Raw genomic sequence first — 106,056 nt, 5'->3', positions numbered from 1 at the left:
AAAAAAAAAAAAAAAAAAAAAAAAAAAAAAATTTAATGGCTGCTTGTGCAGAAAGTAATCCAGAAAGAAAATCTGCTCCCCACCCTGCAGTGTCATATAATTTATCTCCAGGCAAATAAAAATTCTGGGTTTATTTGTATCTCTGCTTCCTTCCACCAGGATAGTGAATACAGATTTTCTGATAACCACACATGAAAATTGCTTTTGGAAAGCCTAGAATGTTCATCTTTCCCTCTGCACTGTTTGCTTCTTGGGGTAGCTGAGCTGAACCCCAACCCATCAAGTTCAGGGGCTACACAGTGAAACGGGTATTTGTTTCTATCCTCCTGGCTGAGAGATCTTTGGAGAGCTGGCATGACCCTGGAAAACAAACAAATGAAGTGAATGAAAGAACACCAGCTCCCTGACTGATTCTACACCAGAGGCTTTAGGTCAGTTACCACACAAAAGCACATGGTGATTTAGTGAACATAAAACTGTGCCAGGCAGCCCTATGAAGTAGGTGGTTGTCATCTTTTTTTTTTAATTTTTAAAGAGACAGGGTTTTGCTCTGTCACCCAAGCTGGAGTGCAGTGTCATGACCATAGCTCATTGCATCCTCAGCCTCCTGGGCTCAAGTGATCCTCCCACTTCAACCTCCCATGTAGCTGGGACTACAGGTGCATGCCACCACACCTGGCTAATTTTTTATTTTTAGTAAAGACAAGGTCTCACTATGTTGCCCAGGCTGGTCTCAAACTCGAGTTCAAGTGATCCTCCTGCCTCGGCCTCCCACAGTGCTGGCATTACAGGTGTGAGCCGCTGTGCCCCCCCTAGAATCAGTTTGTCGATGTCCGCAAAGTAACTTGCTGGGATTTTAAAAGGGATTGCACTGAATCTATAGACCAAGTTACCAGCCCAAGGAGGTGAGTCTGTGTCCAGATTTCTATGACAAAAAATGTTAGAAAGGTTGGGAAAAAAAATAGTACAACTGTCAGCCATAGCCACCATCTAGATTCAATTAACATTTAACATTTTTCTGTATTTGCTTTTGTGTGTGTGTGTGTGTGTGTGTGTGTGTGTGTGTGTGTGTGTGTAAATAGTTTTTGGCTAAACAATTCAAAAATAAGTTGTTGAAGTCATAATGCCTTAGTCCTAAATACTTTCGTATATATCTTCTAAAACATAAGGATGTTCTCTCACATAGCTATAATACCCTGTCTCAACCAAGAAAACTTAAAATAGCTCCTTAATATTAATTATCCAGTCCATGTTCAGATTTTCCCATTTATTCCTGAAATAGTTTTTTGAACCAAGATTCAATCAAGTTTCGCACATTGCATTTGGTTGTTAGGTGCCTTTTAAAAACTGTGTTAGTGTTAAAAAATTCAGGACAGTCCAATGCACTTTTTAAATGACATTGGCTATTTAAAGTGACCAGGCCAATTGTCTTGTAAATGTACAAGTTTTGGATTTGCCTATTTGTCATAGTAACACTTAACTATTTTCCCCATGTATTTTTTTCAGAAGTAAACCTTAATTAGTTTATGCCAAATTCAGTAATTCTATGCCCTTTTCCAGTGGCTAGATTAAGAGTGAGCACATGATATAATTCCAGAAAGATGACTGGGAGGCTTCTTGAAAAAAAAATACTCACAGCCTGGGCAATATGGCAAAACCCCATCTCTACAAAAATATGGAAAAAAAAAATTGGGGCATGGTGGTGCACACCTGTGGTCCCTGCTACTTGGGAGTCTGAGGAGGGAGGACCACTTGAGTCCAGGAGGTGAAGGCTACAGTGAGCAGAGATTGTAGCACTGCACTCCAGCCTGGGTGACAGAGCAAGACCCCATCTCAAAAAAAAAAAAAAAAAAAAAAAAAGACAATCACTCAGGGAAGTTCAATTCATTATCTATTACTGTGTAACCATATTGCCACAAACTTAACACCTTAAAATAACACCAGTTTTTGAATCTTACAGTTTCTTGGGGTCAGGAGTCCAGGGACAGTTTAGCTGGGTCCTCTGCTTCAGGGTCCCACAAAGATGGAATCCCAAGGTCAACCAGTACTGCAGTCTCATCGGAGACTTGACTGGGGAAGGGTTCGCTTCCAGTCTCGAATGGCTGTGGGCTGCATTCAGTTCCTTGCAGGCTGCCAGACTGAGGGCCTCCGTGTCATGATGCCTGCTGAGCAGAAGCCACACCCAGCTGCCTGACATGTGGCTCTCTCCATGTGGCAGCTGACAACATGGAAGCCACTTCACCAAAGCCAGCAAGGGAGAGAGGGTCTCCTGGTGACATGAATGTTAAACAGTTGTATGTAACATGAGCACATGTGTGTCATCACAGCAAGTCTATCACTTTTGCCATACACCGTTGGTGAGAAGCAAGTATCAGGTTCCACATCACACAAGGGATGACACCAAGAGCTGGGAGCTCATGAGAGCCACCCTAAAGGCTGTCCTCTGTCGAAGTAATGGCTTCTCTCTAGAGTTGTGGCTGCAGGTAGCTTGTACTCAGAAGAAGACAAGGCAGAGGGCAAAAGCCTTCCTAGTGAAGATGGCAGAGTGGAAAGACGGGGAGAAGCCAAGCCTTTGATGATGTGACTGAACCACTCTATCTTTGGACTCCTCATTACATTAGGTAATCCTTATGGCTTAAGCCATTTGGAATGGAGTTTTCTGTATCTTCAACCTAAAGCATTCTCTCTCATAGATGTTTTTGGTGGAGATAATAAAACCATAAATAACTAATGAACTCAAGGGAGAATGTCCCCAGATGCAAAGAGGTAAATGGTGCCATCTGAGTCAGGACAAGGTGGAGTTTCCTTCCAGCTGGAGAGCCGGAAGAAACTTCATGAAGCGCATTTTGAAGAATAGGAGAGGCGGGACCAGGAGACATGAGAGAGGACATCCTAAGGGGAGAAGGCAGTGGAAGACGGAGGTGAGAAGGGGTTGCTGGAGTGTTTGATACGTGATGGGCAGTGAGAGAAAATTACACTGGGCCAGATTTCCAAGGCAAAATCCAGAGAATTGAAGCCATCTGCTAACCAATGGGAAGCCGCTTGAGATTTTTGATGGAGAGTTGGGATCAAAAGGGGGTTATCCCAATGTCTGAGAGGACTACTTTCCTCAACCCAACAGACAGGAGGCTTGTGGCTTTATCATTTTGAAGTAAAAAGTGTCTGAGGTCAGGAGTTCAAGACCAGCCTGGCCAACTTGGTGAAACCCCACCTCTACTAAAAATACAAAAAATTAGCCAGGCATAGTGATAGCTAGACTACAGTCCCAGATACTTGGGAGGCTGAGGCAGGAGAATCAAATATATATACATATTTGATAATGTATATTTGATAATCTGATGAAATAGATGCTTTCCTGGGGGAATAAATTCTAACTTTGGTTGGTACAATAAGAATTAGAAAATATAAACAGACCAATATCATAGAGGAAGTGTGTCAAAGCAAGCAAAACACATGAGGGCTCACTTGTCTTAACAGTAAGTTCTAGAAAACGTTTATGAAACAGGCAAGAGCACATGATAAAAGCAGGTCATGTAATTCACTGCATTATGTTGGTATTATCGCTTGAGTAAGAGAGTAGGGATACGGGTGGAGAAAAGAGCTTCCACTCTTATATATCATTTGGATGATGGATTACTCTGGGTGAAGGAATTACTGTTGCTTTTTTTCAAAATAATAGCTTTATTGAGATACAATTCAAATACCATATAATGTACCCACCTAAAGTATACAATTCAGTGATTTTTCATTTATTTGCAGAGCTATGTAATTTACCACAATCAATTTTAGAATATTATGGCTGGGCGTGATGACTCATGCCTGTAATCCCAGCACTTTGGGAGGCCAAGTGAGGTCAGGAGTTTGAGACCAGCCTCGCCAACATGGTGAAATGCCATCTCTACTAAAAATACAAAAATTAGCTGAGCGTGGTGGCATGCACCTGTAGTCCCCACTACTTGGGAGGCTGAGATATGAGAATCACTCGAACCCAGGAGGTGGAGATTGCAGTGAGCCAGGATCTCCAGCCTGGGTGATAGCGCGAGACTCTTTCTCAAAAACAAAACAAAGTAGAACATTTTTATCACCCCCAAAAGAAACCCTTACCCATGACAAGTCTCTCCCCATTTCCTCCCAAGCCGCCCAGCAGCAAGCAACCACTCATCTACTCTCCGTCTCTGTAAGTTTACCTATTCTGGACATTTCACATAAACAGGATTATGCCATAAATGTCCTTTTGTGCCTGACTTCTTTCACTTGGCATAATGCTCAAGATTCATCCATGTGGGAGCATGTATGCACACTGTATTCCTTTTTATTGCCAAATCCTATTTGCTTGTGTGGCTATTCCAGATTTTATTATTAATCGGTTGTTGGGCATTTGGATTGTTTCCATTTTGGCTCCTGTGAGTAATGCTGCTGTGAACCCCCATTCATAGGTTTCTGTGTGTTTGTAAGTTCTGCCTTCTCTGGGGTAAATACCTAGGAGTAGATACATTGGGTCATAGGGTGACTTGGTGTTTAACATTTTCAGGAACCCCCAGACTGTTTTCCAAAGTGGCTATGCTGGCACTTGTTATTTTCTTTATGCGCTTAAATATTTACATTTTTCTCAAATTAAATAGATACCATTTCTACATCCAAATTAAATAGATACCATTTCTACTGATTTTCATGGGTTGTTTTTTTTTGTTTTTGTTTTTTTTGTTTTTTGGGGTTTTTTGGTGGTATCAAAGCTCCAGAATGCTCAGGGAAGGTAAAGACCAAGAGGAATCGTGGATGAATTAAACAGTTAACAACTAAAAGCCAACAGTTCTCAGGTTGAAGCTGAGAAACAGGAAGCATCTGCTAATAGACCAACATCTCTTAGGCCAGTGTTTTCCAGCCTGGAGCTCCAATTCTGATGCACACACAACCTTAGGTGGCACAGAGGAGAAGCTTTTTAAAAAACATTTTCTGATTCTTCTAACACAATCAGAAAAATCAACTAGCACGTCAAACTCATGATTATACAGCTCTAACCTCCTGCAAATGAGGCTTCTATAAGTGGGTCAATTTAAGGGAAAAAAATATTTTAAATAAAAACATAAGCATTAAAATATATGACCAAAATATCATGAAGGTGACATGCAAAGACTTGAAGTTTGAGAAACACTGTCCCTGGGATAGTATTTTAATAAAGGATTCCTGAATCTCACAAAGTCTTTTTTTTTTTTTTTTTTTTTTGAGGCAGAGTTTGTCGCCCAGGCTGGAGTATAGTGGCTCACTGCATCCTCTGCCCCCAGGCTTAAGGGATTCTAGTGCCTCCGCCTCACAAGTAGCTGGGAATACAGGCATGCAGCACCTACACCCTGCTGATTTTTTTATTTTTAGTAGAGATGGGGTTTTGCCATGTTGGCCTCGAACCCCTGACCTCAAGTGATCCACCTGCCTCAGCCTCCCAAAGTGCTGAGATTCCAGGTGTTTCCAGGTGTGAGCCATTGCCCAGCCAGTCCTGGTACCAAGCTCAGGCCCCCTGACCAAAGGCTGGAGTGGCCTCTGTGGACACCCCCCGACAACTACCTGCATGAGCTACCCCATACCTGTCCTAGGATCCTGGAATTGCATTTAGCAGCGTTCAGGGAACAGGCAGAGCAGGTATGTTATCCAAAAACTCCCCTCCAGAGGCGCCTGGAGAAGGGATTTACGAGCCGCTGCATCTCCGGTTCCTTCTTTGGCATTTATTGGCTTTTTGATGAATGTTAGAGCAATTTTTCTGTCAACAGCTTCTCATTAGGGGCCTGGTGATGTTCTTTCTGACCATTATTTTACTCAATATCATGCCTGGTCACTGTGAGGAGAAGAGGTTCCACTTAGAAACCATCCATCTTCACAACAGCGAAGGCCCAGATAATCCGACTCCAATAGTCCTCTGTGCTGACAGCTGCCCCGGGGCACACGTGAGTGTTGAGACAAATGCAGGGCCCTAAAGAAAGGCTTGTCGGCAGACATCATGCCGTGCAGTTCCCTTAAAGACCCATGTCAAGTTTGATTCTGTTTCTTTTTAAAATAAGTTGCAGGGAACTTGATGAAGTAATCGCTAGGACTTACCTTTTAGAGATGACAGATGCTTATGACAATGACAAGCCCGCCTTGGAAGAGTCAGGAGCTAGCTGGTGCCAGAAGGAGGTGTCCAGTTGCCTTAATGGGCTGTTTATTTCAGCTCTCAGAGGCACTGTCTTAAAACAGTGGCGCAGGAAAGCGTGTAGAGGGGATTCCTGAAGTCTCTACCACTCTTTGGCATCAATGTCAACTCTTCTCAATATCAGTATCATCAATTCTTTCTTTTTGTTTGGAGACAGGGTCTTGCTTTGTCACCCAGGTTGGACTGCAGTGGCATCATCACTGCAGCCTCGACCTCCCGGGCTCAAGTGATCCTCCCACCTCAGCCTCCTGAGTAGCTGAGACTGCAGAGGCACACTACCGTGGCCTCCTAATTTTCTTATTTTTTGTAGAGGTGGGGTTTCACTGTGTTGCCCAGGCTGGTCTCAAACTTCTGGGCTCAGACAATCTGCCCACCTCAGCCTCCCAAAGTGGTGGCATTACAGGTATCATCAATTCTCTCTCTCTCTCTCTCTCTCTCTCTCTCGTTTTTGACACAGATTTTCACTCTTGTTGCCCAGGCTGGAGTGCAATTGTGCAGTCTTGGCTCACCATGACCTCCACCTCCTGGGTTCAAGCGATTCTGTTGCCTCAGCCTCCTGAGTAGCTGGGATTACAGGCATGCACCATCACACCCAGCTAATTTTGTATTTTTAGTAGAGATGGGGTTTCTCCATGTTGATCAGGCTGGTCTCGAACTCCCAACCTCAGATAATCCACCTACCTTGGCCTCCCAAAGTGCTGGGATTACAGGCATGAGGTACCACTCCTGGCCAATGCTTTAGCATCATGTCAATTAATATGCCCTGCTCCACCTTGCCTATCAGCAGACAAAGGAATATAACCTAGAATGGCACTTTTTTTTTTTGAGACGGAGTGTCACTCTGTCACCCGGCAGTGCAGTGACGCAGCGCAGTGGTGCAGTCTCGGCTGACTGCAATCTCTGCCTCCTGGGTTTAAGCGATTCTCGTGCCTTGGCTTCCCAAGTAGCTGGGATTACAGGCGTGTGCCAGCATGCCCAGCTAATTATTGCATTTTTAGTAGAGATGGGTTTCGCCAGGTTGGCCAGGCTGGTTTCGAACTCAAGTGATCCACCGGCCTTGGCCTCCCAAAGTGCAGGGATTACAGGATGAGCCACCGCCCCCAGCCTGGAATGGCACATTTTCAAAGACATTTTTATTATAAACAACTTTAAACATATGAAAAATTCAAAAGTTTAATGAATCACTACTTATACCTTACCCAGCTTGAATAATTCTCAATTTATGGCCAACCTTGGCTCATCTGCCCTAACCATCCACGCTTCCTCACTCTCCAGACCAGGCGTCCCCAAACTTTTTACACAGGGGGCCAGTTCACTGTCCCTCAGACCGTTGGAGGGCCGCCACATACTGTGCTCCTCTCACTGACTACCAATGAAAGAGGTGCCCCTTCCTGAAGTGCAGCGGGGGGCCGGATAAATGGCCTCAGGGGGCCGCATGCAGCCCGTGGGCCGTAGTTTGGGGGTCACCTGCTCCAGACTATTTTGAAGTGAATCCCAGGCCACATTTTAATGTTATTTTTACAAGAGTATACTAGCATTTTTGGTTGTTGTTTTTGTTTTGTTTTTTTTTTTGAGACAGTCTCGCTCTGTCGCCCAGGCTGGAGTGCAGTGGTGGGATCTCGGCTCACTGCAGCCTGTGCCTCCCTGATTCAAGCAATTTTCCTGCCTCAGCCTCCCAAGTAGCTGGAACTACAGGCACGTGCTGCCACACTGGGCTAACGTCAGTATTTTTAGTAGAGATGAGCTTTCACCATGTTGGTCAGAATGGTCTTGATCTCCTGACCTCATGATCAGTCCACCTCAGCCTCCCAAATTGCTGAGATTACAGGATGAGCCACGGCACCCAGCCGAGGATACTAACTCTTGACCACTCCTCAAGTCTAGCTTAATGATAAGTCTCTCCCAGAACACAGTTCCCCAAAAGGCCGCTTGTTGAGACCTTGAGATGTTCAAATTATGTCATTGTTTTGAGAGTAATTTTGGCTAAGGATCTGGGAGACTCCTTCTTCCAGGAACCCAGGTAAGTTCTGTTTTATAGGTCAGCAAGTGAAAGATTCAGGACCTTTAATAAGTCAAAGAGTTTTCAGCAAAGATAGTTTATTTTTCTATCAAGCAGCATCAAGTAATAATCCTATTATCTGGTTTCTCAGCCCTATGAGGATGAGCTCTATCCATGGACACCATCTGATCATGGCTTCTCTTCCAAGTGACGCTGTCTCTTTCTTTAATACCTAAGAAGATTCACATCAATAACATCCAGTTAGAACTTTTCCTGTGCCCAGGTAGCCAGATCACCTGCAGTCAGTAGCTCAAGACCAGCCTGGCTAACGTGGTGAAACCCCGTCTCTCCTAAAAATACAAAAAATTAGCCGGGTGTGGTGGCACATGCCTGTAATCCCAGCTACTCCGGAGGCTGAGGCAGGAGAATCACTTGAACTTCGGAGGCAGAGGTTTCAGTGAGCCGAGCTCGCAACATTGCACTCCAGCCTGGGCAACAAAAGGGAAACTCCGTCTCAAAAAAAAAAAAAAAAGAAAGAAAGAAAGAAAAAGAAAAGAAAAGAAGTGATGTCTAACCAGCAACATGCTGGGCATCCCGTGGCCCAGTCAAGTTGTCACATAAAATTAACTGTCACAGTATCTATCCTGGTAGAGGAACAGCCCAGCCCTGGAAAGAAACACACAAGATAAATAGCGGCACTCACCTCTGAGTAGCACACCCCTGAGTTCTAGAGCTGAAATGACCCATTGGAGCACCTCCATATTGGGCCGGATGGCCAGGCCTCCATCCACAGCATCTGCCAGTCATGAATGAAGGCTGTGCTGGGAGGGGCACACACCTGGCCCAGCTGGCTCCCTGGCATGGAGACAATCCTTGAAGGGTGGCAGCTGAGGCAGCATCTGGGCTCACAAGTCCTCCCCTGGAAAAGGCATCGGTATACACCTCAAAGTAACAAAAAATGTGCCCATGATAACATGGAGAGATGTTTAGAGAGAAGAAAAGCAGAACACATATTTTTTTTTGGAGGGGAGGGACAGAGTCTTAACTCTGTCGCCCAGGCTGGAGTGCAAAGGCATAGTCTCCACTCACTAAAACCTCCGCCTCCTAAGTTAAAGCGATTCTCCTGCCTCAGCCTTCCAAGTAGCTGGGATTACAGCCACCCACCACCATACCTGGCTAATTTTTGTATTTTTAGTAGAGATGGGGTTTTACCATGTTGCCCAAGCTGGTCTCAAACTCCTGACTTCAGGTGATCCACCTATCCCGTCCTCCCAAAGTGCTGGGATTACAGCCATGAGCCACCTCACCTGGCCAGTAGAACACATTTTTATCTATAGTATAATAATGATTATGTGAAACAAATTTTTTAAAAATTTTTAAATGTTTTTATTTTCATAGAAAAAAAATTCCATAATTTTATTTATGTATTTATTTTTTATTTTAGAGATAAGGTCTCACTCTGTCACCAGTCTAGTACAGTGGTGCAATCACAGCTCACTGCAGCCTCACACTCCTGGGCTCAAGTGATCCTCCTGACTCAGCCTCCAGAGTAGCTAGGACTACAGGAGTGAGCCACCATTCCCAGTTAATTTTTAAAAAATTTTTGTAGAGACAGGGGTGTCACTCTGTTTCCTGGGGTGGCCTCAAATGATTTGATAATGAGTCTCCCAAGGGTGCTGGATTACAGGCATGAACCACTACCCACTGTGCCTGGCCTATAATTTTTTTTAAAGACAAAATCTCACTCTGTTGCGCAGGCTGGAGTGCAATAGCATGATCTCGGCTCACTGCAACCTCCGCCTCCCAATTTCAAGGGATTCTCCTGCCTTAGCCTCCCAAGTAGCTGGGATTACAGCCACCCACCACCATACCTGGCTAATTTTTGTATTTTTAGTAGAGACAGGGTTTCACCATGTTGGCCAGGCTGGTCTGGAACTCCCAACCTCAGTGATCAGCCCTCCTTGGCCTCCCAAAGTGCGAGGGTTACAGGTGTAAGCCATCATGCCCAGCCATGGCCTATAATTCTTAAGCAATCAAACATCTGAAAAGCACCCCCTAGGATCTGCTTCCATTGTTTCTCTCATTAAGCTTTGCTCTTGTTTCGTGCCTTCTGTGCTTATAGAGAAGGAATAGGAATAACTAATCATTATCAAAGAACATCTGAATGTACAGGGTATCACAGCAGAAGGAAATTGGTCATATAAGCCATATACTCCCCACCCTTGTAATCAATCACATGTTCAAAGGAAAAAGTCAGTGGTCGGAGACATTCTGTTAAGTTAGAATGACCTGCAACTGACTTCTTTTCTCAACACTCAATGCAGCAGTTATAAAATTCTCCAGCAGAGGGCAGTGGGTGTTTATCTCTAGATGGAAAAATTAGCTTCGTGACTCGCTGTTGGTTCTTTAGTCGGGAAAAGCATTTTGGCTTTTCAGTCCTGAAACTAAGAGTAAATCGTCTAGCAGTTTATATAGCAGTTAGCTAGATGTCAGTTCAGCTGAGGCAGTGGAGAGTAAGAAGTTCACAAATGTAATTGTTTGCTTTTTATTTTTTGAAATAGAGCCGGCGGACCTCAAAGCACCCTGCGAAGATCGCTGATGGTTCACGCCAGGGTTTCTCCACCTTGGCCCCGTGGACCTTTGAGGCCGGATGGTTCCTTGTTGTGGGGGTTGTCCCGGGCCTGGCAGGATGTTGAACAGCACCCCTGGCCTCTCCCCCGCCAGCCATGATACCCACAAATGTCTCCAGACACTGAGAAACGTCCCCTAGGAGAGAGAAGCAAAATCCCCACAGGTGAGACCATTGTCCTAGATGATGATCTGGGCCGGTGAGTTTATTGTTAAACACTGCATACCCTGCAAGTGATGCCAGAGTCCCGCTTTATTCCTGCCTGGAGCTGTTTTGGGGAATTCTCAAACCCTGCTCACATAACTCAGATGCAGTCAATCACATGTGTTCTAAACCCAAGGCCACCTCAGGGCAGAATCAGCACCTGGAAGCTTCCCTGACAACACCCCACTCTCAGGAAGCTCGAGGGAGCAATCAGTGTGTGGCTCCAGATGTCCTGGCACAGGAGACAGCCTCTTAATAAGATTCTCCCTAGGACATTTCTGTACTCAACCCCCCCGGTTCGAGGGGCAGATGAACTCTTGTCACCTTCCTTCAGTCCAGCCCTCCCTGCCCCGCCCACAGGGCACCTTCAAGTTCCTCCAGCACATTCCATTGTAAGGAGCTCAGCAGAGTCTCCCCCACTTCCATTCAAAGAAGTTTCTGACTCACAAGGAAGCTTTCTCTGGATTTGGTTTCTCTATATTTCTCTAATTTGTATAGCTAAGGATACTAAGTGATTGTCCCCACATCTCACAGGCAACACCTGATGCCTGAGTCTGAGGAAGGAGACCCAGGCCTCTGGGATCACCTCCCCCTTGACCTCCACACTGCGTTTCAACAGAAGAAAAGGCTGCATCCTAAATCATCTTCCTATAGATAGCAGGTGTGGTATGGGGAATCTCTCCAGAAGACACTGTTTTTACTTAAACAAGATCAAACCCCCACCCCACTCCTCCATGCGGAGACCAGAACCCTTTCATATGTGATTTCTAAAGCTGTAAACCCAGGACCCTTTCACTTGTCATTTCTAAGGCTGTAAACCTAAGATCCCTTCACGTGTAATATCTAGAGTGGAAGCCTATATAAAGGCAAAGCTTCTCTTTGTTAGGGGAGCTTGGCCATTTGGACAAAACATAAAGCCTTGGTCCCGGGCTGTAATAATAAAACCCCTTCCTTCTTTTTCTAGTTCGGGGTCAGAGAGGTCTGTTTCTCGAGGCCACTCCTGCTTCAAGTCCTGCTAGTATTTCAAGCAGGATTCAGGCACCAGAAGCAGGGAGCTGGCCTCTGCCCGGGCAGACTTCCTGGCAGGCACTGAGGCACCGCACCCAGGGCTCCTGATACTTTCATGGGCTCATGAAGATGTTTTCATGTTTCTTTCTTTTCCTATCAGAAGAATGCAGTTGTCAAAAGATTATTTTTATTTTTTTTTTATTTTTTATTTTTTACTTTTTTTGAGACGAAGTCTCACCCTGGTGCCCATTCTGGAGTACAGTGATGTGATCTCGGCTCACTGCAGCCTCCACCTCCCAGGTGCAGGCAATTCTCCTGCCTCAGCCTCCCAAGTAGCTGGGATTACAGGCACCTGCAACCACACCTGGGTAATTGTTTGTATCTTTAGTAGAGACGGGCTTTCACTATGTTGGCCAGGCTGATCTCGAACTCCTGACCTTGTGATCCACCTGCCTTGGACTCCCAAATTGCTGGGATTACAGGTGTGAGCCACTGCACCCAGCCATTTTTAATTTTTTTAATGGAAGAAGGAGACCTTGAAGGCAAAGATTCTCAGATCCCACTAATGTCACCCTTCAGCCCTGATGATTGTTCTGCACTGCCTTTTGGGTGAGGGTCTAGACGATACAAACATACTTCATACAAGCCAGGTCTTGGTTGGTTAAATATAGAGCTAACCTCAACACTAGGGGAAAACCAGGTGAAAGGTGGCAAAATACAGGTCTTCTCTATGATCGGGTCTGTGGCATTATTTCCATACATTCATTTATTCATTCATTAAACATTCAAATAGCCAGGTATAAATTTTTAAAAAAGATTTAAAATATCAATATGTTGCTAAACTTTGGGTCTAAATCAGGCGTCCCCAAACTTTTTACACAGGGGGCCAGTTCACTGTCCCTCAGGCCGTTGGAGGGCCACCACATACTGTGCTCCTCTCACCACCAACGAAAGAGATGCCCCTTCCTGAAGTGCAGCGGGGGGCCGGATAAATGGCCTCAGGGGGCCCCATGTGGCCCGCGGGCCGTAGTTTGGGGACGCCTGGTCTAAATAATACATTAATTCCAAATCATGAAAAAGGGAGAATTGGTTTTGATTCTATGCTAAATTCTTAAGCCCCCACAGCTACTTTTCCAGCACTGGATTGGCAGCGGAAGGGAAGAAGTCAAGCGCCTTTCTTTCCTCGTTTCACTGCACCCTCTCCGTGACAACTAGAGGTGAGGGATGTCTTAGTCAGCTTGGGCTGTCAAAACAAAATAACATAGACTGGGTGACTAGAAAATAAACAGATGTTTATTTTCTCACAGTTCTAGAGGCCGAAAGTCCAAGATCAAGGTGCCAGCGTGGTTGGCGTCTGGTGAGGGCTGTCATGCAGGCTTGCGGATGGCTGCCTTCTCCTGTGTCCTCCTGTGGTAGAGGGTTCACTGATGTCTCCTCCTCTTCTTGTAAGGATGCTAGTTTTACGGGGTCAAGGGTCCACTCTTTTGACCTCATTTAACGATAACCATCTCCTGAAAGGCCCCATTTCCGACACAGCCACATGGGGGCTCAGGGCTTCAACTTACAAATTTGGGGCAGGACCCAATTCAGTCCATAGGAGGTGAATTGGCCAAACAATGGCATATTTTTAGCCTTTAATTGCAAGGTTAGTCCAAACAAACAAGGAGGAAGGGTGGAGTCTTTTGAGTATTCTTTGCTAAACCTCACCTCCTAGCTGATCTTTTGCTCCAATGACTGGAGAATATGATGGCGCGATAGCCTGATGGCCATCAGTCCTCCGATAGCTGGAACTGGTGAGCAACAGTGGTCATTTGTTTGAGGTGAGGTGGATATTTGGAGTTTGGTTCAGTTTCTTGGTTTGGATTTGCATTTGGTTTTCTCTTCTTTCCTACCTGGAGAATAGGAAGAGGAACAATTCCTGCCTAGAAAAGACGACAGGTTTGTTTTGTTTTGTTTTGTTTTTTGTTTTGTTTTTTGAGATAGAGTCTTGCTCTGTTGCCCAGGCTGGAGTGCAGTGACATGATCTTAGCTTGTTGTACTGGAACCGAGCATAGAAAGTCAACACCAAGACAAAAGTATGTCAAATTGCAGGGTCATTTATTGCCGGCGACCACAGAGGACTCACATCTCTCCAACCCGTGGCCCCGAGTTCAGGGGGATAGGGGTTTTTAAGCTGAAAAATGACATCCTAGTTTTAGGTTGAGGGGATGCAGGACAAGCAACTTTTCAGCACTTATTGATAAGCAGAAGCAAGCACTTTTCATAGAAGCTAAGGTCAGCAGTTATTGCAAGGAAAATGGGGAAGCCGTTACAACTTATTTTAAGAACAGCTTTGTCTTTTACAAAATGGCATTTCTCAGGTTCTGACTTTTAGGCTAGCCATGTTACAAGCTCATTGCATCCTCCGCCTCCTGTGTTCAAATGATTCTCCTGCCTTAGCCTCCCGAGTAGCTGGGATTACAGGTGCACACCACCATGCATAGCTGACTTTGTATTTTTAGTAGAGATGGGGTTTCACCATGTTGGCCAGGCTGGTCTCGAACTCCTGACCTCAGGTGATCCACCCACCTGGGCCTCCCAAAGTGCTGGGATGTGTGAGCCACTGCACCCAGCCTCAGTGGCAAATTAATTCCATAGGAAAGAAATGTCATCTGCACTGACTCTTCCATTCAGCAGCTCAGTTATGTCTGCCACTGCTTAACTGTATCTCTCCACAGTTGACTCTGACTTTGAATAGTCCATTGAGTGAAGATATGAATAATAAGGCTTCTTAAAAATGTATTTGGTAGGGCACAAAATTACACTGCTAATTGCATTATGTTTGGGCTGATCTTGAACTTCTATTCCCTGAACACACCTTCCCTCTTGCCTGAAAGCCTTCTCACTTCTGATGTTCGAGTTCCTAATTTCTTGACATTCAGAGCTGAGATATTTAATCTGGGATAGCCCTTGCCTAGTGGCCTAGTGTGAAATCACTGGGTCACCCCATCACATTTATCACGCATTAGGCTTGGGACAACCAGGATCATAGAACCATGGTGGCAGCATAGGGCTGTGGTGGTTTGAATTTCTCAGGTTGGGTAGAAGGTTTAGGAGACGGTGGGACTGGGATGTGGTGTGGACATGAAGGTCGCTGGGGGTAGGGAGTTCAGGGTTATGAACTGGATTGTCTTTACCGATGGTATCCTAGGACTAAGGCAGGAATGGAAGTGGAAAGAATGAATCGGGCCCCCATGAAAGAGATAGTCAAGCAGGTGGAAGAATCTTGGGGGGAAGCAGGAAGCATCCTTCAGGGAGGAGGTGGAGGAGGAAGAGAAAAGCCTCCTGTATCTCATCATGTGCAGAAGCTAGATGTTACAAAGAAAAATGTTCTTTTTTTTTTTTTTTTTAATAAAAGGAATGACAAAGCAAGACTCCAGGACTACGCCACTGCTCTCCAGCCTGGACGACAGAGTGAAACTCCATCTCAAAAATATAAAAAATAATAAAAAATAAAAGGAATGCTTTGGAAGTCACCCTTACAAAGAAGATGCGAGAACCCCCGTTGCCTTTTCCTAGACCCCAAGGTGTGGAAGAAAATACCTTCTCCTTCTTCTGGAAGGGCTGCACAGGGAGCTCATCCTCAGGGAAGGAGAGAGTTTCTTTCCTACCAAGAAGGTGGAGCGAGCCCAGAACTAGCATGGGAACAGCCAGAAGGTAAACTGAGGCCCATGGAAATATTAAAGAGATTATTTGAGCAAACAGTGATTGTGAATCAGGTGGCTCCAGGTGGTTTGAGGTCTGAGAGAGAAGCTCCCTGGGGTGAATGCAGAAGCAGAGAGTGCACTGATCCATCACAGTGGAGCAGAGCCTGAGATGCTTGTCTCAGCACGAGGTCCCTAGTTATGGGCAGCAGGCAGTTTCTGATGGGCCTAGAATGTGGCTCTGAACACTGATATGGGTTTGGGTTTGCTGACGTAGAAACCAGGGCCCTGGTGCGGTCAGTCTCAGCCCCCCAATTAGTTATTCCAACAGAATGTAAGAAAGACTTCGGAGAAAGGGGCTGAGCGCGTGGACAGGGTTGGGGGGCAGTAAGGCTGGGGGAGCAAAGCTGGGGCGGCAGCAAGGCTGGGGGCACCAAGGCTGGGGTGGCAGCAAGGCTGGGGGGCAGCAAGGCTTGGGGGCAGCAAGGCTGGGGGGAGCAAGGCTGGGGGCAGCAAGGCTGGGGGGAGCAAGGCTGGGGCGGCAGCAAGGCTGGGGCGGCAGCAAGGCTGGGGGGTGCAAGGCTGGGGGCAGCAAGGCTGGGGGGAGCAAGCCTGGGGCGGCAGCAAGGCTTGGGGGCAGCAAGGCTGGGGGGTGCAAGGCTGGGGGCAGCAAGGCTGGGGGGAGCAAGGCTGGGGGCACCAAAGCTGGGGGGCAGCAAGGCTTGGGGGCAGCAAGGCTGGTGGCAGCAAGGCTGGGGGGAGCAAGGCTGGGGGCAGCAAGGCTGGGGGGAGCAAGGCTGGGGGCAGCAAGGCTGGGGGCAGCAAGGCTGGGGGGAGCAAGGCTGGGGCGGCAGCAAGGCTGGGGCGGCAGCAAGGCTGGGGCGGCAGCAAGGCTGGGGGGAGCAAGGCTTGGGGGGCAGCAAGGCTGGGGGCAGCAAGGCTGGGGGGCAGCAAGGCTGGGGGGGAGCAAGGCTGGGGAGCAGCAAGGCTGGGGGATAGCAAGGCTGGGGGGAGCAAGGCTTAGGGGGCAGCAAGGCTGGGGGCAGCAAGGCTGGGGGGCAGCAAGGCTGAGGGGAGCAAGGCTGGGGAGCAGCAAGGCTGGGGGACAGCAAGGCTGGGGGGAGCAAGGCTTGGGGGGCAGCAAGGCTGGGGGGCAGCAAGGCTGGTGAGCAAGGCTGGGGGCAGCAAGGCTGGGGGGAGCAAGGCTTGGGGGGCAGCAAGGCTGGGGGCAGCAAGGCTGGGGGACAGCAAGGCTGGGGGGCAGCAAGGCTGGGGGCAGTGTGGTGTGTGCCCTGCCGAGGTGTACCTGGTTCTGAGAGACAGCGATAGAGGAACACAGAGACACAGAGACAGGTCCCACCTGCTGCTCCAGCCGAGCTCACACCCTGGTACAGAGCTGCACCTGCTCAGAGGAGGGAATGTCGTGAGCCTGGGGCCTTTGCCCAGAGGGTCAGCTCTGGAACACCAGCTGGTCCCCTCCATGTAGCCAGCAACATGGAGTTTCCCCACCCTCCCACTCTCTGCCCAGATGCAGGGGACTGACATCGAGAGGAAACGGAGAAGGCGCAGAGCAAAGAGAGCTCCCAGCTGGAGGGGATGAGCAGTGTGGCGCAGGGGCATAAGCTGGAGAATCCAAGGCTTATGACCAGGACGTGAGCGACTTGCTGCAAACTCGTAATGTGTCCCTGGCAGCCTGGTGCCCCGTGGCTGAGTTCTGGCCACCGTGAGCAGGGTGGGCTTCAGGAGGAGTCAAAGGACCCTGGAATAGTCTAATGATAAGCGAAGAAATTCCACCTTTTCTCAACTTCACCTATTCTGACAGCAGAGAAATATGTGAACCTGTGACTCCTCAAGAAGTTTTGATTTGTATTCATGTATTTATTCTGGAGATGGTCTGGCTCTGTCACCCAGGCTGGAGTACAGTGGCATGATCGCAGCTCCCTGCAGCCTCCACCTCCGAGACTCATGATCCCCAAACCTCAGGCTCCTGAGTAGCTAGGACTGCAGGCATCTGCCACCATACCCAACCAATTTTTTTTTTCCCACTTTTTAGAGACAGGATTTTACTATGTTGCCCACAGTGGTCTCAAACTTTTGAATGAAAGCAACCCTCCCTGCTCAGCCTCCCAAAGTGTTGAGATTACAGGTGTGAGCCACCGCACCCAGCCGTCCTCAAACAATTTGAAACAGGCAGAGGAAACAGAGGGCTTATTAATTTCAGAAATAAATGATTTAATTGGATTACAGTATGAGAGCTAACACCACATAACTCTACACAACACTAACAATAATTATTTTTATTGTGATTAGAGAAGGATTCCGTATTCACCTCATAAAACCTTGTGGAGGGAAGGCATTGCAGAAAACAAAAAGTATTAAGTCCCTGGAATACTCCCGTCTTCACTTTGGCAGCTCAAATACAAGCCTCAGTGCTTGTCAAAATTTCTCTCTGGAACAATTCATATTAGAACCACCTGGAATGTCCCAGGCCCCCTCTGCTGCAGTAGAATCTCTGGGTTGGAGGAATACAGGAATTTCCATTTTTATTTTATTTATTTATTTGAGACTGAGTCTTGGTCTGTCGCCAGGCTGGAGTGCAGTGGCGCAATCTCGGCTCACTGCAACCTTCACCTCCTGGGTTCAAACAGTTCTCCTGCCTCAGCCTCCCGAATTGCTGGGACTACAGGCACATGCCACCACACCCAGCTAATTCTCATATTTTTAGTAGAGATGGGGTTTCACCATGTTAGCCAGGGTAGTCTTGATCTCTTGGCCTTGTGATCCACCCACCTTGGCCTCCCAAAGTGCTGGATACAGGCGTGAGCCACTACGCCCCCTGTAATTTGCATTTTTAACAAGCTCCTCCTTGATGCTTAGTATAGCAGCACTAAGGAGAGAAAAAATACACACACACACACACACACACACACACACACACTTTCGTTTTGCTCTATGTAGTCCTTCATGAAGTGAGCAAGGAAAAAAACTTTGCTGTACAGCACAAATTCATGTTTAATAATCCTCCTCCAGTTTGAGTTTGTTTTGTCTAGTCCTGAATTTGCTTTTAATAAGGGAGTAGTGATCCTAGCCCATTGAGCTTATTTGTTTCTTAAACGATGCTTTGATTTCTCAGGCAGGCTGGGTTGATGTTGCACTTGGCATCCTCCCAGAGACCTCAGCCCCACCTCTGCCAGTGCCGCTCCTGCCTGCTCTGCTGGGCAGCGGGTCCCCGGCTTCACCAATGAATCACCTTTCCTCCATTTCACGTTGGGCTTCCACAGGTGATTTCAACTGATTAAAGCATCCTGCTGCTTTAAATTGTCTTTTAAATCTTTGAAAGCCAACCGGTTCCAGTGGCTCACTCCTGTCCAGCCTGGGCAACAGAGCGAGACCTGATCTCAAAAAAGAGAAATCCAAAATGGGTCCACAAATAGGCTAAAATCAAGGTGTTGGAGGGGCTGCAATCCTTCTGGAAGCTCCAGGGAAGAACCCATTTCCTAGCCTCTTCCAGCCCCCTGCAGCTGCCCAGATGGTTTTGGGCTGTGTTCCCAGCCAGCGCTCTCATCATTCACAGCCTCTTGTTCTCTGGCTCTCCGCCTCCCTCTTGCAAAGATGCTGGTGATTCCATTGAACTCAGCTGGCTAATCCAGGCAGTCCCCCAGCTCACCAGCCTTCACTTAATCCCGTATGCAAAGATCCTTCGGCCACGTGAGTCAACCTACTCACAGGTTTCAGGAATTAGGACACGGGCATCTTCAGGGGACCATACGCTGACTGCCAGGTAGGACCAGAACCCAGGTCTGTTGACCCCAACCCAGGTGTCCCTATGGCTCTCAGGTTCTCATTGTCCCATGTGTCGTCTTGGGCTCCTCAGGGTTGAAGGTCACCTCTGGAGCTCAGAGACAGCTGCAGAGAATTGCCCCTTGAAGTGGTGGTTTGGTATGTACTGCGTATACCCCCAGATACTTCACAGCACCTATCCCGCCCCACATTCCCTAACTCCTCAGAAGGAAGGGGGTTGCCCCTTGGGGTCAGGGTGCGTCTTGGTGATCCACTGAGAAGGGTCGGGGGGACTGTTCATCCAGGAATGAGGCGAGTGCCGCTCAGCGGCTGGTGACCTCTTGGGAACCTGAGGAAGGGGAACCGACACCCTCCAGTGTACATGAGGCCCTGGGTGCAGCCTGTAAATGAAAGTGTCTGAGACAGGTCTCAATCAGTTGACATGTTTATTTTACCAAGGTCAAAGACACACGCTCATAAAGCAGGTCTGTGCCTTTCTCCAAAGATGATTTTGAGGACTTCAATATTTAAAGGAGGCCGGGCATGGTGGCTCACGCCTGTAATCCCAGCACTTTGGGAGGTTGAGGCAGGTGGATCACTTGAGGTCAGGAGTTTGAGACCAGCCTGGCCAACACGGTGAAACCCCATCTACTAAAAATACAAAAATTCACCAAGCATGATGGCAGGTGCCTGTAATCCTAACTACTGGGGAGGCTAAGGCAGGAGAATCACTTGAACCCAGGAGGCAGTGAACCAAGATCATACCACTGCACTCCAGCCTGGGTGACAGAGCAAGACTATCTCAAGAAAAAAAAATACACCACACACACACACACACACACACAGAGTATCTTTGTATCTACCTCATTTACGAATAAAATGACAGTACTGGTTCAGGGTAAAGTTCTCAGAGCCCACAAGGAATTTCCTAGTCGGCAAATTATGAGAGGCATGTAGCTCTTAAAAAAAAAAGAAAAAAATTTGGCTGGGCGTGGTGGCTCACGCCTATAATCCCAGCACTTTGGGAGGCCAAGGCAGGCAGATCACGAGGTCAAGAGATCGAGACCATCCTGGTCAACATGGTGAAAACCCGTCTCTATTAAAAATACAAAAATTAGCTGGGCATGGTGACACGTGCCTGTAGTCCCAGCTACTCAGGAGGCTGAGGCAGGAGAATTGCTTGAACCCAGGAGGCAGAGGTTGCGGTGAGCCGAGATCATGCCATTGCACTCCAGCCTGGGTAACAAGTGAAACTCCATCTCAAAAAAAAAAAAAATTGTAGCTACCTTATTTAGGAATAAAATGAGAGGCAGGTTTGCCTGACTGCAGTTCCCAGCCTAACTGTTCTCTTTAGTGATTATAGATCCGAGATTTATTTTCCTCTCACAACCTTAGGGCTTGGTACAAATGCTCACCACCCATGTTGATCAGAAACCAGCAAACACGGGAACCAGGATGGGAAGAGGAAGGCAGGCTGGGCCGATGGTGTCCGTGGGTCTGTCTGATACCAGGACCAGGGAGGCCGCAGGGACAGGCCAGGGCTCCCAAGAGCAGTGAAGGGCTGGCACCTGCACCACCCAGCTGGGTCACCCCCGTCCACACTCCAGAGCCCCCTAAGCCAACAAGCATGAACTCGAGAAAACGCAAGGGGCTTCTGACTAAAGATACTCGCGCCAGGAATTCCTGCATGCCCAGAGTCATCCTCCCACTTCCGGAATGAGAACATTCCAGTGTCACTTCCCACTGTCCTACAACCAGCAGGAGCCAGGAAGGCTGTGAGCCTCCCAGAGGAGCCAGGTGGGAGAAGTGATGCCAGAGCACGTGAACTGTGACCCCCGAGGCATGCCTCCCCTGGTCCTCCCCAGCGCTGGGCAAACTAACAAGAATAATGGCAACAGCCCTTTGGCAGGCTGAGGCGGGAGGATCACCTGAGGTCAGGAGTTCGAGACTCCTGGCCTGGCCAACATGGTGAAACCCTGTGTCTACTAAAATTAAAAAAAAAAATAGCCAGGCATGGTGGTGGGCGCCTGTTGTCCCAGCTACTCTGGAGGCTGAAGCAGGAGAATCTGCTTAAACCTAGGAGGCAGAGGTTGCAGTGAGCCGAGATCGTGCCATTGCACTCCAGCCTGGGCGACAAGAGCAAGACTCCATCTAAAATAATAATAAATAATAATAATAAATGGCAGAGCCTGAGGTCAGAGCTTCCTGAGGGATGGAAGTCTCCAGCAAAGCCAGTTGAGAAAAGGCTTAACGATAACTAGAGGTTAATGAAGACTTGTTAGTCATCTAGGAGGGAGGGTGATAATTACCTGAGAGAGTTCTTCAGTTTTAGCCCTGCAGGGGCACTACAGGTTCTAAGGGTGGGTTTCAGGGGCTTGTGACCCATGCAGTCACAGGGCCTGAAGCTTGGTTTAATGGTCTGCTGTTGTCATCTTCAAGTAATCAATTATTTTGTTTGTTTGTTTTTTAAAGACAGGGTCTTGCTCAAAACCCAGGCTAGAGTGCAGTGGCACAATCACAACTCACTACAACCCCGACTTCCGAGGCTCAAGCTATTCTCCTGCCTCAGCCTCCCAAGTAGCTGAGACTACAGGCACACACCACCCCACCTGGCTAGTTTTTTCAGTTTTTGCAGAGATGGGGTCTTACCACATTGCCCAGGCTGGGCTTGAACTCCTGGACTCAAGTGATCCTCCTGCCTTGGCCTCCCAAAGTGCTCAGACTACAGGCATGAGCCACTGCACCCGGCCAGTAATCAATTTTGAACAACTGACTCAGCATTTTCATTTTGCACTGGGCCCCATAAATTATGTAGCCGATTCTACAGGTCTGTCATCGTTGTGTTTGTGTAGCAGTGAGGGTTAGCAAGGCCGTAAAATGCTCAGTCTGTCAACTTCCAAGGTAGATCCCTAATCTAGTCATGAAATCAGATTAAACTTGGCAGAGAACTCCCTCCCACCCCTTACCCCTTGTGTGCATACACATACGTATCCTATACAGCAGATCACACCAAACTGAAGTTCAGTGGTGGATGCAGGTGAAATTAGGCCATGACTGAGAGTTGCTGAAGGGAAATTCATCACATTTCAGGGAAATCATTTGGTGCCCAGGTGATGGGCTCCTATCCATTTCTACCATGGCTCAGTGAATTCAAGAAAAGAGCTGAGGTCTGGCTCACACCTGTAATCCCAGCCCTTTGGGAGGCCAAGTGGGGAGGATCACTTGAGCCTAGGAGTTTGAAACCAACCTGGGCAGCATAGGGAGAGCCCATCTCTGCAAAAAAATTAGCTGGGTATGGTGGCACGCCTCTGGTTCCACCTACTGGGGAGGCTGAAGCAAGAGGATCGCTTGAGCTCAGGAGTTGGAGGCTGCAGTAAGCCACTGCACTCCAGCCTTGGCGACAGAATGAGACCCTGTCTCAAAAAAAAAAAAAAAAAAAAAAACAGAGCTGAACTTCAAAACTAGTTTGAATATTTGGAATTAACTTATTAACTTTTTTTTTTTTTCTGAGATGGAGTTGTGCTCGTCACCCAGGCTGGAGTGCAATGGCGCGATCTCAGCTCACCACAATCTCTGCCTCCTGGGTTCAAGTGATTCTCCTGCCTCAACCTCCCAAGTAGCTAGGATTACAGGCATGTGCCACCACACCGAGCTAACTTTGTATTTTTAGTAGAGACAGAGTTTCTCCCTGTCAGGCTGGCCTTGAACTCCTGACCTCAGGTGATCTACCTGCCTCAGCCTCCCAAAGTACTAGGATTACAGGGGTGAGCCACCATGCCCAGCCAACATTTTCATGCCTTCATAGCTGGATATTTGGCTGCTGAAGAGCTTTTTTAAAAATTTAAGGTTGACGTATGACTCTGTCACCCAGGCTGGAGTGCAGTGGTGTGATCATAGCTCACTGCAGCCTCAACCTCCAGGACTCAAGTGATCCTTCCACCTTAGCCCCCAGAGTAGCTGGGACTACAGATGTGCACCACCATGCCCAGCTAATTTAAAAACAAATTTTGTCTTGTTGCCCAAGCTCGTCTTGAACTCCAGGGCTTAAGCAGTCCTCCTGCCTTGGCCTCCCAAAGCACTGGGGTCACAAGCCTGAGCCACTGCACCTGGTGGACTTTCTAAATGTTATAAGGTGATGGGGCATGAACTTCCCAGTTTTCCACCGTTTCCACCAACCCTCTGGCCCTACTCCTGTCTTGCATCTGTCATGTGTATTTACCTTCCTGGCCCTGGAAGCATTTTGAGCTTATGAACCGTGGCCCACAGGAGTAGTACCAGGACGTTGTCTTAAAACTGTACTGGAATTTGTATTCAGCAGTAATCCTTTCACAGACATCTGCCATTCTCCACAGCCTTTGTGCCAGATCCTTCAGAAAGAAAAGCATGGTCGGCACAAACATGCTCTCTGTGGGTGGGGAGGGGTGAGGAGATTCCTCCAGTGAATATACACAGACCCTGCAAACGGCTTGCGAGGTTTCTTTTCAATGACTGTACATGAGTTAGGCACTTACCACCTGGAATGAAATTGCTTCCATTAGAGAAAATAAATTGGTGCAGCTGGAGGAAGTACAGTGCCATTATCACAGCTCACTGCAACCTCCAGCCCCCAGGATAAAGTGATCTGGGACCACATGCATGAACCCCTACACCCCTAGTTTTTTTGATGAAACAGGATCTCACCATGTTGTCCAGGCTAGTTGGTCTCAGGCTCCTGAGCTCAAGAGATCCACCTGTCTTGACCTCCCAAAGTGCTGGGATTACCGGCATGAGCCACCACGCCCAGCCCCAGACTGCCTTTGAAAAGCACCTAACCCAGGAGCCTTCAATGAGTTGATTTGATTAATACCTCCATCTCCCGGCCCCACATCAATTAAACTCTACCTCTATTTCAATGCCACGGTCTTTATTTGTGCAGCAGGCAGGAAGAATCATTGGATGGTTACACCAGACTGGGCAACATTTCGAAACCTTCCCCCCCACACCCCACCCTCTCTAATGAAAATTATCTGGGTGTGGTGGTATGTGCCTGTAGTCCTAGCTACTTGGGAAGTTGAGGTGGGAGGATTGCTTGAGCCCAGGAGTTCAAGGTTACAATGAGCTGTGATGGCAGCACTGCATTCCAGCCTGGACAACGACCGAGTCAGATGCTGTCTCTAAAATAACTACATAAATAAATAAATTAAATTAAATTTTAAATAAGGAAGAGGTGGGGAAAGAGGAAATCCGCGTGGTTCTTAGGGAGCAGAAGGTATACTTTTCCTACATGTAGTCCCTAGAAAATACAATTTTATTTTTATTTATTTTTTTTTTTTTTGAGACACAGTTTGGCTCTGTCACCCAGGCTGGAGTGCAGTGGTGCAATCTCGGCTCACTGCAGCCTCTGCCTCCTGGATTCAAGCGATTCTCCTGCCTCAGCCTCCCGAGTAGCTGGGACTACAGGCATGTGCGACCACGCCCAGCTAATTTTTGTATTTTTAGTAGAGATGGGGTTTCACCATGTTGGACAAGCTGGTCTCAAGTGATCGATCTGTCTTGGCCTTCTAAAGTGCTGGGATTACAGGTGTGAGCCACTGCACCCAGCCATATAATGACCTTTGATGTTACCATGTGTGAGAACACTCAGACACCCAGAGTGTCTCAAAGCAGCTAACCCCAGAATGGTGAAACTGAATGTTTTAACAATTATTTTAGTATACTCTTTGGAAAACCTGATGAAAGTTATGACATTTTATCCGGGAAATATGGCGTAGAAACTCAGGGGCCTGGCACCCCTCAGAAGCCCACGTTAAGGACTCTCAAGAGCAAACACAGAAAAAGAAACCACACAGAGCTTTGGATTCTAGGATTGGGCTCTGCTGGCAGGCTTCTCATTCTCTTTACAGCAGTCAGAGGAAGAAAAGTGAAGGTTTGCATTAAAAACTAGACCTAGGGCTGAGCATGGTGGTTCACACCTGTCATCCCAGCACTTTGGGAGGCCGAGGCATGAGGATCACTTGAGCCTAGGAGTTCGAGACCAGACTAAGCAATGTATCAAGAAACTGCCTCTACAGAAAATACAAAATTAAAAAATTAGCCAGGCGGTGCTGGTGCACACCTGTAGTCCCAGCTACTTGGGAGGCTGATGTGGGAGGATTGCTTGAGCCCAGGAGTTCAAGGCTGCAGTGAGCCAAGATTGCGCCACTGCACTTCAGCCTGGGCAACAAAGCAAGACCCTGTTTCCAAAAAAAGAAAAAAAAGAAAAAACTAGACCTACAAATGTGTTATGCAAACTTAAATGCAAACTTAGCCCACTTTAGGTAGCTGCCTTTTGTAGGGGTTATTGCCGATTTTAAAAAACAAAAATGAGCGGAGCGCAGCGGCTCACACCTGTAATATCAGCACCTTGGGAGGCGGAGGCAGACAGATCACTTGAGGTCAGGAGTTTGAAACTAGCCTGGCCAACATGGTGAAACCCATCTCTACTAAAAATACAAAAAAATAGATGGGCCTGGTGGTGGGCACCTGTAATCCCAGCTACTTGGGAGACTGAGGCAGGAGACTCACTTGAACCCAGGAAGCCGAGGTTGCAGTGAGCTGAGATCATGACCTCGCACTCCAGCCTGGGCGACAGAGCAAGATTCTGTCTCAAAAACAAAGAGAAAAAAAGAAAAACGCTTCTACACTAAGAAAGGCAGAGTAGAAAACAAGAAAATGTCACTCTTAACAGAATCCCAGGCCCGAAGAAGGAATGGCAGATTAAAGGCATTCATATTTATCACAGCCAAAGAAGGAACAACTGCCGGAAATGATTAGCAAGGCTGCAAGACCAATTATAACCAGAGACAGGAAGCTGAAGCGGGAGCTTATCTCATTAGCTCATGTGAATGCAAAATGACAGGGGGATATTTCCTGTGTGCCTCCCGGGAGCTCTTAATCCCTCCATAGGAAGGGCCCCTGGAGATGACGGAGAAGTTCTGAAGCTCCCTGCAGGCCCCTTCCTGAAAGTGGAGAAGGAATTCTCCCAGGATGAGTAAGCGTTTTTATTTGAACTCCTAAAACATTTGTGTTTGGTTTTCATTTTGAAATTAAAGCATTTTACAGAGAAGCAGCCCCAGGTGGCTAAGGTAGCAACCTGACAGGCACCCGTGAAGGACAGAAGAGGCAGGACCCCAAGGACAATGGGGTCTTTCAGCTTCAACCTCCTGGGCTCCACTGATCCTCCCACCTCAGCCTCCCTGTAGCTGGGACTGCAGGCGTGTGCCATCATGCCCAGCTAATTTTTGTGTTTTTTGTGGAGACGGGGTTTCTCTGTGCTGCCCAGGCTGGTCTCCAACTCCTGGGCTCCAGCAATCTGCCCACCCGCAGCTTGGCCTCCCAAAGAAGTGCTGGGTTTACAGGCAGGAGCCACCGTGCCTGGCTGGCCTCGTACCTAAGGTGTTGATGCTACCTGGAGCAAGAGGATGGAAAGACCTAGGTTACCAGGGTTACCAAGCCCCGAGGCTGCCCACAGTCACCCGCGAGACCAGCATCACCTCTCCCCATGCTACTGCTGTGTTGATGAGCTCCCAAGTCACTCAGCAGGGACAATGGCATCAGATGCAGAGGGTGGGATCTCCAGTGCTAAAGGACTTTGGAGAAGAAAGTCAAACTCCAGGGCAGCCACCCCGTGTGTCCAGGGCTGTGCTTTTGGCTGTGGACAAGCTGGCTGAAGCCAGCAGCATGCAAGCTCGGCTCGAGTCGTGCCACATCAGGAGTGCTTCTCAGGTTCCATCACATCCATTTTCTTTTCCCTAGTGGCATGGTTTGCTGAGCAAATGCAAACTTAGCCCACTTTAGGCAGCTGCCTTTTGTAGGGGTTATTGCCGAGTTTAGAATGAGGAAACTGAGATCAGCATAAGAAAATTAAATGTCAGCCGGGCGCGGTGGCTCAAGCCTGTAATCCCAGCACTTTGGGAGGCCGAGGCGGGTGGATCACGAGGTCAAGAGATCGAGACCATCCTGGTCAACATGGTGAAACCCCGTCTCTACTAAAAATACAAAAGAAATTAGCTGGGCATGGTGGCGCGTGCCTGTAGTCCCAGCTACTCAGGAGGAGAATTGCTTGAACCCAGGAGGCGGAGGTTGCAGTGAGCCGAGATCGCGCCATTGCACTCCAGCCTGGGTAACAAGAGTGAAACTCCGTCTCAAAAAAAAAAAAGAAAAGAAAATTAAATGCCAATGTGTTTAGCTGCCAGGCGAGGTTCCATGATCCAGGGGGAAGGGGCCAGGGAAGTCGCGCTTGACTCTTCTGACTGTGGGGTTTTGTAGGGAGCGAACGCGTTTTGATTGGTTGTGAGGAAACCGAACGTGGTTGGGGCAAGCTGTTATTGGTAGGTAGGCGGGATTTCCGGTGAGCCACTGCCCAGTGGGAGTGGGACCTGGACAGAGCAAAATGCTATTGGGCAGGTTTTGGCGGGGCTTCTTTTAAACTTTGGCGGGGTCTTCCAATGGCGGGCTAGGTGCGGGGTGCAGGGCTTGATGTCGGGCGTGGAGTGGTGACGTAGTGGTGACATAGTTTTTAGGCGCAGCGAGGGATGGGCGTGTCCGAGATCCCAGCGAGGCAACCGGCCTTACAGCTTTGAAGTATTAGAGGTACTGCATTTTGGGCATTGTAGAAAAAACACCCGGGAATTAAGTTTTCATCTGCTTTTCTTATTACTTTTTTTCCTTTTCACCACTGATGGGATAATCAATGGTAAAGCTGACCAAAGCTACTCCAAACACTGCCAGGTGGTCCCTGAATTCCACATTGTACATCCAACTGCCTACGGGAGCTTAGTCTTGCTTTTTTTTTTTTTTTTTTTTTTTTTTTTTTTTTAGTAAGAGGTAGTCTCGCTTCATTGCCCAAGCTGGAGTGCGGTGGCGTGATCTCTGCACACTGCAACCTCTACCTCCCAGGTTCAAGCAGCTGTCCTGTCTCAGCCCCCTGAGTGCCTGGGACTACAGGTGTGTACCAGCACACCTAGCTAATTTTTTTATTTTTTTATTTTTTTATTTTTAGTAGAGACAGGGTTTTCACCATGTTAGCCAGAATGGTCTCAATCTCCTGACCTTGTGATCCGCCCACCTCAGTCTCCCAAAGTGCTAGGATTACAGGCATGAGCCACCACGCCCTGCCTTTTTAAAATTTTATTTAATTTGTTTGAGACAGAGTCTCTTACTGTTGCCCAGGCTGCAATGCAGTGGTCTGATTTCAGCTCACTGCAGCCTCCACTTCCCACATTGAAGTGATTCTCCTGTCTCAGCCTCCAAATAGCTGGGATTATAGGCGCACACCACCAAATCTGGCTAATTTTTTGTATTTTTAGTAGAGACAGGGTTTCACTGTGTTCGTCAGTCTAGTCTCGAACTCCTGACTCCATGATCTGCCTGCCTCAGCCTCCTAAAGTACTGGGTTTACAGATGTGAACCACCGAACCTGGCCTTTATTTATTTTTTTTTTTTAGAGACAAGGTCTCACTCTGCCCAGGCTAACCTTGAACTCCTGGTCTTGAGCGATCCTCCCGCCTCAGCCTCCTGAGTATCGTTGTGCACACCATGCCCAGCTCTTACTCTTGCCTATTTCTGAACTTTCCATAAGTGGAATGAATGATACTGTGTTCATTTTTCTCTAACTTCTATGTACAATCACTTCTTATGTTTTTGAGGATTATGTTTCACCCATGTTGAAGCATACAGCTGTAGTTCATTTCCACTCCTGTGGTATCCTATTTACGAATGTAAGTTCAGTGTATTTATCTGTTTCAGTTTCTAGCTTTTCCCCCTTATTATTACAAATAATTGTGCCGTAAACATTGTTTGAATGTGGTCTCGTCGACAAGGCAAGACTTCTGTGGGAATGGAATTGCTAGGGCTCAGTTTTATAGCTAATGCCCAACAGTCCAAAGGGATAGTACAAATGTGCCCTCCGCTTGTGGGCAGAATGGGTCTCCCCAAAAGTCATATGCTGAAACCCTCACCCCCAGGACCTCAGTATGTGACCATATTTGGAGGTAAGTCTTTAAAGAGGTGATGAATGCAGAGATACAGAACCAACCGAGCACCCATCGACCAATGAGTGAATGAAGAAAATGTGAGACATATACACCATGGAATACTACCTAGCCATGAAAAGGAATGAAATCATGTCTTTTGCAGCAACTTGGATGTAGCTTGAGGCCATTATCCTAAGTGAAGTAACTCAGGAATGAAAAGCAAACACCACATGTTCTCACTTAGAAATGGGAGCTGAGCCATGGGTGTGCAAAGGCCTGCAGAGTGGTACTGTGGATGTGGGCGACTCAGAAGGAGGGAAGGTGCAAAGTGCATGAACAAACTCTATCTTGGGTACAATGTACGCCCCTCAGGTGATGGGGCCACTAAGATCCCGACTTCAGCACCACACAATTCATTCATGTAACCAGAATACAAGTGGTTACTTGCTTTCCACAAGCTATTGATATTTTTAAAAATACATATATTAAATAAATAAATAGAATAACCTTTAAAAATAAATAAATACTAAAATATTGGGTTTTGCCATGGAAAACTGCAATTACTTTTGCACCAACCTAATAAAGGAATAGGTCATTCAGTTAAAATGAGGTCTTAGGTTGACTCTAAGCCATTAGGATGGCTGACCTCCTAAAAAGACACAGACACACTGGCCAGGAGCAGTGGCTCACGCCTGCAATCCCAGCACTTTGGGAGGCCGAGGTGGGAGGATCACCTGAGGTCAGGAGTTCAAGACCATCCTGACCAACATGGAGAAACCCCATCTCTACTAAAAATACAAAATTAGCCGGGCATGGTGGCACATGCCTGTGATCCCAGCCACTCAGAAGGCTGTGGCAGGAGAATTGCTTGAACCCTGGAGACAGAGGTTGCAGTGAGCCAAGACTGTACCATTGCACTCTAGCCTGGGCCACAAGAGTGAAACTCTGTCTCAAAAAAAAAAAAAAAAAAAAAGACACAGACACAGAGGGAAGGTCCCGGGAAGTCACAGGGTGAAGGCAGCTGACTACAGAAGGAGAGAGGCCTCAGGAGAAGCCAACGCTGCCAACACCTTAACCTCAGCATCCTTAGCTTCCAGAACTGTGAGACGCACGTTTCTATTGAAGTCTTGTGGTCCGAGGTGCCTTGTTGTAGCAGCTAAGCCATCTCCCTCTGGCAGTCCGTGAGCGTTCCAGTGGCTCCGAATCTTCTCCAAGTGATTCTTCCATTTTTGCCAACTGAGTGAAGATGGAAGATGTCTCATGGTTGTTTCAGGCTGTGTTTCTCTGATTATTGGTGGCGCTGAGGGTATTTTCATTTGTTTGTGAGTCACTCGTATTCCTCCTGAGAAATGCCTGTGCATGTTGTCTGAGACTTTTGCATTACTTTTCAGGAGTTCATATATCCTAGATACTAACTCACTGATGGTTATATGTATTGCAAATATCTTCTCCGAGTTTGTGGCTAGGCTTTTTGCTCACTTTACAGCACTCTTTCATGAACAGAAGCTCTGTCACCCAGGCTGGAGTGCAGTGGCACAATCTCGGCTCACTGCAACCTCTGCCTCCGAGGTTCCAGTGATTCTCCTGTCTCACCCTCCCAAGTAGCTGGGATTACAGGCGTGTGCCACCACGCCCAGCTAATTTTTGTATTTTGAGCAGAGACGTGGTTTTGCCATATTGGCCAGGCTGGTCTCGAACTCCCAACCTCAAGTGATCTGCCCACCTTGGCCTTCCAAAGTGCTGGGATTACAGGCATGAGCCACCGTGCCTAGCTAATTCCACAGCCTTAATTGACTACGGCTCTGTCATAAGTCTTGTTCTCCAGAGTGTGGCCCCTGCCTGAGCATTTTCCTCTGGGGAAGAAGGTCTAGACCAGCAGCCCCCAACCATTTTGGCACCAGGGATCAGTTTCATGGAAGCCAATTTTTCCATGGAGGAGGGTGGGGGATGGTTTCGGGATGATTCCGGTGCCCTCCATTTATTGTGCACTTTATTTCTATTATTATTGCATTGTGATACGTGAGGAAGTAATTCTACAACTTGCCATAATGTAGAATCAGTGGAGCCCTGAGCTTGTTATCCTGCCACTAAATGGTCCCATCTGGGAGTGATGGGAGTCAATGCCAGATCATCAGGCATTAGATTCTCATAAGGAGCACCCAACCTAGATCCCTGGCATGCACAGTTCACAGTAGGGCTCTTGCTCCTCTGAGAATCTAATGCCGCCACCAATCTGACGGAAGGCAGAGCTCAGGTGGGAATGAGAGTGATGAGGAGCAGCTGTGAGTACAGATGACGCTTCACTCAGTCACCTGCTGCACACCTCCTGCTGTGAGGCCAGGTTCCCAACAGGCCACAGAGTGGTACCCGAGGTGGGGGACCCTTTGTCTGGATTATACTTGACACTTTTCCTTCTGTTTTAAATTTGAGATTCATCTTGTCCAATTTCAGAAAAAAATTCTTGTTGAAACTTCAAAAGAAATTACATTAAATCTACAAGTCAGTTAAGAACTGACGTCTTTATGACAAAGTATTTCCTTTTCTAAACATCATATCGATTTGAGTTTTCTTTAATGTCTTACAAAGAATTTTATAATTTTCTCCATAAAGGTCTTTTATAGATGTATTCTTAGTACCTTATTTTTTTGTCATTGTTGTTTTTTAATTTTATTTTTATGAGACTGAATTTTCTGTTTGTTGCTGGTGTAGAGAAACGCAGGTGACATTGTGTATTGATATGTAACAAGAAAACTTGCTAGCTATCTTGTATATTCTAATAATTCTTGTACTAGGGTTCTTCTCTAGAGGGACAGAACTAAGAGAACAGATATATACACAACGGGGAGTATGTTACGGAGTACTGACTCACAGGATCACGAGGTCAGGTCCCTATAGGCCATCTGCAGGCTGAGGAGCAAGGAAGCCAATCCGAGTCCCAAAACCTCAAAAGTAGGGAAGCCGGCCGGGTGCAGTGGCTCACACCTGTAATCCCAGCACTTTGGGAGGCCGAGGCGGGCAGATCGTGAGGTCAGGAGATTGAGACTATCCTGGCTAATACGGTAAAACCCCGTCTCTACTAAAAATACAAAAAATTAGCTGGGTGTGGTGGCATGCACCTATAGTCCCAATTACTCAGGAGGCTGAGGCAGGAGAATTGCTTAAACCCGGGAGACGGTGGTTGCAGTGAGCTGAGATCGTGCCACTGCACTCCAGCCTGGGCGACAGAGTGAGACTCCATCTAAAAAGAAAAAAAAGGAAGCGGACAGTGCGACAGTGCAGCCTTCAGTCTGTGGCTGAAGGCCCAAGAACCCCAGGCAGATCATGGTGTAAGTCCAAGAATCCAAAAGCTGAAGCACTTGGAGTCTGATGTTGGAGGGCAGGAATGGGTTCTGTTGCCCAGAGTGGAGCACCTTCCATAGCTCCCCCAATTACTTCCCCTGGATTTCCTGAGCAACTCCAGACCCAGGCGAAGAGCTGCCAACCCGTGCAGCCAACTCTGAATTAAAGCATCTCAGAATAGGCCAGGCACGGTGGCTCAAGCCTGTAATCCCAGTACTTTGGGAGGCCGAGGCGGGCGGATTACGAGGTCAGGAGTTCGAGACCAGCCTGGCCAACACGGAGAAAACCCATCTCTACTAAAAATACAAGAGTTAGCCAGGTGTAGTGGCGAGCGCCTGTAATCCCAGCTCCTCAGGAGGCTGAGGCAGGAAAATAATTTGAACCTAGAAGACGGAGGTTGCAGTGAGCTGAGATCATGCCACTGCACTCTAGCCTGGGCGACAGAGAGACCCGTCTCAAAAAAAAAAAAAACGCAGCTCAGAATTAAAGGGAAATACGACACCTCCACAGCGATCTAAACCGAAGTCCTTATTCCTCTCCTTGCTAGATCCCGGGGGTGGAGGAAGCCGCAGTGGCAGCCATGGCCGGATCTGTGATGCAGGCAGCCCTCCAGGCCCCTGTACAGGGGACTTCACCTCGGGTGGGCACCTGCCCGAAAGAGTGGCCTGTGGTCAGGGTCTGTGTGGGACCCTCCTGGCTCTCCCCACACATTGGAGGTATTCATGCAGCCACATCACTCTCAGGCCCCACTCCGTGCGGCAACACAGCGTGTTCCAGCCCCTCCTTCCCTGGCTATGTGACTTACAGCCTGATTCTGGGAGCTTCCCCAGCCACGTGACTTATACCCTGATTCTGGGAACCACAGAGTTCAGCCCTGGTTGCTGAAATGGGAGACCTCCCCACCAGCCCCTGGGAACACCCCACCCCGTTCCTCACCCACCACCCTCGACACTGGGCTTTTCTCAGAGACCAGAAAGGTTACTTTCAATCACCTGCCCTCGGTGGCCGCAGCAAGCTGCAGTGTCCTTTCCTCCTTTTCCTGCCCAATGCCTGCAGAACCAGGACGGAGCGGCCACCCTGGACGCCTTCTTCACATCAGGGCCCTCCCAAAAAAAAGAGTTTCCAGAGTTTCCCAGATGTACCCTTCACCAGCCAAGGCTGTCTCCCATTCCCCATGCAAGAATAGAGTGAGGACCTCCTTTTCCGGAAAATTCCGAAAAATAGTCAAGAAGTGCATTTTTAGAGCTGGAGAACTGGGGACTGTCGGGAGAAACATCCCCTCTAGCCAGTGCTATCCGCTGCCCCCACACCCAAGTCCCCAGCTGAGTGATCTGAGTGGCGCTGCTCATCTCAACAGGGATGACCAGCCACCAGCCATGCCCTTAGGTCTTGATGGCCCTGCACACTTCAGCGTTTTCCCCAGCACTTGTCCTCCCAGCTACTCAAGAGGCTGACGCTGGAGGTTCATTTGAGCCCAGGAGGTCAAGGCCCCAGTGAGCTATGATCACACCACTGCACTCCAGTCTGAGTGACAGAATGAGTCCCTGTCTTTTTTTTTTTTTTTTTTTTTTTGAGATGGAGTTTCGCTCGTTACCCAGGCTGGAGTGCAATGGCACGATCTCGCGCAACCTCCGCCTCCTGGGCTCAGGCAATTCTCCTGCCTCAGCCTCCTGAGTAGCTGGGATTACAGGCACGCGCCACCATGCCCAGCTAATTTTTTGTATTTTTAGTAGAGACGGGGTTTCACCATGTTGACCAGGATGGTCTCGATCTCTTGACCTCGTGATCCACCCGCCTCGGCCTCCCAAAGTGCTGGGATTACAGGCTTGAGCCACCGCGCCCGGCCGAGTCCCTGTCTTTAATTTTTTTTTTTTTTTTTTTTTTTTTAAAGAAAGAAGCATGGGAAATGGTTGGGGACTCTTGAAAACCTTCATGAAAAAAAGTGAAGTCAAAACTGAGCTTCAAGGACCAGCCAGATTTTTACCAGGGCAGGATGAGAACAGCCCAAGCAAAGACCTCGTGCTGGGAAGCACAGGGAGTGTTCCGGAAACAGCAGAAAGGCAAGAGAAAGAGCAAGGGACCAGAGGGCGGTGGTAATTTGGGGGCCAAGTAGGAGAATGTAGCACTGGAGAGGCTGAATTTGGGGAGCCATTGAGCATTTTTGAGTAGGACCTAACTGTGAGGGCTTTCTCAGGCAGCCCAACACCTAGAAACTGGGCCTCAATTCCTGCTTTCCCACTTACTAGCAACAAAGGAACGGAGTCATTATTACAGCTGCAGCCTGTCCCTGAAATTCACATATGCCAAGCCTCCTGGTCCTTTTCCACTAATGAAGACAAAAAGAACGCAACAGCCTCTCATCAGCAGTAATTGACTTCAGAGCCTTAATCTGAGCAGCATCAGAAATTTCCACGCTGAGCCTCCCGTGAATCAAGCATCACACACTGCCCTCTTTCCTTCTCAAATGTGCTAACCAACAAACCAAACCTTGGGGTGAAGGACAGGTCACTGCGCTGCCCCTCTCTGAAATTCAGAAGCCGCTCTAGCAGGATTTAAGGAACCTGGGCTTCCCCCTTCGCCCGATTATTGTCTGTTCTCTCCCGTGTGGCTTTTATTGTGAGAACTGGGTCATCACAAAACCATCTGGAAATGCTGCCAAGAAGGCTCCTTCTCCAGAGTAGCTGCTGCAAGCCCAGGTGAAATGGAAGGCCTTCGCGATAGCACGCAATGCTGTCCACGGATAGCGATCAGCCTCCAGAGAGGGTGGTCAGGCAGGTGCTGAAATGTCACACTACCCTGGCACATACCCATCCTCCTGTTTCAGTTACCAGATACTTTTTCGCTTATTTAAAGATATCTGACCAACGCCACCCTATGACATCTCTTCAGTGGGCAAGAAAAGGAAGCCTATATATTTGCAAAATAGATTTAAATATTCTTTTTTCCCCAGATCCACTATTGATGGCTTTTTTTCACATAATTTTTTGAAAACTATTTTGCTAACAAAAAATCATAGTGTGTTATTCCAGCCCTGTCTTGTTTTGTTTTGTGTTTCTTGAGACGGAGTCTCACTCTGTCACCCAGGCTGGAGTGCAATGGCACAATCTTGGCTCACAGCAACCTCTGCCTCCCGGGTTCAAGCGATTCTCTTGCCTCAGCCTCCTGAGTAGCTGCGATTACAGGCATTAGCCACTGTGCCCAGCCGATTTAACTTTCTGTAAAGACTTCATCTCAATATATTGCCGAGGTTGCTCTCAACCTCCTGGCTTCAAGTGATCCTCCTGCCTCAGCCTCCCAAAGTGCTGGAATTACAGGCATGAACCACCACACCTGGCCTGGAAAAGTCGTTCATTGAAGAAAGCTACAGACTGGGGTCAGGAACCATGACCTTTTCCTGGTTCTCCTGGGTCTTCAGTTTCTCCTTCTGAACGTGGGATATAAAATGTTATATTTTGAGACCCAAGCTTGAAAATACTCTAGATCCAGAGCTACAGACGATAGCTAATCTTTTTTTTTTTTTTCTTTTTGAGACAGAGTCTTGCTCTGTTGCCAGGCTGAAGTGCAGTGGTGCCATCTTGGCTCACTGCAACCTCCACCTCCCAGGATTATATAGGATCAGATTATATGTAGGATGAGATTATATATAATCAAATTATTTATGATGCGATTATGTATGATGGGGTCATATATGATGATAATATGTATGATGACATTATATATGATGAAATCATATATGATGGGATTATATGTGATGAGATTGTGTATGATTAGATTATTTGTGATTAGATTATATGTGATGAGATTGTGATGGGATTATATATGTTGAGATTATGTATATATGATGAGATTGTATGTATGATTAGATTATATATATCTTCATGCATAAATATTTGTGATTATTTCTCATTATTTCCATAGAAGCCTTAAATATGGAACTACAGGGTCAAAACATACAAAGGTTTATAGGTCTTTAAATATTTTAGAAAATTGCTTTTCAGTAAAGTTACATCAACTTATGTTCCCACTAAATGTATTTTAAATTGTCCATTGGCCAGGCACAGTGTCCCACACCTGGAATCCTAGCACTTAGGGAGGCCAAGATGGTGGACCACTTGAGGTCAGGAGTTCAAGACCACTTTGGCCAACACGATGAAAAAATAGAAACAATTAGCTGGGCATGATGGGGCGCATCTGTAGTCCCAATTACTTGGGAGGCTGAGGCAGGAGAATCGCCCTAACCTGGGAGGTGGAGGTTGCAGTGAACTGAGATGGTGCTACTGCACTCCAGCCTGGGCAATGCAGCGAGACTCCGTCGCTAAATAAATAAATAAATAAATAAAATTGCCCATTTCTTTACACTCCTGCCAGCATTAAATATTAGAATCTAAATTATATTTTCTAATTTTTAGGTAAAAATATTGTATATTATTTAACATTACAAGGTAGCCTAAACACTTTAAAATATAATAACACACACTTACACAGATATACACATAGCTAATTACTAAGCACTTTAATTTTCTCTTTGAGGAAATTTTCCCACAGAATTATTAGGGTTTTCTTATCAATTTGTGTGTACTCCTAAAGATACAATTAACTATTGGATTTGTTATGCAGAGGTTTGTAGTTTCCAATTTGTGTGTGTGTGTGTGTCATTTAGGCTTCTATTTGCAATATTTTTAGTTAAAATAATTTTTTAAATTTTATGCAATTTAGTCTAATGGTCATTTCCTTTTTGATCATTTCTTTTCTTTCCTCACCTTGAGATCACATAAATATTTACCTAAATTTTCAATTAATTTTAAAATTTATTTTTTGTTTTTTTGAGACAGGGTCTCTCTGCCCCCAACCCGGAGAGCAGTGGCACTATCACAGCTCACTGCAGCCTCGACCCCACCCCCAGGCTCAGGTGATCCTCCCACCTCAGCCTTCTGTGCTGCTGGGACTACGGGTGTGCACTACAATACCTGGTTAATTTTTGTATTTTTTTTGTAGAGACAGAGAGGTCTCACTATGTTGCTCAAGCTGGTCTCGAACTCCTGGGCTCAAGCAATTCTCCTGCTTCAGCCTCCCAAAGTGCTGGAATTACAGGCGTGAGACACCACGCTCAACCCTAAAATTATTTAATGTAGCTGGAACATCTTTCAGCATATAATGACATGTAAGGGTTTAACTTGATTATCTTTTCAAATTACTATGTTTCTTACCTCCACTTACTGACATCCCTTCTCTTTTTCATTTATTTTTGATGACCCTTTTATCATATATGAAAGTCTACACTACCTTTTCTGGGATTATATTGTTCCATTCTGATACATTTCATCAGTATAGCCCTAGACTAGGTTTCAAGAATAAACAGGTCAATTTCCCATATTTTTCTTTATTTTTCTAATTTTGTTAACTTTTCTCACCTATTATTTGTTCAATTTGTTTAGATATACTTTAAAATACTTTTAGCCTCATAGGGTAGGTTTTAACAGCCTTATTATATAGATGAGGAACTGAGACTCAAAAAAGATAAACAGCCTAAGGTAATAAATCATGCCTTTTACATCTCCCGTGTCAGATCCAAACTGCTGTCGCTTTTTTTAGTAAAGAAAAGTTATGAAATTTTCTTACTTTCTTTCTCCTTTCCTGTCTGCCTCCCTCTAGTGGTCATGACATATATTACAGTTTCGGAAGTCAATTTTATACGGTAATATACTTCCTTTATAACATAAAAATACATAGCTTATTTTTTAGCTTACTTTAAAATTTTTAACTTATATAAAGTTCATTAATATTTCTTTAATATTTGGGGGTCATGTATTATCAGGATTTTCTTAGCAAAGATCAGCCTCAGAAAACATTTATGAAGAAGTCAAGTGACTTTACAGTGAAATTTTTAAAATTTCATAGGTTTTAAAACTGTAACAATACAAAGACCATCTAGATATTTCTTTGTTCATTTATTTTCCTCTGGACATTATCTAAGTACTTTCATAAATAACTATCTTTACTCAATTTTTTTTGAGACAGATCCTGTTACCCAGGCTAGAGTGCAGTGGCACAATCTCGACTCACTGTAACCTCCACTTCCTGGGTTCAAGCAACTCTCCTAGCTCAGCCTCCCAAGTAGTTGAAATTACAGGCATGTGCCACCACGTTCAGCTAATGTTTGCATTTTTAGTAAAGATGGGGTTTGGCCATGTTGGCCAGGCTGGTCTCGAACTCCTGATCTCAGGTGATCTGCTTGCCTTGGCCTCCGAAAGTGATGGGATTACAGGAGTGAGCCACCGCGCCCGGCCAAATAACCATCTTTAAATTCCCCCTGTAACCATTTCTTCTCCTCTGACCTGGCTTCAGTGTCCTTTCTCACTGTTTGGTCCCTTTGTGTGTTCGGCCGTCACAAAGGTGCCTAGGCCACGGTGCATCAGGGCAGAAGCTTCGGGGCAGGAGGCCAGCCTGGGCTAGCTCCCTGGCCAGGCCTGCACTAGCCCACAGGAGGGCCACCTGATAGTAATTCCCACAAAGACTTAGGACATGCCAGCAGGGGCCAGCCTCCATCCCTAACTGCCTGTCGGGTGAGGCCTTCTCAGTCTCATTTTCTTCCTTATTTCCTGCTCCTGTTTTTCTGCCTTTTTCTTTTCCCTTTTCCTTTCTCATCCCCCCACCATTCTTCAATAGCTTCCTTCTCGTTTCTTTTTCACCTGTAAGAAAAGATGCCGTAAAAGTTTAACCAAGCAAGAAGGATAATAATAAAAAGAAAAATAATTCTGGGAAGCATTTATCAAAATGTTTTTTTTCCCCCTTGATCTGAATTCCTTAAAGGGCCGAGCACAGTGGTTCATGCCTTTGAACCCAGCACTTTGGGCAGCCCAGATGAGAGGATCGCTTGAGCCCAGAGGTTTGAGACTACCGTGAGAATGAGACCCTGTCTCTACAAAAAAAATAAAATAAAAAATTAGCCAGGCATGGTGGTTCGTGCCTGTAGTCTCAGCTTGGGAGGCTGAGGCAGGAGAATCACTTGAGCCCAGGAGTTGGAGGCTGCAGTGAGCTACAGTCTTGCCGCTGCACTCTAGCCTGGGCAACAGAACAAGAACCTGTCTCAAAAAATAAAATAAATTCCTTAAAGACAGTGTCTGCTATATTACCTCCCTCCTATAGATAGGTGTTGAATATTACCATTTATTCTGTCACTTCATGATACATGCATTCATATTTAACACAACATGGACAAAAATGTAAGAAGGTGGCGGGGGGCGGGGGGGTGGGGAGAACATAACCAGAAAGCTTAGGTTCATTATTCATCGAGGATTAAGGGCTGTCGGAGTTGACTGTCTCCTGGATTTTGTTCAGGAGAGGATAATAATACTGACCCAATTAAGTAGCATTTTGGGTAGATTAAAGTGCTTTGTAAACATTAATTAAAGATGCAGGGAATTAGGCGAGGCCACTGTGTTATTAGAGGAAAAGTTTTCTTCCCTTTCATCAGGTATCTCTTTCTGGGGAGGGCAGAGAAATGACCTCAGGACGAAGGCATTGGTCTCAACCCTGAGTGCTGCAGGTGATTCATCCTGTGCAACCACTTCGGTCCTTAGTTTTCTGTAAAATGGGAATCAGTGCAAACATTCTGGGAATCTAGGCTGTTAGAACGTTTGCCATTTGAGTATACAACAAACCCTACAATTAATACAACCCCATAACCCTTGCTTTCGTCCCTGCCTACTGAGTTAAACCTGGTACCATCAACTTCCACCAACTTAGAAAAACCTTCCACAACCAGCTATTAACCTTGGGAGATATTTCCATGGTGATAGCCTGAAGAAGAAAATGCAAGGAGCTGTGGGGTCAAAATTTCTCCCATGACTTTCTTCAGCTGTCTGAACCTCAGCTTTCCTCCTTTGCAAAATGGGGCTAAGAAACCAGAAAACCATTTTAAGGATTAAATGAAATAATGTATGTGGTGTATGCACGTTAAATGCTGTGTCTGAGGGTACAGAAATGCAATAAATTGCATCAGTAGTATTATTACGTATAAAATAGTCTCTCAAAGCTGATGATAATAAAAAAGAAAAAGAAAAGAAAAAAATTAAAGGCCACGTGCAGTGGCTTAGGCCTGTAATCCTAGCACTTTGGGAGGCTGAGGTGAGAGGATCACTTGACCCCAGGAGTTCGAGACCAGCCTGGGCAATATAATGAGACCTCCCCCCATCTCTACAAAAAAATTAAAAATTAGCTGTGTGTGGTGGCGTGCACCTGTGATATCAGATACTCGGGAGACTGAGATGGGAGGATCACTTGAGCTCGGGAGGTGGAGGTTGCAGTGAGCTGCGATCACACCACGTGCACTGCAGCCTGGGCGACAAAGCAAGACCCTGTCTCAGGAAAAATTAAATTAAATTAATGTTCCACTTCTTGCAAGCTTCAGTCGCACATCCCTATTGCTTTTCTCCGCGTGGGTCGCTCGGGGATGAGGTTGGAGATTTTCACGCTGATATTCCCCAACTCGAACTTCACAGCTTGACCGAGGGCCCTTGGAAGGCGGCCGCGGGGACCCCCAGCGCGGCGGGTCCTGGCCCTTTAAGCGCCGCGGGCGCGAGCCGTGCGTGCCTGAGGAGCACGAGTCCCGGCGGCGGGAGCGCGCGGCCGGACGGCCAGGCACAGTCTGCAGGGCGCGCGGGCAGACCGGAGGCGGCGTGAGGGCTCCGGGTCGCGGGCGGCGTGGACACCTGAGTCCCCGGGCAGCGGGCTCCCGCGAGGTGAGTGCGGCCCTAGGACCCCGGGCAGGGCGGGAGCGAGGGGAGGGCGTCCTGGCGGCGGTGGCGTCGCTGGAGTCTGCGGGGACGCCGGCGGGTCGGGCAGAGAGGGGCGCCGGACCCTGCCTTGCGCGCTCTCCACTCCGACAGGGGGAGCCCGGCGCCGCAGCGGAGGCCGCCCGGTGCCCGACCCCCGACCTCGGGGCGTCGCTGCCTCCTGGGGGACCTCGGGGTCGGGGCGCGGAAGGGAACGCGCTGGGTTCCGAGTCTGGGGCTGTCCTGGGTGCGCAGGGGTGGAGGCGGGTTTCCCAGCCTTGGGCGCAGAGCGTCCGCGGTCCCCACCGCCCGTCTCCCAACCTGGGACCCCCTTGCGCCGCGGGACCCCCGTGCGGCCCCTGGGAGAGGGTGCGGGTTCGACGCGGCGGGCGGAGCCACCTGTTCCACCCGGGCCCCCACGTCCTGGAATCCCGCAGGGCTGTGCAGGGTCTGCCCAGCCCAGCGCAGCCGAAGGGAGTCAAATAGAGGAGAAAATGTGGCCCATGATGAAATTGAACAAAAGACAATAAAATAAACCCCAGTATTTCTCCAAGGCTTTGAAAGTTTCCCAGTATTGTTTTACGGAGTCTAAATTTAAGCATCTAGTTATTTGGTGTTTTGTTGTTGTTTTCCTTAACCGCAGGAACTAACCTCAGAAGACTTTTAACTCTTTACCAGAACCCACTGGGTGCAGAGCAGAAAACTTAAAGTGAGTGAAGGAAAATGACTGTGTGTGACTTTTTCCACCCTAGACACAGTAAAACATTCAGATCTGTAGGGAGAAGTTTCCTTCTGGCTCCAGTTTTAATGGAGAACGTTTTTTTAAAAAATTGTGTTTCTGAAAGGTAGCGAAAGGCCAAACCAGAGATACGTGGAAACTTGAGGGAAGTGCTCTTAGGAGAAAACATCATTAAAAATACTTTTCTACATTATTTAAAAAAAAAAAACAAAAAACAAAAACGCTACATAAAAGTGCCCCAGCATGCACTAAAAAGTTTGCCCTCCAAGTTCCGTGTCTGAATGTTACTGATTGTTTTTCTAGGTGGAGGAGGTATTTTCCTTCGTGGAGCCAATATGGAAACACAAACAAATGCCCTATTGACTTGGGATTGGGTGGGAAGGATGAAAGTTGTCTAAAATCTTTCTTGCCAAAGTTGACAGCGTATGTATGGAATCTTGTGTGTTTTCTTGTCTAGACTAGTAATAGCCATTTTAAAGCGACTGGGTTATATTCCTTGGTAACAGCACTTTCCATGAGCTTTCCTTGAGAATTTTAGATGCTGATGATTTAAAAGTAACACATTTTCTCTGTTACTAGAAATCAGAAATCCAAAATTAGAGTGATAGTGGAGCAAAAGCTGGAAAGATGAACGATGTTTTAGTAAAATTTGAGCATGTTTGCATCTATGGTTGCTGGAGATAGGGGATTTGCCCATGAATTCATTCAGGAATATTTGTAGACTGACCACCTGCAGCGCGCAGAGCAGTGACTGCAATATACAAGCACTTCTAGATAACAGCCATAGGAAATTGATTAAAACCAGATCAAGCAAGCCTTCATCGGCAGCTGAAGACATACCTGGCCTTGGTTCCAAAGTTCTCAGACACCCAAGGTGCCCAGAGTTGGCACGGTGTGTTGATTCTGAAGATCATCTCAGATAACTACAGGAGTGGAGCCTTGACACCTGAAGTGAGAGAGAGGAAGGGCTTGGGTGGAGCAGAGCTGAGAATAGGGGAGCCTCTAGAACTAGAAGTTCAAGTACATCTTATCTGCAGTGTTGTGGCACAGAGGCCATTCGGGAGCTGCCAGGGGAATCCTAGGAGCATCCCAGAACCCGAGCTCTTTGCTTTGCCAGTGAAGGGCCGTGTTGCATTTCACTTTCCTTTGCACTTGGTGGCTTCACAGCTGCCTGTGTGCTCTAAGAAGATGGCCTTGCAACTCTGCCCCGATAGACGGCAGCCATCCCCGCTCCACGCTGAGGGGTCTCCTGGCCACCGTCGGAAAGCCTGTGTTCACAGAGGCACTGCCCTCTGCACGGGTTGTGTCCAGCCAGTGGCATCACGGCTAACAGTGTCCGTCTGTGGAACCCCAGTGAAGCTGCCCCTGTCCATAATTGTTTCCTTTCTAGACTGGCAGCCTTCATCTTGAAACCTGAGAGTATTTTAAGAAAGTTCGTTCTGGGAGCCGGGTGCAGTGGCTCACACCTGTAATCCCAGCACTCTGGGAGGCCAGGGCTGGTGGATCACCTGAGGTCAAGAGTTCAAGACAAGCCTGACCAACATGGAGAAACCCTGTCTCTACTAAAAATACAAAAATTGGCTGCGTGTGGTGGCGTGCCTGTAATCCCAGCTACTCAGGAGGCTGAGGCAGGTCGCTTGAACCCAGGAGGCGGAGGTTGCAGTAAGCCAAGATCGTGCCATTGCACTCCAGCTTGGGCAACAAGCATGAGACTCCGTCTCAAAAAAAAAAAAAGAAAAAAGTTGGGTTTATAATCTTGTGCATTCAGGATTGGCAGGGAAGGACTGTAGGGAAGAGCATTTTCCCTGTCCGACACTGATAGGATAGCACTTCATGAACGTGTATCTTCAAGCGAGGTATTGCCAGAGACTCTGCCACTGTGAAGACGTGATGCTGTTTATCTTTTTTATTACAGTCAAATACAGAGAACATAAAATTATCCCTTTAAAGTGCACAAGTCAGTGGCATAAAGTGCCTTCCATTCCCAAAGTTACGCAGCTGTCACCACTGAGTTCCAGAACTCTTTCATCTCTCCAAAAGGGAACCCATTAAGCTGACGGTTCCCATTCCCCTCTCCCAACCCCTGGCGACACTGGTCTCCTTCTGTCTCTGTAGCCTTGCCTCTTCTGGATGTTTATACACATGGAATCTTAAAATCTGTGGCCTCTGTGTCTGGCTTCTTTGACTTAGCACAATGTTTTCAAGGTCCGTCCATGTGATGGCGTGTATCAGTGCTTCACTCCTTTTAATGGCTAAATAGTGTTCCACGTGTGGACAGATCGCCTTCTGTTTCCCATTCACACGAATGACGTTGGGTTGGCTATTGTGACTAGTACTGCTGTGAACAGTTGTGTACAAGTTTTTGTTCTTGTCACTTCTTTTGGGTCTGTACTTGAAAGTAGAATTCCAGTCCTTTGGTAATTCTGTGGTTCACCTGTTGAGCTGCCAGCTGTTTTATATAGCAGCTGCACCATTTTGCGTTCCCACTAGCAATGTATCAGCGTTCAAGTTTCTCCACATCCTTGTCAACCGCTTGGTATTTTCCTTTTTTTTTTTTGAGACAGGGTGTCACTCTGTCGCCCAGGCTGGAGTACAGTGGCATGATCTCAGCTCACTGCAGCCTCGACCTTCCAGGCTCAAGTGATCCTCCCACCTCAGCCTCCAGGGTAGCCAGGACCACAGGCACACGCCACCACGTCTGGCTGTGTTTTTGTGTTTTTTTGTAGAGACTGGATTTTGCCATGTTACCCAGGCTGGTCTGAAACTCCTAGGCTCAAGCCATCTGCCCACATCTGGCTTCCAAAGTGCTGGGATTACAGGCATGAGCCACCCGGCCTGACCTTCCTTTAAAAAAAAAATTCTGGTTGTGTTAGTGGGTATGGTGTTGGTGCATTTCCTGATCGACTTACAGTGCTGGACGTCTCTTCAGAGGCTTGCTGGCCACATCTTTAGAGAAATGTCTGGGAAGAATTTGATTCTCTTTTGTGTTAGCTTTCATAGCACAAAATTTTGCATGTAAGTACAGTTATTTGTATAGGGCTTGGTTTGGATATTTAGGTCCTTCCCAAAGCTTCAGTCTGTTGTGGGCTTTTCCTGCTTTTTCTTTCAGGCTGCTGCCCCTTCTCGGAAGCCAGTTGTCTGACTTGTGCTTTGACTGTTTGTTTTTTGTTTTTTGTTTTTTTGAGAGGGAGTCTTGCTCTGTCGCCCAGGCTGGAGTGCAGTGGCACAATCTCAGCTCACTGCAACCTCCACCTCCTGGGTTCAAGCAATTCTCCTGCCTCATCCTCCTAAGTAGCTGGGACTACAGGCGCATGCCGCCATGCCTGGCTAATTTTTATTCTTTTAATAGTTAATAGACACAGGGTTTCACTGTGTTGCCCAGGCTGGAGTGCAGTGGCGCGATCTCGGCTCACCACAACCTCTGCCTCCTGGGTTCAGGCAATTCTCCTGCCTCAGCCTCCTGAGTAGCTGGGATTACAGGCACGCGCCACCATGCCTAGCTAATTTTTTGTATTTTTAGTAGAGACGGGGTTTCACCATGTTGACCAGGATGGTCTCGATCTCTTGACCTCGCGATCCACCCGCCTCGGCCTCCCAAAGTGCTGGGATTACAGGCGTGAGCCACCGCGCCCGGCGATGGCTCAACATTTTTAATCTGCCTGTTGCAGTTCTTGACTCCGGGCCTGGGGTATCCATCAGTTCATGGCAGTACAGTATTCATAGACTGACTATGTATAGCGTCCCAAGCCCTTGGGCTGGTCATTGGAAGTCCTCATGTTTTTTTGTTGTTGTTGTTTTGTTTTTGAGACACGTCTCACTCTGTCACCCAGACTGGAATGCAGTGGCACAGTCACAGCTCACTGCAGCCTCAACCTCCCAGGCTCAGATGATCCTCCTACCTCAGCCTCCTGAGTAGCTGGGACTACAGGTTTATGCCACCATGCCTGGCTAGTTTTTGTAGTTTTGATAGAGGTGAGTCTCGATGTGTTCCACAGGACGGTCTTGAACTCCTTGGTTCAAGCAGTCCCCCCACCTTACCCCCGCAAAATGCTGGGATTACAGGCATGAGCCACCTTCTCTTTTTGATATACTTCTCTTTGTGATGTACACAGATTACATTTTATTTTTTCAATTAGGTTAATGAGCACATGGGAAAAGAGTGGTCCTGCTCTGGAAGCTAGCGGATCCGCGTCAGGTTTCAGCAGCGAGAGCTGTGTGGCCTCAGGGTCCACCCTTCTGGAACTGGGTTTCCTGATCTAGAAAATTTGAGCTAAGACTGAATGACTCCTCTGGCCCTTCTCAGATCTTGAAACTGGAGATTCGCCACAGCTTTCCTGTACAAATCTGATTCTGAGGGTATTTCAAACCATTTAGTTTGCACATACTACTTAAAGGAATTCTCTGAGTGAAAAAAAATATGTGTATATATGTATACTCTTTTGTACTAGTCTATAAACAGGTGAGTTGTGTCCATTGCTGCCTCCAAAAATGGGGCATTTGGTATTTCCTATAAGTATTCAGAGCATTTCAGTTGGGCACAGTGGTTCACACCTGTAATCCCAGCACTTTAGGAGCCCGAGGCAGGCAGATCACCTGAGGTCAGGAGCTCAAGACCAGCCTGGCCAACATGGTGAAACCCCATCTCTACTAAAAATACAAAAAATTAGCCGGGTGTAGTGGTGGGCGCCTGTAATCCTAGCTACTAAGGAGGCTGAGGCAAGAGAATCACCTGAACCCGGGAGGCAGAGGTTGCAGTGAGCTGAGATCACGCCACTGCACTCCAGCCTGGGCAACAGAGCGAGACTCTGTCTCAAAAATAAATAAATAAACATCCAAAGAGTTTAAAGAGTTGTAGTGAAGATTTGAATTCCTAACACTGGGAATAGGGAGGTGACTAAGGCAGCGTGGGCTCTGCTCCCATGAAGCTTTGCTGGGGTAAAGGAGACGTTCGATGTCCACTGCGAATTGATAACAGAGACCCTTTGGGAGCACAAGACAGAGAGTCTTTCTGTCAGGGATGGCAGAACATCAGCTGGAAAACGCAACATTTGAGCTGAGCCGCCAAGGGCAGCATAGGGGAAAATTTAGGCCAACATGATAGAATTGAAGAGTCAGTGATTAGGGTGAAAGGTATTAGCCTTCCAGGTAGGGGCATGGACCAGCGAAGGTTTTTAAGTAGGATACAATGGAAGGTCTTGTTTCCCGGCTCTCCCGTGGAGTAGACATTTACACATGGAGGGATTAACTTGAAGTTGAACAGGATGTTAGGGACTGAAGAAGGGGGCATAGAAATATGAAGATATGGCCGGGCGCGGTGGCTCAATGTCTGTGATCCCAGCACTTTGGGAGGCTGAGGCAGGCAGGCCACCTGAGGTTAGGAGTTCAAGATTAGCCTGGCCAACATGGCCAAACCCTGTCTCTACTAAAAATACAAAAATTAGCTGGGTGCAGTGACGCGTGCCTGTAATCCCAGCTACTCCAGAGGCGGAGCAGGAGAATCGCTTGAACCCAGAGGCGGAGGTTGTGCGAGTGGAGATCGCACCACTACACTCCAGCTTGAGCGACCGAGCACAACCCCATCTCAAAACAAACAGAAAAGAAATATGAAGATATAAGATGGTGTGAACAAGGGGAAGACACCTGGGAATGCCAACTGTCGAATCGAATTTTAGGTACCAAAAAAAAAGAAAAGTTTTTTAAAAGTATTACATAGCTGGGCGTGGTGATGCATGCCTGTAATCCCAGCACTTTGGGAGGCCGAGGTGGGAGGATCGCTTGAACCCAGGTGTTTGAGAACAGCCTGGGCAACATAGTGAGACTCCCTGATCTACAAATATTTGGAAATATTTGAAAAGGTGTTGTAGTGTGCACCTGTAGACCCAGTTACTCGGGAGGCTGAGGCTGGAGGATGGCCTGAGCCCAGGAGGTTGAGTCTGCAGTGAGGTGTGATCATGCCACTGCACTCCAGCCTGGGCAACAGAGTAAGACTCTGTCTCAAAAAAAAAAAAAATACTCAAAGTAGAGAGCTAGAAGCAGCTCTGTCGGACTCATCAAGCTGATTTAGAGGCATTGTACCTTGGTTGCTTCATATTCCAAGACAAGTTGCTCTCCGTCTACACCAGGTAACCACTGAATTTGCGTGAGCTCTGCTAATGCCAGCAGTGTGACTTTAAGAATGAGATGGCACTGAAATGTACATGAGGCGAGTCTGCTGTGTTAATTTTCTTTTTTCTTCTTGACCCTTTATTTTTTTATTTAATTTTTTTTGAGACAGAGTCTTGCTCTGTCACTTAGGCTGGAGTGTAGTGGCATGATCTTGGCTCACTGTAGTCTCCACCTCCTGGGCTCATGCGATTCTCCCACTTTGGCTTCCAGAGTATCTGGGACTATAGGCTTGTGCCCCCATGCCTGGCTAATGTTTGCATTTTTTTAGTAGAGACGGGTTTTTGCCATGTTGGCCAGGCTGGTCTCCAACTCCTGAGCTCAAGAGATTCACCTGCCTGGGGCTCCCAAAGTGCTGGGAGTATAGGCGTAAGCACTGTGTCAGCCGCCATAGGCAGTTTTTCAGCCCTCATCTCCCCACTCCATGACCCTCCCACCTTTTGGAGTCTCCGGTGTCCATCAGTCCACTCTGTGCATTTACGTGGTCCCATCGTTGAGTTCCCACTGTGAGGACATGTTGTGTTTGACCTTCAGAGTTAGAGTTTGACTTTCACTTCGGATGATGCCTTCCATTCCATCCATGTCGCTGCAAAAGACATGATTTCATTCATTTCTATGGCTGAGTAGTCGTCTGTAGTGTTTATATACCACATTTTCTTTTCTTTTCCTTTTTTCGTTTTGTTTTGTTTTGTTTTTTTGAGACAGTCTCGCTCTGTTGCCCAGGCTGGAGTGCAGTGGCGCAATCTCAGATCACTGCAATCTCCGCCTCCCAGGTTCAAGTGATTCTCTTGCCTCAGCCTCCTGAGTAGCTGAAACTACAAGCATGTGCCACCACACCGGCTAATTTTTGTATTTTTAGTAGAGATGGGGTTTCACCATGTTGGCCAGGCTGGTTTCGAACTCCTGACCCTGTGATCCACCCGCCTCGGCCTCCAAAAGTCCTGGGATTACAGGCATGAGCCGCCACTGCGCCCCACATTTTTTTTTTTTTAATGGAGTTTCACTCTTTTTGCCCAGGCTGGAGTACAATGGCGCGATCTCGGCTTGTTGCAATCTCCACCTCCTGGGTTGAAGTGATTCTCTTGCCTCAGCCTCCCAAGTAGCTGGGATTACAGGCGCAAACTACCATGCTCAGCTACTTTTCTATTTTGAGTAGAGACGGGGCTTCTTCCTGTTGGCCAGGCTGGTCTTGAACTCCTGACCTCAGGTGATCTGCCCACCTCGGCCTCCACAAGTGCTGGGATGACAGATGTGAACCACCACGCCCAGCCACCACATTTTCTTTATCTGTCAATGGACACTCAGGTTGATTCTGTGACTTGGTTACTGTGAGCATCGCTGCAGTAAAGGTACAGTGCTGGTGTCTTTTTGATGTAATGATTTCTCTCCCTTTGGGTAGACACCCAATAGTGAGATTGCTGCGTCCAGTGGTAGTTCTGGGTTTAGTCTCCTGAGAAGTCTCTATTCTGTTTTCCATAGCAGACTCTTCCCTTGAGCTACTTAAAGGTGTCCTGCTTTGTCTGTGAGATTGATAGGCAGCCCTTGGACTTCTGAAAATAGTAACATGGGAACTGTTAGTTGGACTCATCCAGATTTTTCTACAAACATTTGGTGGTCCTCGTTTCTTAAAAATGTGTTAAGGCTGGGCATAGTGGCTCATGCCTGTAATCCTGCACTTTGGGAGGCCAAACTTCACGAAGATCACAAGGTTGGGAGTTCGAGACCAGCCTGACCAACATGGTGAAACCCCATCTCTAATAAAAATACAAAAATAAGCCAGGCATGGATGCACATCTGTAGTCCCAGCTACTCAGGAGGCTGAGGCAGGAGAATTGCTTGAACCTGGGAGGCAGAGATTTCAGTGAGCCAAGATCACACCATTGTACTCCAGCCTGGGCAACAGAATGAAACACCGTCTTAAAAAAAAAAAAAAAAAAAAAAAAAAAAAAAAGCTAAAAACCCTAGGTTTCTCCCTACTCTATTAAAACTGGGAAATGACTGTGCCCACAGGCTTGGATTGACTTGAGGAATTTGCTAGTGGGTTCCCGGGAGGTGTAGGGGAGCAGGGAGGAGGAGGTGGTTGCTCACCTTCCCTTACTGACATCATCCATCACTGGGCACGCAAGGGACTGTGGAAGACGAGGTTAAAAGTTTCGTGCACCGGATTCCCAGCAGGAGGTCTTGTGTGAGCTCGTTCCACCCTGGTGCGGATTTAAATCAGTTCAACTTGAGATAAGATATGTAAATCAGACCACGGCTGGCAGTCTGACCAGGTGTTGTAAATACCAGTGCTAAAGGAACATGCTCTAAGCCAGCTTTCTTTTCACTGGGAGCATGGATGAAAAATTCAGCCAAGAATTTTGAGCTTCTTGTGGGGGATGGGATTGGGCAAGCACTGTAGAATCCTGTAAAACAGTGAGGTGTAATAAGCCTTTCCTAGCGAGAAGTACTACATTTATCTCACTAATGTAGCACATACTGGGTGCTGGGTAATATTTACTAAGCAAATAAAGACAAAGCTCGCAAACTTGTTTTACAAAAGAAGAATAACTTCAACTGGAATTTTCTTCCATCCTTAAATAATTTGCTCAGGAATCCAGAAATGTAAGGCACATACCAGCTGTCCATTTTCCAAAAATGAGCCAAGTAAAAATGTGCAGCGTCTAACTTCACGAAACATTTCTTTATTCAATTTTTATTATTCTCCAAAACCTCAGAGACTGATGCCAATTTGCAAACATCGGCTCAGCGAGAACTGCCCCCAGCTAGACTCTGCTCTTGGTGGCCCCCTTGGCTTCCTTCTGAGTCATTCCTTTTGTTGCTAAGACCCAGTCAGATGTCTAGTCAAGAGTGTTTTCAGGTGAGATTTTACTTTAGGAAAATCTGGCTTTTGTATGGTTTTCAGTGATGGTGAACTGGCTGTAGAAAACTTCTTCCCTCTGGGCCTGCTCACCCAGCCTCTCTAGGTAAGGCGACCTGGTGAACCTGTTTGCTTTAAGTGTGGGCGGATCAATTACTTCCATGTGATGTGTGGCTGGGAGTAAATCACTGCTCCTATTAACAGCTGAAACTATTCACAACAGAGACAGTTTGAAATCAACCGTGATTTTGTACATTATTCGGAAAGAGCTTTTCAAAACAAAAAAATCTAAGCGAAAGCATGATTATTCTTCCAGAAAGTAGAATTACTGGCTTTTTAAAATCTGCGTGTAAGGTTCTCAGTTCTCACCTAAGGCATTTCAGAAGTAAGGGAAATCCCAATTCAGAGGAAAAGCAGAATCACAGGAAAAGGTGCTAAACTGACCGCACTGACCTTCTGAAACTCCAGGACAAAACTGCCCGCACTCCCAGCAGCAGCTTCCACCTGGGTCTTTCTGTGATCCTCAGTGCTGGGATATCGTCCTAGTTTGCTTAGTGAGAATTTTTGGAAGCATTCTTTTCTTTCCGAAGTTTTTTTCTTGAAATTGGGAAATAGTGCAAACTAAAGAGCAGTTGCTTCATGTTTATTTTACTGCAACCTCTGTATCTCTGTGGAAGCCCATTTTGAAGATTAATTTTGGTCATGGATTACACTTGTAGGTGCATACACCTTCGTGTTGACATGAATTAACCTGTTAATATCGGGAGGTGTTACTGGGTTAGCATGTGTAATGTGTTTATTGGTGCCAACTTTCTAACATAATGTTATTTATGAAGCATGCTTTCTCCTGCTGTGTTTAAAGTCATTCCCCTCATCTGCCCACTTCCCCTGATTTAACTCCATAAATTGGATGAGATTAATTTCTCCTAAGTTGGAAGGATTTGATCTGTAAAGATGATGGCAAGGAAGGGATGATAGCCACATCGTTGTTAACATGTCTGAAACTCCTCCGAAGTTTTTAAGCTTTTCTTTTAGATCCAAGGTCTGTGTTTAGGGTGCTTTTTTATTTTTTTTTAAAATAAAATGGTTTTAGAGTTTTGTTTTTTGAGACGGTGTCACTATGTCACCCAGGCTGGAGTGCAGCAGTAGTGTATGGTCTTGGCTTACGGCAACCTCTACCTCCTGGGTTCAAGCAATTCTCCCACCTCAGCCTCCCTAGTAGCTGGGATTACAGGCACACACCACCATACCCAGCTAATTTTTGTATTTTTTGGTAGAGACGGGCTTTCACCTTGTTGGCCAGGCTGGTCTCAAACTCCTGACCTCAAGTGATCCGCCTGCCTCAGCCTCCCAAAGTGCTGGGATTATTGGTGTGAGCCACTGCACCTGGCTGATTTTAAAGTTTTTAAATACAAGTTTTGGTTAAGTAATGAATAGTGATTAAGTCTGTATTTCGTGACAAGTATTATATAAAATGGGGTGTGTGTGTGTGTGTGTACGTGTGTGTTTAAGCTCTTTGCTGGGCACAGTGGCTCATACCTGTAGTCCCAACTCTGGAGGCTGAGGCAGGAGGATTTTTTGAGCCCAGGTGGTCCAGGCCACCTGGGTGACATAGTGATACCCCATCTCCAAAAAAAAAAAAAAAAAATTAGAGAAAGAACTTTGCCTACAAGGAGTTAGTTATCTAATTGAAGAAAATAAGAATTACATGCAGAATACTGATGTCATCCATTGTATCTGAGTGACAAAAATGGCACACAGAACAAGTGGTGGATGTCAACAGCAGGCACAGAACGAGCCCGGCAGAGAGGCCAATGCTGAGTGAGTCCCAAAGGCATGACCAGGTTTGGTAGAGTTTCTGAGCTAAGCTTTGAAGCCTGGGAGGAGGGCAGCAGGGAGGCAGCGGGAAGGGGTTCCCACGTGAGTAGCTCTGTCTTTCTTACTTATTTACTTATTTATTTTTTGAGACAGAGTCCTACCCTTGTTGCCCAGGCTGGAATGCAATGGCGCAATCTCGGCTCACTGCAACCTCCATCTCCCAGGTTCAAGCGATTCTCCTGCCTCAGCCATCCGAGTAGCTGGGATTACAGGCACCCGACACCACACCCAGCTGATTTTTGTATTTTTAGTAGAGATGGGGTTTCACCATGTTGGCCAGGCTACTCTCGAACTCCTGACCTTGTGATCCGCCTACCTGGGCCTCCCAAAGAGCTAAGATTACAGGCATGAGCCACCATGCCCAGCCATTTATTTTTCTTTTTTTCTTTTTCTTTTTTTTTTTTTTTTTTTTTTTGAGACGGAGTCTCACTCTTGCCATGCTGGAGTGCAGTGGTGAGGTCTTGGCTCACTGCAACCCCCACCTCCCAGGTTCAAGGAATTCTCCTGCCTCTGCCTCCCGAGTCGCTGGGACTTACAGGTGCGTGCTACCACACCCAGCTAGTTTTTGTATTTTTCTTAGAGATGGGGTTTCACCACCTTGGCCAGAATGATCTCTATCTCTTGATACTGTGATCCACCCGCCTCGGTCTCCCAAAATGCTGGGATTACAGGCGTGAGCCACTGCACCTGGCCGTGAGTAGCACTTTCATAGGAGACCTGGTTCAATTTGTAAAAAGAAAAGTGGAAGAGAGAAGGCTAGGCCAGATTCTAGAGAGACACTTTATAAAGCCTCATGTTCTTACAGACCAGCTCCTTGGCAGTACAGATTAGGAAAATGAAAACTTGACCACCTTGCCTGGCCTGTGGTATCAAGAGCAACTTGGTATTTTTGAAATGTTAGTTATTGAGGCCAGGCAAGGTGGCTCACACCTGTAATACCATCACTTTGGGAGGCAGAGGTGGGCGGATCACCTGAGGTCAGGAGTTCAGAGACCAGCCTGGCCAACACGGTGAAACCCCATCTCTACTATATATAAAAATATAAAAAGCATCCAGGCGTAGTGGTAGGCACCTGTAATCCCAGATACTTGGGAGGCTGAGGCAGGAGAATCGTTCACCCAGGAGGCAGAAGTTGCAGTGAGCTGAGATCATGCCGCTGTTCTCCAGCCTGGGCAACAGAGTGAGAATCTGTCTCAGAAAAAAGAAAAGCAATGTTAGTTACTGAAATACCTGGCAGTTTACAGGTGGGTGTGGTATGGGTGCCGGTTTCTTTTGACCAGAGCTTTCGAGAGTGGATGTACTTGGAGGAGGGAAATGTGCTGTTGGGGCCGCAGCTCCTCTTCCCGCTTCCTGAGATCGGCTGTGTGCATTTGTGTGTGGATCTGCAGCTGTGGTGCGGCAGGGACAGGGATGATGTGGACACTGGGCTTGGGTGTAAGCGCAGAGAAGGAACCAGGCGTGTGCCCAGAGCTCTCTGTGTCACAATAACTGGGGTAAGATCCTATTTTCATGAAAGTAGTCTATAAACTATTTTTAGGGTAAAAAAGGAAATGGTTAATGTAATCTAAGTTTGTTTTGAAAAGCCCTACTTAAGTTGAATAATAGAAAACCAAGAATGTTCGGACTCCGTTTCCTTTTAATCTGTGAATTGAGTTTAAAAAACTACAATAGAGTCTTGACATCATTTACTACTTTTCTAGTACATTTATTATAAAACTCATTTTTATTAATATACAATTACATAAAAATGGGAATTAACACAGAACCACATAGACTGTGAAAAAGCAGGAGTCTCTTCTTCGTTTGAGCAAATTCAAAGCATGCCTTTTCACGTGGGTAAATGTTGTCAAGAGCCACTAGCATTAGGACCAGCAGTGGCTGTTTCCTGTTTACGGATCTTTATTTTCACCTACTTCTTACCCATATGAAGAAGCCCACCCATGGTAATGAGCTGGGTGGTTCAGAAAGAGTTCCCGCTGTGAAATGCTCTCATTCATGACGCTCTTGAAGGTTAAGGAAAACATAGCTTTTTGTAAAGAGCTTGGCGGCCAGGTCATCATACGGGGACTTTTCAGGATGTAGCTTTATTTACTTGTTTCGAGACGGAATCTCGTGCTATCACCCAGGCTGCAGTGCAGTGGCACAATCTCGGCTCACTGTAACCACCACCTTCCAGCTTCAAGTAGCTGGGATTACAGGCATTCACCACTATGCCTGGCTAATCATGTTTGTTTGGTTTTTTTGAGACAGAATCTCCCTCTGTTGGCCAGGCTGGAGTGCAGTGGTGTGATGTCTGCTCTCTGCAGCCTCCACCTTCCAGGTTCAAGTGATTCTCTTGTCTCAGCCTCCTAAGTACTTGGGATTACAGGTGCATACCATCACGCCCAGCTAATTTTTGTATTTTTTGTAGAGACAGGGTTTCACCATGTTAGTCAGGCTGGTCTCGGAACTCCTGACCTCAGGTGATCTGCCTGCCTTGGCCTCCCAAAGTGTTAAGATTGCAGGCGTGAGCCACCACACCTGGCCAGGATGTAGCTTTAAAGACCATTTCTTTCCTAAGATATGTTTATATTTTGGAACAAATCTTCACATAATTCATGGTATGCATGTCCCCCCACCTTAGCATATAGGAGTACACGGCGGTCCCACCCTAGCGCATATGTGTGCACGCTGGCCCCACCCTGGCGTATACGTGTGCATGCCAGCCCCGCCCTGGTGTGTAGGTGTGCACTCTGACCCTGCTGTAGTATCTAAGTATGCTCATTGGCCCCTGCCCTAGTGTATATCCTGTCATTTCTACCTCTTTCCCAGCTCAGCTGTGCTTGTCTTGACTGTATCTTAACAGTGTTGGTTAATGGTGGGTGTCTAGACCAGGAAGGAGGGTCTATAACCCCACACCGAAGTCCTCTCTTACCCATGTTTGCTTTCCATGGTTTCAGTCACTTCAAGTCAACCATGGTCCAAAAATATTAAGTGGAAAATTCCAGAAATAAATCCTTCTTAAGTTTTAAATTGTGCACCGTTCTGAGTAGCGGGATGAAATGCGTCATTCGAATCCACCCCCTCCGGCATGTGACTCCTCCTTTGTCTGGCATCCCCACCTGCCATCACTAGGTAGCCACCTCTTCTCAAATCAGCTGTCTGTCACAGTGCTTGTGTTCAAGTCACTTTGATTTTACTGAATAATAGCCCTGAAGCAGAAGAGGCATGATGCTGGCCGGCAACTTGTATATGCCGAAGAGAAGCCACCAAGCGCTTCCTGTAAGTGGAAAGGTGAAAGTTCTCAATTTAGGGAAGAAAAAAATCAAATGCTGAGGTCGCTAAGATGTACTGTAAGAACAGAACATCTTCTCTCTGTGAAGTTGTGAAGGAGGAGAAATGTTTGTATTAGTTTTGCTGTCACACTTCATACTGTACAAGTTGTGGCCACAGTGTGTGACAAGCGCGTAGTTACCTTGTAGGTAGAAGATATGATCAAGTCGCAACTGCCGGCAGACGGGCTGGGATCGGTGCTCTCTGCAGTTTCAAGCATCCACTGAGCATCTTGGAACATAACCCCTGAGATAAGGGGAAACCACAGCAGTGTAGGTCCATGGGGTTGAGTCTTCAGACCCAGCCTGCACCTTTTTTTGTCAAATGTTTGCAGCGGCAATGAGTTGGGACAGTTCTCTTTTTAAAGTGTAGCATAGACATGCTAAGCAAGATTGGTTCTGCATCACTTGGTTAGGAAGAGTAATTTTTCCATTCACGTTCAGAACTACCAGAGACAGTAATGACCTTGTGATTTGGCTGAAGCTGTCTGCAGCGAATCCAAGTCTCATAAGACAAGATTTCCTTCTCTCACATTGACTTGGTGCAAAACCTTAGTAGAATGTGGGAAACTTCGTATCATTTGTTCCAGCTTAGATTCTTCAGTCAAGTGGACCAGGTTCACCATTCCCTGGTTAATTTTGAGTTGAGCTGTGGTGTAGAAAAGGTTACCTTCGGGGTTTTTCCTCTTGCTGTGACACCCATGTCGTCTTCAGGTTTCCTGAATTGCCCTGGTGTTTCTAGGTGATGACTGTCTTTTCTTCCCTCATTAAATTGTAACTTACCTGCCTGTATCATCTCCTGACATACTGGGTCTTTCAGAGGCTCCAAGGTGCTGAAATGATCTGTTAAATCATTTCTTTAATCTCTAGGAAACCTTCCTTTTCTGTGTTGGTAGTAGCCAGACTCAAGTGCCTAAAGGAAACACAGGTGGCCGGGCGTGGTGGCTCACACCTGTAATCCTAGCACTTTGGGAAGCCAAGGCAGGTGGATCATGAGGTCAAGAGATGAAGACCATCCTGGCCAACGTGGTGAAACCCCATCTCTACTAAAAATGCAAAAATTAGCTGGCCATGGTGGTATCTGCCTGTAGTCCCAGCTACTCAGGAGGCTGAGACGGGAGAATCCCTTGAACCTGGAAGGCGGAGGTTGCAGTGAGCTGAGATCACATCACTGCATTCCAACCTGGTGATGGAGAGGGATTCCATCTCACACACACACAAAAAAGAAACACGCAGTTGCCCTTCGGTGATGGGTGGCTGTCTGTTCTAGAACAATCAAGTCATGCCCCCCTACACACACTCAGACCCCAGACTCACCACTGGCACGAGACCCTGGATATGCATGTAAAATGCAGTGCCGTATTTTACACTGACAGGAATAGAATTGTGCTAAGAATCTAACTCTGACTTTTCATTGAATGGTTTGAAGGTTTGTGCGTGACCGCATCCAGCTGATGTAACTGACGTGCAATATTCCATAGTAAGCATTTACCACATTTCTGCTTATTCCTAGGGTTCATGGTAAGCGAAGAACCCAGACTACCATCACCTCTTCTCAGCAGTGGGCACCATCCTGGCACATGTTCCCCTATGTTCCTAGGAGAGAGCTCCTCTAGAGTGAGGGCTGAGCAGTGGGCTGTGTAGCACAGAGGACATACTCTCTCAGTACTGCCCAGTTGCCCTGCAGAGCAGTTGTGTGAATTCATTGCCAGCAGGTTCACAAAGGTTGCCCCACGTTCTTGCTGACACGTGTTATTTTTTTGTCTAATTTTTGCCACGCCAGTAGGTATGAAATAATGCCTCCAGTAGTTTTAGCTTGTACTTTTTTTGTTCACTAGTGAGATTGAACATCTCTTTTGTACTTCTTAATCATCTGGTTTCCTCTTTTTTACACCATCTAACCATATTCCTTGTTCATTATTTTTCTGAGTTTTGGTTTTTTGGTTTTGTGTTTTGTGTTTTTGTTGTTGTTGTTGTTGTTTTGAGACGGAGTCTCTCGTTCTGTCCCAGGCTGGAGTGCAGTGCTGTGATCTCAGCTCCCTGCAACCTCCGCCTCCCAGGTTCAAGCGATTCTCCTGCCTCAGCCTCCCAAGTAGCTGTGATTACACACATGCACCACCATGTCTAGCCAATTTTTGTATTTTTAGTAGAGACGAGGTTTCACCATGCTGGCCAGGATGGTCTCAATCTTCTGACCTCGTGATCCACCCACCTCAGCCTCCCAAAGTGCCGGGATTACAGGCGTGAGCCACTGTGCCTGGCCTCTGAGTTTCTTATTAATTTAGAAGGTTTTCATACATTCTAGCTATTGATTCCTTATAAGTATTAGACATAGTACATATCTTCTATCAGCTGGCAGCTTTTCTGCTAATATTGTCTATGGTGTCCTTAATTTTTATGTAGACAGATGCCTTGAAATTTTTACCTTATAACTTGAATTTTTTGAGTCCTAATGAGTAGAAAGATTAATAGAGCAAAATAGGAAATTCAGAAATAGAACCAAAAACATATAAACATTTAGTATAAATAACATCAGTATTTGAAAACAGTGGCAAAAGATGGGCCCTTCAGCACCTGGCACTTGAGCCATCGGGTAACCTTCGTGGCTTGGGGGCAGGGGATAGGTCTCCACTCCATACGTTACACTAACATAAAGTGAAGGTGGGTCAGATATTTAAATATGAAAAGTGAAACCATAAAAATGCTACTAGAAGTTTGATAGGTGGCTGGGCGTGGTGGCTCAAGCCTGTAATCCCAGCACTTTGGGAGGCTGAGGCGGGTGGATCACGAAGTCGAGAGATCGAGACCATCCTGGTCAACATGGTGAAACCCCGTCTCTACTAAAAATACAAAAAGTTAGCTGGGCATGGTGGCTCGTGCCTGTAATCCCAGCTACTCAGGAGGCTGAGGCAGGAGAATCGCCTGAACCCAGGAGGCGGAGGTTGCGGTGAGCCGAGATCGCGCCATTGCACTCCAGCCTGGGTAACAAGAGCGAAACTCCGTCTCAAAAAAAAAAAAGAAGTTTGATAGGTATATTCTATATTCTTAGAGTAGGAAAGGCCTAAATTTGAAAAAACACGAGTTATAAAGAAAAAGATTGATAAATTCAACTGCATACAAATGAATTCCTTAGGTTATATTACAGATTTTGTAAAAATGCTTGCATTGTTTATATCAAACAGTGCCTGGGCTTCCCAGTCTGTTTCATTGCTCTGTCTGTCCTGGTACCAGCACCTTGTGTTTTACTTGGCCAGGTGTGGTGGTTCACGTCAGTAATCCCAGCACTTTGGGAGGCTGAGGTGGGCGGATCACGAGGTCAGGAGTTTGAGACCAGCCTGGCCAACACGGCATAACCCTGTCTCTACTAAAAATACAAAAATTAGCCAGATGTGGTGGTAGGCACCTGTAATCCCAGCTACTCAGTAGCCTGAGGCAAGAGAATCACTTGAACCCGGGAAGCAGAGGTTGCAGTGAGCTGAGATCATGCCACAGCACTCCAGCCTGGGTGACAGAGCGAAACTCTGTCTCAAAATTAAAATTTTTTTTTTTAAATTAAAAAAGACCTACAATATGGAATAGCAGTGGTGAAAACAGGAATGGTTTTTAATATTTTCCGATAAGTATGGTGTTTCCTGTCTTTTATTTTTATTTAATTAATTAATTTATGTATTTTTGAGACAAGGTCTAGTTTGTCACCAGGCTGGAGTGCAGTGGCCACAATCTCGGCTCACTGCAATATCCACCTCCCGGGTTCAAGCGATTCTCCTGCCTCAGCCTCCTGAGTAGCTGGGACTACAGACGTGCGCCACCATGCCTGGCTTATTTTTTTATTTTTTTGTAGAGATGGGGTTTCACCATGTTGGCCAGGCTGGTTTCCAACTCCTGACCTCAGGTGATCCTCCCGCCTTGGCCTCCCGAAGTGCTGAGATTACAGGCGTGAGCCACCATACCTGGCCTATAAAAATATTCTTTCAACTGGGCTCAGTGGCTCACGCCTGCAATCCCAGCACTTTGGGAGGCCAAGGTGGGCAGATTATGAGGTCAGGAGATCGAGACCATCTTGGCTAACAAGGTGAAACCCCGTCTCTACTAAAAATACAAAAAATTAGCCAGGTCTGGTGGCATACGCCTGTAGTCTCAGCTACCCCGGAGGCTGAGGCAGGAGAATCACTTGAATCCGGGTGGCGGAGGTTGGAGTGAGCCAAGATTGAGCCACTGCACTCTAGCCTGGGCGACAGAGAGAGACTCCATCCCCCAAAATATATATATATTCTTTTAAGAACAATGGCAAAATAGCATAGAAAATGCAAATTTCTAAAAGTTCTGTTTCATCTGAAACCAAGACAGGTTGAAAAAGACACATACACATACACGCACACACACGCACACAAATACAAATGTATATGTATACATATATTGGGAAACACATTCAGCCATTGTCTCCTTAAACATTACTTGGATTATTTATTTATTTTATTATTCATTTTGGAGACAGCGTCTCCCTCGGTCTCCCAGGGTGGAGTGCAGTGGTGCATTCTCGGCTCACTGCAACCTCCACCTCCCAAGTTCCAGCAATCCTCCTGCCTCTGCCTCCCAAGTAGCTGGAATTACAGGCGTGCCTCACCATGCCTGGCTAATTTTTGTATTTTTAGTAGAGACAGGGTTTTATCATGTTGGCCAGGCTGGTCTCGAACTCCTGACCTCAAGTGCTTCGCCTGCTTCAGCCTCCCAAAGTGCTGGGATTACAGGCATGAGCCACTGCGCCTGGCCTTGAACATGACTTCTGCCACATCAGCTGACCTCCCCTCTGAGAAACTCCAGTTACACACAAACCTTAGACATAGACACAAACCTTCTCAGTCTGTGCTGGGCCTCTTAACCTCTCATTAGTTTTCACATCTCTCTGTGCTACATTCTAGACAAATGATAGGTTTGTTCAGATCACTTTCCTTTCTTTCATTCTGTCTCTAGCTATATTTGATCTTCTGTTTACCTCGTCTGTCGAGTTTTTTAATTATTATTAATTTTTTCTTCTTAAGTCCTGTTTGGTTGTTTTTCACATGACTGGTTATTTTTTAGGCTGATGGCATTTCCTCCTGCCCGTCCCTGGAAGCAGGGGAGTTGCAAGTGTTTTATATTTCATCCGGCACTGAAACAGCTTTCAACAGGGCGGCCAGAGAGGAACTTTTCTCCCTAGGATTTTGTTTTGTTTTGTTTTGTTTTGTTTTTAAGAGATGGCTAGCTCTGTCACACAGGCTGGAGAGCAGTTGTGCGATCATAGCTCACTGCAGCCTCAGATTCCTGGGCTCAGGCCATTCACCCACCTCACAAGTCTACAGGCACACACCACCACACCTGGCTAATTTTGCTATTTTTGGTAGAGTTAGGGTAGAGTAGGGGAGTGTCTCTATGTTGCCCAGGCTGATCTCGAACTCCTGGCCTCAAGCAGTCCTCCCACCTAGGCCTTCCAAAGCGCTGGGGTTACAGGCGTGAGCCACCACTCCCAGCCTTTCCAGAGTTTTATCTTTGCTTTTCCCCATAGCTCGTGACTAGGCTCAAGTGTCTCCTATTCTTAAAAACAAAAAAAGACTCCAAAATGCCTTTATTCAACCCCATTTTCCTCTACAGCTAATGTCTCTCTCTTTTCTGTTTCTTTTTTCAACCCAAATTCAAAAACCACTAACCATCTGCTTCTGGGATTGCCGTTCCAGGCACCGCCACTGCGACGTGATTTCTAACTCGCCCTCACAAGGTCAGCTTAGTTAATGGAGTCAGTGGCTGGTTTTTAGTCCTTATTCTGGTTTGGTTTGGTTTTTTTTGAGACGGAGTCTTGCTCTGTCGCCCCAGCTGGAGCACAGTGGCACAGTCTCAGCTCACTGCAACCTCCACCTCCCATGTTCAAGCCGTTCTCCTGCCTCAGCCTCCAGAGTAGCTGGGACTACAGACACCGGACACCATGCCCAGCTAATTTTTTGTATTTTTATTAGAGACAGGGTTTCACCATGTTGGCCAGGATGGCCTCGAACTCCTGACCTCAAGTGATCAACACACCTCAGCCTCCCAAAGTGCTGGGATTACCAGCACTTTCCCTTGCTTTTTTCCATTCAAAGAATGTCATGAAGATGGAGGAGCGCCTCATTCTTTTTTAAACAGTGTGTCGTGTTCCGTTATCCTCACTGCTTTCAGAGTCTTCTCCTGGTTCCGCCCACTCTTCAGACCGTGGCCAGAGTCATCTTTCTCAACTGTAGTGTGGTCCTGTGCCTCTGCGGGGTGTAAGCCTCCCTTCGTTCTCCCCACCTATGGGCAAAGTTCAGAACTCAAAGCTGCTTTCACAGGGGTCCAGCTGACCTCATCCCCCCGGTTTGCACCTCTCTCTACCTTTTCTGCAACCCGTGTTGTATCTTGTGTTTAAGCTGAGTTCACTGCTTTATCCTGAGCATTCACCATTTTTCAAACAGGCTTACATTTCCACATCTTTGCTGATTCTTTTCTCTCTGTTAGGAATGCCCATAGGTGTGGTGATGTTAAGGTGCTGTTTCAAGAGTTTGTTTAACGGGCCAGGTGCAGTGGCTCACACCTGTAATCCCAGCACTTTGGGAGCCCAAGGCAGGTGGATCACCTGAGGTCAGGAGTTCGAGACCAACCCAACCAATATGGTGAAACCCCATCTCTAATAAAAATACAAAAATTAGCCAGGCGTGGGGCGTGTGCCTGTAATCCCAGCTACTAGGGAAGCTGAGGCAGCAGAATCACTTGAACCAGGGAGGCGGAGGTTACAGTGAGCCAAGATAGTGCCATTGCACTCCGGCCTGGGCAACAGAGCAAGACTCCATCTCAAAAAAAAAAAGGAAAAAAAAAGTTTGTTTAACCAGCTGTCTCCTTAAATCTTAACTATCTCTTAGGGCTTTGCTGAGTTGTCGCCTTTACTGTGAAATCTCTGAACCCTCCCTGGACCTACTCCTTCCTGGGCACTCATGGAGTCCCTGTAATGGCATTGAGCATTGTTACACATCTGTCTTCCCTTAGAGTTGGTGCTCTGTGGCAGAGGCACTTGTGGAACTCCCTAAAAACACACACACCCAGGCTTTACCCCCATAAATGTGTCCTATAGGTCTGGGTCTGAGTCCCAAAGAGTTTCTAATCCATTGCCTGAGTTAAGCATCAGTGCGTAGATGGGCTCCTCTATGGAAGGGAAGCCTCTGATTCATCTGCCGAGGGTGAGGTAGGACAACAGGAAGCATCAAAGGATGTGCTGAGGCTAGAAAGGAGATGGGTTCAGATGGAAGCACGTGATGACTGAGCGGCTGAAACTTTGATTCTCCAGCCTGTTGGGAATGGGTTCAAGTTCACTGCTTTTGGGAGCATGGTGACATTAAAGTGGTGTTTCAAGATTAATCCAGCTGGAGAACCCAGCAGAAGTGTAGAGAAGAGGGAGAAGGCAGGAGGACAACAGACGGCGGCTGTAGTTGGATTGTGTACCCCAAAGCTCATGTATTGGAAACTTAACCCCCAAGGACAGCCTTGTTGAGAGGTGGGGACAGGAGGAGGTGATTCGTGTTATCACAGAAGTGGGTTCACTGTACAAGCGAGTTTTGTCCCTTTCTTGCTGTCTCTTACCGGTGATAACTTCCGTTGTCTTACGGTACGGCAGGAAGGCCCTCAGCAGATGTGACCCTGGATCGTGGACTTCCCAACCTCCAGAATCACAAGCCAAGGAAGTTTGTTTCTTGTACAGGAGCACAAAACAGATGAAGACAATGGCTGTGGCAGTAACGCAGGCACGTGCTAAAATGTGCTGGATTTGGGAATGGGACCAGAAGGGAAGTGGATACAACTCACGTTGCAAGGGAAGAGTCCACAGGGCTGGGCAGCGGGCCACTTGTGAGTGGCAGGAGGGGAGCGTGGGAGATGTCTCCGTGGCTCATTTGTGTGACGAGGCTCCGGCCCTGGGTCTAAGGGGTGGGTGCTGAGCCACACATGTGGCAAAACCAGCCCTTTCAGGTGAATGACAGAAAGACCTAGTTACTTGAGCTGTTCCGTATACCCAAGGGTGGCCATTTGCTCCTGAGATGGTGGTGGGACGGGGAAAGGAGGGCTTTGTGCATTACACCATCTTGGGCATTCTAGGGCCTCCTGGAATGTACGGGAAGATGAAGGGAGCGGCCTTTCTCTCCTGGCTCCACAGCCCACCAGCTCTCCTAGGACCATCGACTTTGTCTTTGTTTTACTATTTGGAATAGTGGCAACTTTATGTATATGCTTATCTTCTGGTTTCCTAGCCTTGCTCTTAAATCGCCATTTGATGTGTACTGATTGGGCAGAAATGTGTCTTTTTAAATCTGTTCTGCAGAGATGTTTGTAAGGTTTCTCAGCGGAGGTTTTCACGGTAATGCTTGAAGTCTTGAATGACAGGGTTCCCCTAAAGGTGTTTAATGCTGATTGGACTTTCTCCACAAATGGTCACATCTCTGTTAATCAGCAAGAGGCTTATTCCTATGAGTCTTCTTTGGTCTTCTAGAAGGTTTTGTTGAACTCTCTAACACACTGTTCAGGGGCTGAGCTGGATTTCCTGCTAAAAGGGTCAGAGGACCAGGCACAGTGTCTCACACCTATAATCCAAGCACTTTGGGGAGGCTGAGGCAGGCAGATCACTTGAGCTCAGGAGTTCAAGACCAGCCTGAGAAACATAACAAAACTCTGTCTCTACAAAAAATAAGCTGGGTGTGGCAGTGTACGCCTGTAGTCCCAGCTACTCACAAGGCTGAGGTGAGAGGACTGCTCGACCCATGAGGTCAGGCTGCAGTGAGCTCTGATTTTGCCACTGCACTCCCGCCTGGGTGACAAAGTGAGAACTTGTCTCCACAAAAAAGTAGGGTAGGGGGCGGTCAGAGGACCATATGACATTAAGGGGCTTACAGGGGACCGTTTCAGTGTCTTTGCTCCTCGAAGTAAAAATGGGAACTTCCTCGTAGTATTAGCTTGGGGCGCTTTACTTTTTATGTACAACCTGCAGTAGCATGAAGCTTCCACAGAGCCTCCGGTTTTGAAGATGTCAGCCAAGCTCCCAGTGGTAACGTGTTAGCTCTTGTCACCTCCCCTCAAGTCTGAACTGTAACGGAGCTGGAGAAGGAACCACAGTTTGTGGTGTCTGAGGCTGAAAAGACAGGGCGAGCCTGAGTGTGAAAGCTTGGAAGCGTAGACCCTCGGTGTGGAAGATGCCACGTTACTCTGTCATATTTCCAGCACCAAAGTAATCTTGAATTTACCCATCTTTCCTTGAGATTATTCCAGCTGGGCATGGTGACTTGTGCCTGTAATCCCAGCTACTCAGGAGGCCGGGGCAGGAGGATTGCTGGAGCCCAGGGGTATAGTGTCAGCCTGGATGACATAGCAAGACTCCATCTCTGAAAAAAATTGTAATTATTCTTAGGTCTTGAGAATGGTTAGCAGTGTAAAGGAGAAGTGGCCATCGGCATCCTCAAACCAGCTGACTTAGTATTTCCCAGTCCCCTGTATCCTAATGGTCACGTTTGAGAGTGGAGGTGGATCTCAGCCATGTTTTTGAGAGATTCGGGCATTTGACTGTCTAGGCTCACTGACCTTTGTCATTTGTGTTTGTGTCTCTAGAAGTGAGCTGTTGCTGCAGAATGGGCTGCTGGCTCCTGCCCTGCTTCCTGTGATTGAGCTGGGCCCTGAGGACTCTGTGGGGATGCCTGTAACCCACCAGAAATCAGACGCATCAGACATGAACTCGGACATGTCCCCCAGCTGCAGGCCCCGGGCCTTCAGCAGAGGCGGCAGCTTGGAGAGTCGAAGCAGCAGCTCTCGGTCCAGAAGCTTCACTTTGGTGAGTGACGGTTTTTCTTTCATGCTCTCCTGTGCCCGAGTTGGTGGATTTTGCCTCAGTCCCTTTCCCTTAAAGGAGTATCTTTCCAGATCTTTTTTGGGTCAACTAGCTTGGTGTTTTGGAATACTTCTTTGTGAAATGGCTCTGTATTTTTAATCATCTTAAATTTTGCACAGATGTAGAGCACTACCCATAGCCATGAAGCAAATCCCTTGCTGTGGCCAATAACTCATGGCTGCTTAGACCCAGGCAGGAGCAGGCTGAGGAGCCCATGGGATAAACACAGCTCCCTCTCAGGTCTCACTCCTGTGCAAGTACAGATGTTTTTCTGTCCTCCTCTCTCAGCATCCAGACGCTTGCGTAGCTTTGGAAACTTTACAGAAAGCGTTTGCACAGTTCAGAGGATCTTGTACCTTCCCCGGTGAGGACATTCATCTTTCAGGAGCGGGGAGACCATGACACTCACTCCTAGAGGGAGGAGCACTGGAGAGAATCGGCCCCCTGGGCCTCAATAGGAACTGTCGGGGGCACCTCTCAGGTCCTCTCCTTCCGGTAGGAGCACCAGTTTCCCTCAGATACACTGAGCCATAAAATTAGCCCCAGTTATGCTGAAGATAGCTATACATGGCATAGGGGTAGTTACTGATACTGACGGAATTTTCTAGACCCCCACTTGCATATTTTCTTTTTTTAGACCATTATGGTAATATGTGATAAATATTATTTGATTGGCTGGGCACGGTGGCTCACGCCTGTAATCCCAACATTTTGGGAGACCAAGGCGGGTGGATCATCTGAGGTCAGGAGTTCAAGACCAGCCTGGCCAACATGATGAAACCCCATCTCTAATAAAAATACAAAAATTAGCAGGGCATGGTAATCCATGCTCTGGCCACCTGTAATTCCAGCTACTTGGGAGGCTGAGGCAAGAGAATCGCTTGAACCAGGGAGGCAGAGGTTGCAGTGAGCCGAGATTGTGCCATTGTACTCCAGCCTGGGTGACAGATCGAGACTCAAAAAAAAAATTTATTCACCAAAAGAAAAATATGTAACAAATTATTCTCTGAATGTCTGAGAGTCTAACAATACTGAAGAATCAAGTTTGAAACTTTTTTTTAATTTTTAAAAATAATATAAGGAATTTATTTAAAGACATATTTTTAATGCAGATGCAGAAACACATACAGATGAATATTTCAGTAAGGAGTATGTGCTCCCAGGCATAGTTAGGACACAGTCCTGCTCTGGAAGGGTTTTTCCAAAACTCAGCATGACCAACGGCTCTAGGAGAGTCCGAAACACTCCCTTGCACCCATGGTGCTGGATAAAATCGAGAGTGCTTGGCAGGTGATCTTGGTATCAGAGTCAACACATAAAGCCAATGAAGAGTCAGGGTCAGGGTCTTTGAAGGATTTTCTTGCCTTTCACATTCATTTTCCTGTTGAACTTGAGGCAAAACTCTGAACAGCCTCTGTGCCGTGGCCTGTCTTGGTAGAGCAGCAGTGAAGCACCTGCTGTTCTGGAGGAGCCCGTGATACTAAGGGTGTCGCATGTTGGAATCTGGGATGAGAAAGTTGCTTTTGTATCTCCATTCTAATTATACTGGGTCTATTCCTCATATTAACCAACTTAGCAATCCCGTGTGATAGCTCAGTGTACATATTCCAGAGACAGCAAGGGCTGCATGACCCCTGCAGACATGCCCACCAAGGAGCAGAGCTAACCGCTCTGTACCTAACCTTTTGTCTCTTTGGTGTACGTATAAAAATGTTATATGTGATTTATACATTGGCTTAAATACTGAAGCATTACTCCAGGGGTTAAGGACGTAAGACTGGAGCTTCCACTCTCGTGACTATGGTCCATTCAGAGAGACTACGTTGCTGCAGATTTGGTTCCAGGCAGCAGCTGGGCTGTGTGGGCCCAGCGCGAGCCTCCGCTGCCTCCCAGTGGGCTCTGGGGCTGGGACAGCCTTCAGTCACCATGCTGGGGCGAGAACAGCGCCCTCACTCACTTGGTGACGAGTCTCCGGTGTGGGCTGCCCAGGAAGGAGGCATAACCTTGATAAATCAGTTTCTTTCAGCCAAGACAGTCCCACTGACCACTGAGGGCCACCTTCAGCTGTGCCTGCAGCAGACAGGGGACAAGGTCCTTCCTCCCAGCTGGACCTGGCTGGTGCATCACACCAGCTACCACACGAGGCTAGGAGAAAATGAAAAGAGGTTTCTTACAAGGGTCTTCTTAGAAGCCGCAAGCTTGTAAAGTGAATTCAGGGAGCTTAAACAACAGCTATAGAAATGCAACGCTTCATAGAATGTGCGGGGGAATGGCATGCTCAGGTCCACTGTAGAATGTGCAGGCTAACAGGAAACTTGGGTCCGTCCATTGTAGAATGTGCAGGCTAACAGGAAACTCAGGTTTCCTACTCGGGAGGCTGAGGCAGGAGAATCGGTTGAACCAGGAGGCAGAGGTTGCAGTGAGCTGAGATCACGCCACTGCACTCCAGCCTGGGCGACAGAGCAAGACTCCGTCTCAGAGAAATGCCCAGCGCGCCCCACCCCCGAGCCGTGCCAGCGCCAGCTTCTCCTTCCCTGGTGTCAGTGTCCCATCATCCTGCCGCCACCGTCTTGTCTGGATCCGTGCTCCTCCTCCTGTCTCCTTCTCTTATATGTAGACTTTTAAATTACTTTTTCTTTGTTGCTAAAGATGAGGTGGTGAAAGGGAAACATGCCTTCCTCCTCCGTATTGCACATTTCTTGATTCTGCCAGTCTTACGGGCATGAGTTTGATTTTAACTTAAAGGATTCCTATTCTACCCAGTTCTTTCCTAATGGGTACATCATCCAGTAGCACTCCTGTGGTGTATGTGATGTCTCTGTCTGCTCCCCGCCGGGCCTGTCCCTGTGTGTCATAGGGCTGAATAATGGAAACGGCATTGTAAAGCCACTCGTAGGACGCCCATAATCAAGTTACATCTGCATGGTGTGTCTGGGGTCACAGAATCCTGCTGCATATCCTGTCTTATTACAGGATGCTGGAGGAATGTTCTGGTCGTGTTTCCTTGCCTTCCATTCAGGCCTGTTCAATGTTTGCAGGCATTTTCCTCCAGGGACAGTTACTGAGCTAAGTTTACTTGTCATCTGATTATTTCAGTTGTGCATTTTCCTTAGAACTAGCAAAATGAAGGCCTGGCGCGGTGGCTCATGCCCATAATCCCCGCACTTTGGGAGGCTGAGGCAGGTGGATCACCTGAGGTCAGGAGTTTGAGACCAGCCTGGCCAACATAGAGAAACCCCATCTCTACACCCAGCTAAAAATAAAAAATTAGCCAGCTGTGATGGCACATGCCTGTAATCCCAGTTACTTGGGAGGCTGAAGCAGGAGAATCACTTGAACCTTGGCAGGCAGAAGTTATGGTGAGCCGAGATGGAGGGAAACTCCATCCCAAAAATATATATATATATATGTATGTGTGTGTGTATGGCATTTAACCTTAAATGACAACTAAAGGGTTTTTGTGGTTTCTGTTTGGTCGCCCAGGCTGGAGTGCAGTGGCACAATCATAGCTCACTGCAGCCACGGCCTCCTAGGCTCAAGTGATCCTCCTGCCTCAACCTCCCAAGTAGGGTAACCTCCATGGCAGGGGTTCAGCACCACACCTGGAAATTGTTTACATTTTTTTGTAGAGATGAGATCTTGCTATGTTGAACAGGCTAATTTAGAACTCCTGGCCTCAAGCAACCCTCCTGCCTCAGCCTTCCAAAGTGCTGGGACTATTGGCATGAGCCACCGCACCCAGTCTGCTCAAGTTTGTTTTTTTTTTTCTTTTGCAACCTCTGCCTGCCTGGTTCAGTCAATTCTCCTGCCTCAGCCTCCCAAGTAGCTAAGATTACAGACGTGTGCCACCACACTCTACTAATTTTTGTATTTATCCTACTAAAGTTTTGTAAATAGTCACGATTTTCACACAGGCACTTAGCAGCCAGTCCCTCTCACAGCATTAGAGCATATTTAAACGTCATACTCTACTTTTTTGAAAGTGTGAATTCTGAGAGAAGCTGTAAGTTTTATTCTAACTCATCAGATCCTTTCTTTTTTAATTTGACTTTTCTCTTCAGAACAAAAATCTACCATAGTGGTTTCTTCAATTAAGTGGTGTCCTTTAATTCCTGAGGTCATGAAAGATGAGTAAGTCAGCAGTGTTTTTAGGCCTCTAAACTGTACTTCATGTAAATGCACCTCTTAGAGGGCTTTGTACGTAAAACATAACCTAGTTAGGCTGTGAGTTTCTTGAGAGAGAGAGATAACCTAGTTCTGATTTATAGAGGTTTTTGTTTTTTTTTAAGCAAACATTATTCCTAAAAGAAGATAAAAGATGAGCTGGGTGTGGTGGCTCACACCTGTAACCCCAGCACTTTGGGAGGCCAAGGCAGGTGGATCTCCTGAGGTTAGGAGTCCAAGACTAGCCTGACCAACATGGAGAAACCCTGTCTCTACTAAAAATACAAAATTAGCTGGGCGTGGTGACACATGCCTGTAATCCCAGGTACTTGGGAGGCAGAGGCAGGAGAATCACTTGAACCCGGGAGGCGGAGGTTGCAGTGAGCTAAGATCGTACCATTGCACTCCAGCCTGGGCAACAAGAGCGAAACTCCATCTCAAAAAAATGACCGCCCGATTTTAATTGCAAGTACCCTAAAGTTTGAAGTGCTAGTTGGAGTGTCACCTGGGATGTAACAGATCTCTGCTCTTTCGACACTTTTCTCCTGAGTCAGTGCAAGTTAAAAATTTTTAGGTGGGTCCTTGTCCAGTGAAACATCCTCGGCTGGGAAGTTAGTTGGTTATCTCCTCTCCTCTCATCTTGTTTGAATATGGTGCGGACTAAAGCAGACAGTGTTCCAGGCACCTACAGAAAAGTGGTGGCTGCTCGAGCTCCCAGGAAGGTGCTTGGTTCTTCCACTTCTGCCACTAATTCGACATCAGTTTAATCGAGGAAAGCTGAAAATAAATATGAAGGAGGGAATCCCGTTTGTGTGCGCCCAACTCCCAAGTGGCAGAAAGGAATTGGAGAATTCTTTAGGAGGTCCTCTAAAGATTCTGAAAAAGAGAATTGTATTCCTGAAGAGGCAGGAAGCAGTGGCTTAGGAAAAACAAAGAGAAAAAGCATGTCCTTTGCAACCTGATCACACAGATGATGAAAAAGAATAGAACTTTCTCATTCATCTTTGAATAACATCTCCTTGTTTACTCTGGTATTCTAGAATGTAAATTTACATAAATGTATTTGCTCCAATTAGCTTTGTTGAACAGGCATTTAATTTAAAAATTTAGGTTTAAATTTAGATTTGCAAAAGTAGTGAAATTGGAAAATTTGTAAGACTAATTATGGTAGCTTAGTATTCAAGATAATGCATTATTGGGTATCTTTTACCAAATTAAGTGTCTTGTTGCTAAAATCATTCATTGCATTGTGTTCTGATTACAAGTATGCTATATTTGAGATTTGCTTAGATTGTTGTATTGCTGCCATTTTTATTGGTGTTTGATTATTGGAATGATGCCATATTGTGACTCCTTCTATTTGCTTTAAAAAGCAGAGTTAGATTTTCGCATATTAAAAAAAATTCAGTATTAATTAAACATTACTTACTTTACCCTTTTTTCGGCAAGGAGGACAAAGATGCAATGTTGAAAAACCTTGAATGGATATCTTCTCTTTAAAAAAACTTAAAAACAATTTGGTCTTGAGGGTTTAAACAGTTGATAACGCCTCTACAACAACAATAACAAAAAAGATAAAATACTAGGATAGAATAATGGTGGGCACAGTGGCTTCTCAGGAGGCTGAGGAGGGAGGTCTGCTTGTGTCCAGGAGTTGTAGACCAGCCCAGGCAACATAGTGAAACCCTGAATCTAAACAAAAGGAAAACTATGTATATGAATAATAATAATAAATTAGCCCAGCATGGTGGCACACACAGTGGAACCAGATTCCATCTCTTTAAAAAAAGAAGTTTTCCTAGGATATGCATTTGATTCATGATCATAAAATATAACTTTAAAGTTGGAAGTCATGTTATAGCAACAGAAAAAAAAAGAAAAATAAAAAAATAAAGTTGGAAGTCAATATAATATGAAAGGCAAATCATGCCATAAATCCATAGGCATGTCAAAAGTCTTCAGAACTGCTATGACATTTTTCAACATAACCAGAGGTATAATTGAAGAAGTGGGTATAATATTCCTCATCACACTTTTTCCAGTAGCCTGTTGTCAAAATTAATCATGTTTTAGTAGGCATATTTTTCTGAAATATGTTTGTAATAAATGCATACTTATTTTTATAATAAAAAAAAAATTTTAGGTGGCCAGGTTTAGTGATACATACCTGTTGTCCTAGCTGCCCGGGAGGCTTGAGGCATAAGGATCATTTCAGCCCAGGAGTTAAAGTGGTTGCCCAGCCTGGGCAACCTAGCAAGACCCCTATTTCTATACATAATAAGTAAATTCTAGAAGATGAACTCAAATGTTTTTTTAAATAGCCACTTAACATAGGATCGTCGTGGCTATCCGTGTGGCTGCAGTTATGCCTGAGGCTGTTCTAAGAGGGCAGTGAACATGTCTTTATTTCTCAAGAGGCTAGTTGTATCTGTGCATTTTTTGGTAAAGAGTCCTGCCTGTGAACGTTTTTTAATGAAAGGTATAGGTAGCACGAGAATTAGTTGTGCAAATCCTACAATATGTGGCTGAGAAGGTGTCCCTTGAATTTTGTCTTTTCCTTTGAAACCTAAGAGGGCATCTTTGATGTGTGCCAGGCGGTACTTCCTGACACCAGTGCTTGTGGGGTCTGCCACCTCGAGAGGCGATGCAGGCACTAAATAAAAGGCCCAAGAAAGGCTGGAGACTCCAGAGGTGACAGCGCTCTATGGCTGCTACGGGCGGTTTTGGGTGTTTGGTGACCGGTGCCAGCCTCTAAGGCCCGTGTCTCCAGGGCTCACACCGTCTCTCAAACCCCCTGGGTGCACGGCCTCACACCAGTGTTCGCAGGCTCTCTCTCTGAATCCTGAAGTCAGGTCTGCCTTCACATATCCTGAAGCTTCCTCTAGAAAAAATAAGATACGGCTGCTTTGAAAGGGCAGGGAGCTCTCCATCCACACGATTCCCAAGGAGCTGAGCTCGAAGCCTATGGCTGCTTTTGTGAGGGTGGCTGGGGACATCCCAAGCCTACCTCTTTTTCATTTTTACCTCTGGTTTGGGCAAAAACAATGATCCACATTTATGAGCAAGTTTTTAGGATTTAGTATTTGAGGAACTGTCTTGAATGCTCTCTGCCCATACCCACACTGGCTGTGGCCCTGAAGTCACACAGCAGTCTGTGACCAGGCAGCAGCCAGCAGCTCCTGAGCCTTTGGTCCCCCAAGAGCACTTGACACACATGGCTCCTGGGATAAAAAGGTGCAGCAAGCACTAGGGATTTCCCACGTGGCCGGGCCGGAGCAGAGTCTGAGGAGTGTGCTAGGAATCTGATGTGCTGTTTGCTCTGTGACTTCAGTTGCGGAAACCAAACCAGAGGAGCCAGGAGGGAGAAGTCGCTCAGTCAGGACTAACCCCGCCCTTCATCCTGGCTTCTCACCCGGCTGGAATCCAAACGATCCTGGTCAAACAGCTGCTTTAAAACATAACTCAGAAGCTTTTCTAAAAGGCCAGTTCAGTCAACATCTTGTAAATGCCTACTGCATATAAGAACTAAGAGATGATGGGATAAGACTCAGTTTACCTCCTTTTAAGAGCTCACAGTATAGTGGTGAGGCCGCCATGGAGGACGCAAGCTCATGAAGGTCTTGGAGCGCCTCGAATGCTGCACACTCAGGTTATCTCTGTCTCAATCAAGATCTCCTGTAAGAGAGATACGAGAGCAAGATCAGTATTACCAGTTTAAAGACATTTAAGGCAGGCAGGAGCCCAGCTGTCATTTTTTGAAGCCATTAATCTTTGGTTTTGTAATCCAAACTGTTCATGCATCTCATTCTTCATGGGTTTGTGTCTCTTTCCTGCCAGAAGCACAGGTTTAAGTGAGCCATCATTAAACATGACAACAGTGTCTAGCTAGAAATAACCATAATTGGCCAGGCGCAGTGGTTCACGCCTGTAATCCCAGCACTTTGGAAGGCCATGGTGGGCAGATCACCTGAGGTCAGGAGACCAGCCTGGCCAACATGGTGAAACCTCATCTCTACTAAAACTACAAAATTAGCTGGGTGTGGTGACACGCGCCTGTGATCCCAGCTGCTCCGGAGGCTGAGGCAGAAGGATCACTTGAACCCAGGAGGCAGAGGTTGCAGTGAGCCAAGATCGAACCACTACACTCTAGCCTGGGCCACAGAGGGAGGCTCCATCTAAAAATAATACTAATAATAATATTAAAACCTTTGTCCCAAAACCGTGGGATGCCCCACCTGCATTTACAGTCTCTCGTCTGAGGCTGCCGAAGTTGGCGCGGCACTCAGAGCTGTGCAGGAAGGGGCTGCCTGCATTTTCTTCTCTCCGCCCCTATTCTGTTTAGCTCCGAGTGGGTCTCTCAGCAGCTGGGATTATTAAATCAATAAGGCATTGGTCAAGTGTCAGAGAGCTAACTGTGGTGTGTGTAAGAAGGCATCAGATGACACTCGCCCAATACCTGAATACCAGCTAGCCCAGGCTGCCAACCAAGGACACGGGGTTGGCAGGGGCGGTTCAGAGACGCCTGGCTCATCTCCAGACATTTTCTTTGCCATCACAGCTTATGATTTTTTTTTTTTTTTTTGGTCTGGACTAGAGATGAGTTCTGTTGCTTAATTTTAAAAAATCCTTCACAAGGAGTTGCCACAGTTGTATTAGTCTGCAATTAATTTTTTTTTTTTTGGCCAGGCCAAGACAGTGTCTTGCACTGTCACCCAGACCTGGAGTGCAATGGCATGATCTCTGCTCACTGCAACCTCCATCTCCCGGGTTCAAGCAGTTCTCCTGCCTCAGCCTTCCAAATAGCTAGGGTTACAGACACACCACCATGCCCGGCTAATTTTTGTATTTTTAGCAGAGATGGGGTTTTACCATGTTGGCCAGGCTGGTCTCGAACTCCTGGCCTCAAGGAATTCAGCCTCTCAAAGTATTTGGATTACAGGCATGAACCACCACACCCGGCCAATTCAGCAGTTTTTTAGGTAGGAACTTACTACAGTATGCATATTTTAAGCTTTCTCAGCATTTTTGTTCAGCCAAACAAAGATTTTCTTCTACCGTTTCCCTACAGACAAAACTGCTGTCCCAAATCTGTGCTGTCATAGGAATAGCTAGGACTGTTGACTTCTGTGCCTGTTGCTAGCTTTTTTTAAAAAAAGTCATTGTCTAGCTTTTGATGGGGCTGCTCGCCACAGAGCTTGAATGGACTTGGACAGACCTTTCTTCTGTCATCTCTGCAGGAGTCAAACGGCTAGCCTGGGACTTTGTTCTCTTCATGGGGGCTCGATCCCGTGCACTGTCATTACCTTTTTATGTTCAGCATTTTTAACTTTCAGGTTTGAATCCACTAGAGATTATCTCTTCAAAATCCTAACATACCTATGAGGGTAGAAATATGTTGCTCATGTTCTGGAAGCAAAGCAGTATTTCCCAGAGGCTTGTCATTTCTTGAAGTCAGCATAATACATGAGGGATGGTTTTCTAGCTTATTCTTTTAACATCTGAAGATTTGTATCCTTAAAGAACTGCCATTTACTCCACAATCCAAAATGGTACATTAAAAACATCATTTAGGCCAAGTGTGGTGGCTCATGCCTATAATCCCAGTACTTTGGGAGGCTGAGGCAGGCAGATCATTTGAGGTCAGGAGTTTGAGACCAGCTTGGCCAACATGGTGAAACCCCATCTCTGCTAAAAATACCAAAAAAAAAAAAAAAAAAAAAAATAGCCGAGCGTGGAGCGTGGTGGCACATGCTTGTAATCCCAGCTACATGGGAGGCTGAAGTGGGAGAATCGTGTGAACAAGGAGGCAGAGTTTGCAGTGAGCCAAGATAACACTACTGTACTCTAGCCTGGGCGGCAGAGTGAGACTCCGTCTCTATCTCAAAAAAATAAAATTTGTGAGAAGGGAATTTTCTTTTCCGCTGTTAGCCTTCTTCTACCTTCCCAACTAATAGGGACACACTTAGGCTTTCTCCAACTCACTCTTGCCCAAGAAAGCTGCTGTTTTTGCTTCTCCTCATTTCCTATCTGTGTAGTTCTTAGGGACCTAAGTTATTAGCAAAGGCTTCTTCCAGCAGCACCCGGCTCTGCAGGAGCCTCCACTGCGGGCTCCAGAGCTCTGTCTGCTGCCTCCACAGGCCACCGGGCAATGCCTTGTGCTTTTGCATTTTTTACTGTAACAGCTTTACTGGGATACAAGTCACACAGCATACAGTTCACCCGTTTAAACTATACAGTCAATGGCATTTAGTGTAAGTACATCACAACAGTAAATTTTAGAATGTTTTCACCTCCCAAAAAGAAATCCCGGCCCATCTGCAGTCACTCTCTGTCCCTGCCCATGCCCCTGCCCCCGCCCTCACCCCATGACCTGTGCCCTAGGCCATCTCTTTCTTCTGGGCGTCTCTGAGACAGGCCACATCCGGAGTCTCCCAAGGGAGGGCCACAAGCCTCCTCTCTGGCCCTGAGGCCCTGACCCCTTCCCACAGCTCTCTCTGCTTCTGCCTCCCGTGTCCTCCCCTCCCAGAACAGGCAGATCTGGCTCACTGCAGAATGCAGCTTCGTGCCCCCGGGATGAGGCAGCAGACAGAGCCCGCAGCATGCCTGGGCCTGCCTCGGGACTCAGGCCACAAGGCCAGGCTGACCACAGAGAAGGCGCCTGGGACACATTTGGTGCCTAGCCCCCACTCCTACCCCACACCCGAGAGGGGCTCAGGTAGGTTGAGGATGTGAGACTCTCAGCCTCCCAGGACCTGGGAAACTGCCCAGCCACTGGCCTGGTGACAACTGATTTTTGACTCGTTTTATACTAATAATAAGTAAGCAGAGAAGAAAGAACCCTGAGGTGAGACCGTGAGCGGAGGAACTCTGGGGTGAAATGTATGAGGCCTGTGCGGGCATCGAAGTAAGGGTCTGTGGATGCTTGTTAGTTGTGATGTGAAAATATAGAACAGAAGCAGGCATGCAGCTGGGTCGAGGCTGGGTGCGGTGGCTCATGCCTGTAATCCCAGGACTTTGGGAGGCTGTGGCAGGTGAATCACGAGGTCAGGAGTTTTGAGACCAGCTTGGCCAATGTGGCGAAATCCCATCTCTACTAAAAATACAAAAATTAGCCAGTCGTGGTGGCAGGCACCTACAGTCCCAATTACTCAGGAGGCTGAGGCAGGAGAACTGCTTGAATCCGGGAGGAGGCGGCTTCAGTGAGCCGAGATTGTGTCACTACATTCCAACCTGGGCAACAAAGCAAGACACCTTCTCAAAAAATAATAATAATAGTTTCCCATATTCAATGTTTTCTGCACTATAACCAACATGATCATTCCAAAAGGCTCGTGGCTTACTGCGCCTTGTTCTTTCTTGCTTAACTCCCATCCGGTTCTCCCAGCTGACGTGTTCTTCCCTCTCGGAAGTTTTTCCTGCACAGACCCCTTTCGCCAGAAGTGTGGCTTGGTAACCATGCTTGCTGTGTTTCCATCACAGCCAGGTCGCCTTGTCATAGGAGTTCCACACTCCAGGGCAGGTGCCAGTGCTCTTATCTGAAGCCGCCATTGGGTGGTCAGCTCTAGAAAGCAAGGGCGTGATTTACGGCGTGATACTGGAGTGTGTGCCTAGCAGATGCAGGTGTGTGGCTGTGATTCAGGGATGCTGTGGGGGTGGGTAGAGGTTTGAAATTGAGCCATGAAAGTAGACGAGATGCAGCCGGGCACAGACGGGCGTTGCTGCCTCAGAAGCCAGTGTAGGAAGAGCAAATGATGGACTTGAGCAGGGACCAGGAAGTGACAGTCACAGCCCATGGCCTACTCCCTGCTTTTGTAAATAGAGTGCAGTGTAACGAAAGCTAGACTCATTCCTTACCTTGGTAGAGTTGCGTGGCTGCTACCTAAACCCTGCACAGCCCAGAATATTTACCACCTAGCTCTTTGCCAAAGAGTTGGCCGTGCCTCCCAAGGAAGATAAAGGAGAGAATGGTGGAAAGTTAACTGAGAATCGTAGGCAGAGTCACAGCAAATACCTCAGTAGACAGGGGGCAGGAGAGTTGTCTACACTGGAAACCGTGAGAAATCGCCGAGAGAAACTGAAGAGTCACATCGGGTATCTGCTGCTTCAACGCATCAGGCTCTGGAGGCCTCGTCCCACACAGACTGACAGGCCCCGTGCCCCAAGTTTCTAGCGCAGTAGATCTGGGATTGGACCCAAGAATGTGTCTAACAAGTTCACAGATGCTGCTTCTTGGCCGAAAATCACACTTTGAGAACCACGCATCTAAATAAATGAAGCCACGTGCCGTATTCATGGGTTGAGAAAAGATTGTAAAGGCATCAGTTCTCTCCAGTTTGAGGAACTTTTACACAATCCCAATTAAAGTCACATCAGGGCTATGTGTGTGCTTATGTGAATATGGAAATTGATGAGCTGATACTAAAATGTATATGGAAATAAAAAAGGGCTAAGAAAAGCTAAACAGACTTAAAGAAGGAGGACTTTAAGAACTCCAACAAAACTAGAGGACTTTGCCAGATATCAAGATCTGTTAGACACTAGGCACAGTGGCTTATGCTTGCAATACCAGCACTTTGGGAAGCCGAGGCCAGAGGATCGCCTGAGCCCAGAGTTCAAGACCAGCCTGGGCAATATGGTGGGACTTTGTCTCTACAAAAAAAATGCATAAAAATTAGCTGGGCATGGTAGTGTGTGCCAGTAGGTCCCAGCTACTGGGGAGGCTGAGGTGGGAAGATCACTTGAGCTGGGGAGACCTAGGCTGCAGTGAGCTGTGATTATACCACTCCACTCGAGCCTGGGCAACAGGGTGAGACCCAGTCTCCAAAAAATCAGCAAAAGGCATATATGAAACACAAACATTTCATTATGTATATGCAAATATTTCAAAATGTGAAAAAAAATCCAGAACACTTCTTATCCCAAGCATTTCAGATGAGGAGTACTCATCTGTATTATGGAGAAAAAATGTTCAACATCATTAGTTTTCATGGAAATGACATGGAAAAAAATCACAGTGAGATGTAACTGCATTCCTCTCCTTTGGGGCACCAGCGCAACCAGGCCTGTTGAAAGCATCAGTCAGTACAACCACTTCGGAAAGCTGTGTCTGCCCGCCTGAGCAGACACACGTCTTCAGACCCAGCGACTGTGCGTGGGTTTATATCCAACAGGTACATGTGGCTTATCCTCCCTAGCGCCATTCTGCCTGCCCATCTAACCCCCACCGAGGTATCTCCCCTTTTCCTGAGCCGTCCTTCTTTCAGGATTAAGCTGATAAGACCAGGCTAGCTTGAGAAATTTGCATGTGTTCTTGTGTTAATCCCTAAAACAACAGTGTACTATGCCTTCAACTACAGCTTCTGAAATTGTGTAGGCCACAGGCTCTGGTATGGGCCTGGGAGTTACATGCTGTGGGTATGTGGGCGTTTGAATACCTCTCAAATCAGTGTGGAAAGCATCAGTCTACACTGCATGGATCAGCTCTTAATCACTTTTGATAAGACAAAAAATACATTAGCAGGGGCAGGTGGGCACCTGTGGTCCCTGCTACTCAAGAGGCTGAGGCAGAAGAATTGCTTGAGCCCTGGGGGCCGAGATTGCAATGAGTCAAGATCGTGCCACTGTACTCAACAGCCTGGGCAATGGGACTGACAACATCCCCCACCAAAAAACCAAAACAGCCAAAGTACAGCAGAAGCAGCATCCACACTCATAGCATTATAGAGTCAAATCTTCCACAAGGTTTATAAGAGCGTCATCATGCATGTGCCATCCCCATTTCCTACTCAGCTGGAGGCGTCAGCTCTCCACTCAATTTGTTACTTACCTCCACTATTGACATATTGCTATATATCCTTTCCGTATTTTTTCCTGTGGGTACCTATTAAGTATGCATATATCAATCTGAGACAGCTCTGCATCTGTTGTGGTAAAGGCGTGTATATTGCTATATACAGATTGACAGATGAATGCATTCTCTCACATTGGTTTTTCTGTGATCACGGTTTCGGCTTAATTTGCTTGTGTAGTTTCCTGTGTCACCCTCGGGCTTGCTGCGGACTGGTCTACTTGCTGACTGCACAGCTGGCTTCCCGGGGAGCCCCCGTTACTCTGGGATTCCCTGCAGCGTTCTTGTGTGGATGCTCCTGTTACCTGTCTTCTGTCTTCTGTCTGGGTTTACTCCGTGTTGAGAGGAGCAGCTTCCCTTCCTGACTGCCCTCCGGTGGCCTCCTCAGAAAGGCTGGCATGGGAGATCGGAGTGTTAGACCTTGCATGTCTAAGAAACATCTTTATTCAAAAAAACATACCTTTCTTCTTCTGTAACTCTAATTAATAATCAGATTACACATCAGATTCTAGTTCAGAATTTATCAGGGTTTGAGCACTCATTGTCTCCCGGCTTCTAGTGTTGCTGCTGAGAAGTCTGTTGCTGTTTTCTGATTCCTGGACTTTTGTTTGTTTAAATTGTTTGGAAGTTATTTCAAACTTAATGAAGTTGTAAGAATAGCACAGAGAACTCCCACATACCCTTTAATTACATTCACCAATTTTTAAATTTTTTCCACATTTTAACATGCTCCCTTTCTTTCTCTCTCTATATATATCTACGCATACATGCATACTTTTAATTTTTCTGAACCATTTGAATGTAGTTGCTATATAATACTCCCCTCAATAGTGAAGTACATTTTAAAAACAAGGATGGTCTCTTACATAACCACAGGCAGTTGTCAAATTCTGATTTCTGATCCTTTTTTTTGAGACAGAGTCTCACTCTGTCACCCAGGCTGGAGTACAGAGGTGCAATCTCTGCTCACTGCAACCTCCACCTCCCAAGTTCAGGTGATTCTCCTGCCTCAGCCTCCTGAGTAGCTGGGATTAGAGGTGCCCGCCACCACACCCAGCTAATTTTTGTATTTTTAGTAGAGACAGGGTTTCACCATGTTTTCCAGACTAGTCTTAAACTCCTGAGCTCGAGTGATCCACCCGCCTCGCCTCTGATGTCTGGTCTTTGTATGTGACCTGCTTTTTCACTCTGGGAAGCTTTCAAGATCTTTTCTTGGCTCTCAGTATTCTGAAATTTCACAATGATGCATACAGTGGCATGGGTCTGTTTGCTTTTTCTTCATTAGGTTGTACATTCGTGACCTCTTTCAATTTGGAAACGTGCTTCTCTTCAGGGGCATTCCCATGAATTATTTTATTTTGATAATTTCTTCCTCTCATTATCTCTGATTTCTCTTTCTGGAACTCCCATTATGCACACAGTGGCCCTCCCAGATCTATCCTCTAATTTTCTTACCCTTTTTTTTCATAGTTTTCTGATTTCACAACTTTATCTTTTAAGCTTTTATTTGGTTTTTCATTTTTTTCTGCTGTTAATTTTTTTTGTTTGTTTCTAACAGTCTTCTTTTGTCCTATAAAGAAAACAACATGCTGTTTATGGATTCAGAATCTCTTATCTGACAACTGATGATGCAACTTTTTGAAGTTTTTAATAGTTCATTTCCTGTAAGTTGCATTTTTGTCCTTTTGTTTTGATAGTTCTTTCACATAACCGGTTTCCTCAGATGCTCGGTGGTTATTAGCTGTCTGCACATACTCCAGAGTAGGACAGTAAGAAACTGCTGCACAGGTCCACGCTGGGATTCATTGACTGTCATCTTTCCCTGTGACTGATCATGCTGGGGAACCCTTGGGATCAGCTTTTTTTGGCCTTTGGATTCTTCAGGTTCCCCGGAGATGACACGAACAGTCTTCCATCTGGAGGGTGGCCACTTGGCTGCACTGACGGCCACACTGTTAACACGTCCTCGTCTACACTGGTAGCCTACCTTGTTAACATAGCGCTCCACCATCAGTTTTGCTCTGTGGCCCCTCTTCAGGGCTCCTCTGTCACCTTTGAGAGTAAGTGGCTAGTTTGTGCCAGGATGAGCTTATTGCTTCTGAAAGAGACTTTCAAACAGTTGGTCTCTCTTCACCTTGCCCACACTTCCAGAGCCGCTCAGCACCTCCAGGGCCTGAGCTTCTGGGCGGTTCTGCGGGATACAGCAGGTGGGTCACTGGCTTTCCTGGGCCTTCTCACTCTGTCTCCATCGGTCCTGCTGTCTGGCTGCCCTGCTTTTGTTCTGTCATCACTCATCCTGCTATTTTGTGGTTGTGATTTGTGCCTTTAAAAAATCACTTTGTTTTGCCGGGCATGGTGGTGGCTCACGCCTGTAATCCCAGCACTTTGGGAGGCTGAAGCAGGCAGATCACCTGAGGTCAGGGGTTCAAGACCAGCCTGGCCAACATAGTGAAACCCCATCTCTACTAGAAATACAAAAATTAACTGGACATAGTGGTGCATGCCTATAATCCCAGCTACTTGGGAGGGCTGAGGAAGGTGAATGGCTTGAACCTGGGAGGCGGAGGTTGCAGTGAGCCAAGATATGCCACTGCACTCCAGCCTGAGCAACAGAGTCAGACTCCGCCAAAAAAAAAAAAAAAAAAAAAATCCTTTGTTTTAGTAAGGTTTCTGGAGAGAGAAGAGATAAATGTGAGTTCAATCCACTGTCTTTAAGCAGAGGTTTCCTGTGATTATGGAAAAACAAGTGTGCCCGATAGCAGTAGGCTGACAGCAGCTCGCCAGTGCATTCCCCAGGAGGCGCTTTTTGTGACTGACTTGCTAGGAACCCCAAGGTGAGGGCCCGTTATAAAGCTTTGAGGCTCCGAGATTTGCTCTGCTTTCCGAGCGTGATGGGGAGGCACACGCAGGCAGCATGGCAGGGGCGCCCTGCATGACAGGGCACTCAGGACAGTGAGGTCCGCCCACGGCTGTGGACTGATCCTGGCTCTGCCTGGGCTTTTGTCCCTTTAGTGAAGCTCCTGTTTGTTTTCTTCCCCTCCCAATCCCCAAACCTGTTCTCTAGGACGATGAGAGCCTGAAGTACCTCACCCACGAGGAAAAGGATGTCCTTCTGTTTTTTGAGGAAACAATCGACTCCCTGGACGAGCACTTTGAGGAGCCAGTGCTGTGTGATGGGGGAGCATGCTGCCTCTGCTCCCCGTCTCTGGAAGAGAGCACCTCCAGTCCCTCCGAGCCCGAAGATGTCATCGACTTAGTGCTGTCGGCACCTGGCACCAGGGAAGCCGAGGGCCTTCCAGAGGGGGCCCAGGCAGCAGGTGAGGGGAAGCACAGGCCAGGCCTGGGACATGGTTTGCCGGTGTCCGTGGGGCACGGAGATACTTCTTTTCGTGATCCCCTGTGTTTGCCAGTAGAAGCTGTTGAGTCTTCCCAGATTTTTATAGGGGAAAAGCATCCTCGGCAGTTTCATTGTCCAGCAAAGGGAAATGCCAGAGGGACTAGAATAAAGAAGGAAACGAACTGGGCCCTTAAGCGGAGTTTACAGTTTCCTTTTTTTGTTTTTTTTTCTTTTCTTTTTTGAGATGGAATCTCGCTCTTGTTGCCCAGGCTGGAGTGCAGTGGCACTATCTCAGCTCACCTCCGTCTCCCAAGTTCAAACAATTCTCTTGCCTCAGCTTCCTGGCAGTTGGGACTACAAGCGCCTGCCACCACACCCGTTTAAGTTTTGTACTTTTAGTAGACACGGGGTTTCGCCATTTTGGCCAGGCTGGTCTTGAACGCCTGACTTCAGGTGATCCACCCGCCTCAGCCTCCCAAAGGGCTGGGATTACAGGCGCGAGCCACCGTGCCCGGCCCGGAGTTTACATTTTCATACACAATGCACACACGCACAGAAAGAAAGAAAATTAGAAACAGCTTCCAGGTAATTATTTTACAGGCTGGGTGCCATGGATCACTTGAGGCCAGGAGTTCAAGACCAGCCTGACCAACACAGTGAAACACAGTGAAAATTAGCTGGGCCTGGTGGGGCATGGCTGTAGTCCCAGCTGCTCCAGAGGCTGAGGCACGAGAATCGCTTGAACCCACCAGAGGCTGCAGTGAGCCAAGATCGCACCACTGTACTCCAGCCTGGGTGGCAGAGCAAGACCCTGTCTCAAAAAAAGAAAGAGAATCTAGTATCATTGCTGACGTGGCAGGAGGTGGAGCTCGGTAATGGGAGCCATGGGTAGTGACTGTAAATACAAATGACGCTTCACTCACTCACCGCTTACTGTTCCTAACAAGTCACAGACCAGTACCAGGGGTGTTGGGGATCCCTGAACTGGAGGGAAATGGGCAGAGAGAAATATCTTCCAGTTTTTTTCCCTGATTGGAAAGGATACTGGAAACACATGTGGCCAAGGGGTTGGATTGGAAGGGATAAGGAAAAAAGTTATTTTTGCTGTGGTAATGATAAAATACCGTCATTTGTCTTGAGCCACTAGAAATAAAGTGTGTGCACATGCATATGCATATATGTATTTTAAGCAAGGCTATGTATTACACGGAACTTCACATACTGTGGATACGGATTCCACGTAAATACAGAACTTGGTTTGCAGCCATCTCTTCAAAGAAGAGAAGTAATGTGAATTTCCCATTTATATTGTACTTCCGCTTTGAAATCTAGTTCCAAAAGTCATTTAAAGCAGCTGATACTTTTAAAATGTGAGATCACATAGTCATGCCAAGGAAAACACTTTGAAAAATCAGCTACACCTCTCCATCAGTTCTCTAACATGATATTTTCATAACAATTTTTTTTTTTAAACAGAAACTTGCTCTGTCACCCAGGCTGGAGTACAATGGCACAGTCATGGCTCACTGCAGCCTCCAATTGCTGGGCTTAAATGATCCTCCCACCTCAGCCTCCCAAGCAGTCACCATACCTGGCTAATTTTTTATTTTTAATTATTTTTAGAGATGAGGGTCTCACTATGCAGCCCAGGGTAGTCTCGAACTCTGGGGCACAAGTGATCCTCCCACCTCAGCCTCCCAACTTGCTGAGATTGCAGGTGTGAGCCACCACACCTGGCATTTTCATAACAATTTTAAGTGCCCACAGAGTATATATTGTGAGATTCTGAAGATACGAACATAAAAGGATACGAATTTCAGGAATTTTTTTTGTTTTTCTTCTGAGACAAAGCCTCACTCTTGTCACACAGGCTGGAGTGCACTAGTGCCATCTCAGCTCACTGCAACCTCTGCCTCCCAGGTTCAAGTGATTCTTCCACCTTAGCCTCCAGAGTAGCTGGGACTATCGGCATATGCCACCACACCCTGCCAATTTTATTTTTAGTAGAGTCAGGGTTCCACTATGTTGGCCAGGCTGGTCTTGAACTTCCGGCCTCAAGTGATCCACCTGCCTCAGCCTCCCAAAGTGCTGGGATTAGAGGAATGAGCCACCACGTGGCCCAGCTCTATTTTGGGAGACAGGTGCATAAGTAGAGCAGTACCAGGTGATCTGTGATTGGTGCATTCTGTGTCAAGACTCAGGCCTATTACATTTGCCATCATAGAGGAAAGTTACACCGCTTCATGTCCTTCATCGAGAAGGAACGACCTGCTGGTGTCTGTGTATGCCTCACATTCTAGCCTCAGTTTCCCCTCTGTAAACTCCCCTGATGAGCTGGTCACCGCGTGCATCCTGTCCCAGCCTCAGGGGATGGAGCCTCAGCAGCCCGCGTGGAGGGCATGTCTCCTGGGTGCCAACTGTCTGACTTGCAGGGCTATCATGATTTGTCCCTTCTCAACGTGAGGTCATGAGCATAACATACCACCTTCTGTTTCCCTAGTCCAGGGAACCCGGAAAGAGGAGTTCACTCACAGGCGGCACCGGGGAAGTTGGTGTCAGGTCTGGTTGAGGCTCTTTCCAGTTCAGCGAGAGGGAATTTCATGCCTTTACTTAACCTGGGCTAGTAGCTCACAGGCTCTTTCTTCCCTCTCTTCCAGAGCCTGCACCTTCCGGGAAGGAGCACAGGAAACAAGATGCCAAGACTCCTGCACCTCCGGATCCCCCCGCTACAGAGACCCTCCCTCCGGCTCCCGAGACCGTTCCTGCGCCGCCGCCTGTGCCCGGCACCCCCGAACCCCCCAGGAGGGAGCTGCGTGCCCCCTCCCCGCCGGCGGAGCACCCCCGACTCCTGCGCTCCGTTCCCACGCCCCTGGTTATCGCGCAGAAGATTTCTGAGAGGCTGGCGGAGAGTGAAGTCCTCTCACCCACCTCCCCGTCCAGGGAGGGCCGGCCGGGGGAGTGGAGGACGCCAGCCGCCTGGGGGCACCGCAGCGGAGACCCTGACCCGAGGTCCAGCCGCCCGGCACAGCCCAAGGCCCCCCGCTTCCCCAGCAACATCATCGTCACCAATGGTGCGTCCCGGGAGCCCCACAGGACCCTGTCCAAGGCGGCTGTCAGCGTGCAGGAGCGCAGGGCGCAGGTGCTGGCCACCATCCACGGCCACGCCAGCGCCTTCCCTGCCGCGGGGGACACGGGTGAGGGGACCCCAGGGCGCGGCTCCTTCCCAGAGCCGGCAGCGTGTGGCCAGGACGGGACGGGTCCCGCTGAGAGCCTCCGTGCAGGGAGGCGGGCTCCGCAGGGCCCGGTGCTGGCCAACGGCTTCCCGAGCGCGCATGAGGCCCTGAAGAGTGTGCCCGGTACCTTCGCGCCCACCGGGAAGTCCCTCTGCTTCCGCCCCGGCCTGGCCCTTCCCAGCACGCGGGGCCACCAGAGCATCCCCCGGCCCCGGGCACCCGATGGCGGCCCGGACGCGCGGCGCCGCGCTGACTCCCTGCCCCGGCCCCAAGGCGTCACCGTGCAGTTCGTGGGCCGCGGCTCCTCGGAGGAGGCGCGCAGGGAGGCCCTGCGGAAGCTGGGGCTGCTCAGGGAGTCCTCGTGAGGGCTGCGCGGGCCCGGATCCACCCTGTGTCTCCCCACCCCAAAGAGAGGGTGAAAGAGGAGCTGCATCGCATCCAGGAGCTGTTGGGCCTAAAACGGACGTGAGAGCCAGAGCCCCTGCCCTCTGCGGTGCATCCGAGTAGAGAGGGGCCAGGCTGGGGCCTCCTGGCCGAGCGCGCACTGCCGACTCCAGCCACTGGGACAGAGGACTCTTCCCTAAAGGAATCCGGCCGGGGTCTTGTGTCCCTTTTTCCAAGAACTGAGAGAAGAACCTGTTAAACCCATGGGTTTCCGTGACGTGTAAATGCCAGCTTTTGGGGGGTCGGGGAGGAGCAGGACTGGTGTGATTGTCCTTGAGTCTCATCTGCCTTTTTCTCCAAGTACATGACATGAAAGCCAGTTTAGATCCCTTCCTCTCAGGATTCCGCCCGCCTTTTCTAAGAAAATAAAAAAGAAATGCTTTTTCCATTTTGTAATGTCTTAATATATTTGCTTTTGTTTTTGAAGGGTGAGGCATCATGATACTTTGCTTTAGTTTCTCGATGTAATTTAGCTTGCCCAGTTTTGTTTTTTACCGAAAACTGAAATGAAACCTTTTGAGTATGATGTACTATAATTTTGAGTTTGGGGAGCGAAATAGGTGGTAATTTTGAGAAAGCAAGTCTCATCGGACTTCTAGGTCTGGGACGTGTGCATGAGCCTGTGTATATGTTTTTAGACATACACGTGTCAAGATACACATGCATAGGCACCCTGTGTGTCCGCATGCATCATTACTACTTAAACGAACTTCTCAACACCCTCCTAAGTCACTGCAGGACCCCAGCGCTTCCTATCCTTGAGTAGACAGAGCCACCTCAGCATCCTGATAGATAATAATAGAAGAAATCGTTAACTTCCTAGTAGGGAAGTCCGTTAGGACACGTCTCCACGATATTTTGGTGATCCCAAAGTGCTTTTTCCTCAACAAAATGTTCTTCTGTTCCCAATTAAAGTAATATTCCCCGCTTCCAAGTAAGCAAGATTGTTCACTAAACAGTCTTGCTAGGATCATGCCTGTAATCCCAGCACTTTGGGAGGCCACGCAGGCGGATCATGAGGTCAGGAGTTCAAGACCAGCCTGGCCAAGATGCTGAAATCCCATCTCTACTAAAAATGCAAAAATTAGCCGGGCATGGTGGCAGGTGCCTGTAATCCCATCTACTGGGGAGACTGAGGCAGGGACCCAGGAGGCGGAGATTGCAGTGGGCCAAGATCACACCACTGCACTCCAGTCTGGGTGGCAGAGCAAGACTCCGTCTCAAAAAACAAAAGCAGGCAAGGTACGGTGGCTCATGCCTATAATCGCAGCACTTTGGGAGGCCAAGGCGGGTGGATCACCTGAGGTCGGGAGTTCAAGTCCAGCCTGAACAACATGGTGAAACCCTGTCTCTACTAAAAAAATTACAAAATTAGTCGGGCGTGGGGGTGCATGCCTGTAATCCCAGCTACTGAGGAGGCTGAGGCAGGAGAATCGCTTAAACCTCGGAGGCGGAGGTTTCGGTGAGCTGAGATCGTGCCATTGCACTCCAGCCTGGGCAATAAGCGAAACTCCGTCACAAAAACAAAAAAACTAATCTCCTTTATCACTTAATTTTAGTTTTGTGTGTTCCAAGGTAGCCCAGTCAACAGAATGAAGCAGAAGACTCTTAAAGATCTCCCCCGGCTGTCATGTTCCACAAGCAAGATCTCAGTAGGGAAAAACCAGCGAACGAATTTACAAAGCACAAAAAATCTAGTTTCCTCCCAGACCATGTCTTACGCGCCAAGTTATGCCACAAGCGTTATTATCAAAACTATTTAAGGCTGGAGTCTTAGACCTCTAAAAATAGACAGGAAGGGCTGCCCTGAGCAGTTACGCCCTTGTGTTTTTATGTCTCTGCCAGGGCTGTAACAGAGCCTGTTTCTTTCCCGTTGAGTATTACTTAAATTCAGACTTCAATGTGCTGTGAAGGGCATTTTTCATAGTATTCCGTCTGCCTTTTAAGTTATGTAAAGTGCATGATTATACTTTTTTCCTTAGAAATAAAATATGTAGTCTCATCCAGCTCTTATTCTCATAATAATCTCATATTCTTGATGATCTTAAATAGGTGCTTTAATTTTACAACTTTCAAAAGTAGTTACTGTAAATTTTCCTCCTGTTAATGTTGGATGGGTTTAAAGGATTTGTAAGGGCTGTGTTTCCTTTTTCCAAAGCAAGATGCCATACAGTGTTCAATAAGAGAAGGTCTTGATACACCCAGCATTTTAAATACTCTTTTTAAATGAGGACTGCAGCCTTTTCTCTGGCCCTATGATTTCGATGTGAGTAGGGTGAACTGGACTGCTTATCAGTTTGTTTGCTGCCATAATCACATTTTTGGAAAATAAATTTAAGAGTTTTATCTTAAGCTTGTTTTCGCATTGCATGCTATATTCTCAGTTACTTTCTTTTAAATGGTTATACCCTTTCCTTCTATTTATTTATTTCTTGTTTATTCATAGTTATACTGATGGTCACTTCGGTCACTTCTTATGTCTAAAACCCTACTAATTAAAGCCATATGTTTTGTATGAAGTTGAAATTCTAGCCGCTGCTAATCTAACCCGTACGTGAGCATATGTTAGCAAACCCAGTTTGTGAAGGGGCATTCGTTTTCTTGCCATAATTATATGATGTGATTTCTTAAAGGTCATCTGGTTCACTGTGATTAGAAGGACCATACATACCTCAAAGCAAAACTGTAGTGGAAAGATGAGTCCTAAGTGCCCCACTCTTCTCCCCAAGTGACGCTTGTAAATCACCCTGCACTTCAAACTCATCTTAATGCTTAAATCAATAAAAGGAAATGATCCTTTTCTTTTTGAAACGGTCTTATCTCCCTTTCCCAAGAACTGAGAGAGAGAATAACCTTTGCCCCGGCTGGAGTGCAGTGGCTCGATCTTGGCTCACCGCGACCTCCACCTCCAGGATTCAAGTGATTCTCCTGCCTCAGCCTCCTGGGTAGCTGGGATTACAGGCACGTGCCACCATGTCCAGCTAATTTTTGTATTTTTAATAGAGATGGGGTTTCACCATGTTGGCCAGGCTGGTCTCAAACTCCTAACCTCAGATGATCCACCAGCCTCGGCTTCCCAAAGTGCTGGGAGTACAGGCATGAGCCATCGCCCCAGCCATGTCCTTGGCTTTTCAAAAGCTGTGTGCAAATGGCCAAACCAGAGTCCCATCAGCAGATGACAACCCCAAACCCAGGATCGCGGCATCTGCGGAGTCCTCTCCTCCCCTCCCCTTTCTGACACTTGGTCCCTCACATGCATACCCAACTTCACGAAACTGGCAGAAATGTTGATCATTGCTTCTCCCTGCCCGCATTCTCCTATAAGGCTGGTTGAGGAGAGAAGGGGCACGGATCCTGGGATGCTTTCATCAGGAATTTGGAGGATGACTTTTCCATGGTGTTTAATGATAGAGCCCTCGGCTCCACGCATTTCGATGGAACTCAGAGGCCCGTGAGGGCGGCCCCAGGCTCAGGGTTCACAGCCTGTGCTGCCTGCCTGCTCTTCAGACCCTCCTGGGCTGCACAAGCTGACTTCTGACTCTACGATTCCTCACTGAAAATTCCTGGAGCAGCATTCCACGGTAGGATGCCCATTTGAAACCAGCTATTGTGAAGAGCTGGGCAGAGGTGATGGGCACTGTCTTAGAGAAACCTTAGGATTAACTGTTTTATTAAAAAACAAAAAGTTGGAAATACATTCTCTTGACCAGGCATGTGGCTCATGCCTGTAATGCCAGAACTTTGGGAGGCTGAGGTGGGGAGATTCCTTTAGCCCAGGAGTTCGAGGCCAGCCTGAGCAATGTAGTGCATCCCTATCTCTACAAAAATTAAAATAAAAATAACTAGTCCGGCCTGGTGGCATGCACCTGTAGTCCCAGCTACTCAGGAGGCAGGGTGGCAGTATCGCTTGTGTCCGGGAGGTCAAGGTTGCAGTGAGCCTAGCTCTTGCCACTGCACTCCAACCTGGGCAACACACTGAGAGCCTGTCTCAAAAAGAAGAAAGAAATGCATTCTCTTTAAATTTTCACACGTCTTGCTGTGAGGATTCTGACCTGTCAGAGGATTTAGTGGTAATGATTTTTATACAATAGGTGATCTAAGGAATCACTTATTTAATGCTTCATAAAGACAAATGAAGAGAAAGATAAAACTTGACAGTTTACTTTTATCCGAACTCCTGTGCTGTCTTCCCAATGACGACTGGCCTCCGGAAGGCAGCGCTCTGCATGTATCCATTGCTGTGACGTGGCGAGATTAACAGACTTGTTTTCCCCTAAGCTGCTTCCTTGGGTTCTTAAACTTCTGTCATCAAAGAATGGTGAGCTTGGAGCGAGGGCTGGCCTTGTTTTCCTGTGGTCCCGCCAGGGCTGCTGGGGGGAGGAGGAAGGGGAGGAGTCAGGAACGCTCACCTGAACTGGTTTGTGTTTTCCTTGAAATGACAAGTCACCAAACAGGTTTTGTGTCCTCTCCTCACAAGGCTTTCTTCCTTGCTTTTAAGTAAGGGGAACAAGTTCCATCTCCTTTTCTAATCTGCTAGATGGACAAGACCTGCTTTCTTTTTTTGTTTTGTTTTGTTTTGTTTTGTTTTGTTTTGTGTTTGAGACAGAGTCTTGCTCTGTAGTCCAGGCTGGAGTGCAATGGCGTGATCACCGCAACCTCCTCCTCCCAGGTCCCAGTTCAAGCGATTCTCCTGCCTCAGCGTCCTGAGTAGCTGGGACTACAGGCCTGCGCCACCGCGCCCGGCTAATTTTTTCTATTTTTAGTAGAGATGAGATTTCACTATGTTTGACAGGTCAGATTGATCCTGACCTTGTGATCCGCCCACCTTAGCCTCCCAAAGTGCTGGGATTACAGGCGTGAGCCACTGAGACCGGCCCCTCATGCTTTCAAATAGCTGAGGAAAGAGAAGACAGAGCTGCAAACCACTGTGTCCTACGAAATCACGTGCTCTGTCGTTGAATTTGAAGCAGAGGCCTGGCTGGGAACCCAGCTCCACGTGGCCTACCTCCCCCAGGCCTCTGGGGCTTCTCCCTCACCACCAGAATCACCACTTTCTCTCACAGGAAAGCCTTGTTGGGGGATCCAGCCATGCACGGAAGAAAAGGCCGGGGCCCTCCCACCTTCGGCTTTTCACCATGGCAACCGCCCCCCTGGTGTTTGACAGATGAAGGCTTTCTGAAAGGCCTCTTCCAAACAAGACAACGGAACTCTGTCCTCTGCATTCCACATTCACAAGACTTATGAAATGCCCGTCACTCAGCGAAGCAGGCCACATGCTTCCTCCTGGGTACTGTCCTGAGGGGGGCGGGGGAGTCAACCCCCAGGAGCCCAGAAGGGTTTCCTCCAGGCTTGCTCCTTCTGCAGACCGTAGGAACTTCCTATGGAACAAGCAGCTGAGGGGCCACATGGTGACTCCCAGTCATGACCTCAACAGCTGCAGCAGCAACCTCCAGCCTAGGGGAGGAGCACCCCAACCACCCTGCAGAGTGCAGCGGGTCACAGCACCCCAGCATTGCCACTGCATCCTGGATCCCACTGCAGTCCCCAGACCCAGGTGCAGGGTCCACAGCTAGGCCCCTCTGCCCTGGGCACATAAGGATCTGTGGCAAGGCTCAGTCGGTCTGGGTCCCTTCCTGCCTCACTGCTTGGGTTTAATGCAGGTTTTCCTGGCTCCTGAGGCTGCTTTAAAGCCCTGGTCGCCCTGTTCTCCACTGACCCTTGCTTCTGAGGTTTGGGAGCATCTGAAAGTGCAACTGGTCTAGGCCTGCTCAAAGCCTCAGGCCGTTCTTCGGGGGCTGGGCAGACAGCAGGAACCCCAGGTCAGCATTCGACCCCCACTCCCACATCCCTGCTGCTAGCAGGGCAGTTGCTGTGACAGCCCACTCTAGGCCCAGGTAAGAATTGACATTTGCAAGCAGAGGCTGGAGTGCAGTGGCTGATCAACAGGTCACCCTTCATAAACTTTAACCTCAGAGTGTTTGTACAGCAAGTAACGCTGCCAACAGTAGTGACCTAAATTCTGGAAATGCCTTTCAGGGGTGGGGCTGAATGAACAAGGGAGCTGCATGCAGGACCGGCACGGCCTGTGTGCACAACCAGGGGCCGGCTCCCATTCAGGCCCAGGCCGCGCTGACTGCACGGTCTGCGCTTCGCCTTTCACGGCATGAACTGCCTGCGAGTGTGAGGACGGCGGCAAGAGGCCGGCCCTCGTTCCTGAAGACGCCCTGGCCCTCCGCGGCCCTTCTGCAATGGCCCAAGTCCTCGCACAACCCGTGTCCCTGACAGGTTATGGTGTCAGTAATCCCACATGGTCCCCTTCAGCTTCCAACCAGTTCTCTGACTGTACAAGTTTCCTGGTCCTTGAAATTGGACAGACCTTATCCCTTTTACCGACCATTCACTTGGGGTCTGGCGTTTTGGATTTGGGGAAAATAACCTATGTTTGGGAAAACGGTTTTCTTTTTTTTTTTTCTCTTGAATTTCGCTCTCGTTGCCCAGGCTAGAGTGCAGTGGCGCGATCTCAGCTCACTGCAACCTCTGCCTCCTGGGTTCAAGCAATTCTCCTGCCTCAGCCTCCCCAGTAGCTGGAATTACAGGCATGTGCCACCACACCCAGATAATTTTTGTATTTTTAGTAAAGATGGGTTTCTCCATGTTGGTCAGGCTAGTCCCAAACTCCCAACCTCAGATTATCCACCCGCCTCAGCCTCCCAAAGTGCTGGGATTACAGGAATGAGCCACCACACCCAGCCTAAGGAAGATGGTTTTCAAAGAGAAAGAGGGCTTAAAAAGGCCTGGCAGTGCTCAAATGTTAGAGCAGCTGGCACGCCCCATCTCCTGTACCCACCTTCCCAACTCAGGACTGAGGGGCTCACGTGGTTGTGACCTTCCTAATTCATAACCCATGTGACTGTGAAGCTTTCTATGAGGCTCTTCATTCTTCAGACCAACCTTTTTTTTTTGGATGGAGTCTTGCCCTGTTGCCCAGCCTAGAGTGCAGTGGTGCTATCTTGGCTCATTGCAACCTCCACCTCCCAGGTTCAAACGAATTCTCCGTAGTCTCCCTAGTACCTGGGACTACAGGCATGTGCTATCACGCCTGGCTAATTTTCTATTTTAAATAGAAACAGGGTTTCGCCTTGTTAGCTAGGCTGGTCTTGAACTCCTGACCTCAGGTGATCCACCTGCCTCAGCCTCCCAAAGTGGTGGGATTATAGGCGTGGGCCACTGTGCTTGGCCCTTCAATCTCAAAGACTACAGAAACTGAATTTAAACGTCTATCATGTAAAATGGTTGGTGGCAGTGGGAAGGTGCCAGAAATGACAGTGTCATTCATTCATTCATTCATCCATTCATCCAGTCTGTGTCCCTTCTGTATGCCAACACTGAGCAGTGCTGGATGGTAGCTCCTTTCTCCCTATGCCCACCTGCCAGGTGGGGCCATCCTGGCCACTTACACGTGGAACAGGGAGGCTTCGCTCCTCTCCTCAGGGACCTCTGGGGGCTGCCACACGTGCCCTGCCCTGGCGGCCGGGCCTCACCCTCCACAATGTGTCCTGCCCTCTGGCTTCCCTTCTTTCCTTGCCACTCACGGAGTCACTTCCTGAACAAACCTGGCCCCCTTCTCCCCATGACTCCTCCCGATCTTTAGATAGGCTTCAGGGCGTAGTAGTAGGATGGGGCCACTTGCAGGGATGACAAGAAAAGGCAGCTGAAGGCTGGGCCATTTGAGGCCAGGCTTGGCAGGAAGATGGGGGTGGGGGTGGAAGGCAGCTTCCAAGAGGAAATGGAGGTGGGGATGAGCCTAGGCCTGACAAGGGCCCCCTTTAAATCTGCTGCCTGTAACCTTGGCCTTGTGGACCCAGCTCCAGGCAGGTCCTTTGGTGGCCTCTGTCTCCCTTCCCCGACTTAGGAGTTGGCTCTGGAACCTGGAATTGCCTGTTGGAGTTTCCAGCACCCCGACGTGCAGGACTCCTACGCACAGCACGGCTATACGAGCTCCCAGGATGCCTGATCTGCTCCTTGGCAGGCCTTTGAAGCTGTGGCTGTTGCTGGAAAGGCAAGGAGGCTTCCAGGGAAAGAAAGTCCAGGGGCCTGGCTCCACCCCAGCAGCAGGGCAGGGCCACGCCACCCAGTCCTGCCTCGGTCTCCGCCCCGGCCTCAGCTCAGGGGGCAGTAGGGATGAGGTGGTGTTTCGCCTTACACGTTTCCAGCGGCAGCTCCATCGTGACACAGGTACCCTACAGACTGTGCCGCCTCCTGCCCTGTCACAAATGATCTCAATTCTGCCAGTATTCCTCGGTGGCACTGCTGACATTTTTTGTCTGAGGTTCTCAGGGAACTGAGGCCTCCTTGCCTTGGGAGGCCCCATACTTTGTCCACAGTAACCTTACTATCCTTTCAATTACGTTTTGTAAATTTCTCTAGGAGTAACTACCTTCAGTGCCAGTTTAGGCCAGGTTTTTAAAATCACTCAAGTTTTCCTTTTAAACCAGATTTTTCATTTTGTCTCAGCTCAATCATTGACCTCATACAAATTTGATTCCAAGGGACTACTTGCTGTTTCTAAAAATCAGATCCTCCCACTTTCAAAGGTACATTTTGCCATCAGTGTACCCTGCCGGATTTTCAATTCCACACCGAAGCCTGCATCTTCCAGAAAAGCCCAGAGCCAGTGGGAAGCACAGAGCACACTGACCCAGGAAGTCCAGACAGCTGGGAGGGTCCGAAGGCTGCAAGGCCATCATGCTCTGTGTGGCCACAGAGATGACAGGAGGAGAGATTGCGACTCAGTACGGAGAACTGGAGAGCGCTCAGACTGGCCAGGACGGAAAGCCATTCACGAGAACACGGCCTCCCCACCCCATAGGGCTGTGCGAGCAGAGGCAGGAGCAGGGCTGGGGAGAGACTGTCCTCCAGGACGGGCCTCAACAACACCAGTGTCAGGCGCTTGGCATGTGCCTGGCTCACACCTTCCTCACCCCCATCACCACTGCAGGGAATTCCTACATAGCCTTGGGGAGCAAAGCCAGATGCAGGAGTGAAGCCCCTGGGCCTGGCAGCCCCAGCCAGGCACAACCAACCAGCTCGAACCAGGGACAATCAGCCCCTACCAGGGACAACCAGCCAGCCCCGACCAGGGACAGGCAGCCCCAGCCAGGCACAAGCAGCCCTGCCACCCTGCCTCCTGGGCCCCTCCCTAATAGTCAGTGGGGACTTGAGCAGAGCAGCCGGTTTTAAATTTCACATACCCTGACAAACAGGGCTTTCCCACTTTCTACAAATATGTGTCCAGAGTTTATTTTCCTTCCCTGGTGCCGGGCAGGCCCAGCTTCCTGCTCAGAAACAGCCTGGGAGGAAGCCGCCCATCTCAGCACAGGTTCTTCCACGCTCCCTTCCTCGCCCGTGGTGATGCCTTTTCAGGGCCGGTCCTTCCCTGCACTCCCTCCCAGCCTCCTTCTGATGAGGTGGCCCCAAACCCAGACCAGCCTGGCCCAGTCCAGGGACACTGGAAACTCTGCAGCCCAGAGTACCACAGCCACCTGGGCTGGCATAGAGGAGGTGACTTGTGACCTGCAGGGGCACAGGCCCCAGCCTGGCCATCATGCACAGCACCCTCAGGCCAAGGCTGCCCTGACCTCCCGCTGGGACCTGCAGGGAGGTAGGATGACCCAGGCCCAAGTCCCAACCCCTGAGGGAGGGGCACCTTGCCCAGGAGGGAGCACCACCTGCCCCTCCTCTGCCTTCTAGGTGGGGATGTGAGGCCCTGCCCACGAGCCACTCTGCCTCCGCCCATCCTGCCAAGCCAGTGCTCCTCCCAGAACGGAAAGGCGACCCCCCACACTGCCTCCCAGACGTGGCCTCCTCTGACCTTTCTCTGGGAAGCCTCCACCAATTCCCCACAGCTTCCCCTGGCTGAGCCCTACAACTCTTCTAGAACTCCAATAGCACCGGGAACAGTTCGATCCACCCAGTGCCACTAGGAGAGGGCAGCGTCCAACAGGAAGCCCTGGGCCTGAGACCCAGTGCCGGCTCTCTCCTGCTGTATGCAGCGAAGTTACCCAGGAGAGGGAGGCTGAAAGATTAAATGAGGTCGTGGATGTGCAAGACTCGTGAAAACTGCCAGGCTAGGACAGTCTAGGGCAGGGTTTCTGAGTGCAGGCCCCTGACCGGCAGAGCACACACTGCGCAATCTGTGAGCGACACACACGATCAGACTCGCCCCACACCTGATGGACCAGAAACTCTGGGGTGGGCCCCAGGAAGGTGGGATCTCGACGCACAGGGCTGGCAAACAGAACCCAGCGTGTTCCCTCAAGGTGCGCAGGCGCCGGGCTGTGAGCCCCTGGAGGCGGGATCCCGCTGTGCCAATCTCTGCACCCCTAGTACCTAGCGTGGCATCTGGCACATAGTAGGTGTTTAATAAGTAGCTCTGGAAGTGAATCTCTGTGTGAACACTGACAAACAAGAGCGCTCCGAGGCATCACCGTGAGCGTATGGCACACTTTCAGAAGCACAAGAGTCCAGCCTGGACAAGAGAATGGTAGACCCAGGCCACTTTCTTGGACCTGAGCACCACCGCTGATGACCAGGGGCAGCTTCAACCTGACACGGCTCCAGGCCACACTTCCTGCACCCCCCCAGGTGACCTTTGGGAGTCCCTCGAGTAGATCACAAGGGATCTCCTGGCTGTGGTCAGCTCCTCCTTGGTTCGTCCTCCTAGCGTGCGCGCACCTTTGTGCATGTCCGGGGCTGTCCTGAGGATACAGTGGGGAGCAGGACAGACACAACCCCGTACCCTACAGGCTCCCAGTCCAGGGGAGGGGAGAGGACAGACAAGCAATCAAGCTACTTGAAAGAAAGTGGGGCTGCACCACGACAGGAAACACAGGGCCGGGAGACAGGGTAGGGGGCAGTGGTCAGGGAAGGCTGGAAGGACGCAAAGGGGAATATTCTAGACAGAGGCCACAGCCTCTGCAGAGACCTAGAGCCAGCCAGGGGTCAGAGGCGTCAGGAAGGGGGGCCACCCACAAGGCACTGTGAGTCTCCACAGTCCCTGGATAGAGCACTATGCCACAAGCGGGCCACCTGCCCACACAGGCCTTCCAGTCTAGTAGTCATTCGACAAACACTCGGGCACCATTCTAGACAATGGGAATACAGTAAAATAAAAGCAAAACACAAAGCAAGACTCCTCTTGAGGGGCTTGTGCACTCTCGTGGTAAAGACAGAGAGCAAACCAAGAATAGTGCTTCAGGGTCAAGCAGAGGTCACAGATGGAATTCCAGCCAAGGAGAGGCTGGGTGGGGCCAAGGAAGCCAAAAGCCAGTGTCATTACCAGGCAAAGAGGGGTTAGGAATGTGCCAGCTCACCCCTCAAGTCACAGCCCCGATCTGGCCTCTGTGACTTCAACCTGATGGTTTCAGCCTCCCCGTTTGCAATCAAAGAAAGGGAAGGTACTCAGGCTTTCAGGAGAGGCAGGAACAAGGCAGAGAACTCGATGCGATATTGTGCTTGTTATACTGTAGCACCATATTGCACCACCAATACAATACTGTGTATACTGCACCGTTCCACGATGCTATACTGTACCACACTTATGCTATACAGATCACCCTATACCAGGCTTATACTAGACGTCCTGTACTACAGTAAACGGCATAATGCCTGACTCGTAATCCACATTTAAATGTTTGTGCAACTAAGCTGAGGTTTTTTTCAGCTGAGAATAAGGAGTCCTGTTTGTCCTGCTTGGCATTTGGAGCCTGAAAGAGTGTCACGTCCAAAGCTGGTTTTCCAGCTGCCCAAGTACCAGATCTGGTCCAGATAAGCCAAAGGAAGTGGTAAGTGACAAGCCCAGGGAGGCTGCTGGCGGTGAGACCCCACTGAGGCTGAGGCTAAAAACACTTAATGGGAGCCTGCATCCCAGACATCAGCACCCGCCACCCCACCCCGCCCCACCGCCTGATCTTCCAGTGACAGGCTGTGTGGTGAGTGTGCCTCCTGGGTTTGCTGCCAGTGGAGGCGTCACCATTTGTGGGTCCTAACCAGGTATAGTCTGAAATAGAGCTGAGAACAAAACCCACCTCAGATTCACACTTTATTCTGTATTTCCAAAAAAATTGTTCAGGAGGGAAGAAATGGGCAGAGGTGGGAGGAAAGGTGACAGTGAAGACGGGCTCTGGGCTGGGCCTGCCACTTCGCAGAAGGTGCAGCCTGGCCCATGTCACCTCCCAGCGCTGGGCTTCAGCATCCTCATCCATTAGTCAGGACGGCTGAGGCTATGGGGTGGTAACAAACAGACCCTGTGTCTCAGTGGCTTAACAAAATAAGCTTATTTGACTAGCAGGGACACGCGGACTCTGCTGCTCCGAGGCTGCAGGGAAGGAGAGAGACTTGGAGGCTCTCGTGGATTCACTGGAGGGCAGTCCTGAAGGTGGCTGGCATCACCCTTCCACATACAACTAGACTGCACTCATCACACAGCCACACCCCACTGCGGAGGGACCAGGAAGTGCAGTCACCGCTCCAGGAAGCAGCAATGCTAGGGGGAATGTATCAAACAGTCTTCACCCACTCAACTGTTCAGTCCACTCATTCACGCAGTCTCTGGAGGGCGCGTGGTATGTGCCAGGCATCACATAACATGCTAGAGCCACAAAGATCACTCTGTCCTCAAGTTCAGTGAGTGAGACACATGAAGAGATGTCACATTACAGTTCTGGACAGCTTTCTGTGGGAGCAGCAAAAAGAGGCACCAACCCAGCCCAGGCGAAGGTGGGCGGCAGTGAGCTGGTAATTCAGCCACTGGCTCTCTGAAGAAGCATGTACATGTACATGTTTACTTATATATTATAAATTGTAATCACATAAAGAGTACAAAGCACACAGTTTGCAAATAACGTTAAAATATTCAATCCCTCATAGCAGACTGGTGCTCACAGAATTTTTATTGATTTCTTGCCAAATGTATTCAGCCATGATTTGACAGAGGTGCGTCTTACACTGCCTCCTCCCAGCAAGTGTCCTTACTCTAGTAAGTGAACACCTGGTAAATCATTTCTCGTCTTTGTGTTAACCACCTTTATTAAAGCGAAGCCTCTTTTTGGCTTTGGCAGCATGTATTTCTGAACTTGTCAATAACACAAGCAACTTCTTTGCTGAATCACAGAATAATTTCCAAATGTGAGAAAAATATTTCCTCCATTTTGTCTATTATTCACAATGGAATGGCTATAAGTACAATGTGCTAAGTTTAATCTACTACCAACATCACTGTGAAGAATAATCAACAGAACCATAAATCAAGCCTTGATTGATAGCATTTGCCAATTGCAATGGTGTAAACATTCCCACCGTGGCCCATTTGCGGCTACCAACCTGACAGCGTTGAACTCACAGGTAGGAAGAGGCATGCACGAGCCAACAATCACATGTTGGTCTCCCTCCATACAGACACAGCGGACATAAATAACATGAAAAGCACAGAAAACAGTGGTATGGGCCAAGCACAGTGGCTCACGCCTGTAATCCCGGCACTTTCAGAGGCCAAGGTGGATGGATCACTTGAGGTCAGGAGTTCAAGACCAGGCTAGCCAACATGGTGAAAGCCCATCTCTGCTAAAAATACAAATAATTACCTGGGCACAATGGCACAAGTCTGTAATCCCAGCTACTCAGGAGGCTGAAGTAGGAGAATCACTTGAACCCGGGAGGCAGAGGTTGCAGTGAGCCAAGATTGTACCACTGCACTCCAGCCTGGGTAACAAAATGAGACTCCAACTCAAAAAAAAAAAAAAAATAGTGATATGATTAGGAACTGATGAATTTAAAGTACTTATTATCTGTCTTCATACTATTTGATTGTACATTTGCCTGATTTCAAAATGATGGCTGTATTTAACACCTGACTTGTAAAAGTCCTGAAACTGTACCCATCAATCTGGCCAGCCAGGACAAGCCAGCTCTAGCCGTCAAAGCAGGGCCTGGCCTTAACTGAGTGCCAGGATGCCTGGCAGTTAGTGATTCTGGAAGGAAAAGGCAGGCCAGTGTGGAACCAGCAGCCAGTGCTAAACCTGAAGCCGAAGGACAAAACGTGCTGGGGCGGGGACAGGGTGCCCACACAACCTATGCAGACTGGCCACGGCAGTCTTGGTTAGGCTTGGTGTCCCCCAGCCCCTTCCAGTTTCAAAGGCACCCATTTAGGATAGACATTTCATAATTTCCCTGGAACACTTGCACAGCTACGGCCCACTGGGGCCCTAGAACTGGCTAAGGGAGTCGGCCAGGCTGTTAAGCGCAAGCCAAGCTGGGAGGGGATGGGTGGGTGGAGATGGAGGAAGTCAAGGGAAGGAAAACGCAGTAGCAAGTGTGGTGGGTACTTTCTGGGAAGCTGAAATAAGGGAAGCCGCTGGGAGCCATCGCCTGGTTCCAGGAAGAGTTCCGCTACAAGGAGCAGCTGAACTCTGAGCTGTCTCCACAGCCAGGGGCTGGGTGGGCACCTTCTCCAGGGGAACAAGGGTGCTTCCCATCCCCGATCAACTAGGGTGTCTGTTATTCACTATTGGTCTCACGAAGCTGGTGAGGGAACAAGAAAAAAAATGCACGTGAAGTTCAAGTGCTTCACACCCAGCTTCCCAACACATGGGTGAGAAGGCAGGACAGGGTCAGACTCCCCCACCTGGGGGAAGCCTGGAATTCCAAGGTCTCAGCTGGAGCCACCTAGGTAAGGGCCCCCTCAGAGGCTGAAGCGGGGCAGGAGTTGTTCCATCAGCCAGTTCCTGTCACTCAGTCTCCCAGCCCCCAGCCTCCTGAATGCCCAAATCCTGAATCTCTCCTGGCCTCATTTTCCCCCCAGTGGGGACAGGGCATAGCTGGCCCGTCCCCTAGAGGAGAGATCCAGGGCCAGGCCAGCAGGCCCTTTGCTTCCTCCACTGCCAACGTGCGAACACACCCGCGTGTGGTGTCCAAAGCCAAGCCACTCTCTGGCAAAGCAGCATAAGACAGAAGATCCCTAAATCCAAATTTTCTGAAATCTTTTCCAGGCTTTCAAACCTTGGTTAAATAAGGCAAAGGAACTTTGCCTAGGAAAAGGAGAAGGTGGAGGGCTCTCCAGGATGCAGGGCAGATGCCTTCGATGGCAGCATTTTATAAAGAGAGAAAGAGAATACAGCTAAGCGCTGTTCTGAAGACCCTCTCTGAATATCAGTATCAGGTCATTTCATCTTCACATGGAGCCTGTGGAGTAGGTTCTACTGCAGGAAACCAAGGGACGGAGAAGACAGATAACTTCCAGATCACAAAGCTGATGAATGTGGTCTCACTCTCAGCTGCGACAAGGGCCTTGTTCTCAGTCCTTTCCCTCCATTCTGGGAACTCGGAGCCTGGCAGTTGTCTTGTACGTGGCATCGCAGCCAGAGCTGGCCCAGGTCACAGGGCCTACAGCTTAGATGCTTCAAGGGACACTTCTTAAGGTAAAGACAGTAAAACTGCGACTGTGAAGTGCTCAGGCTTCAGAGCAGCCCAGGCCACCAGGGTGGCTGAGATGGAGGCTGCTTTAGCCTCGTGGTAGATGGGCCCTGGCCCAGGGGACCTCTCCGATCATCTAGCCAGGGCTTCCTAGAGCCCTTCCTCCTCCAGGAAAGAGAAGCCCTGTCCCAGAAGCCCAGCAGTGGGGGTCTGGAGGGAGATCCAGAAGTAGCCTGGCCTCTCGTCACGCACTACGGAGGCTGACACCCGGGTGGGGCGCAGATGCCCAAGGGATTCAGGAGAGGCCCTGGCAGCCCGCCTGCTCTCAGACGCTTGAGTAACCAGGGCAAGATGTGGAAAATCCCCTGAGCAGATCCGAAACGGGTGGGAACGTTAAAGTTTAACCCACTCAGGGTCAGGCACGTGGCCTGAAGCCAAAGCAGCAGCCCTGGAGGAGAAAAGGGCCCACTTCTTTCCAGGGCACCACCAATGGCTTCTTTTTAAGAGGCACGGACAGGGTCACAGATGGCCCAAGCCCGGTGCCTTGGTGCGGATGAGCAGCCGGTCAACTGCAGGCCCTATCTTGGGTTTCGAAGATTCAAAAACCACCAGCACCACTGACTAGAATGTTCTGTGCCATCAAAGGCTCCCATTGGCTCCCCTCCCTCTCACTTCCCTAACAACAGCTGGGCAAGGCTGGGGTCTGCAGGGCAGGATGGAAGGCATCAGGACTCAAGTGAGGACAGGCTAGGTCCTGGGCACAGAGGCCCGGCATGGTGTGTCAGAGTCCAGATGGAGGTGAGGAGAGCTACTGAGCAGCAGGGGGCCTGGTGCTGAGTCTCAAAGCCCGGGTCAGTGTGGGGAGGCAGCATCCCCCGGTGTTGGGGGCAGCATGGGAAGAGGCCAGTCACAGACGAAGTGAGGGACCCAACACGTCCGGAAGAACAAATGAGCTCACCAGGTACGGAGGCTCACGCCTGTCACCCCAGCACTTTGGGAGGCTGAGAGAGAGGATCACTTTAACTCAGAAGTTTGAGACCAGCCTGATCAACATGGAGAAACCTTGTCTTCATTTAAAAAAAAAAAAAAAAAGAAAAAGAAAAAAAAAGCGAAAAATTAGCCGGGCATGGTAGTGTGCACCTATAGTCCAAGCCATAAACAGACAGAGAAGCAAGCATGGATATAAAGTGTGTACGTGTGTGTGTCCCCAGCTCAGTCCACTCTGGGCTGAGGCTGAGATACCCAATATCCATGAGCACAAACAACACCCAAACACCGACTTCTGAATGTCCATTCCCTACTAAAAAAGAATCTGGGAGGCCAGGCGTGGGGCTCACGCCTGTCATCCCCACACTGTGGGAGGCCAAGACAGAAGGATCACTTGAACCTAGGAATTTGAGACCAGCCCAGCAATACATTGAGAGTCCATCTTCTATAAAAGATTAAAACTTTAGCTGGGCATGGTGGTGTACGCCTATAGGTCCAGCTACTTGGAAGGCTGAGGCTTGAGCCTGGAGTTCAAGGCCACAGTGAGCTATGACTACGCCACTACACTCCAGCCTGGGTGACAGAACAAAACCCTGTCTCTAAATATGAAATTCAATTAAAAATTAAAATAAAAACAATCAGAGCTCCTAAGATGGTTGACTCCAGAGCTTGGGCAGGGAAATGACAAGATGAGCCTGGAACACATTTTTGGGCCACGGTAAGGAAGTGCTCAAAGAATGATGGAGACTGATCAAAATAACACAGAAGCAGTTTGAAGGGACTCCACTGACCAAATATGGTCTAATTTGAGCATAAGATAAATAACGTAATAACAACTGTAATCCATTACAACCCACTGAATAAAATGGGAAACCAGGAGGCCACACCTGTGTTAATCATATCCATTAGTTCTATTATATTTAATTATTAACTATAATTTCATGAGTAATGAGATATTTACATAGTTTCAGAGTACCTCTTCATGAAATATTTAATTACAAAAGAAAACCAACTTCACCTGGAGAAGCCTGGCCAATTCTACCTTCATCAAGGTACGGAGTGACGTCAGGGAAGGGGCCGATGGACACAGTGTACCCGTGGAGAGGACGACACGAGAACACAACAGCACTTCCTGCTGTTCCTACCAGGACAAAACCTGCCTCTAAGCATGAGAAGACCCTGGAAAACCCCACTTGAGGGGCGTCCCATAAACACCTGAATCTACAAAGCTTAATACTGTGAAGATCACGCAAGTCAGCTGGGCATGGTGGCTCATGCCTGTAATCCCAGCACTTTGGGCGGCCAAGGTGGGTGCGTCCCCTGGGGTCAGGAGTTCGAGACCAGCCTGACCAATGCGGTGAAATCCCATCTTTATTTAAAAAAAAAAAAAAAAATTAGCCGGGTGTGGTAGTGTGCGCCTGTAAACCCAGCTAATCAGGAGGCTGAGGCAGGCGAAATGCTTGAACCCAGGAGGCGGAGGTTGCAGTGGGCAGAGATCGAGTCACTGCACTCCAGCCTGGGCGACAGAATGAGACTCCATTTCAAAAAAGAAAAAATAAAGATCATGCAAGTTAATAACAGACTGGGGCCCTCTACCAGACTGAAGAAGGCTAAGGAGATGCATCTGTATCCAACTACAGGCGACATGTTTTTACACTGGATTCTGCGGTGGACAAGGACGTCGTTGGGAAGACTTGGAGAACCCTGAACAGGCTGTGAGGAGTGGACGGTGGTGACGGATCAACACCGTTGGGAGAAAGGGGTGCAGGAAGCAGTGGGCCCCCAGAGAACGAAGGCTCCCCTGGCTAAGGTGAATTTTCAAGCTCATCAACCAGCACTCGCATTGCCTACAGATGTGAAGGTGAGGGCATCCCGGGCGGCGGGCCACGCCTGAACCAATGCTGCTGGCAGACAGGGAAAGGCAGAAATGCCCCATGACCACCGGCAGACCCAATGCTGGAGTCCCGAGAGACTGAGATGAGGTCCTCCACAGCCAGGCTGCACATGTGGCTAGCAGCGGCATCCTGGGGGCTCCTTTCAGCCCAGCTGGCTCTAGGGCCCGCAGGAGGGGTCATCTAGCCTTGGACACTGGGCATTCGGGGCGGCTTCAGCAGGGCGAAGTGACGAAGAACT

At 48.0% G+C, this 106,056-nt stretch overlaps 1 protein-coding gene and 1 pseudogene across 1 annotated transcript; both read left to right on the top strand.

The window, feature by feature from the left end:
- The first annotated feature begins 41,436 nt into the window (after nt 1-41,436).
- On the top strand, nt 41,437-90,278 carry PROSER2 (proline and serine rich 2). The gene is made up of 4 exons (XM_039478888.2): nt 41,437-41,556; nt 66,167-66,386; nt 83,519-83,771; nt 86,449-90,278. The coding sequence occupies exons 2-4, from the start codon at nt 66,249-66,251 to the stop codon at nt 87,387-87,389; spliced, it is 1,332 nt and encodes a 443-aa protein (XP_039334822.2). The 5' UTR covers nt 41,437-41,556; nt 66,167-66,248; the 3' UTR covers nt 87,390-90,278.
- Nucleotides 66,399-83,502, top strand: LOC141585456 (PCNA-associated factor pseudogene; annotated as a pseudogene).
- Nucleotides 90,279-106,056: the final 15,778 nt, after the last annotated feature.

This window comes from Saimiri boliviensis, chromosome 8 (genome assembly GCF_048565385.1).
Source record: "Saimiri boliviensis isolate mSaiBol1 chromosome 8, mSaiBol1.pri, whole genome shotgun sequence".
Classification (NCBI taxonomy): Eukaryota; Metazoa; Chordata; class Mammalia; order Primates; family Cebidae; genus Saimiri; species Saimiri boliviensis.
This window is presented reverse-complemented; position numbering and strand designations above follow the sequence as displayed.

Excerpts from the sequence above, each read along its gene's own strand:
- PROSER2 (XM_039478888.2), top strand. The coding sequence starts at position 66,249 with ATGCCTGTAACCCACCAGAAATCAGACGCATCAGACATGAACTCGGAC. Across the intron at positions 66,387-83,518 it reads GGTCCAGAAGCTTCACTTTG|GACGATGAGAGCCTGAAGTA; the intron begins GTGAGTGACGGT and ends CCTGTTCTCTAG. Across the intron at positions 83,772-86,448 it reads AGAGGGGGCCCAGGCAGCAG|AGCCTGCACCTTCCGGGAAG; the intron begins GTGAGGGGAAGC and ends CCTCTCTTCCAG.